The following is a 144,179-nucleotide window of genomic DNA, read 5'->3' as shown; positions in this document are numbered from 1 at the left end:
TTCATAAATTCCCCTACTCATCCCCCCCCCCTTCCTCTCCCACCCACCCACCTTTACAGGCCACCCCCCCTTACTACTAGAGCTCCCCAGCGCCGACTCTTCCCCCCTCTCCCCCATACGCTCACACACGAGTGGAAAAGAGTCCAGAGAATGAAGGGAGTGTGGGGGGGGGTCAAATGGCAGAATGGAGAGTGTAGAGAATGTGGTGTTGTAGGGAGAGAGAGTAGGGAGGGGGTGTGGGGAGAGAGGGGGGAGATGGTGCAGTGGGGAGAAGATGGTGGTGGAGGTGGTGGGATGGTGTGAGGAGAGAATGGTGGGAGAGGAGGGTGAGGAGGGAGATGGTGCAGTGGGAGGAGATGGTGGTGGAGAGGGGAGATGGTGGAGGGAGAAGGTGGAGGAGATGGGAGATGGTGGTGTGGTGGGGATGTGTGTTGGAGACAAGACCAGTGTTGGGGAGGAGAGGGTGATAGGGTGGGGGTGTACTGGTAAGTGGGTTGAGAAAACTTGTGGGTGAGGATGGGGATGAAGGGTTGATGTGGGTGGGTGAGTGTTGGGTGAGGATGGGGGTAGAATAATGGGCGTGGGCGTGAGTGTAGCGAGAGTTGGGTGATTGAGGGAGGAGATATATTCAACAAGGATGGCCAAGATACAATATATTCATCTCACTGTTCAACTCAAGGCTGGGGAAGTAGAGTGACCGTCACCTGGCCCTGGGGAGTGTGGGGAGGATGGGTGGTGGTGGGGAGGAGGTGATGGGAGGATGGTGGTGGAAGGAAGGGTGGTGGTGGGGAGGAAGGTGGTGGTGGGGAGGATGGGTGGTGGTGGGGAGAAGGTGGTGGTGGGAGGATGGGTGGGTGGTGGTGGAGCGGAAGGGTGGTGGTGGGGAGGAAGGGTGGTGGTGGGGAGGATGGGCGAGTTGGGGAGGATGGGTGATGGGGAGGATGGGTGGGGAGGAGGATGGGTGATGGGACCTTTAACAACAAGGTCACCCAAATACCCCTGTGTCCTAGTTATTCATCCAATAAACGTGCTATTGAAAACCGTTTGCCGGCATCTTCTGAGCTGCGTGTGTGCTCAAAACTCACGCAAGAAATCCGTAAAAAAAAAAAGAACTTGGACTCCGGCTGCCATTGGTAGAGACACTCAAAGATTGATTAAGTGGTATTACTGACTCATTCCTTAAGAATGTCCAATATTAACTGCGTCGTCGTCAGGTAATAGCAATAATATTTCTGGACACTACTTAACCCATACACACAGCAGGTATAAACAGCACGCATGTATACAACAATTTGGCAAGTTCCCCAGACACAGCACACCAAGTGAGGACATCCTTTAGACACGCAGTAAGTGGGTATATCCCCTAGATACAACAAGTGGATGCATACATACCAGAAACAAAGCGCGAAAAACATCACTTGGTAAGATCTCCCAGACACAGCAACAACAACACACACCTCACCGTGTAGTAAGAACTCACCAAGATATTCCCCCACTCACCCACCCACTCCCCAGCAAGCAGACAGGGGGTAACCATACTACGGTACCTCCTTCTAAACTTCTTCAATTTCCCATCTATTAACTTCCCTTCCTCCCTCTTCTAATTTGCTTTCTCTATATAAAAAAATCCATCCCTAGCCCATGACGAGGTGTTACCAGTCAGACCTTCCCTCTTCCTCCCTTCCTTCACCCCCCCTCTCCTTTTTTGGCCCTCCTTCTCTCCTTTCCCTCACCCCCTCCTTCTACCCCCTCCCTCCCTACGCACACACAAGGCTCTGGGTGAACGAACTCCTAAACACGGCATCAATTTCTAAACTTTACTGCGGGCGGACGTAGAGATTTTTCCTATAGTCTTCAAGTAGCGTTTTCCTATAATTCTGAAGGACCTCATCTCCATAATCTGAATCGGCACAACTTCTCCGTCGGGGCTCCATCTTTCCAGGCTATTGCTTTTGGTTTTGTTTTTACGCCATAGTAGAAAGGAACTTTATGCGTTATGTCATTGTGGGAGGGAACTTATGCGTTAAAAATGCCATTGTGGGAGGGAACTTATGCGTTAAAAATGGGAGGGAACTTATGCGTTAAAAATGCCATTGTGGGAGGGAACTTATGCGTTAAAAATGCCATTGTGGGAGGGAACTTATGCGTTAAAAATGCCATTGTGGGAGGGAACTTATGCGTTAAAAATGCCATTGTGGGAGGGAACTTATGCGTTAAAAATGCCATTGTGGGAGGGAACTTATGCGTTAAAAATGCCATTGTGGGAGGGAATTTTATGTACATACAGTACACGCCATGGTAGGAGTGAGCTTTATAGGCCAACATAAAAGAGAACATTATACTCCAACGTGGGAGAGTTTTTATAAGCTAGTATGCCACAGTGGGTGGGGGAGGGGGGGGCGTTTATAGGGCACCATGGGAGGTAACTTTTATATGTTCCATCGTTGGGCGAGAGGAAGGTGGAGGGATCCCCCGGGGGAATTTATACGCACATACGCCACCGTTAAAAGCGTAACTTTAGGAATCTTTACCAACTTCGGCTATCCCACTCCCAGCACCTACGAGACTATGATGATATCCTGTAGTTGTTTTTTGGTTATCTTGACCCGACACTTCCCAACAGCTAGGCCGTATGTTATATTGCTCCTACGTTATCAATTTTCTACGCTATAATATTATATCCTGTTATTTCGCTATCAATAACTATTATGTTAATGTGTTATCTATCTCTCGAGGCTATTTCATATCCTAAATCCTAATTCTACGTTATCTATTACGTTATCACATTTATACGACATCCGTTACTGTACATGGCTTCTGTGTTATCCTGAGTCTACGTTAGTATTTACTGTATGTTATCCTGGAGTCTACAGTAAGAAAAGGCATTAATGCAATAAGCAACATTACTGACCAAACACACAAACTGATGCATTCTGGGTAAAAAAGACTGACAGGATACCAACACTTTTTTTTTACTTTTTATTTACTCAAACTTGATGAATAAACTTTACTTAAGCTTATCCCAGCCACATCTCAGCTAACAAACTTTTTTCTTCAGCCAGAATTATATACATTATACTACAGCTAAGTATACTTTACCTTAAGCCAGTGTTATACGATAATACTCCCCACTAGTCTACTTTTAACCCATCTTGAGATTATATGTATAATATCTGCATTAATTTACCCAAGGTTATACACAATATCTTTAGTCTAATCTTTTAATTTAATCAAGGTGATAAACACATATTTTCGCTAATCTAATTTTAATTTAACCAAGGATACGCCAGGTTTATTACGCACTGTATCATGCTCCCATATCTCGCAAACAAGACTGTGCAAGGTCATACGCTTTCTACGCCCTTATCATCACTCAACAAACTCCATGAATTATCAGTCGTTGTTGTTTACTATATGTCCTTCACGCCTCAAGGCTGGCTATATATTTATAATCCCCTGTATCATTGGTGACCGTAAAGTGATTTCTGAGACTGAGTAATGTTGACATATTATTGTAGTAATAGTAATTTTTGATCCCATGGCCGCATGTCACCGTAACTTAGCTCTGGGTGCGGCAAACAGTAGGAACGAGAACGACAAGATAAGGGCATACGGGGAGAGAATTCAGAACGTTGATCAAGGCAGCTTCACTCCTCTAGTGTTCACAACCTCGGGTGGGATGGGACCAAGTGCAAGATGTTTCTACGCCAGACTCGCGGAGGTGATCTCCAAACAGAAGCAGCAGCCCAGAAGCTACGTTACAGCCTGGATGAGATGTTGACTGTCTTTCTCTCTCCTTCGGTCGGCTTTGCTTTGCCTCAGGGGAACGAGAGCTTCTGCCCCAAAGCCGACAACAGCTGCAGATATTGACTATGAGGCTACAGTCACTGAATGTCGCATAGACCTGCGGCTCAACTAATTCAACACAGCTAGGATAGCTACTTATGTATTAGGATATTTAATATTAAGGTAATAAAATGGTGGTGAAGGTGTGGCTATTGGGGAAGGCTGGAGGCCGTGTTCAAAAAAAAAAGTAGTAGTAGTATCATTTGTGCATTTGTGCATCAAATTACCGTCCCATTAGTCTCACGTCAATCATAGGCAAGTTGCTAGAGTCAATTATTGCTACAAAAATCAGAAGCCACCTTGAAACATTCAACTTAATACATTCTTCTCAGCACGGGTTCACCCAGGGACGTTCTTGTCTCACAAATTTGCTTAGCTTTTTCTCAGAAGTATATGAAGCGGTAGATAATGATAAGTCATATGATATAATTTATTTAGATTTCAGTAAAGCATTCGATAGAGTCCTCATGAGAGATTGATAAGGAAGGTAGAAGCACATGGAATAGGTGGATCAGTATTAAAATGGATTAGGTCATGGTTAACTGGTAGGAAACAAAGAGTCAGCATAAATGGATTAAAGTCAGACTGGGGTGCGGTCAAAAGCGGAGTTCCCCAGGGATCTGTATTAGGCCCTCTGCTGTTTGTTATATTCATTAATGATCTTGATTTAGGCATAACTAGTAGGATTAGTAAATTTGCAGATGATACCAAAATGGGGAGAGTGATAAATTCAGACAGTGACTTTGAACACCTTCAAAGAGATCTAGATACCTTACATGAGTGGTCAGTAGACTGGCAAATGAATTTTAATACTGATAAATGCAAGGTACTACAGATAGGGAAGACGAATACAAACGTTAAGTATAAACTAGGTAACACGGAAATAGAAAAACTCAGTTTGTGAAAAGATCTAGGTGTATTTGTTAGCAACGACTTGAAACCTAGAAAACAATGTATTAGCGTTCGCAACAAGGCAAACAGGATTCTTGGGTTCATATCTAGGTCTGTGAGTAACAGAACTGCTGACGTTATCTTGAAACTTTACCTAGCATTAGTGAGGCCACACATGGATTATGCGGTTCAGTTCTGGTGTCCTTATTATAGAATGGACATAGATTCTTTGGAGAGAGTACAAAGAAGAATGACAAAAATGATCCATAATATTAGAAACCTTCCATATGAAGAAAGACTGAAAAGCTTAGGCTTACATTCATTAGAGAGGCGTAGAGTTAGGGAGATATGATAGAGGTGTACAAGTGGGTAAGGGATTAACAAGGGTAAAATGGAAGATGTTCTGAAGCTCAGTAATAACGAAATAACTAGAACAAATGGCTTTAAATTAGATAAATTCCGATTCAGAAAGGATATAGGCAAGCACTGGTTTGGTAATAGAGTTGTGGATATGTGGAATAGGCTACCGAGTGCTATAGTAGGATCGGGGACGCTAGGGAGCTTCAAGACGAAGTTGGATAGGCACATGGAAGTGCTGGGATGGGTGTGAAAGGGATCTGCCCTGTATGGGCCAGTCGGCCTCCTGCAGTATCCCACTTTCTTATGTTCTTATGTTCTATTTATTTTATTTAGGTATTTTATTTTATTTTATTTTTTGGGGGAGAGGTTTTTGTCTGGGGTTAGGGGAATGAAAAGAGACTATAGGGGATAATCTGTACCTATTTTAATTTTTTCGAAATTTTCAGACTTGGTGTTGTAGTTACATAGTAATCCACCAAGCCAACAGAGGATGAAAATAAACAAAGAGATACGAGGGAGAGATGAAAACACAAGACGACGGAAAATGTAAAATGGAATATGAATGAACATGGAGATAACGAGATAACAAGAGGAGAGAGATAGAGAAGGTGGGGGGAGGAGAGCAGGAGCCTCCCTCGAGAGAGAAGTGTGTGTGTGTGTGTGTGTGTGGGGAAGCTTAAGGCATCACATGATACACTCTGGTAATTAGGGTGAACGTCAGTGTACACCACGCGCCAACACCCTAACTCATCTCGTAAACTGAGGGCAGCTGAGGGACGATGAGACTCGCTGAGGGGAGGAGAGGCCCACTGAGAGGAGATGTGTCCAATGAGGGGAGAGGTAAGGACCACTGAGGAGAGCTGAGGCCCAATGAGGAGAGAGGCAGGTCCAATGAAGGCTGAAGGAAGGCGAAGGCAAATGAGAAGTGAGGGGAGGTGAAGGGAGGAGAAGATGAGAGGGGGATGAATACACAGAGGGGAGGTGAGAGCCAGCCACTAAGAAGGCATTACGGTGGTTGGTCTTCAGTTATAAATCTATCCATAACTACATTAATTAAGTCGTCACCTTGATAGAAACTACTACAATTGTATACGTAAATCTCAAGTTAGGTTAGGTTAGATTAAGTTAGGTTAGGTTAGGTTAGGTTAGGTGAGAGGGACGAGATTATCTGCGTCTCTCTCTCTCTGATTTTTCTATAACGACCCGAAATGACCATGAGGTATGAAGTCGACTATACAAGACTACCACTCACTATAGGGACCACACCATCACCACCAATCACTAAACCACCCCACCACCCAACCACCACCACCACCACAAACCACACACCACCACCCCACTAAGGACCACACATCACCACCACCACTATAGGGACCACTACACCACCACCACCACAAACCCACCACACCACCACCACCACAAACCAGGACCACTACACCACCACCACTCACTATAGGGACCACACCATCACCACCACCACTCACTATAGGACCACTACACCACCACCACTATAGGGACCACTACACCACCACCACTCACTATAGGGACCACACCATCACCACCACCACTCGCTATAGGGACCACTACACCACCATTACTCACAAGGAAGGAGCAGTATTAGGGAGGAAAATTCGTGAGGAATTGTGAAAGGAGTCGATACGTCGCGCCTCACGCCCAGGATGGGACAGTAACGTGACGGAGATATGGAGATAGACAGAAGCTCTGACAGGGACGGCAACCAGAAAAACTGATAAGAAAAGAGAATGATGACAGGAGGCGATGATGGCGACACACGGAAAGATAATAATGACAGGAAGTGTGAAGGCAGAATTACTGATAAACATGGAATCACAATAAGAGGGATAAGGAACGGGATATACACAGGAAGAGGAAATAGACGCAAAGCAAAACTGAAGATAAATTCATATACATAAGAGGATATGATCATTAAACACACTAACTGGAATCTTAATCGAGACAGAGGGTAAGTGAACGAGGCTCCATAATACTTGATAAGGCTCAGGGAGGTGACCAACACATATAACAAACGATTAAACATGATATACAAATATTTTTTTAACAATACCCCCTCCCCAGGCAGGTAGAAACAAAAATGCAACAATTTCGTAAGGGTTCCGCACGTCACGGAATAATATAAACAAAGTAGTCGAAGAGGTGCTCCAAAAACCTTAATGGCCTACGTAGTTTTGATTGGTTCAATATTTTACCTGCCAATGTGTAGTTTGGTCGACTGGAGTCAATAATAATGCTCCCCCAAAAAAAAATAACATTCACAGGAAGACTTTCAACCAATTACAACAAAGAGACAGAAGCTGAGGTAAAGAGTAAACCAATACTCTCTTGTAGTAACACAAACGTATATAACATGCCAATAACCACAGGGAGAAGTTGCAACACAGGAAGACATTTAAACTCAGGTGACACCGGCTATGTTGCACACAGAGACACGTTATATATATATATATATAATACACACTCCCTAAAACACGCTCATGACACAAGGTCGTGCTTCATAAACATGTACGTACACACACACACACACACGGACAACATACACAAGCTGAGGGCGCAGGCATTGACAGACTGGAGGTCGACCTTGAACTTTATACAGAGCACACACCACCAGCCCTCCCTTCTTTATTCTTCAGTCTCCCCCTCCTCCTCCCTTCTTCCTTGTCACGTTTTCCTCTGTTTCTCTCTTTTCTCCCCCCTTTCCTCCTCTTCCGTTATCCCATCCTGACCATAATTCCCATTTTCCACCGTTTAATCCATTACTGTCTGTTTCTCTTCTCTTCCCGTTCGTTGTCTTCCCTTCCTCACTTTGTTCCAATTCCATCACATCCTTCGTCCTCCTCAGTTCACTCTCTTTCCTCTCTCTCTCTCTCTCTTCTCCACCGTTTCTCTTCCTCCCTCTCTCCTTCCCTCCTTCACTGTATATTTTATGAGCGTGGTGTCATGTCGCCTGTCATTATATTTAGATATTTATAACAGTGATTGATCAGTCATCACCGTGGCACAAAACTAGCACGGTAATAGAAGGCTGTAATAGTATCCACATAGTTACCAATGACACTTGCATAGTTACATAGCTGTCATAACCAGTTGCATAGACGACACAGCGGTTGCATAGCTGACACTGTGGGTGCATGGCTGTCATAGTAATTGTACTGTTGTCACGCCAGTTGCATAGTTCGCATGGTAGGTGAAAAGCTGCCATACTGGTCAGTTCTGGGTAGTTTGATAGGTCTCATAGTAATCGTGGTAGTTAAGCTCTTCTCTTGGTGACAACACACATAGTTGTCATGGTAGTTCATTGTTGTCATGGTAGTTCTTTGGTGTTGTCATGGGAGCTCCAGTAACAGCACCATAACAACGGAAGGAAGAGCTCCAGTAACAGCACCATAACAACGGAAGGAAGAGCTCCAGTAACAGCACCATAACAACGGAAGGAAGAGCTCCAGTAACAGCACCATAACAACGGAAGGAAGGGACCAGTAACAGCACCATAACAACGGAAGGAAGGCAGTAACAGCACCATAACAACGGAAGGAAGAGCTCAGTAACAGTACCATAACAACGGAGGGAGGCGCCAGTAACAACACCATAACAAAGGAAGGAAGAGCTCCAGTAACAGCACCATAACAACGGAAGGAAGGCTCAATAACAGCACCATAACAACGGAAGGAAGAGCTCAGTAACAGCACCATAACAACGGAAGGAAGGCTCCAGTAACAGCACCATAACAACGGAAGGAAGGGCCCAGTAACAGCACCATAACAGCGGAAGGAAAGCGCCAGTAACAACACCATAACAACGGAAGGAAAGAGCTCCAGTAACAGCACCATAACAACGGAAGGCTCCAGTAACAGCACCATAACAACGGAAGGAAGAGCTCCAGTAACAGCACCATAACAACGGAGGGAAGAGCTCAGTAACAGCACCATAACAACGGAAGGAAGGCTCCAGTAACAGCACCATAACAACGGAAGGAAGAGCGCCAGTAACAGCACCATAACAACGGAAGGAAGAGCTCAGTAACAGCACCATAACAACGGAAGGAAGAGCTCCAGTAACAGCACCATAACAACGGAAGGAAGAGCGCCAGTACAGTACCATAACAACGGAGGAGGCGCCAGTAACAGCACCATAACAACGGAAGGAAGAGCTCCAGTAACAGCACCATAACAACGGAGGGGAGAGCGCCAGTATAACACCATAAACAGGGACCAACACACACTCCTGCAGACTCACAACACCCACAAAAGGTTCAATAAACTTCAATAACAGCTCCAGTAAGTCGTCAAGAACAGCGTTAATAACATTAATCATATCATTAATATCTCAAAAAATAACATAATTACTTCAAATAATAACACCAATACCTCTTACAACATCACTACCTCCAATAATAGCAACACATAAACAGTATCAACAGCTCCCCTACAAAGCCTCAACACCTACAAAGGACGTCAACAACAGCGCTCCTTAAATATAACCACAACACAACAGTCGGAAAAGAACCAACAGTATTCTGGTGAGCAACAAGAGAGGCGGTGGTGGTGGCGGCTGTTGTGGAGGTCAGGCTGGTCCTCCTCCCCACCTTCTCTCCAAACTGAACTAATAGGTACCATTGGGGACCACCAGACGGGGTCATATTAGGACCCCTCCACAATCCAGACAAGACTAGACCAGACAGGCCGTGTGTGTGTGTGTGTATGTATGTGACCTTGTTCCATTATGGTCTTCACCCACATTGAGCTACTCTTGTGATCTGGTTCTTAGAGTTCTGAGATCCGGTTCTTCAATGGTGGGGTTCAAGGTTCACTTCCTCTAGGGTTTGAACCTTCACAAGTCTGAGTTGGTTCATACATTTGACTTGCTGATAAAATACAAAGGTGTTTTATGTATAATATACAAAATAGCGATAATTTATACAGTTTATACATCTTAATATAAATTATATATCGCATTATTATTTGAACTAACTTTAATTAATTTATATATACTTTAATTATGGTACAACAATAAACGACATCTTAATTGGAACACAGCAAACAGTGTCTAATCTAATAGCAACTTATTTTCCTTTACCTATAGGAAACAAGTCAGTTAGGTTTTAAAGTTTAATCGGAATAGTATCCCTATAACAAGTGATTGATCTAAAGCTGTAGATGGCGGTGTTGTTACGAGTAAGAGTGGTAGACAGGAAGAGACGTTGTTCTGGGCGTGGCGTGTAAGTTATATAACTAACCAAACTCTCTCTCTCTCTCTCTCTCTCTCTCTCTCTCTCTCTCCAAGCAGCGGAGACGGAATTAGCAACCTAGACACGGCCGACTAAGGTCATTACGTGATGCTTCGTACCTTGACCGTCAACTAGTCACAGATGTAGGTCACGGCAGCCACCACGACCAGTGTCCACAGTTCATTAACCAGGTAAGAAAGGGTGAGGAAGGAAGGAAGGAAGGAAGGAAGGAAGGAAGGAAGGAAGGAAGGAAGGAAGAGGAAGGAAGGAAGGAAGGAAGGAAGGAAGGAAGGAAGGAAGGAAGGAAGAGGAGGAGGGAGGGAGGGAGGGGGAGGGAGGGAGAGGAGAGAGAGAGAGAGAGAGAGAGAGAGAGAGAGAGAGAGAGAGAGAGAGAGAGAGAGAGAGAGAAGAGAGAGGAAACTGGGATGATAAGAGAAACGGAAGAAATGGATAAGACCAAGTAGAAAGATAGTAAAAAATAAAGACTAAAACAAGGTAGAGATAGAGAGGGACAGGAAGTCGGAAGACAAAGATAATAATAAGAAAAAAATATTAAAAAGAGGAAGAGGAAGATGACGTCAGTAGCGTGGATACACCATACGATTAGGGCAGAGGAGCCCTTGAGGGGGGAGAGGAGAGGTGAATGAGATGAGGGAGAGGGAATAATGAAAAGGAGGAGAGGGTTCACAATTAAAGCTTAAAAGAGTATTAACGGAGACGAGATGAGAGAGGGAAGGGATAAAAATGGTGGAGGAAAGGAGAGATGATAGAGGAGGAGGAGGCCCAGCGCGGGATTATGAGAGTAAACAACGAACAGCCATGAGAATGACGTCAAAGCGCCAGCTGGTGAGACATGGTCTGACCTGTTGGTGACACAATGTTTGTAAACAAAAGCTCCAATCATGAGTGAGGAACGGTATCAGCTGATAACGCCGCCGGGTAAAAGAGTGGAGACAAGGTGTGAGAAAGAGAGGGAGGAAGAGATGGAGAGGGAGGGAGGAGAGGGAGAGGGAGGGAGGGAGGAAGGAGGAGAGAGGAGGGAGGAGAATGAATAAGTAGGTTAGTGGGTCAGTGTACAAGTAGACAGGGGGTGGATAGGTTATTAGATTGGGGTCTCGATGCATAGGAAGCAGACTGGTAATAGGGGTTATATAGTAGATAGGTTGATTGATGATGTGGTAGGTAGAATGATTGAATAGTGTGATGGTACGGTGGAAGATTGATGATAGAGGTGTGGAAGGTGTGGGTGGGTGGGTGATGGACGTTAATAGGTAAGGGGAGGGAGATTTAGAGATGGGGAAAGTGAATCACCATTACCGAGGTAGATGGAGAAGAAGCCGGTGAGGGCGGAGGTTACGAGTTTAGACAACCCTAGAGAGAGAAGGATGGAAGGAGATAAACTGTTAAACGGAGGGAATAAGAGGGATGGTGATGATCGGTGAGGAGAGAAAAGTAAAGGGAAATGGAGATAGGTTCGAAGGGTTGGATAGTTAACAGGGAAAGCGAAAAGAGGGAAGGGAATGGGTGAGGAGGGAAGGAAAGGAGGAAAGAGGAGGAAAGTAGGGAGGACGGAGGTAAGGATGAGGGGGAGGAAGATGAAAGTAAGGTAAGGTAGGAAGGGAAGAAGGAACTAAAGGGAAAGAGGGAAGGAAAAGACAGAGTGTAGGGTGAGAAGTGTAAGATGGAAAAGAAGAGGGAGAAGTGAAGAGGAGGAGGAGGAGAGAAGAAGAAGGGAAAGGGAGGGACACACCTGGGCGTGGTCACCTGGTCAGCTGTTCCCTCACACCTCAAGGAAGGCGGGTAATATTTCACGATGCCACGACCCGCCACGACGATTTTCTTGGAAACGTTTAATATTTCACACACACACACACACACACACACACACACACACACACACACACACACACACCACACACTCCACACACACACACACACACACACACACACTCACTCACTCACTCACACACACACACACACACTCATTCCACACACACACACACACACACACACACACGCTAAGGTAACAGAAGATATTACTTAACCTATTATAAGTGCCAATTAGTACCGCTCCTTTGTGTGTCATTGGTCATCTGGACTCCAGGAGGAGTGTCCTAGTGACAGGGAGGACAGTGTCCAAGTGACTCAGGAGATCAGTGACTCAGGAGGACAGTGTCTAGTGACTCAGGGAGGACAGTGTCTAGTGACTCAGGAGGACAGTGTCTAGTGACTCAGGGAGGACAGTGTCTAGTGACTCAGGGGACAGTGTCTAGTGACTCAGGGGAGGACAGTGTCTAGTGACTCAGGGAGGACAGTGTCTAGTGACTCAGGGAGGACAGTGTCTAGTGACTCAGGGAGGACAGTGTCTAGTGACTCAGGGAGGACAGTGTCTAGTGACTCAGGAGGACAGTGTCTAGTGACTCAGGGAGGACAGTGTCTAAGTGACTAGGGAGGACTGTGTCTAGTGACTCAGGGGACAGTGTCTAGTGACTCCAGGGAGGACAGTGTCCAGTGACTCAGGGAGGACAGTGTCTAGTGACTCAGGGAGGACAGTGTCTAGTGACTCAGGGAGGACAGTGTCTAGTGACTCAGGGAGGACAGTGTCTAGTGACTCAGGGAGGACAGTGTCTAGTGACTCAGGGAGGACAGTGTCTAGTGACTCAGGGAGGACAGTGTCTAGTGACTCAGGGAGGACAGTGTCTAGTGACTCAGAGAGGACAGTGTCTAGTGACTCAGGGAGACTCACGCCCCAGCACCACCACAACATGTCGTCTAAATTGTAATAAGTCATTCTAAGTCAAACTAACCCGAGCTAGATGTTAGGCCAAGTTATTTAAGTGGTACAAAGTTGTGGAGGAGGACGTAAAATGGCAGTAAATGGTAGTAGGTGGTGAAAAACTTTGGTGGTGAGTTGTGGTAAGTGGTGGTGAGTTGTGGTAAGTGGTGGTGAGTTGTGATAGGGGTTGGTATTAGGTGATGCAGCGGTGTGATGGTAGGTGATAGGTGTGAAAATATGGTAGGCAGTGGTGTTACGTGGTTGGAAAGTTGTGGTAGATCATAAGTTGTGGTACAGATGGTGGCAGGTCGTGGTCCAGTATAAGAGTTTGGTATGATACAAGTAACTAGGTCGTGGCAGGTCGTGGCAGGTCGATACTCGTGCGTGAGGTGAATGGAGGTCAAGGCCAGAACCGCCACCACCCAGCTTGTGCAACTCTCCACCACCCCTCTCCCCTCCCACTCCTCTCTCCCCTCTTCCGCTGCTTACATTTGTTGCTTCTCCCCTCCCCCACCCTCTCTCTCTCTGTCTTTGTCTCTCTCTTTCTACCCTACTCTCTCTTTAACTTGTCTCTTCAACCAAACCAACTAAATATTTGATAGTCATTTAGCTCTTTATCTCTCTCTCTCTCTCTCTTCTCTTTCCCTTTTCTCTCTCTTACACTTCCCCTTCCATCTGTCTGTCACACATAGTCTCATGTCCCTCCTCCCACCCTCGAGTAAGCATTCTCTCTCTCTGTCTCCTTGTTACCCACCCTGCTCTTCACTGCCCAAACCCCTCTCTTCGTAAACACAGTTCTCCGACCATCGATCTCTCTGCCTCTCTTTCATCCATTACTCCTCCTTCCCACTTGTTTACTACTGTTGGTGCTTCTCTCTCTTTCTCTCATATGACTTATCTCACTTTCTCTCTTCTTATCTTGATATTGATATATGTCTCTCTGTCTCTCTCTCTCTCTTTCTGTCTCTCCTTACCTGGCGTTCCTCTGCATTGTCTCTTATCTTTGTATCTCTTACTTGATCTCTTCACTCATCCCCAAACTGAAGGTCTCTCTCTGTCTCTCTTTGTCCCCTCTTTCTTGTGACGTTCCTCTCTCACTTCTCTCTTCGTCCCATCTTCTCACTCCTCTCCCCCACCCACCTTCTTTCCAACAAAACCTTTGCATGTTCTATGAATTACATTCCCTCCTTTCTTTATATTTCTACATTCTTTATCTTTCCTTCATTTCTTTCTCCTTCTTTCAATACTATTTTTCTCCCTTTCTTCCGTCTTCCATCCTTATATTACATGCCTTTCTTCCATTCCTTCCATCCTTCCTTCTTTCAACCCTGTTTCGCAAGCCTCCTCCCCCCCCCACACAGTAATTACAAAGAGATGTAGAACAACAGAAGGGAAAGAGGGAGGAGAGAGAAAGACAGAGGATGGAAGGAAGGGAGGGAGGGAGAGAGGGAGGTGGGGGGAAGGCAACAGGAAAGGAACTTCATCAATGAAAAATACGCACAATAGGGTGGCAATGGGGAAGCGTATGGCGTCAGGCGAGTCATTATGGCGTCAGGTGAGTTAAGAATTTGGGTCAGGTGAGTCACTAAATAGTCAGGAGCGTCAGGTGAGTCAAGAATGGGGTCAGGTGGGTCAATGTGGCATCAGGTGAGTTAATAATGGGGTCAGGTGAGTCATTTGGGCGTCAGGTAAGTCAATATAGCATCAGGTGAGTCAATTTATAGAATCAGGTGAGTCAATGAGTTGTCAGTGAGTCAAGAATGGGGTCAAGGTAAAGGCCATGTAAGAGAGACCAAAATAATCTCACTCGCCCCAGTGCTGCTCAGACTCCCCCAGCCCCTCCCCCTGTCCCTCCCTCCCTCCCTCCCGCCTTTGTTATGCTGGTCTCTTTATCTCTGCAGTTTCTCTCCTATCTAGATACATCTGTTTTTCTATCGATCGATCTCTCCATTTGTCAATTCACCTATCGATCTATCTATCTCTTTAAGTCTATCGACGTAAGGTATCAGTCTGTTTCTATCTATCTATCTACTTATCAATCACTCGGGCTATATTTATAGCTCTCACTCTCTTCCTCTGCGCATGGGTTCTCCCATCCTTTCCTCCCGAAACCTGCCCTTCATTCAGTCCCTCCCTCCCTGACTCCCTTTCATTCAGGCCCAACCTCCCTCCCTGACTCTCACCTTCATTCAGTCTCTCCCTCCCTCCCTGTCCCTCACCTTCATTCAGTCCCTCCTTGACCCTCACCTTCATTCAGTCCCTCCTTGACCCTCACCTTCATTCAGTCCCTCCTTGACCCTCACCTTCATTCAGTCCCCCTCCTGTCCCCTTCATTCAGTCCCTCCTCCCTGGCTCATTGGGCTTCGATTCCTCTCCTGGCTCCCTTCATTCAGTCCCTCCCTCCCTGACTCCCCTTCATTCAGTCCCTCCCTCCCTGACTCACCTTCATTCAGTCCCTCCCTCCCTGACTCACCTTCATTCAGTCCCTCCCTCCCTGACTCCCCTTCATTCAGTCCCTCCCTCCTTGACCCTCACCTTCATTCAGTCCCTCCGGCTCAAGCAATAAGTCAGGGAGACCTTGACACTGGACCACGGCGTACACCATTACAGCACGCATTAAACGCCCTGTCTCTTTAGCTGCCACACTCACCTGTTTCTCCTAAACTATCTATTATATCTTATACTTCAACTCGGTATAACTTATAGGGAACTTGAACGATAACTTATTCCTAAACTTAGTATAATTTACCCGAACTTGGGCGATAACTAACACCTCAACTTAGTACCTAAACTTGGCATAATTGGATATATCAACTACCTAAACTCGGTAACACATACAGTAGGTATTAAAACAATATTATAATCTTCTACCTAAACCGCGCATCTTGCTGGTAACTTAACGAACATAAACCATGGATTAACCTAAACCCCAAGAGTCCTGATAAGTTAGGACCACGACTTAAGCCACACTTGTTTTGTTGAGTTAGGACCACGACTTAAACCACACTTGTTTTGTTGAGTTAGGACCACGACTTAAACCACACTTGTTTTGTTGAGTTAGGACCACGACTTAAACCACACTTGTTTTGTTGAGTTAGGACCACGACTTAGACCACACTTGTTTTGTTGAGTTAGGACCACGACTTAAACCACACTTGTTTTGTTGAGTTAGGACCACGACTTAGACCACACTTGTTTTGTTGAGTTAGGACCACGACTTAAACCACACTTGTTTTGTTGAGTTAGGACCACGACTTAGACCACACTTGTTTTGTTAAGTTAGGACCACGACTTAGACCACACTTGTTTTGTTGAGTTAGGACCACGACTTAAACCACTCTAGTTTTGATAAGTTAGGACCACGACCTCTAGTAGGCCTCATGTAATTCGTATTAATTTCTGGCCAGGTGTAGACGACAGGATAAGTCTCCAAGCTGTCCATTACCATCCCCCAACACCGGAATAACTTAATTACCGTAAAGTCTAAACCTAATTACCGACTAAGTCACTTACACCCACCAGTCCCCTCATTTTCACTAATGTCTTAATGTACTTCCATAATTACTTCAATGCCAAAAAATGGGTAATAATCACAATTTATATATATTTGTGTGTGTGTGTGTGTGTAAAACCATTAATATATAATAATAATTATTATTATTATCACTTTCCTTCCAGAATACAGCGGATATTTTTTTTAACAATTCCTTTCAATACGTACGACCGCACGCCATCCATTCATTTCTGGGTAAATCACCTTGAAACATATTTTGTGTCTGTGTGTGTGTGTGTGTCTGTGTGTGTGTGTGTGTGTGTCTGTCTGTGTGTGTGTGTCTGTGTGTGTGTGTGTGTGTGTGTGTGTGTGTGTGTGTGTGTGTGTGTGTGTGTGTGTGCTGTGTCTGTGTGTGTGTGTGTGTGTGTGTGTGTGTGTGTGTGTCTGTGTGTGTGTGTGTGTACAGTATGTCATGGTCAACACGCACGTCTTTTCTTCTTTAATTAAGGTTCTTCCACTTTCGTTATCCTGGAGGGTCAACACTTAAAACATAGACCGTAAAGTTATATGAAACACAAAATAATTCCACCCTTGAGTTTCTTCATATATTAATCAACACAGAGGAAATTTACCTAAAGTCTCCCTTGCAACACATCCCACACACTAAGGGAAATATTTTATGACATTTGGCTATTTTTATCACCTAGTCGGGGATCAAAGGTCAAAACATGGCGTAAAATTGGAGGGTTTTCTCCACCTGGTGTATATTTTGGTCACTGTCAACTCAACTCTTCACTGAGATATATTTTGACGGCAACACCCCCCCCCCCACCCCCATTACTAATAGATGTTGTAGGGGTGAAGGTGTTCGGTCATGGAGAAGACATATTGTATAAGCTCGAGTGTCGGTGCTTCAAGAGGACAGATCATCGTTTACAGGAGTTAACACAGCTTATATAATCGGTACAGATATTATAGTCAAATGGTTTAAGTTACCGTAATCAAATGGTGATAATATATTACTCAATGGGCTAATTTAATATATTACTCAATGGGCTAATTACTAATCGTGTTTAGGAAGTTAAAATTACACTCAATCGGTTAATATTTTGCCAATTATACGTCAATGACAGCCCCAAGCCTGAATATAATCTGGGTTTGTTGACACACGGAGACTGTGCACGCGCCGACAACGAGCGGTCTTATGCATGATCGCCCAAGTGTATCAGAAATCACTAAGACAGTCTTGGGTAATCTCTTCGGGTGTTTGTTTGTACTACTGTTCATGGCTGTCGACACAATCTGTCAGCCGAGGAGTAATCCAAATTAATCCTGACAGACGTCGGTATCAAGAAAACCTTTCGATCAGATAACAACTGTCAATATTTACCTTCTCGGCTCTTAATGAAGCACAAATACGCAGGTGGGAGCTTCATCTACTCATGTTTAATCGTGATTTTGTCTCAATAAACCCCACTGACGCCAAAACTAAATAACTAAATCACATACTGTATTAATATGTTAAAATATATACCAACAAAAATAAATACGTTAATCAACATTATTAGTTAATAGTTGTAGATACGTGAAGTTAAAAGCAATAAAAACATTTAGGTGTGCAGTTGAAGGCATTACAAACATTCCGGGTAAGTTAATTTTACCTCAACACCAGAGGGGATATCGAGCGAAGGTAATCTGGGCGATGGACCGCGTGGCTTTGTTGTGTCTGAAATTCTTTCGTGATGGCTCGATGTTTGTGTTAGTTCAGGTGTTAAAAGTGTACACACACACACACAGAGAGAGAGAGAGAGAGAGAGAGAGAGAGAGAGAGAGAGAGAGAGAGAGAGAGAGAGAGAGAGAGAGAGAGAGAGATCTTGATAAAAACATCCTTAGCCTTCACCTACAGTATACACTCCTCTCCACGCGATACCTTCCTAGTTCCGGAACCCCTTTCACGGTAAACCCTCTCTCTTCCCTTCCTGGAAACCTCAATACGGAAATTACTCGGTTCTTGGAGGTCCCCATCATATAAATTATACACCTTTTTAATCTATTCCTTCCCTTTCATACATAATTATATGGTACTCCATAACTCCATTTCAACTTTCCCTTTTCAAAACAGAGATAACGTTTAACTTGTTCCTTTCAGAATACAGGTCCCTTTTAAATGGTTTCTTTCATAACAAATGCCTCTATTAAATTGCCCCTTTCAGATTAGAGATCTATTTTACCACGCCCCTTTCATGATAAACCCTTACTACCTTGCCCCTATGAGAACAGAAGTAATTTTTAAAATGCCCCTTCCAGAAAAAGTGCCCTTTAACATGCCTCGACCAAACTATAGATCTCTTTTAGTTGTTTCCTTTCAAAACAAAGATCTCTTGCCCATTCAAGTTACCAGTCCCCTTTAACTCGTCCCCTTCCAGATAAGAGGCCGCTTTTAACTTGTCTCTTCCATAATAGAACTCTACTTCAACTTGTCCCTTTCAAATCAGAACTTCTCTTTCGAGCTGAGGCACCTCCTTCTGCTTTACCCTTTCCAAACACGTAATCCCTTTCATTTAAGTGATTGAGCTGACCACACGCTTCCTGAATCACTCCTCTCCCAGGCGTGTAAGGTAGTGGTCGAGTACCTTTAAGGGGAGACTCACTCTGTAGTATTCTATCACACGTAAAGGGCGGAGGGCAGGCATCTACACAACCAAGTTTGAAGTTCAGTATAGACAGATCTTTCTAGTGTGTGTGTGTGTGTGTGTGTGTGTGTGTGTGTGTGTGTGTGTGTGTGTGTACCTGTATGAATATGTGAACCAAAACATCAAAAACACACTCACAAGTCTCAAGAGTCGTAAGGAACCTTAATATTTACCAAGGCTCGCATTTCTGTTTACAATGTAGACAACGCCTAGAGGGCCAGCATTCTGTGTAGCACAAGAGAGTAATTATTTCGCAGGTTTTTTGTCACGCGCTTTAAAACTGTATTTCATAATATGAGGCATAAAGCTCGTTTATTATTGTTACAGGTTATCTCCCTCTCTCTCTCTCGTGTTTTATTATGTGTGGTAGATCTAGTTTTAATCCAGGATACTCCCTCTCTTTCTCTTTAATAAATACTACACACACACACACACACACACACACACACAGAGGACAGCTCGCGCCACGTCCCTGTTATCCCTTCATCCCATCTGAGCTAAACACGTTGGCTGCGTGTTGTGGTTGTCTCAGCCCATAATAACCATTGAGCCAATCAGCTGTTTGGCCAGAAGCTGCCCCTAAAACAAGCACCTCCACCTGATCCTCCATTCAAACGGTCGTTATAATGGTAGCTATACTTCACAACTGCCTAATTATACGCGATAGTATATACCATTCCTGTTGGATTTATGAACAAGTGAACTTGATATTAATGCAGAGGAGGTTGTCCCCGCGACACTGTGAGCTTGTTGGTATGCAAGTTGCGGAATGAATTTGCATGACTTCCACGTATACCACCGGTTAAAGTGAGAGCTAACCTGCAACCATACAGCTGGCTGCCGGTTCTGGGAATGGTCGCTGGTAAATGGAGAGCAAACAGGTCCTCTTTACCCACTGTACCACAACAAGCACAAACACAGTTATTTACCAGACTTTTACTATAGTCCTAATGAAAAGACGATCCGCTCCTCGGTACATGAAGGGCATATTACCCAGTCCATTAACACCACTAAAGATTTATCTGAGGTATTCTGCCTTAATACTCATATATCTCAGTAACATCTAAGTTCAGTGTAGTCTGACGATTTTAACCTCGTCCTGAAGTGTGAGTGAAATAATATAAGAAAACTCGTAATAGCACCATTACATGCGATATATTGTATATACTAACTCAAATAATTCATCTTTACGTCAGTCTCTGTGTATATACTGTAGCCGGTATAGTCATAAATGAATAAACACAACTGTACCTGTCCTTCTGTTTCGAAAAAAATAAAATAATTGTACAGTTTTGAACTTGATTTTGACATTTCACTGTAGAGACGCGACACAGCTGAAGCAGGCAGTGATAAGTGATGCAAAGGCAAGTGTTAGATTTGGTGTCAATATTTAGGAAGTGTTATATTAATGAGCACAACAACACTACAGTACACCACCATCACTGTACATAACACCGGCACTGAACCATAATCAACAACATCACTATACACGCCACCATCACTAAACACAGAAATGTCGTGTGTGTGTGTGTGTGTGTGTGTGTGTGTGTGTGTGCATGAAGACGACCACACAGGTGATATGTGCACATGTAGGTACCAGGGGGAAATACATCATGACCTACACTGGGCGCGGCCGGGTTTTCCCCTGACACCATCTCTCCCCCTCAGCCCCCCTCTCTCACTTCTCCCTCCCTGTCCCCCATACCTGCATTTCATCTCTTCAGCGTTGCCTCTCCTTCACCTACATCCCTTCCACCCATCACCCATCTCTCCTCAACACCCCCTTCCCTACACCTTATAATTACAGGCACCACCAACACTCACCCCTCCCCCTCCACTCCACACCACCTTTCCCTAACCCCCTCATCTTCCCCCTCTTCAACACCTTCTTTCATTCCCCTCTTCATCACGTTCTCTTACTACCCCCCACCCCTCTGTATCACCTCCTCCTACCTCTGCATTACCTCCCCTCACCCCCCTCCCCACTGCATCAACTCTTATTCCCCTCCCTTTGCACCCCCTTCACCACTGCATTACCTCCTTGACTTCCTCTCCCTCTGTATCGCCCCCTTCCTCACTCCCTCTGTATCGCCCCCTTCCCTCACTCCCCCTCCCCCCTCTGTTTCACCTTTGCATCCCTTCCTCATGCCTCCACCTCTTCCCCTCATGACTCAAGCTACCAACATACAACACAATGGTTCAGGTTTTGGGATTTCCGTAGGCAGGGAGGCGAGCAAGCACAGCCTAACCCTCCCCTCCCACCAGACACACACCCTCTTATGGTGTTGACGTGTACTCTTATAAAATTCACATAAGCGAATATGTCTGTCTGTCAGTGATGAATGGCGCACTTATAGAGCTGAGGACACAGTTAAACTACATCTCTGGTTCCTATTGACCCAGTGTGACCTTGACCTCTGTCCAATTGCTGTCCAAAGTATCGAATCCCATTTTGTCTCCTGTAAGTGTGCGAACTGAAACCCAATTTAGTCCATTTGTGGTTTTTAGATGCCTTCATAAAACTCATAACACACACACACACACACACACACACACACACACACACACGCACGCACGCACGCACACACACACACACACGCACGCACACACACACACACACACACACACACGCACGCACGCACGCGCCACACACACACACGCACGCACACGCACACACACACACACACACACACACACACACACACACACACACACACACACACACACACACACGCACGCGCACGCACGCACACACACACACACACACACACACACACACACACACACACACACACACACACACACACACACACACACACACACACGGTCATTACCGCGCGCGCCAGTAGCTCCCTGGGAATAAGCTTTTAGTCAAAGTCTTATTATTAGTTCTAGGAGGCGGTAGAGGGGAGGAAGGAGGAGGGAAATAAAGGAGGAAAAAGAGAGAGGCAAGGAGAAGAAGGGAGAGGGGAAAGAGGGGAGAAGGAGAGAGGAGGAAAAGGAGGAGAAGGAGGAGAGGAAGAAAACGAGAAGGGGGAAAAGAGGAAAAAGAGAAGGGGGAAGAATGGAAGGAAAGAGAGGTAGAGGATGTAGAAGACCAGAATAATTAAAGGGAAAGGAAGGAGGAGGAAAATGAAAAATAAAAGACATGAAACGGAGGGAAAGGAGGAATGAAAGGGAGCGGAAAAATATGAAGGAGAGGAGGTGGGAGGGTGACGTCATAGGGCGGGAGAAACGTCAACCAGGAGGAAGGTCAAGGTCACACACACACACACACACACACACACACACACACACACACACACACACACACACACACACACACACGCACACACACACACACACACACACACACACACACACACACACACACACCACTGCCAGTAAAGAAGGCGATACACACCGAGGATAAATATGGAAGAGCAGAAGGAAAGAGAAGTAGGAGGAATAGAAGATGGAAGAAGAGCGTGAGTGAGCAAACGAAGGTGGAATAGAGTGTGGGGGAGAGAGAGGGACAGGAGCAGGAATGAAGGATAACGAGAGGAAGAGGAGGAAGAAGATTAGGGTAGGTGGAAGACGACGTAGAATATGAAGAGAGAAAATGAACGAGACAGAACCCCCTACACCACCAGCCCCCACACTCCCCCCACCAGCTAGTCCCCTAAAGTATTCACCTACACCACCACCCCCTACACCACCACCCCCTACATCACCACCACCACCACTCATTATCTTCTGCATTAAAGTTACACATCCGATGGTAAAAGTTATTGCAGGACTTAAATTATATATTTGTTATGAACGATTTGTCACGCTGAAGTCTGATGCAAAACTTGTATTTATTATTATTATTACATTATTCTTTTAAATATGATTAATCACGATTATTTTTATTGTAATGATAATAAAAAATAATAATTAGTTATTATTGTCATTATAATTTATCATCATCATCCTTCAGTTTTACGATCAAAAACTTTCCACCATTTAAAAACAAGAAGAAAATTCTATAATTCCAAGAATAAATTTCCCAGTTAAACCACACAAAAAAAGAGTTGAGACAAGGACTGATTCGCAAAATTAACTCGCCTAATTGGATGACCTCTGACCTATTTCCACAGCCTGACTCCAGTGTGCTAATGACCGCTCTTGTGGGTTTTTGTCATAAACGACCTCGTTGTGTAAACCACCTGACCCGATCTCAATCCCACTATTTATCCTTGACCTTTAATGATGAGAATTATGATATTTTGTTTATGGTCAATAGCTTCTGAAATTAGGTCAATGAGCTAATTATTTACCTCCACTAGTTATACTAAGAAAGCTAGTTATATACCTCCATTAATTATACAAAGAACCCAATTATATACCTCCATTAATTATACAAAGAACCCAATTATATACCTCCATTAATTATACCAAGAACCCATTAAACACCTCCATTAATTATACCAAGAAGCCAGTTAGTTATACACCTTTAAGAATTACGTCGGGAAGCAATCACGTCTCGCCAAAGTGAATCGAATAACGCCCAGGTGATCGCATTACGCCTTCACTGACGTAATCAAAATTCCATCAGTCAAATTACGTGTATTGCAAGAGCTACGGCCATTACTGAGAATACTTAAGTGATTTTTGTTTTGCAATGTTGCGATGTGTTGCAAAAGAGTGATGTAGATATTATGTATTAAACACGAGCTAATTAAATATTTTTACATTGTAGTTGATGTTGCAAATGTCAATAGAGACATTATACATGGAACACTTGAGCTAGAGATTATTGCAATGTTTACTATATGTTGCAAGGGGTAATAGGAGCATTATGTGGTGATTTCTGCAACGCTGATTATGTCTATCTACATAACTATCTATCTATCTATCTGTTCCTAATATCATGCTGACTTCACCGCCACTGTATACACCAAGAAGAAAAATCCCGTTTATGATAAAAGTATATCGTAGTAGTTTATAAAAAGTTGCAAAACTCACCAAAAAAAACCTGTACACTGGTTATGACACGTGGCGGCATATGCATTTAACATGTTGGTTGCAGAGTAATCCAAACCAACATGTTGCAGAATGATTCAGGTTGTTGAAGAATGAATGGTTTTACCTCACTCACAATATTATTAAAAAATGTTGCGGAATGAGTTTACTACGCCGAAGAATGAGGATGATCTAACCAGCAGTGTTATTCACGAATTTTTGCAAGGGAGCCACTTTGACAAAAAAAACCATTCATTGAGAGAGCAGCATCTACCGCAAATAAGCATAATACATTATTAAGAGACACTGCTTGTTGTAGCCTTTACACACACACACACTACATCCTTGACCACCGAAGGGTCAAGACGTACCTGGCGCTCCTCTAGGAGCAGCCAGGTCAACTGTTAAGTTGGCCCATACCAACCCCCTCCCCTGAACCCTCCTCCCCACCGGAATATCAACAAGTTCTCACCAGAAGTTACAATTTCATTTAGGAAAGGAATGGAACCAGTGTTAAACAGGTGAACAGTGGTGAACAGTGCTTAAGTCAGTGAGAACAACTCAAAAGTAACAGTCGTACCGAAGTTAACCTTCACACAGTGAGGTCCCAGGTACCCAGTGATAACGGCCCGTGAGACCCAACAACCAGCGATGTGTTAATCCATCTACGATAGGAAGGCCTGGGACCACACCTCACTCGTATAACACCATCTGTGAGGGAATTACTACACCACGTCAGGTCCCTCATAACACCATATGTGAGGGAATTACTACACCACGTCGTCCCTCATAACACCATCTGTGAGGGAATTACTACACCACGTCAGGCCCCTCATAACACCATCTGTGAGGGAATTCGTACACCACGTGATGCCCCTCATAACACCATCTGTGATGGAGTTACTACACCACGTGAGGCCCCTCATAACACCATCTGTGAGGGAATTACTACACCACGTTAGGTCCCTCATAACACCATCTGTGAGGGAGTTACTACACTACGTGTCTGCTGTTCAACACCTACATTAATCTGTATGTTCACTGTATGTTCCTTTACCTTTCTCTAATGAAGGCTTTTGTTAAACCACCAATGTATGTAATAAGTCATTTATGTCCAATGTATATTTTCAGCCTTCGGGCTGCAGAACTTTTTCAATAAACCGTGAATTAGTATTATTATTATTATTATTACACACACAGACACACGAATTACCTACACACCCCCACCACCACACTACCAACAGCAATAAAACTACACAAACGCTTGAAATATGTCAATGACAAAATATACTTAAGAACTAAACCAAAAATAGCCCGCCATTACTCTTAACAATAACATATTAATGGCTGGGCAAACAGATATTACAAATATATGTCATTAACCTTAAAAATAACTACAGGAATGTTGTTGTAATTCTCGTCGTCTTTAAGGTGTTTCATATACTGTACATTTAGAGACACTGTACTCAACCACCTTCACTTCCACAATTGTAAATCTAAGTACCAATTCACCACCGGACAGAGTGAAGGTGTCCAGCGTACCAACCAGCGACCCTCGGGACAAGAGACAAGCGCTGTATCCACTTATCTACGGCACACCCATTTCTAAAACAGAGAACTTGCAAGACTTCAGAATATATTACTGTGGTACTCAACTGACCTGTGATAAGATCTAGCAACAATTATTTTAATTTGGAAAAACATTAACACATCACCTCCACTTAATCTATGCCCCCCCTCCCTTCTCCGTTTTCTTCTCTTCCTTCCCCTGCTTCTAAATTCCTTCCTTCTTCCCTCTCTTTCTTTCTTAACCAACGCCTCCCTACCTTTCACTTTCTCTCCCTTCTCTTCCCTTTTTTCTACCTCTCCTTCCCTACTAGTTCCTCCAGTCTGCCTTCCCATCCCCGGCTTCTCCTGGTTCCTCCCTTGGCTCCTCCTTTACCAGCCTCCCTTGGACTCTCCCTTTCCCCCACCTCCCTTGTTGGCCCTCCCCTACTCCACCTCCCTTGTTGGCCCTCCCCTACTCCACCTCCCTTGTTGGCCCTCCCCTACTCCACCTCCTTTGTTGGCCCTCTCTTACTCCACCTCCCTTGTTGGCCCTCTCTTACTCCACCTCCCTTGTTGGCCCTCCCCTACTCCACCTCCCTTGTTGGCCCTCTCTTACTCCACCTCCCTTGTTGGCCCTCCCCTACTCCACCTCCCTTGTTGGCCCTCTCTTACTCCACCTCCCCTCACCCTCTCCTATCAGTGCCAGCATTACTGATAACATTCACTTTACATTATAATCATCGTCCGGATCTCCTGACTACACTCCACCCGGGACGTAATATTGCGTTAGTGTGTTATTGTTGTTGGCTGCCTAGTGATCCCTGTATGTGTGTGTGTGCGTGAAGGGGGGGGGGGTAAATTATAACGAGGTCGTGTGTATATTTAGACACCTCCACCACCCCACCTGTGAATTATTGATTACCCTGGCCACTCAAGGTCACCATGCACCTGTGCTTTGAAGTCTTCATATTGCTTAACCAACTCTTCTTTCGTTATAACCTTATTTATCTCGTTCGTCTCCCCCCTCTTAACAATATCATTGTTTATTATCATTTTCATTAACAGTGGCAGTAATAGAAGTAGTAGTAGCACTATTAATACACAGCAATTATCACAATTGTTAATTTATTAATAGATGATATTATTATTATTATTATTATTAGATCAGTACAATAGTAATTTAATAATAATAATAATAATAATAATATTAATTATAATAATAAAAATAATAAAAATTATAACTATTACATCAATAGCAATATTAATAATTATCACCACCACCATCATCATCATCATTACTACAGGTACAAAACTGACTTTAATGTCAAGCGTCATTCATTTCGAACGTATTATTATAATCATAAATGACTCTCTCTCTCTCTCTCTCTCTCTCTCTCTCTCTCTCTCTCTCTCGACTATAGAGCTAGAAAATGGTTTCAACTGAGTTATAAAATGAATATAATGAGCCGCCATTCTCAATAATTTTTACTTATTATAAGTTGATACATTAAACTACAGTACATATTATGTTTACAAACTCCTGATGCCCTGTGAGCCAAAACAAAAGTAAATGAGCCATAAAAATATTCCCGTTTTATGTTGATTTATGATACTCCCATACCCTGTGAGCTATAATAAAAATGTCAGAGGGGCTATTAAATAAGAAGTCACGTGAATTAATTACAATGCATTATCTAAAGAGCTCCGACTGCCTAATGAGCTATAAACCTGGGGCAGGCAGATGTGCTATAAATATAGGAGTCTTTTTGCCACCAATATTAAAAAACTAATGATCAGTTTGTGAGTTCAGGGTAATCACATTTTTGGAAACTTTCAACACAGAGGCTGAAATTACTACTGGCACAGTGACGTTATCCGGTGAGCTAAAACAAAATAATAGTATGAGCTATAAATTAAGTTTGTAAGCCTTCCACTACAATTAATTAATTCAGTCTGATCTGTCATTGGTATAAGTTAATTTGTTAATCCTTCAATAAATTAGTACAGTGTTCCGGCAGGTTAATACATCACACTGCACTTATTGAAAATACTCACATGTCTGGTGAGTTATAAAGAATAGAAGCAGATGAGCTATTAAACGGAGGTAGTGGTCATTACTGCAGGGGGTGAGGGAGGAGAGCCGCTGCGACACCTGGTCATCATAACCAATTACGCGTCGCAAGACACCTGGCTGACCTGTAATTAGTATACAGACCACCTCACACCGACCCCTCGCTGGGCCACACGACCCTCAACACGACCCTTCGCTAGAACACAAGAACCTCACCATGACCCCTTGTTTGGCCACACGACCCTCAACACGACCCCTCGCTAGACCACAAGACCCTCACCACGACCCCTCGCTGGGTCAGACGACCCTCACACATCAGGTGTACGCCTCTGCTTTAACCCCAAGAATCGCAGCTGAATCCCTTATCTGTGCCTTCCTTTAGGGGATCAACACCCTCATCACGTCTCTCCCCGTCTCTAGTGTGATGGTTCAACCCTCCTTATGATCTCCTCCCCCCCCTTCCTTCCTACTCGTTCATTACTTAGCGCCACCTGCTCCCCATTATCGTGTTCTAACGTCTCTTGTACTTCACCCGAGGAACATCTGAACCAATTAGTGTGTTCATTTATCGCGAGACACGAACACCATGGCCTCGACACCCCCCACTCCACCCCTAGACTGTAATTCCACCCCATAATCCTCCCCTCTCACCCTGTGCAAGTGGATTGCATGATATTTAGTCATGTTGATACAAAGTACGTAGAGACGAGCAACATGTGTCAGCTCTCACACACACACAAGCTCCCCCTTTCATACAATCGAGGATAATTAGACACCCATTGATTACAGGGTTAAATACCGTGGCCTCGTTTAAACACAATCATCAGAGACTCCCACACTACAGACCAGGGAGTTTAACACCACATTACACGCTGTATATTACCTCAGTCGTCCAGGAGGTGAAATATATAACCTTGGCTATTACACTCATAACATTTAGCAAGTGACATTTTACAAGGCAGGAAGCATGATCATAACCCAACCTAGGGAGCATACTGAAGGGAGAGGAGGAGGGGAGGGTAAGAGAGAGTTGGATCACCTGGTATGAGGACGAGAGTTGAGCTGACTAATTACAGCCAATCATTGTACAGCATTCCTCAACCTTCACTATTTTGAAACAAGTAACTGTATCTCTAATTGTGTCATTGTTGTTTTACTGCACCTACAGTATATGATTGTTACTAAGTTAATAAACGAAATAACACCAAACTAACTTCAGTAACGACAAATATGATAAGTCTATTAAATGCCCTAAAATGTAAGGTCAAAATCAGTAAAAAAAAATATGTCGCCTGTGACCTTACGTGACCTTAAAAAACACGCTAAAGGTTTGTTTGTGACAGTGCACGGGATAAAGACTTGTGCGAGGTTAACACATGCGTGTGTGTGTGTGTGTGTGTGTGTGTGTAAGGGCAGAAAGTTGCCAAAACATGTGTGTCAAGACCAAGGAGATTGAATTGATGGAGGCGGCATCGATGTGTATACAACAGAGCAGCGTGAAGCCGGGCAGCTCACCCTCCACCATCTTGGTCAAGGCAACACGGCCACAGCTACTCACGAACAAACGGTGGTTACAGATAATTCCGGAGGAGTTACACTATTGTTTTATTTATTATGCTCATTATAGTGAGGTCACCAAAGGAGGTTGAAGTCACTGAGCGAGAGGCGCCGCCATGTTGGTGAAGGCGTCAGTAACTTGAGGCAGCAGATGACGCCTCCATCCATTTTTTTCTTGCCTAAACCCATTATATCCATCCATATCTGAGATCACCCAAGAGTAGAACACCTTGTGAGTTAGAGAACAATTCACAAAAAAAATGTGAAATGAAAATGAAAAGGAAAAAACATAAATTTTCTAGTCTTTTCACGCTATACCGAAGGCCGATCAGATCACATGAAGAATAGGCACCCCACCTTATTCCACATGATGATTACACACCCTAATTCTACCTTCGGGTTTAAGTTAAGTTAGGTTAGGTTAGGTTAGGTTAGGTTAGGTTAGAATAGCATTAGGGCGTCTAATAATCTGTGGGGCTTAATCTTCAAATAATAATAATAACAATTAATAATAACCTGAACAATACACAAAAAATTAACTACAACTGACCCATCTTTTATCCCTATTATGAAGGTCAACAACAAACCAGGTACTAATAATATATCCCCTAATAACATAGATATTTAATAATATACGAACACCACAATAAATATATAACCCAATAAGGTTCCACACATATATATCTCCCTATAGTGGACACATATAGAAATAGATTCTTTTTTTTCCTCAAGTGTTGTGAAAGATTTTGGTGTTTTGTGAGAAATATACTGAGGTGTCCGTGTCGGTTTATTCTGTAGTGTGTCTGTCCTGGTTTATTCTTTAGTGTGTCTGTTGGTTTATTCTGTAGTGTGTCTGTCCTGGTTTATTCTTTAGTATGTCTGTGTCGGTTTATTCTGTAGTGTGTCTGGCCTGGTTTATTCTTTAGTATGTCTGTGTTGGTTTATTCTTTAGTGTGTCTGTGTTGGTTTATTCTTTAGTGTGTCTGTGTTGGTTTATTCTTTAGTGTGTCTGTCCTGGTTTATTCTTCAGTGTGTCTGTTGGTTTATTCTTTAGTGTGTCTGTTGGTTTATTCTTCAGTGTGTCTGGCCTGGTTTATTCTTTAGTATGTCTGTGTTGGTTTATTCTGTAGTGTGTCTGTCCTGGTTTATTCTTTAGTGTGTCTGGCCTGGTTTATTCTTTAGTGTGTCTGTGTTGGTTTATTCTTTAGTGTGTCTGTTGGTTTATTCTTCAGTGTGTCTGTGTTGGTTTATTCTTCAGTGTGTCTGTGTTGGTGTGTTCTCTTTGAGTATTGTCTGTGTTGGTTTAGTGTGTCTGTCCTGTTTATTCTGTGGTATTCTTTAGTGTGTCTGTTTTATTCTTTGTGTGTGTCTGTGTTGGTTTATTCAGTGTGTGTCTGGCCTGGTTTATTCTTGTGTGTCTGTCCTGGTTTATTCTATGTATGTCTGTTGGTTTATTCTCTAGTGTCTGTGTTGGTTTATTCTTCAGTGTGTCTGTGTTGGTTTATTCTTTAGTGTCTGTAGTTGGTGTGTATTCTTTAGTGTGTCTGTTGGTTTATTCTTCAGTGTGTCTGTATTCTTCCAGTGTGTCTGGCCTGGTTTATTCTTAGTGTGTCTGTCTTCAGTGTGTCTGGCTAGTGTGTCTGGCCTGGTTTATTCTTTTTTAGTGTGTCTGTCTGGTTTATTCTGTAGTGTGTCTGTTGGTTTATTCTGTGGTGTGTCAGTGTGTCTGTCTGTTCTGGTGGTTTATTCTTCAGTGTGTCTCTGGTTTATTCTTCAGTGTGTCTGGCCTGGTTTATTTTTAGTGTGTCTGCTTAGTGTCTGGCTGGGTTTATTCTTTAGTGTGTCTGTGTTGGTTTATTCTTCAGTGTGTCTGTGTTGGTTTATTCTTTAGTGTGTCTGTGTTGGTTTATTCTTTAGTGTGTCTGTGTTGGTTTATTCTTTAGTGTGTCTATGTTGGTTTATTCTCATTCTTAAGTGTGTGTGTGTATTTAATAGTCCCTAATTTATTCCATTATTATAGAGTATATTTTAATTTATTCTGTGCGTCTCCCTAAAAAAATTCCCAAATCCCCTAAATGTTCTAATTCCCTGAGTAAACGTAACTTAAAATACCTTAAAATTATAACTAAGAAACGTCCATATCTTTTTAGGTTTTTACTCACCTAAACCAACGGATCACCTGATGATTAGATGCTAGATTATTTCAGCTGATGGCTAACACCCTAACGCTAACCTAACCTGACTAATCTAACCTAAACTAACCCAAATTAATCTAACCTAAACTAACCCAAACTAATCTAACGTAAACTAACCCAAACTAATCTAACCTTACCTAACCTAACCCTCCTTAACCTTACATAATCCAACCTAACCTAGTCCAAACTAATATAACCTTACCTAACCTAACCTTACATAATCTAACCTTCCCTAACCTTACTTAATTTAACCTGCCTCACCTTGACACACATACAGGTAAAGTATGCGTAGCAAGTCAGTATATCACACACACACACACACACACGCACACGCACACGCACACACACACACACACACACACATTCGGTCTCAATCCTTGACTTAAATAGTCCAGGAAGGTTTTACTGCTATGTTCAGCTAATGGTGACTGACATGGTAGGTGGTGGTGGTGGTAAAGGTGTGGTGATAGTGAGTGTTTGGTGATGGTGAGGTTAGTTGTTGGTGAGGGAGTGAAGATGGTGAGAGTGAAGGAGTGAGGATGGAGAGGGGAGGGCAGTGAGAATGATGATGGTGGTGAGTGAGAAAAGCAACAGTGAAGACGATAGTATGAGTGAGTGAGGAGGATGGTAATGATGTGTCCTGACAGTTGGGAGGAGGACTGTCAAGGGGTGACCTATATCTAACTGCGACCTTGAATACCATGTGTCACCCTGATGTGATTGATTCAGGTGGGAGGTGGGTGGATCAGTGAATTGTGGGCACAGGTGGGTGGATCAGTGAATTGTGGGCACAGGTGGGTGGATCGATGAATTGTGGGCACAGGTGGGTGGATCAGTGAATTGTGGGCACAGGTGGGTGGATCAGTGAATTGTGGGCACAGGTGGGTGGATCAGTGAATTGTGGGCACAGGTGGGTGGATCAGTGAATTGTGGGGTACAGGTGGGTGGATCAGTGAATTGTGGGCACAGGTGGGTGACTAAAGAATTGTGGGCACAGGTGGGTGGAATTTGATGAATTGGGGCACAGGTGGGTGGATCAGTACCAGGGGTACAGATGGTGGGATCAGTGAATTGTGGCACAGGTGGGTGGATCAGTGGAATTGTGGGTACAGGTGGGTGGATCAGTGAATTCAGGGGCACAGGTGGGTGGATCAGTGAACAGTGGGCATGTGGGTGGATCAGTGAATTGTGGGCACAGGTGGTGATCAGTGCAATCTGTGGGGCACAGGTGGGTGGATCAGTGAATTGTGGGCACAGGTGGGTGGATCAGCGGGAATTCAGGGGCACAGGTGGGTGGATCAGTGAATTGTAGGCACAGGTGGGTGGATCAGTGAATTGGGGCATGGTGGTGGTGGATCAGTGAATTGTGGGCACAGGTGGGTGGATCAGTGAATTGTGGGCACAGGTGGATCAGTGAATTGGGGTACAGGTGGGTGGACTGATGAATTGTAGGGGTACAGGTGGGTGATCAGTGAATTCGGGGTACAGGTGGTGGATCAGTGACCAGTACAGGTGGGTGGATCAGTGAATTGTGGGCACAGGTGGGTGGATTGGATGAATTGGTGGGCACAGGTGGGTGGATCAGTGAATTGTGGGCACAGGTGGGTGGATCAGTGAATTGTGGGCACAGGTGGGTGGATCGATGAATTGTGGGCACAGGTGGGTGGATCAGTGAATTGTGGGCACAGGTGGGTGGATCAGTGAATTGTGGGCACAGGTGGGTGGATCGATGAATTGTGGGCACAGGTGGGTGGATCAGTGAATTGTGGGCACAGGTGGGTGGATCGATGAATTGTGGGCACAGGTGGGAGTGAAAAGGTTCTAGAAGTGTGGAAGGGTGGGTGGGAAGGGTGATGGTGTGTGGATTGGTGGAAAGGTTCTGAGTGTGTGGCTAGGAAAATAGGCCATAGCAACCTACACCACTAACCTAACACCATCACCACACACTACACCTACCACTATCCCACCACAACCACCACCATCATCACTACTACCAACACCATCACTACACCTTCCCAAAGCCACTACTACCACCACCACTACCCCTGGCTGCCCGCTAGTGATCAATTATATAGTAGGACTGAACAAATGGTGCTATTGATGACCACTGACCTAGTTCCCCTATCGTATAATATTTGCAACACCCACCTCTCTCCTGCAGCCCATAACACAAGATACCTTTTACATCAGTCGGGTGTTCAGCCGGCCAGCGTGAGTCCTCGTTTCATCTCTACTATACTTTGTAATACGGAATTATTTTCAGCCGCTTCATACTGGGAGTTCCTCAGGTGTGTGTGTGAGAGAGAGAGAGAGAGAGAGAGAGAGAGAGAGAGAGAGAGAGAGAGAGAGATAAATATTGCAATCTCTCACGTACGTTCCCTTGCCCTCCCCCCTCCCCCTCGCCCCTTTTATATCTCCCCAGTCTCCCCAGAGACAATACGGAAAGCAATGAGTGTTTGTATCTCCCTTCTCCCGCATCTGTCTCTTGTCTGTCTGCTTCCATCTCTTCTGAATCGGCTAGACGGTGAGCGAATGTATTGTACATTACTTTAAATCTACCCGTCCCCTCTTGTTTGTCTGTCTGTCTAGGTACGTTCACCCGTCCCCACTCTCTCTCTCTCTCCCCAACGACAACAGTGAGAGCTATCTCGGGTTTGAACTTGGCCTAGAAAACCGGTTAGGGCCGCAGGGGGAGAGGGAGGAGGGGAGAGAAACCTGTTACACGACTCAAGTTCTGGCGGATCACAGAACACTGGGCGGCCTGGTGACAGGTGGCTCTGAGGCGCTGTTGGGCTAAATGTTCTGTGATTGTTGCTCTGCTAAATTATCACCAGAGTTTATTGAGTCGTGGTACATCCGACAACAAGAGTGGTAACCGTCGCGCAGCTGGCAGTCGAGGGCAGTAACCTTGGCCCCCATCAGTGGCCATGGCCGGCGATGACGTCACCACTCTACATACCGGGCACAGCCACCTCACACTGTTTTGACTCCGCTAATCCTTGCGTCATCTCTTTCAATACAACAATTTACGATCCCCGGGCCCGAGATCTCCTACCACCCATCGCGCCCCTTACGCCCAAAGTTTACGATACTCGTACGCCCGCCCGCGCCGTAGTAACCTTGGCCGCCTTTGGAGTTGGAAATGGCGGGCTCGCGTGGTGTGCCAGACTGTATCGATCTAGGAGCAGAGTGCTGCGAGGCCCTTGATCTTGAACACTGTTTTAGCCGTGGCCTCAGAGGACCCCATTACCTGAACCACGTGACCCTGCCTGGGTGTGGAGGCCCGGCCAACCACGGCGTGTTCACCATCCTCGCTACTCTACTGTACATCCCGGGAGCAGCACCTACTCCCCGCTACCACACCTTACCTCACACACACACACACATTCAGTCATACTCTGTAACATACCAATTGCACTACCGGTAACACATCTCCATATTACTTACACGTTGATATAACTCATCTTGTAATCACTTCACTCAACAACTGATAAACGATAACCTTACTAACACACAAATGAAAGGATATTTTCTGCTTAATGAAACAGTTTGAAATATCCACATCTGGTCTTGACGCACTCCGTAAATGAGTGACGTGAGGACGCATGAATATTCCTAGCGCTTAATTTACCAAAACATCGAAATATGCAAAATCAGAAACCAATTATTTACAAGTTGGCGCCAAAACTTGATGTGAGTTGAATGTGGCGCGCGGACCAGCAGCACGCCAAACATTCCCAGTATCCACCCACAATATTCCCGCTATACATTACATTACTGGCGTTATTATAACATCAGAGGCTTTTACCGTAAATGGCGCCGCTGTACAATAAAATGATAATGTTAATTTTTTTCCCGTAAATCTCATATAAACGATTTAGTCCACAAGCCGGAGGTGGTACAGTAGTGTAATGATATAACAATTCTTTACCTGCAGTCCCTCCCCCTCCCCTCACTACCATACACTCCCTGCCTCACCTCCCCTCACTACCATACACTCCCTGCCTCACCTCCCCTCACTACAATACACATCCCTCCCTCCCCCTCCCCTCACTACCATACACTCCCTCCCTCCCTCCCTTCACTACAATACACCTCCCTCCCCCCCTCATTAAACACACCCTTCACTACCATACATCCTCCTCCCCTCCCACTACCATACCTCCCTCCTCACCTCCCTCACTACAATACACATCCCTCCTCCACCTCCCTCACTACCATACACCCCTGCCTCACCTCCCCTCACTACAATACATCCCTCCCTCCCCCCTCCCTCACAACACACACTCCCTCCCCTCACCTCCCTCACTACAATACACATCCCTCCTCACCCCTCACCTCCCCTCACTACAATACACATCCTCCCTCCCTCCCTCACTACCACACTCCCTCCCTCACCTCCCTTCACTACAATACACATCCCTCCCTCCCCCTCATTAACATACACCCTTCACTACCATCCCTCCTCACTACCATACACATCCCTCCCTCCCTTCACTACCATACACCCTCCCTCCCTTCACTACCACCTCCCTCCTCACTACAATACACATCCCTCCCCTCCCTCACTCCCTCACTACCATACACTCCCTCCCTCACTACCTACACCTCCTCACTACCATACACTCCCTCCCCTCACTACCATACACTCCTCCTCACTACCATACACCCACCTACCCCCCTCACTACCATACACCTCTCCCCTCACTACCATACACCTCCCCTACCATCCCTCCCCCCACGTACACTCCCTCCCCACTACAATACACATCCCTCCTCCCCTCCCCTCACTACCATACACTCACCTCCCCTCACTACAATACACATCCCTCCCTCACCTCCCCTCACTACACATCCCTCCCTCCCTCACACCCCCCTACACACCATACCTCCCTCCTCCCTCCCTCTCACTCCTCCTCACATACATCCCCTCCCTCATTGCCTACCCCCCTCACCCCTCCCAAATGTTACCATATTCCCCCACTACCATACACTCCTCCCCCTCCCCTCACTACACCTCTCTCTCCTCCCTCACTACCATACACTCCCTCCCTCCCCTCACTATCATACCTCCCTCCCCTCCCCTCCTCACTACCATACACTCCCTCCCCTCACTACCATACACTCCTCCCTCACTACCATACACTCCCTCCCCTCACTACAATACACTCCCTCCCTCACCACCATACACACCTTCCCTCCCCTCACTACCATACACTCCCCCCCACCTCCTCTCCCCTCCCTTCCACCGCTCACTATACAAAACGCGCGGGTAATAAATATTATTAGAGATACAGTAATCAACCAATACAGCGTAGAAGTGAAGTACACTCTTTACACTTATTACTTCCGGTGTTAATTCCAGCTTGTCTACCTTCATGTTACTAGTTGTACCTACCTCAATTATCACTATTATTAACATTATTATTATTATTATTATTATTATTAGTAGTAGTAGTAGTAGTAGTAGTAGTAGTAGTAGTAACTTACCAAATTACTATATTTATCAATAACTAGACTTAAAAAAAATAATAGTAATAAATAAAATAAACAAATTGAGATAAACATGATGACATTTTAATATAAATTTACTTATACTGTGTAACTTGTAATCCAGATGACAATGTTATAAACTAATTCTTTGAAATAAATGTGCAATAATTTTCAGGCGCTAGGGCTCCCGTCTCTCACCTTGCCTCAGTCATGTTAATATTATTATTGTTTATTTTGCATCTGTTTTTCATTATTATTATTAACCATTCTTCCCGCTCACCAGTCTTCCTACGTCCAAACATCACCTTCCATGTACATATCCCTCCCTTCCCTCCATCACCCCATTCCACAACCTTCTTTCCTCCTTCCTACCTTCCCTCCTTAGCTTACCTTACCTGTTCCACCGTATTGTTGGTAGCCTTGAGCTGGCCCAGGGCGTGGCACTACCATCACCTCCTCCTGTGTGCAGGCAGGGACCTCTGTACTGTTGGGAGGGTGGGGGCATCTCTGTACTGTTGGGAGGGTGGGGTGAGGGTGGGGGCATCTCTGTACTGTTGGGAGGGTGGGGTGAGGGTGGGGGCATCTCTGTACTGTTGGGGGGTGGGGGTGGGGGATCTTCGGTCTGCTGGCATGGAGTACCTTTGGACTGTTGGTAGGGAGCACCTTTGGACTGTTGGTAGGGAGTACCTTTGGACTGTTGGTACGGAGTACCTTTGGACTGTTGGTAGGGAACCTTGGACTGTTGGTGGGGAGTAACTTTGGACTGTTGGTAGGGAGCACCTTTGGACTGTTGGTAGGGAACCTTGGACTGTTGGTGGGGAGTAACCTGTTGGTGGGTACCTTTTGACTGAACTTGACTGGGTAGGGGTAAATTTTGCTTTGGTTGTAGACTGTTGGTAGGAGTACCTGACTGTTGGTAGGAACCTTGAGTTGGTGGGGAGTAACTTTAGACTGTTGGTAGGGAGTACCTTGACTGTTGGTAGGAACCTTTGACTGTTGGTGGAGAACTTGTGTTGGTAGGAGCACCTTGACCTTGTTGGTGGAGGGAGTTGAAACTTTTCTGTTGGTAGGGCACCTTGAGCACCTTTGAGCTGGGTGAGGAGCTAGGACTGTTGGTAGAACCTTGGACTGTTGGTGGGGAATACCTTTGGACTGTTGCTAGCTAGCTTGAACCTTTGGACTGTTGGTAGGAGCACCTTGACTGTTGGTAGAACCTTGACTGTTGAATACCTTTGACTGTTGCTAGGGGAGTAACTTTGGACTGTTGGTAGGAGCACGTTTGGACTGTTGATAAAGAGAACGTTGGACTGTTGATAGAAGTACCTTTGGACTGTTGATAGAGAGTACCTTTGGGCTGTTGTACCTTTGGACTGTTGGTGGGGAGCACTGAACTGTTGGTAGGAGCACCTTGGACTGTTGGTAGGGAATACCTTTGGACTGTTGCTAGGAGTAACTTTTGGGTACTTGGACTGTTGGTAGAGGGAGTACATTTGGACTGTTAGCAAGGAGCACGTTTGGACTGTTGATAAAGAGAACGTTGGACTGTTGATAGGAAGTACCTTGACTGTTGATAGAGAGTACTTTTGGCTGTTGTACCTTGGACTGTTGGTGGGAGTACCTGGACTGTTGGTAGGGAGCATTTGGGCTGTTGGTAGGAGCACCTTTGGACTGTCGGTAAAGCACCTTTTGACTGTTGGTAGGGAGTACCTTTGGACTGTTGGTAGGGATCACTTTGGACTGTTGGTAGGGAGTACCTTTGGACTGTTGGTAGGGAGCACCTTTGGACTGCTGGTAGGGAGCACCTTTGGACTGTCGGTAAAGAGTACCTTTGGACCTTTGGTATGGAGTACATTTGGACTGCTGGTAGAGAGTACCTTTGGGCTGTTGGTAGAGAGTACGTTTGGACTGTTGCCAGGGAGTACCTTTGGACTGTTGGTAGAGAGTACATTTGGACTGTTGGTATGTGAGTACATTTGGACTGTTGGCAAGGAATACCTTTGGACTGTTGGTGGGAAGCACGTTTGGACTATTGGTAGGGATTACATTTGGACTGTTGGTAGGTGAGTACATTTGGACTGTTGCCAGGGAGTACCTTTGAATGTTGGTAGCGAGTACCTTTGGACTGTTGGTAGAGAGTACATTTGGGCTGTTGGTATGGAGTACCTTTGGACTGTTGGTAGGGAGTACCTTTGGAATTTTGGTGGGGAGTACATTTGGACTGTTGGCACCTTTGGACTGTAGGTAGAGAGTACCTTTGGGCTGTTGGCAGGGGGTAATGAGAGTACTAGCAGCGGGGGGGTAGGGATTACTAGCAGCGGGGGTGAGGGGAGTACTAGAAGTAGGGGGATTACTAGCAGCCGGGAGTGAGGGGATTACTAGCAGCCGGGGGTGAGTGGAGTACTAGCAGCGGCGGTGAGGGTAGTACTAGATGTAGGGAGAGGGATTACTAGCAGCCGGGGATGAGGGTAGTACTAGAAGTAGGGGTGGAGTGAAAGGAGTACTATCACCGAGTTAGTGGAGGGATGAACTAGACAGGGGTGTAGAGGAGCTGGGGTTTGTACTAGAGACAAGTGTACAGAGATGCGTAGAGGGGGGTGAAGATGCACCAGAGGCAGGCGTAGCACTACAGGCAGGTGTAATAACAGGGTGTAGAGGGGGCACTCACCTAAGTCGGGGATGGAGCTTGAGACGTCGTCCGTGTCTTCCTTTTTGCGCTCCTTCTTGCCAGAGGCACGTGGTCGACCGGTAGAGGAGGAAGACGTGGTGGAGGACGATGGTGACGAAGGCGTGGGAGGCGGACACTCAGACACTCTCACTTGGTCTTGGCGAGCTTGATCAGGGGGGCGTGTCTGGTCAAGTCGTACTGGGTCGTGGGGACGACGCACGTCCCGGTACCTGGCACCATGAGGGGTACGGATGATCTCCCTGGGCACATCCAATGGTCTAGCGAAGCCTCCCGAGGGTCGCCTAGCCCGGGGGTCATAGCAATGGGAGTCGGGGGGCGGCATGCTCGTCTCCACACATCGGATCACACCTGGCCCCCCTCCGTCTGCCTCGCCGTCGCGGTATTCAACGTCGACCTCCCTTTTGACAGAAATCTGAGGCTTAACATCGGCCTCGCTGGCGGCATCCTGACGCCAAGCGGCAGGTCTGGCAAACTCGCAAGAGGAAACTTCCTCAAACACAGGCTTGGTCTCCTTGCGAGTGATAGTCTCCTCTGAATGTTGGGTGGGCTCCATATATTGAGTAGCCTCCACGTACTGAGTGGCTTGCACGTGGTAGGTGGAGGTGGAAGAGGAGGATGAGGAGGAAGTGGATGAATAAGTTTGGTACTCGTGAGTTGTGTACTCCTGGCGTGAGTACTCTTGCGGGGGATACATAGTGTCGTCGGCGCCGGTAACTGAAGAGGATACGAGGGGCTCACACAACGCTTTGTCGGTCATTCTTCTCATGCTCGCCCGGCTCACTAGGCATCAACACCTCAGCACGGAACACCTGTCCTCTCTCACCTAAGTACACAAACTACCAATGTCACTCGTGGCTCACGAGCCTTCTCAAAACACTCAGTACCTCCACACACTATAACTACTCTTTTAAATTACATCCACGAACTTATTCTATTTCTCTATCTTCTTATTACAGAGGAATTGAACCTTTGATTATGAAACCACAGAATCAAAGTACACAAAGATACGCCGTCTCTGAATGTTGGTGTAGACAAGCAACGTCTGTGGGAAGGCAAAGTTGCACTTCCAGTCCCTCATCAACAGCGCAACCTTCACTGTTAACAAGGTCAGGTTTGTAGGACTGGTCCTGTACCTCCGGGTCGAGTTCACGGGATATGACCTTGAACCTCTAGTGGTGATCCTTAACACTGACTTGTTGTATGTACTTGAGAGTTAATGGATATAAACACACACCTGTCACGCACCTTGTCACTCACACAACACCAAGTTCAGAGTAGATTTTTTTTGTGGTAAACACTATGCGAGGACACGACCTGTGAAGGCAGAGTGCGACACACAATGCACTGAATGGCACACTTGACAGGTAAGTGGAGTATGACACACTGGTTGTGGTGGTCTGGGTGGGTGGATGTTTGTGTGGGCACCGGGCACTGTGGCACGGTCGGGTCTGCACCTCAACAAAGACTGGCGTAGCAATGGCAACAGCCCAGCAGCTGCAGGTGACGGTGCCGCCTGAGGTAGTAGGATACCCGATACACCGCCAAGGTCCTGAGATCCTTCACGCCCACGGTGTCACGCTCCGTGGGGGCTGAGGATGTGACTAGGTCGGGGGAGGTCACTAAAATCCTGAGGATGGTGTCCTACAGGAGGCCAACAGTATGGATGTGTGGGTGGCGAGGTGTGACGGCGGGGCGGCGTGAACGAGGGGCGGTGCCAGGCTGGGCGGCGTAAGTGTCAGTGAGCGGCAGCGGAGGAGGCAGTGAGCGGTGTCTCGCCTCCAGCAGCGCGGGTAAGAATGCGTCCACACGTGCGTCGTAGTGGTGGCCGCGTGTGCCGCCCGTGTGCATGTCAGCAGTGGTGCGCCGGCGTCACCGTCTAGCCCGCCACTCGTGTGAACCGTGTGTGTGCGTGTGTGTGCGTGTACGCCTCGAGATGTGTGCGTGTTATGGCGGTGTGTCTACACAGGCGGAGTTCGGTCAGCAACCCACGTGCAGCCAGCCGTCTTCCTCCTCCCACAACACCTGAAACAGTATGTATATTTCACTGTTTTACATGAATCAAAACTGGTTTTATTCATAGTTGTGAGTTCATACAAACATCACTTTAACATATTGTAACACTGAAGTTACATAAATGCTAACTGCAGACATTCGACAACCACGCGCGAAATCCTAATCTGCTCTCTGATTGGCTACTGGCGTCCCCTACGGAGACTGACTCAGCCAATCAGCGAAAGCGCTTGGATCAATATACGGACCCACGAAGGCAAAGGCAAAACTCGTGAACTCGCTCCTGTATCAACATTTATATAAAATCCAAGTGAAGTAATATATGAGAAGGTTACACAAGAGGAGTTGCCAGAGGACGACCACTGGCGTGTGTATCTCTTGACACAGCAATGATAAGATAACACAGATATGGTTCAAGGGCGTCACTTTGAAATTCTATGTATATCCTGACCTTGACAACAATATGTTTCTATGTTTAAACTGGCAGGAGCACTTTCCTTCATCTGATATTTGACTCCTTTTACTGTGGAAATAATTAGGCTTCCTACTTTGAAAACAAAAGAAGCTCGTTTTTGTCCTTGAAGCTAAAATATAAGTTATCTTCTAGTTTTACACACGCACGTAGTCGGGATTTGTTTGTATACATTAATGCGCGCGCACAGTGTTTACAAGTTCACCATCCCGACTCCCCACTGATCACATTGTAGATATGTGCTCTCTTAACACTCTCTCTCTTTCTCTCTCTCCGTAAAGCATTGTCCCTATTTGATCATGAGTTACACACACGACACAGCAGCACAACCTTACTCATTACTTTCTTGCTGATGGTGATGAACAGCCAGCATATACTGTACAGTAAGTGATACCTGTTTCCAATGTAATAATAACTTAAATTCTTACCATTTGTTCAAACATCAATATGTTACTGTATAAAATTTGCCTCCTGTATAAATAAATGTTTCTGCTTGCATGAAACACATTTAGGACTTCGTTTTCATTCCCTTACATCTAATGTTAAGAGAACTAACACCAGCTGTGGAACTCCCTACCTGGGAGTGTTTTTCCTGTCATTACCTCCAGCAGTTCAGTCTTCCCACTTCAAATATCTTCAGTTTTTGGCATGGAGACGCCTCGGTCAATAGGTATAACAACAACACTTGTTTGATCTCTCCATACGCTTTATAATTTGTTTGGGAAAAAACTTCCACTCTCCTACACACTCTCCTGGCACTGATGTGATCATGACTGGCACTGATGTGATCATGGCTGGCACTGATGTGATCATGACTGGCACTGATGTGATCATGGCTGGCATTGATGTGATCATGGCTGGCATTGATGTGATCATGGCTGGCACTGATGTGATCGTGACTGGCACTGATGTGATCATGGATGGCACTGATGTGATCATGGCTGGCATTGATGTGATCATGGCTGGCACTGATGTGATCATGACTGGCACTGATGTGATCATGGATGGCACTGATGTGATCATGGCTGGCATTGATGTGATCATGGATGGCATTGATGTGATCATGGCTGGCACTGATGTGATCATGACTGGCACTGATGTGATCATGGATGGCACTGATGTGATCATGGCTGGCATTGATGTGATCATGGATGGCATTGATGTGATCATGGCTGGCACTGATGTGATCGTGACTGGCACTGATGTGATCATGGATGGCTCTGATATGATCACGTCTGGCTCTGATGACACAGTGATCATGTTTAGAACTGAAGTGACTGGGAATTTAGTGCTATTGAGTTTATGGCTGACACTGACGTGATCATATGTGACATTAATCTACGTAATGCCTGGCCCGCATGTGAGACACAGACCAAGTCATGCTTGTTTGGCTATAGTGGTAACGTTTTCTGTGTGTGTGTGGCTTAAGATGTAGAACCAGCTAATATTTAGGAATTAAGATAATAAAACCACCTGACGTGCACGGATTAAGATAATACAACCACTTGACGTGCACGGATTAAGATAATACAACCACCTGACGTGCACGGATTAAGATAATACAACCACTTGACGTGCACGAATTAAGATAATACAACCACTTGACGTGCACGGATTAAGATAATACAACCACTTGACGTGCACGAATTAAGATAATACAACCACTTGACGTGCACGGATTAAGATAACACAACCACTTGACGTGCACGGATTAAGATAATACAACCACTTGACGTGCACGAATTAAGATAATACAACCACTTGACGTGCACGGATTAAGATAATACAACCACTTGACGTGCACGGATTAAGATAATATACAACCACATTAAGATAATACAACCACTTGACGCACGGATAATACAACCACTTGACGTGCACGGATTAAGATAATACAACCACTGACGTGCACGGATTAAGATAATACAACCACTGACGTGCACGGATTAAGATAATACAACCACTTGACGTGCACGGATTAAGATAATACAACCACTTGACGTGCACGGATTAAGATAATACAACCACCTGACGTGCACGGATTAAGATAATACAACCACCTGACGTGCACGGATTAAGATAATACAACCACTTGACTGACGTGCACGGATTAAGATAATACAACCACTTGACGTGCACGAATTAAGATAATACAACCACTTGACGTGCACGGATTAAGATAATACAACCACCTGATGTGCACGGATTAAGATAATACAACCACCTGACGTGCACGGATTAAGATAATACAACCACCTGACGTGCACGGATTAAGATAATACAACCACCTGATGTGCACGGATTAAGATAATACAACCACTTGACGTGCACGGATTAAGATAATACAACCACCTGACGTGCACGGATTAAGATAATACAACCACTTGACGTGCACGAATTAAGATAATACAACCACTTGACGTGCACGGATTAAGATAATACAACCACCTGATGCACGGATTAAGATAATACAACCACCTGACGTGCACGGATTAAGATAATACAACCACTTGACGCACGGATTAAGATAATACAACCACTTGACGTGCACGGATTAAGATAATACAACCACTTGACTGATAATACAACCACTTGACGTGCACGGATTAAGATAATACAACCACCTGACGTGCACGGATTAAGATAATACAACCACTTGACGTGCACGGATTAAGATAATACAACCACTTGACGTGCACGGATTAAGATAATACAACCACTTGACGTGCACGGATTAAGATAATACAACCACTGACGTGCACGGATTAAGATAATACAACCACCTGACGTGCACGGATTAAGATAATACAACCACCTGACGTGCACGGATTAAGATAATACAACCACTTGACGTGCACGGATTAAGATAATACAACCACTTGACGTGCACGGATTAAGATAATACAACCACTTGACGTGCACGGATTAAGATAATACAACCACTTGATGTGCACGGATTAAGATAATACAACCACTTGACGTGCACGGATTAAGATAATACAACCACTTGACGTGCACGGATTAAGATAATACAACCACTTGACGTGCACGGATTAAGATAATACAACCACTTGACGTGCACGGATTAAGATAATACAACCACCTGACGTGTGACCTCAATAAAGAGAACCAGCTGACGTGTAACCTCAATAAAGAGAACCAGCTGACGTATAACCTCAATAAAGAGAACCGGTTGACGTGTAGAAGCTTCCAACGACGCTCTCAACCGATCACACATCACTACACCTCTCATTAACCCACAATGTCACATTATTTCACATTATTTGCTCTTGCCATGCTAAAAAATATATATTGTCTCGTTACCACAAAACTTTTTATTTATTTATTTATATATATATATATTTTTTTTTTCACTTCCTGAAGTGGAAAATTAGCATATGCTTTATTCTATCTATATGAACGTTTCTTGATACTAAGAAACCAGAATTCACTTTACATGAAATAAAAAGTTGAAATTTACCTGGAATAAGATAAATGCTCTCGTTATAATTCAGTTTACAGCGCCCTCACAGCTGTATAACTGGATATAATGGAATTTGCCCATGTACCAGTGTTTGTATTGCCTTAGTTATGTATCTTAAAGGGAGTAAGGCTTATAAAATCGACACCCAGTTGAGGGGTTGTAAGTGCGCGATATATGAATGAGAAAATAACAAATATTTTACCATTTGAGTCCTGTTCTAATGAGAATTTCATAGAATGGTGATGGTTTGTATGATTTTGGGTAACCCCCCCCCCCCCCAAAAAAAAAGAAAAAATACATAAATAAATAAATAAATAAACAAAATAAAACATCCTCAAAAATGTGTTATGGGTGGCAGCGATGCACTACCGGGGGGAGCATAAAAGAGCCATTGGTTTTCATGGCAACACCAGAATATATTAGGTAGTGCTGGCCTGGGAGGAGCAGCCCATGGATACTCCGTCAATTTGCTTATATAATTTACCAACATAAAAGACGCCTGTGTCGAGTTAAGTTAATAATATCTTATATCTTGTTTATTAATAAGAGATGCAGCCTGGAGCGAAATTAACACACACACACACACACACATAGTAAACACACACACACACACAGTAAACACCGATTTAAAATGGCAGATATTAAGGATACATTCTTAACCGGGAACAACTTTAGACAATATTAAGACAAGAAACTTTCCCCAATAAAAGGTGAGTATTGTAGAGGCAGACAAATGGAACCCGACACTGAGGGACTCTGGGTAAAATAACCTCCTTTAAACATCCACATTCTCCTGGGTCTTTGATAACGTGTCGCCTCGATGAACAGAGTTAACAACGGCACTCATCTGATCTTCCCCTGTGGTTTATATCAAATATTTTAGCGCCAAATCCGAAAGTTAACACATCACCTCGAGTTACCTGGTCAAGTTCATACTTTAACTTTAACTTTCCTTGGGGCTATTTATCATCAATTATCAAGGAAGAAAAGTGATCATCAGATAATAAGATAAAGTTCCGCCCACTACTCTGTTGAGATATCACTTCCTCCCTTACCACGTCTACTTACTCTTATGTTCTTATCTATAGACAAATTGTGTTGCTGAGATCATGGCGTGTGTTGTCTGAGTACCGTCTGCTGGTGATGGAATGAAGCAAGTATATCTGAATGAAATCATCGAAATCATCAAGTACTAAAACATGTTGCGGTAAATGAGCTGTGCACTGTGCAGTACATAGAGTCTTTCATGTATTAGACCGCAAGTTCCTCAATAAACACGTTCATGTGAGTGGTGTGTATTAAACTGCGGAGACTGAGGTACCCTTCCATGGTGTGTGTGTGTGTACACTTCTGGATCCAACTCCTAAACCTGCCAGCGGGAAGGCCCGACTTGGCTCAATCAGGTTCAACACAGGATCAGAGTAACGTGCAATAAAAAACGCGTTTCAAAGCTCGGGATTCAATCCACGGACAGATAAACCTTATGTCTGATCTGTCTGGGACTGACTCCGCCTGTCTAGCACAGATCTGGTAATGTCTGAAACTAAGATACAATCGTGGGTGGTCATGAAGGGTCTGGGGAAAAAGGCAAACTTGAGATAACTAAGTTTGGTGGGAGTTAGAGGACACACTCCAGCCCTCATCTGACCGCTGACGCCTGGAAACCCACAATAGGGGCGGCGCGCGCTCCCAGGGTCACGATCCTCCAAGATTCCTAAGATATACTGGATACGTATTCCGCTCTTCACTTCACTACGATGAATTAATAATTTTTTTCACTAACTTCAGTTTATAAAAAAAAATAGAATAAAAGACGTTACACATAACGATATAAATAATAAATATTACAATAGAAAGTAAATTATATAAAAACATTAACTTAACCTGACTCAAGACTAACCTCTTTCAATGAACATTATTATAGTAATTATTCTTATTCATTCCCAATTAATCTAAAAAACAAACCCTAACCTAGTCTACAGAAACATATCGAAACTAACCTAACCAACAAACTATCACACATACGCAGTGAATGGTTGCAATATAATACATTATGCCGTATGGACTGTTGCAATACCATACACATGCCTACTGTGCTGCTTCAATATTATACACACATCGCGTGTACTGTTGTACACAGGCCGAATGAACCATTAAATTATGACACACACACACGCACCAGGTTTGTAAATCAACATACAGTGTCATGAACCTGGATGCAGTACACACAGTCGAATGTTAAATCTAATGCTCGTGAGTGTACAGTAGTAAAAAACTTAAAATCATAGTTATTATCGTGATTCCAAAGGCGGGGTAAGACGCGGAAGTGCATGCTGTTTGTCCCAGAAATATTACAAGTTACACCTGTGTGCTCACCTTGCTGTAATACGCCTCAGATTCTCCAAGGTTTGTGTCCCCCCCCCAGCACAGGAGATGGCTACACTCATCTGGATGGATAGTTGCATGGTTGGTTGGTTGGATGGAAGGCTCACTTAAGCTCTGGCGATAGACGGTTAAGGTAAGTTAGGTTAAGAAAGCGTAAAGTTTGCCTAGGTTATACATCAGGCTGGTTAGGGTGGGGTGATTTAAGTTTAGTTAGGTTACGTTATCTTAGGTTAAATTTAGGGATAAGTTACGTTATCTTAGATCAGCGGAGGTTATTTGTCCAAGGTCTCAGAGCATCATCCAAACTGAATTCGAATCTGTCTGGGTCTTTTAAGATAGAAACATCCTGAGACGAAACGTTGGTTAGTTCTCGGCTAAAACGTTGATGACTCACTGAGGTTCCAGTCCTGATTGTCAAACGTTCTTACGACAAATTTTCCTCGTAACTCAAGCTGAAGCTATAATAGTACACTCATTTTGTTTACCTCAAGTTAAAGCACAAAATTAACACCCACAAATATTATCAAAATTACCTCATTTTACCTTAGATACGTTTACCTAGCACCAGTCAACGAACGAGAATGACGTAGGGAATCATTTGGCGCGCTCATTTTCTCTCTTAATTGGCGACAAGAGAATGCATCTACAGTAGTTAAGATATGTACAGTAGCTAAAACAACTTTTTGGGAGACAATATGAAACCATGGACGATAAATTTTGGTATTTGAGGGGTGTCACTAGCCACACGTGAATTTTGGAGCATATCGACCCCCGCAATACACATTGTCTCATAACATGCGACAAATGAACGCCTCTAGTTAAGGTAGATTTTCGAAGCAATCCATCTGCTCTTTTTGGACCTAATATTTTTGTTTCAGCTCAAGTCAACCAGATGAGGTACAACATTCCAATATCTTTAGTGACGAGGAACAAATATTCATCCTGCGAACGTTAGAGAATGTGGAGCAGCCGAGACCTCGCCATTCTTCTTCCGCTTCTCCCCCATAAGGGTGGCCCTCACTCGGAAAGGTTTTATCAGGCCCCTTCACAGACCCTGGCAACATGTGGAACTGATTGGTGAGGGTGAACGACAGGAGGTGAGGGCTGAGAGAGACGGGAGGAGGTGAAGGTTGATGGGGGGGAGGTGAGGACTGAGAAAGACGGGAGGAGGTGAGAGTTGAGGGAGGGGAGAAAAATTATGTGGGTTGAGATGTTTTTTTTTTAATTAGAGGTAGCGCAAAAGGATTAGAGGCCACAAAGGGTGTGTATAACAGACCCCGGTGGTCATAATATTATGGCATTGAATGTTACAGAGTATTTCAAATATACAGTAATGTTTGTTTAGTTCTGTACATAAAGGTTGACTCACAACTGCGTGAGTATAGCAGTGCGAGACAATATTCCAGGCCATACACTGTTATTCACATCTGCGTGAGAGGTACCGGTATTCAAGTACATTGTGTCTCGATCTATACATGAGAACTGACCTAGCTGCTAAGTGCAAAAGAGAGAATAAAAAAAAAAGGATACAATCTTAATGTCAGGTATCTTGCCATTAATAGATGAAGTGTTGTGCTATTTCACACAGTGTGCTTGGACCTGTCCTTAAAAGGTTCTATCTTTACACATTCAAAGTGTAGTCTTATGTCTGGCCACACACTCTACATATTAGTTCTGTTCACATCTGCTTGAGGAATATACTGCCAGGGGTACTTATATCTTAATCTTAGTCTAGTGGTTACAACATCTTGCAACCTAGTGATCTTGTTACTTGCTCCATATACATGTTTGATGTTTCACTTCATACATCTCATCATGGTAAACAATGGATTGACTAATGCCTGTTTGAACTTGTCTGCTTGCTTCAAATTCATCATCAAGTTCTTTCGTGATTAGGGGTCATAGCTCCAGGTTGAAGAAGCTACATGTCCAGAAAATTGAACGCAAACTTTCTCGGAGTGAGAATTGTGAACTCTTGGAACAACCTGCCAGAGTGTTGTGACGGCACCAAGTGTGAACTGTTTTAAGACAAGACCTGGTCAACACTGGAGCAGGTACAGATACATTTAGGAGCCAGTGCATGCCCAGTACTTGCCAACAGTGCGTAAGAGACGTGACCGACCGCCCAAGCGGCTAACGAGCCGATCAGTGGCGAAGAGGATAAAAGTAAAAGTAAAGTTTTAAGAGATCTTTTGGGTAGATCTAGATTGTATTCAACAGTGCCTTTGTTCGACGAGAGTTTGGCGAGAGCATCAACTCTGCCATATTCTCTGAGGCTTATGCGAGAGGGGGATCCACAACAGTTTGATCTTGACACCCCCGTCAACAAGATACGCATATGTGTGTCTGGCTTCAGAGACGATTATTTGCCCCTTTAGCTCTGTGTGTGTGTGTGTGTGAGAGAGAGAGAGAGAGAGAGAGAGAGAGAGAGAGAGAGAGAGAGAGACTCAGGAACGGAAAAGGGGCAACGTAAGAAAAAAAAACCCTGAGCCAATGGAGTAACACATAAGCCTAACTTAGCTTGACGTGATGCTAACTGATAATACACCTCTTGTTTCTTTGTGTATGAACCTCTGTTCTGCGTGGCAGTGAGAAGTGATACCACCCTCAGTATCAAGACCTGACTGAATTACTCACAATAGGCAAACTGTACTCCAAGCTTTGTCAATAAATTTGTTAAACTAAAACTAAAACTTGTTCAACATGCCCACTTTTATGCTGGTAAAAATACAAAATGTAAGACATATTAGTAAAAAAAATATCATTTTGAACAAACCCCAAAGGAGAGTACAGAAAACGCGTTGACCAAGTGTATCGCCAATACTCATATATTGACGTCATAGACGCCATAGAAAACGTTACTACCGCCATATCCGAGTGCAACAGTGTTGTTTTGAGTGATCGGTGAATAAAGATGGATGCGAATTTAGTAACAAATCAAACGTGGGAGGTACTAAACATGACCTGGTAGCCGGATATTATGACACCCTAATATATGCAGAGTCTAGGAAAATAAACTTATAAGATATTGGGGCATCTGAGCTCCCGCGGTCAGTGCGAAACTCCAAGAAACGAGATGGCCATCGATTTCCTACATTTTTGTTTATTATTTATTGGGCACTCCCCTACATCCTTGTGTAAGGTGAAGCGCAGAAGCGTTTACAGCGCCCGACAGGGAAGCATGCTAAGTTTATGCTTGCCTTATGTCTCATGAGTTAAGGGCGTAGAAGCCTGAGGAGTCAATGGTTTATGTCTAAGCAAGTTATTGGAAGCTCCAACAACTTGTCCCTGAATACGAATTCGCAACTTTCGATTTACAGCAGGTACCTACTTTGCTGCTAGGTGAACAGAGACCAAGGGGACTAGGAAGAGTGTCCAAACAACTTCCGCCGGCCCGGGAATCGAACCCGTGACATCTCGCTTGCTAAGCAAGAGCGGTGAGATAAAACAGTCAGGATAAGTCAGTTCGGAGACTCATTCCCGTGACTCAGTTTCACTTTGTCCACAACTGTACTTGCCATTTCACAAAGGCCGATCAGTGACAAAGAGGATAAAATTAATGTTTAGAACAGTTGAAAACTATTCACAACTTCCCTATTACTAGCAAAGCTCCAGTTTCACCGAGTTATGTTATGTTGTGTTCCCTAGGATGGCCCAGATCATAAAATCACGTGATGTGATATGTCATGTGCAAGGGTTCATGGGGAGAACTTGGCTATCAGGAACTTTTCAGCATGTTTTCTCTCGTCTGACGCAACGGAGAGAGCGTGTCCAACCTTAGCATACTACTTTCACGCTTCCTTTTTATGAAAGTATGTGAGCGGTTAAATATACTACTGTACTTAAAAATATAAAATAAAGATATTTAAGCGTCACTGAAACTGTCAGAGCAGTGGAACATTTGAACTGGGGCAGGCGCGAGCAGGTGGGTCTCTTAACTTAATAGGCGTAGCCTCTTCAGTGCAGTGTGCTGCTGTACTCCCACCTCACTAACTTACAAAACTAATTTACACCACTCTCCTTGTCTGGCCCGCTGTGGCTTCTACTGCTTACTTGTACCCTCGTGCCCCTAGAGACGTGAGGGGCAAAAATACAGTAATTAATGTGTGAATGAGTAAATGGGTCACTCAGTCCGTAGAGGTCATATCCGTGTTAACCCGAACAGATTGACCTCAACAAAACCGGATGAAGGGGTTTGGGATCACAAATTGGGCCACCATGGTAATTTTTAGACAATAAGAGTAATGGGTCATATCTATTTACTGAACATGTCGTGTGTGTGTTATTTGCATGATACTAAACACGAAAATGGAAGCAACAATGCACAAAACCTAACAGGACCTGACCTAGCCAAACTAACCTATTTACCTTACTTCCTAACCGTGCAGCACCCGGCATATTAAGCAGAAAGAACTTACAGTACTTTGATATCTGGTATCAATGAAAACAACTACTGTATCTTGAAGCGGCATTGTGTAAGTTTACGTTGTTTTTTGTTTTTTTGTGGACCTAAGAGTACGATTGATTGTTGCACTGAAACATATATCTCCTTGTCAGTTCTCTGCCGCATTTTGAACACTTGAACGTCCTGCCAACTTGTCCATGTTGACAGATGATCTCTTGAAGACGTTCTTATCCTCCACAAGCACAGGTAACGTGTGATACGATACCGAACACTACGCGATAAGAACGTCTTTGAAAAACTAAGGTTTTTCTCTCCCAGTCCTCCTTGAGGAAGAACAATAAAAAATCGGAAATGTATCAAAACCCACAATATGGGATTCGATTCTAACGTGTTTCTCATCATTTATACATAAAAAGGTTTAAGAACTTATTGCGCCTAAAGATAAAAACAATGGGTGTTTGCAGACAATAAACTCACGAATCTGAATAATGAAGCCTATAAGAAAAAAAAATAATCAAGCCTATGATGGTTAAAAAAAAATTGAAAATTGAAGCCTATGATAGAACACATATGAGAGGCTCCGTCGTCTATTTACTGATGTACAAGCTAAGTGAAACCGGATTCAGAATATATTAGTTTAGGAGTAGACGACAAAAGGCGACGCCACAGCAGAATTTTCGGCGCACTATTTACTGTAAATAATTATTTTTATTTTATTTTTTATGTACAAAGAATGTATTTTTACCCCGCAATTTCCATTCTTCATGTCATGTCGATTGTATTAGTTAGTATCATCAAAAGAACTGTGGAAAATATGAACAAAATCCACAAACTCCTGGTGCTAACCGTCTGCTCCACCATTACCGCATTGAGTCAACCATTCTTATCAGATATACAGTATTCATATTCGTTAATTTTTTATTCTCCGTGAAACCAAACAGAAAGTGATTTTATGCCCTAAATGCCTAAAATATAGCCAGAAAATAATCTTCCGGGACTGCAACTGGACACCTATGTACTGTAAAGCTTACCCTTGACCGGCTGTACTTAATCAAATTTCTAGAATTAGCATAGCCAACTTAATCAAATTCTCAAACTGATAATCACGAACTCAATACAGTACACGATATCTATTACCGTAAACGTTCGACAAAAACCTTAGCTTAACCTGACCTTACCATATTTTCCAAATCAAGACTGGACACTGATGAATATCCAACGAGATGTTATTTCGGAATAGCACACATTCCACACTTGCGACCGGTGATAATACGAAACACTATCATTAATTCTTAACGTTTCGGACGTGCTGAGAATGAATAAAATATGTTACAAGTTTAAGTACATAAATTATAAAGTTCGAACATAATGCCAATTTAAATTCAAAAGATATAAATCCTAAACTGATACAATTCAACAAAATAAAACACTAGTGGTTAATCCACAGAACAACTCATGGCGAGTGTGTAGCTGACGATTTGATTCAATTATATAAGTATTTCTTGCATAAAACTTATTTTAAATCCGATAAATATGTACTAAATGCTAAGATCACATGTCAAAAGTAATTAAACTGCCATGGTGAAATGAAAACTAGATAATACGTAAAAAATCCAATGGTATAAATCCTAGTCCACAATAATTAAAATTAAAAGACAAAAAGGACTTTCCCTTCTTGGGTAGTGAATAACGACAGTACTAAAACTAGAGTACTGTGCAAGTTAAACTACTGTACAGTATTGCAATTACTATATACTATTACAATGATACCAAAAAATGAAAGTCCAAACAAAAACTAAAAAAAAAAATACACAGGTTATACATTAAAACTTTACAGTTGGTTAGCGATTTCATAATTTCAAAGTTTTGACTAAAGCTACGATTCCATATATGCGTTTGCATTAAGCGTTTGAATTAAATTAAAATGCCTTGGACAATGGACACCCGTTTCCATTTGCAGTTGCATATTCTATCTTAGAGGGAACAGGACAAGAAAAATGGCTCCCAGTTCATCGAAGCTACATTTATATGAACAGGATGATTTGCTATTATCCTGGTTTTGTATATGATCATGCGTAATGCAAAGGGAAAACGGTCAAGGAAACATAAGATGGTGGTTGCATAAGTTGCTGCTGAATCGGTCCTAATTTGGAGCCTACAGTACTTTGGTAAAAGAGCTAAGCTGTTGCAGGTGCTCTATCTCTCTGAATAACTGAGATGCCGTAGTGCAGGCACCAGTCTGGTGGCCCTCCTTTGGACATTTTCAGTCAACTGTCAGTCTCTAGAATATCATGGAAACCAGACGTACGAGGGGCTGGCCGTCTAGATATCTGAACGACCTTCTTTTAAGACCTAATAATTTAGTTGCTTGATTCACCTTCTTCTCACAATGGCCCGAGAACTTCAATTCATTGTCAGTATACACAGCCAGGTCCTTTTCAAATCGGTCTCTATTAATGTAGTTTCCCAAAGGAAACAAACCATTCCATGGCACTGCACAATGGAAGACGATTAGGTAAAATAAGCCTAAATACAGCTTACATGAACACTCGTAATACCGAGTAGTGAAAATCAGGTTATCCAATAATCCAAAGCGCAAATGTTGACGCAATTTGACTTACATGGGGCTACTTCACTCTAGCGAGCAATATTTCACCCTTTTACTTATACGTTAAACGGTTGGTGTAAGACTAACTTAGTGGTTAACAGCTATTACGTTGTAAACAAAGCAAAATATTATTTTAAAGAGTTTGAAGTCACTGACCAATTCCTCGAAGAACTATGCTGCTACATGTGATATATTATCCAGCCAGTCCACAGTAGTACGCCACTAAATAGGTTTACCATGACGTTACAACAGTTGTCACGACTCGTTGACCGGACAAAACACAACTCAGTCACAGCCGAGCATAAAATTCATGATTAAATTAAACTACGTATATTCTATATACTAATAACTTAAGCTAAGTATTATAGAAACTCGTTATTCATATATCTTTATCGCTGAAATAATTACCGCTTCCCATCTTGACAAAAGAATTAATATTAAAACATTTTTAAGGGAAACAAGAAAGCATGGTTTCCCGTTCCGAACTTCCGTGACCCCAGTCAGTTAAAGGATCCCTGTGGCAGGTTAGGCCTCGCTAGTGTGTTTAGTGAATGTAGAAAGTGTCCAGATTTGTCTGCAACGGAAACATTACGGTAAATTTGCACTTCCACCTCTCACTCTGTTAGAAAGTAAAAAATATAATTTTCTAGTGTATTTGTGTGTGTTTATAACGATTAGGACCTTCATTTCCGTCCGAAATTGACCGGGTTTTTTTATCGATTTTTTTTCGTGGGACGTTTTTCGACAAAAATTAATGGCTAAGCGAATAAAAAATACACCAAAACACTAGAAAAACAAAAACCAAACCTAACCTAACTGACTCACCATATGATGGAATCACCTATTTCTTACCTTATTGGGCTGGTTCTTGTTTGTCGTTGGATTCTGTGGTTTTTACCCAACGCCACACATGTTGTTCCTTGCGATACTTCATTCAGTCTTGCTCTTAAGACACTTTACTGAGGTTGGAAGAACACCATGCGATCGAGAAAATGCTCTAGTTTCTTCGATTTTTCCCCAAAACTCTCAATCAGCTCCATATAATTGAAGTGACACCCATCACAGACTTCCATGATCAGAAATGAAGTTGAATTTCGAAATATGAGACCCAAAATAAAAATAGATTTTGATTGGGCCAAAAATACAGCGAATTGAACCACAAATCATTTTAATTGGTTGCAAAAATAAAACGCTTTTGATTGGTTGCGTGACGTGTACGGGAACACATGCGCGTGATGATTACTCAAGGAGACGCAGTGTGAGAGGTGAGGTAAGTGATAATGAGGGATTGTTTTTTTTTTTTTACGGGAATTAGCCCAACCGGGCACAGGTCAAACGACCTGTTAGATAATAGAGAAAATTTTGGATATGCTATCTCCGTTATTATACATTTGCGACGGTAATGTAATAGATGAAAATGATCTTAAAATTAGACGTTTTATTAGAATATGATAATAGATTAGTGGTAGGAATGTGGAATGTTTAAACGCAAAAATACCAACATTACCGGTATTTGTTGGTTTGGTGATGACGTTCGTGTTTTTTTTTAATGAAAAATTTTTGGGGTGTGTATTTTGGTTTGTTTCCGAAAAATTTTACGTTACTGAGAAACGGTAAAATCGTCATTTCCTTGAAAACCACTAATTTCCCAAGGAAATGAAGCGTCAGTAATCTCAATCTTGCCAGAAACTAACCATGGAATTATTATTGTTTGGTCATGTAGCGAATTTTAGGATTTTATATTTTGGAATCAGTAGTTTAGGCAATTCTAAGACTCGTTTCTTCTGTATCATTTCTTTCGCAAATGATTACTTTCCGAGAAAATTGCAATATTTTTTGGAAAACCGTCGTATTTTTTTCTTAAGGCGTTTTTTTGTAGATGCACGGAATAGCTAACATGTTAGCTTTCCCGGACTGTCATTAAAAAAATACGACCGTCACCGTACCCGCATCTTGGGAATAACTATTGTTCAACACAGTACTGTAATTAAACTGGCCTGAAACATACTTAAATTATAGAGTGTAGATTACAGCAATTCCAAAACTTTAAATTCATTTACAGTTTTAGTTACTGTATACAGTAATTGTACTGTACTGTATACAGGTTGATACAGATTTACACTTATTTACTTAATATTCCCAAGTTGTTATTTGGGTATTTCTACTCGACTGTTGGTGCCTATAAAATGTTTTCTTTATTTACCTTTAATTAGTTGAATGGGTTTGGTGTTTCTCATGTTTAAATTTTGGACTAATTATTGTATATTTTGCAAATTACGATAACTACAGGTGAAGAGGAATAACTTGGGCCGAAGGTGGAGAGCAGGCTAGCACCAGCATGGAACCTATCTCGATCAAGACAGCTATTCACCTCCTCGACAACATCAGCAGACGGTTTAAAGATGCTGAACGCAAACTCAGCCAACAGAGAGGTCAGAACCACTGTAAAATAATGTTTAAAGAGAATGGATGAGGAAGGAGGGAGACAAATTAGTTTTCTGTAAAATAAGAGGTCAAATGGATTGGAATAGGAAAGATGGAAAAACAAGTGAAGGAAAAAAGGTATAAGGGCATGCTTTTTGAAATTCAGAATGAAAGGACAAACAACCAAAATAGGTTAAAATGTGTACTAGTGCACTTGGCTGGGCCCCTTCTTCCCTGATGAGACACTACTATGTACAACGTAGGAGTGTCAGTGCCTTGTTAAAGGGAATTTATTTAAAGGCCTTCTTCAGCCCCCCCCCCCCCAAAAAAAAAATCCAATCTTGGTACTGTATTGGTAACTGAATTTCATGTATAAAAATTATGAAATTACCAATTTTCCTAAATTTAATTGAAAAATATAAGCCCCCATAAAACACTAGGTATTTGGTTAAGTAGCCATGGTGTCACCAGAGGAAAAATGACTGCACACCTCAATTAGTAGTTACAATCATTCATGTAATGTACTGTACTGGATTAGAATTTCAAATTTCGTTCGTTAGTTACCGATACATTTACTGGTAAGGTGCTCCTCTACTTAAGAATGTTCAACTTACAAACATTCAGAGATACAAGCATCATCATTGAGGGGGGTGACCTGCTAGAACAGGTGTTTAATGTGGATGAGACTGGATTATTTTGAAGAAAATTCCAGATATAACAAACATTACCTAAGAGAAGAGTGAACCAGGTTTAAAGGCTGTATTAAAGGGTATAGCTGTACTAAATATCCATAATCTTTTACAATATGTTTGGTATCTACAAGAGTAAAGTTGGACTTACAAACAAGCCTCAGGAACGTAACTCGTTCGTAGGTAAAGGAGCACCTGTAATTATAATAGGTAAATATTTACTTTCACACCCATCTCACGTTCGATAAAAAACTTACCATATTTTGATGGTCCAGACAATTCTAAGACACCTTTCTTCTATTACGATATCGTCGCAAATAGGTTTGCAAACAAACTTGATAAACCTTACCTAACTTTCCTAGTTGGGTGCTTCGCCCCCAGAGTAATTTGCGACGATATCGTTATAGAAGAAAAGTGTCTTAGAATTGTCTGGACTATCAAAATATGGTAAGTTTTTTATCAAACGTGAGACGGGTGTAAAAGTAAATAAATACCTTATAATATTGTATTGTACACTTACCCAAATTAAGAATGCCAAATATTGTTAATAAACTATTATTAGTACAGGTAGCTCCATAGTTCAGTTAGTAGAGTATTCACCTCACAAACAAAAGTTGTGGTTTCAAAACTGACCAGAGGGAAGGATTAGGTACCTCCTTGTACACCTACCTTTGTGCACTCAGCAGTAAATGAGTACAGTACACTATTGGGTGCAGTTGCCGATGGTGGAACAAGTCTTTGGCTGATTAGCACCGGTCTATCCATGGTATATCATTACTGTACAGGGAAAAGGCTTGTAGTATGTATAATAAAAGTAACTTAATTCATAATTTTTTCATATACAGTATACATACTGTACTGTACTTCCCAATCAAGGGAAAGCTGTCTTGGCAACTGCCTGCCTGTTTTTTTTTTTTTTTTTTTTTTTTTTGAGGGGGGAATAGCCCACCCGGGCCTAGGTCATTGACCCACATCAGAGCCTAGGGGACGAAAAAATATGAAAAAGAAATTAAAAATAGAAAAGGAAAAGGTTATACGTATTAATCTACACCACAAAGATGCTGGAAAACCAGCTTTTTAAAGTGAGACAGATTGTATGAGTGTGGAAACACAGAAGAAAACAGATCATTCCACAGTTTGGCTGTGTGAGGAAAGAAGGATGTACTATAACGGGTTATTCTGGTGTGACCGACATCCTCAGAGAAATGGTGGGCACCGTGGGTAAGATGTGTTACGAGCCCACGGCCTTGCCGGCAGTACACAAGATGCCAAATCCACTGAACATTGTCTGTTAAAGTAACTGTAAAAGAGAGAGAGTGAAGCAACATTGCGGCGAAGAGAAAGGGAAGAAAGATTGTCAACTAAAGGAGTTAATAAGACGAAATGCCTTTGAATCCACCATATCTAACAGTTGGGCAGAAGAAGAACCACCCCAGATATGAGAGCAGTACTCCAAGTTTGGATGAATGAATCCCTTATATACTTGAAACAACTGCTCAGGAGTGAAGTAGCTACGGCATCTGTACAGGTCATAGGTGCGGTTATTGGTCAGTTATCATTCAGCTTATCATAGGTACATTCCAAAAGTCAACCCCACTTTAATTTTTACTTTATTATTTACAGTTGTTGAGAAAAAAAAAAAACGACCAGTAACTATACTGAAAGAATTTTTCTCCCTTACTGATTACTGTTACAGTACTGTACAGACTGAGTTTTTGAAGACTTTCTCTGCTGATAGCACTCTGGGCAGTGGAAAGGCTAATTAGATGTTTATATCTTAAACAGATACTTGTGCCAAAACGATGATGATGATTTTTTCTCAAAGTTTTTAACCATTTTATGGAAACTACTAACAGTAACATTGAAAAGTAATGGAATTGGCCTTTGAGGAATTTTTTGTAGCTCTTTATTTATATTATATCATTATATATTCTTAATACCTGTTTTATATCAGTACAAGTACAATACTCATAAATTGCACTTTAACATCAGAATACAATATAAATTTATACAGTTTAAGTCTTTATATGATATGATGATGTAAAAACACTTACACCATGCAGCGAGACATACAGTGTTAGCCAGTTTATGGTGTATGTACTGTATTCATAATATTACAGTACAGTACTGTACATTATAGCATTATATACGAGTTTAATTTGCACAAAAAAGTATTAAAAGAAGCCTGTCTCTTCCAGTTAATTGTGCCATCCTTACTTTAGAATTGGCAACACTGCATGATCCTCACATGAGAGAGACATTGGCTGTCTGCCATCAAGCCCAAGATTATGGTACAGAAAAACTCTCAACTTATAATGAAATCCATGCACGTTTTATCCAAGTATCCAAGTCATGTATACCACAGGAAGAACTTCAAAACATACCCCAAGAAACACAGGGGTCTGCACTCCAGGAACCACAATTGTTGATGACCTCCAACTGCCCAGTCAACCAGAATCCCAAGCCCCAAGAGTCACAGGACCCTCAGCCATCTTCTGATCATGACTTGCAGAGAGTTATGGTAGAAATTAAGCAGCAGGATGAGAACATTCCAGATGAACCATCTAAGCTAGTAAACAGTGAAATTGTAGATCCTGCAGACATTGATCCACACAATCACCATTGTAACAATTCAAATAGAGGTAACGTTACTCCAGGCCAGTTACCTCAGGATGAATTTCCAGCTAATTATGCTGTCAATTCTGTGTCATGTTATTTTGATGGACTATCAGAAGAAGGTATCCAGCCACCCAACTCTTCACCTTTAGGAGATTTAAGGGAAGAGGTTTAACTGATGCCTCTTATTCCACTGGACTGCATAAAATGGGTGTAAAAATCACCGTACTTGTTAGCATACCCTTCTTTTTATAATCAAAGCAGACATCTGAAGAAATCAGATATGAAGAATAGGCAGTAAATTTGATTACTTAGTTTATAAGAGTAGAAAAGGTATTGCCTTCATACAATCTTAATGTATAATTTAAGTTCCTTTGTTGTTTTGACAATATGAAGTTTTCATTTTTTCATTGTGAGGGAATTATGACAGGTATAGAAGAATAAAATATCCACCTCAGAATAATCTGTAGTTTGAGCTGAAAATTTCATGGTACCTGTAGCACAAGGTTTTTTTTTTTTTTTTTTAGGTATAGGGCTAAATATATCCACGGGTTCAATGGAGAAAGTTTACCATACACAACACAAAAAATCCATTTTAATTTTTATGTAACCTTCCTTTATTATTTTGCCTTGAAATGTTAAGTACCCAAGGCAGTGCAGTTTTCTCTTAATTTCAGCACCCAATACTAATCTAACTGGATAGCATTACCCCATACTTGAAAAGGGAAATCCTATTTATTAAAAAATTTACAGCCACATTCCTATACTGTAACGAGTTATTAAAAACATTAAACACAAACACACCTAACTTCACTCACTCACAAGTGACTCCATGCAGGCAGTATTATTACAAGGGGTCTATTGGTTATGAATGGGTTCCGTTCCTGAGGAAGTTTTTAAGTCGGATTTGTACGTAAGTTGGAACACATGCTATGTGCATACCGTACTTACAGAACTATGTTTAAAATCCCATTATATCATAGCCTAAGCCCTTATATACATCTAAAATCACTTAATTTGAGAGATAAGAAGAAATAGAATGATAAAATACTGTACATTAAATGAAAGTAAAAAATAAGTCATCAGGTAAATAAAATACTGTAAATTTCAAGTTTAACTCCGTTCATATCAGAAGGCATTCATAAGTCGGGGACCCCCTGTACGTATATGAAAAAAATTATAATCCCTAAATTCCATGGGACTTGATATTTTGCACTAGTAAGTTTATTATACTGACACCAAGAGTTGCTACTTGTGAATTTTTTGAGGGAATCTGTTATTTGCAATTTTATTTGAAAAATTTTGTGACAATCATTCAGGCTTTGTGCTACTGCAATTTTTATTTCCAATAATTTAGGAAAATAATCTCTCTTTTTTTCATATTTTTCTGATTTGTTTAAGCAAGAATTGTTTCACTAGGAAATAAATGTACGTACCCTGGTACATTTTTTTTATCCCATAAGAGATGTGTAGATTCTCATTTTATAATGGAAAGATGTAATCTTGTTGTAAGAACAGTACAGTACAGTATCTGATCTTACACCAATATATCAAGGGTTTGAGTCCTGCTTGGCCCAGACACATGAGAAGGGTGTTATCCAGTGTGGCCTTCCCAAACATCACAGATTTGCAATACTCTGGTTACCTTCTATACTAACACTGGTTAAGTGGTAAAAAAAAAAATTAAAATAAAATAATCACATACCCTTTGACACAAGACTTGATAAATATATTAACAACTTTCCCTGCCACACTGAATGGGGATACAGTATTCTAATACTGTACTTTAATAGTGTTAATAATACTGTAAGTCATTTTCTTTTGTGTTAAAGTAAATTGATTAACTTGATATCTATATTCCATAAAATAGATATTGGCTAAAAATAACTACCTACTGTATTAGACATAAATTATGTTTTGGTGTTCCTTAATATAAAGGCTAAATACTGAACAATAGTATCCCTGTTAGCTGGAATAATTGGTGCAAAACTCTTCCAAAATGAGAGATTTCTGGTTATTGAAACAAATTTCCGGGTACTGTATACTGTACTGGGGAGATTTCCAAGATTATAAACAGTGCATCTTGTATGGACACACACTATCACACATCCCCGGAATATTTTTGGGTGCACGGACAAAGACTGTACCATTATATTTAGGGCGCAGTCACAAATGAAAATTTAGTATTTATGGCTAGCGAAAATCATATACACCTGTAAACCTTTATTCACAGCATCTGTTCTAATTGTGTTCAGAGATAAATTCGGTACAGGTACCATAATGATCTTGAATAAGTTCTCTACAAGATTATTAAAATAAAAGATCCTTAAACAAAATATTTGGACATGATATAATGATGGGGACTCTATTCTTTTATTAAAAAATGTAAGAAATATTTATATTGGAGTCTGTAAAATTAGTTCTAATTAAATTAGAACCCCTTTTTTTTCTTTTACCAAAATAATCCTGACTAGATTATCTAAAAGTTTGTTCAAATGAATATGGTGTATATTAAAAAAAATATCTATATGATACAGACCATCAAATGGATGTATTTTGGAGCAGTCAGAGTGGAGACTGGACTTTTCCACCCTGTACTGGGAAAGTTTATCAAGAGTCTAAACTATGCATCTTGCACAGAAAGACACAGTTGTATTTATTTATGCAAACACTTCTGTACATGTATAATATATTGTAAAAAAATACTGTACAATACTACTGTACTCACCAGCAGATGCTGTTGTCTTGAGATTGTGATGCAGGCTAGCCAAATGGTGATATGATGATACAGGATGGCCTGCCTTTGTCCTGTACCAGGTATTGTACCCACACTGTATACTATACATAGACCTCTACAGTTGGCATACACTGTCCACTCTGCTGAATGTACAGTACTGTATATGTAACTGTAATCACTTTTTATGTCTTAACACTGCTCTAACACTGTATTCTTGGTTGATTGGGTTCTGGTACAGTACAGTAGGCCCTCCAAATTCGCGGGGGTTAGGTTCTCAAAATGACTGCGAATCGCTAAATCCTTGAATAACATTTGCTGATTGGGAGGGGGGGTACATTTTTACTTGTTACAAAGAAATGTATCCTGCATTCCCTTTATGTGTTTGCCCTTAGGACAATTATTTCTTTTACCTGTACAGTTAACCCTCACTTTACGCGGTCCCGCATTCCGCGTTTCCACGTTAACGCGGTGCCTTGCCAGAACCTCACGTGCTCACATTACGCGGTACGTGAACCCCATTACGCGGAGAGTGTCCGGCGCGACGCTATTTTTAGATTCGCCCCACCCGCCACCTGCCCGCCTGCCTGCCTGCCTCTCCCTCCTCCTCCCTCCACTTGGGCAAGCGGCGCGGTAAGGTTGCGCAGTGTGTGTCTTTGTTGCGTTATCACTGACGTCATATGACGTATCAGACCTGTGATTGGCCATGCATCCCTACCCCCCTCTGCTGCTAGCTGTAATTGGCTTAAAGTATTATGACGTGTCCACCCGGGGGAGGGAGGGAGGGAGGAAAGACGACGCTTGACCTAGCCGCGGCAGTTTCATCCCTCAAGGCCACTCCGTGTAAACGCGCATCCATTGTTCCGTAAAATGGCTTCCGCCGGACCACCACCCCCAGAGAGAAACCTTTCCTTACCTGGACCCAGCGGCACTAAACCAAAGAAGACACGACGTTCCTTAAGCTACGAGGTGAAGTATAGCATCATCCAAGAGTTGGAGAAAGGAACAAGGCAGGTTGATTTGGCGCGCCAGCATGGCGTGAACGAATCTACGATCCGGACTATAAAGAAGGATTCAGCCAAGATAAAGGAGCACATGAAGATCACAAAGTCTACAGGTGCTTCTATGATCAAGTATTTTCACAACCAGGTGCTTCTCAAGACAGAAAAATTACTTTTGAGGTACTTGGTGCGTCAGGCGCGACGGAACATGGCGGTCGACACGCGCTCTGTTAAGGACTACGCACGTGAACTGTACATGGCAGTGGCACGAAAGATGGGAACTTCAGAGCCCAAACCCTTTAATGCTTCCTCTGGGTGGTTACAGAGGTTTAAGATCCGGAACAAGATCACCAATATAAACATTGGTGGTGAAGAAGCTAGTGCTGATCGTGCTGCGGCTCGGGAATTTCCTCCGTTTTTACGTGAGATTATGGAGGAAGGACAGTACAGTGACGACCAGGTGTTTAACATGGACGAATCTGGTCTTTTCTGGAAAAAACTACCTTCCAAGTCCTTCGTTGTGAAGAATGCCAGCAGGATTCGGGGCCGGAAAATGCAGAAGGAACGCATCACCGTCCTGTTTACCACCAATGCCTCCGGTACCTGTAAGCTCAAGTTATCGGTGATCCACACAGCCCGCAAGCCGCACGCCTACAAGAGCATGGACATGACCAAGCTAAATGTCCACTGGCTGACAGCACGTAAGGCATGGATGTTCTCTACACTGTCCCTCTCCTGGTTTGATGACTGTTTTGTTCCCGATGTAAAGAAATTCTGTGAGCGACAGAATGTCCCATTTAATATTTTGTTGCTGCTGGACAACGCACCAGGACACTCGCCCCTACTGTTAGATCGTCACCCCAACGTAAAAGTGGTCTTCCTTCCTCCCAACACTACGTCTTTAATCCAGCCCATGGACCAGGAGTTGATTTGCAATGTGAAAGCTGCATTCTCAACAAAAAAATTCCAGCTCCTGAACGACTACACCAACACCAGGGAAGAGTTGCGTAACCTGAGTGACACCACCACCGATAGCAAGAGTGAAGAAGATGAGGATCAACAGTTAGAACAGCAAAAAATACTCTTCAAACAATTCTGGAGAGTATTTAACATCAAGAAAGCTGTGGACTTCTTGGTGGAGTCATGGGATCAGCTGTCTATTGCTACAATTCGTCACGCATGGAGACATGTGTTGCATGGAATACCAGGTGAGAGGAGGAGTCAATCTGTGACTGGTGAGGTTCAGAATGTTGCAGTAGCAGTGGACCTTGCCAGAGAAGCGGCGCAGACTGTTACAGTTCCAGACTTCTCCGAGACCACCAACGACGACATCCTGGATGTGATCAGAGATCCTGAAGTGACTGCCGACGAGATGTTGGAAGAAGAACACGTCAGTGAAGAGGAGGAAGAAGGTGCGTCAGTCTCCGAAGAACACAATTTAAGTCATAGTGATATTAAGGGTGCCATGGAGTGTGCAGAGAAGATGAAGTCCTTCCTTTCCCGCGACAATGACGATGACCGCTATGAAGTCTTCCATACCCGGCTGGTGCAGGCTATGGAGCCGTACATCAAGGTGTATCACGACAACATCAACGCCAGCCGTCAGCAAAGCATAACAGATTTCTTCGCCCGCAACCCACCACAGCCAGCCCAAGCCAGTGATAGTGACAGTGAAGGTGACTTTGAGGGATTTGTCAGGGAAGCCCTGACAACTGTAAGTGACAGTGATGGTGATTCACCTAGTAATGGTGATTCACCTGAGGGCCAGTAATCTGCCCTCTGCCTCGGAACCAGCCTCCATCCCCGTATGCCGACCCATCTCTTCTACTACCGTAAGTGTTACACCTAATTTTTAGTTTTCTAACCTTACCTTTATTTTTCCTATGTTAACCTTTATCTTTCCTAACCTAACCTCTTCTATATTACTTGTTTTTTCATACCATCATAAAGTTAAGATAAAATTTTTACTACAACATAGTTGTGTGTCGTCAAAAAGTGGAGTTTGGGGATCGGCCCGGACTCCATTTCAATTAATCCCATATGTTATGTTATTCACTTTACGCGTTCTTCACTTTCCGCGGTACCCTCCGGGTTACATTAACCGCGTAAAGTGAGGGTTAACTGTATTGTATATAATTATGTGTGTATGTTTGTAGACACACACACACACACACACAAAACACATTGGAAAATACTTTCACAAATACTGTAATCGGAAAAAAAATTAATAAAAATGCGAGTCTAGCCTCAAGTCCGTGCTTTATTAATAAAGCACAGACTTGAGGGTAGACTCACATTTTTTATAAATTTGTTTCTGATTATTTGTGAGAGAATTTTCCCATTATTATCTATATGCATGTGTTTTGTGTGAGTGGGTCGACACACACACACATATATATACAATACAGGTAAAGGAAATTACTGTCTCTAAAATAAATGGCTCCCTGTTCCGGCCGTGAAAATGACGGCAACTTTAAAACTATCTGCAGACATTCTTGGGTACATCCAGGGTGTTATCCGCGAATAACAGAGAACTGCAAAAAAAAAAAAAAACGGAAATTTGGGGGCCCCCTATATGTACTGCACAATGCAAATTGTACACAAAAACAGCAGCAAACAAGGGAAGAACCTTGTACAATGGCAGCAGAATATGAACTTAAGTGCACAAGTCTACAGCCTAAGTTAGCCAAGCAGCTCGCCCACCTATGTGCCCAGAACATGTGGAAGCGTTGGAGCATGAAGCAGTATCTCAGAAAAAAATTTCCCATGCCCAGAACAGAGATTTTTTCTCGGGAGTTTTCCAGAAAATGTGCAGGATTTCATCCTCAGAAAAGCTTTCCCATGCCCGGAATGGAGAGACTTTTCCTGGATGGTTCAAAATTAATTCTGGCAATTGGAGAGTTCCTGGGACTGGAGATTCTGGCTAATTGAGAGATTGCTGTACTTGCAAGTGCAGTAAATAGCATTTTGGAAGTATGCATTTGAGAAAAATTTGTCTGTTAATTTCATTATATTTGTATAAGCTACAGATTCTTTTGAGTTGTGTGAAATTTACTACTGTACTATAGTACTAAACATCCTTTAACCTTAGAAGCTTTAGTTGCTTAACAGCAGGACACATCCATAGAGCCAACAGTTATGCTTCAAGAAGCCTGATCCTGGGTCTGAGGTTTAAGCCATGAGTTTAACTCTTTGAAAATTTTATTGGATTTCAAACCACTCCAGCAAAATTAGTTCATCTTCCTGGGTCTAGTTGGAAGACAAGAATATATGTTTGTGAAAAACTTTTACTGTATTGTTGTATAACACTGTTCAGTGTTTGCTATCCAATTTATCTAGACATGAGGAAGTGAGTAATCAGTGTGATACCTCCAGAATACTGAATTATATAAAAACTCATGAGAATTGGAAACCAGGTTCCCCATCTTTCAAATCATCTAATTAATGGAAACTGCATCGTTATCTGAAACTTCTGTCCAAACCAGGAAAGTTCATTTTTGGAGACTTCTACAAAATCCTTTACAAAAAGGTGCAATTAACCTCCATCAGTAAAGAAAGCTTAAACCCAGGTCTTTAGTGGGAGGAATAGGTTAGTTGTCATGAGTTTGGGACTTTTTGGCTATTAGAAATTTTAGGCTGCAAGACATTTAAACCGAAAGCAAATTAGGCCACAGGAGTTGTTAGGCCGAAAGATAGGTATAAGAGTATAAAACAATACCGGTATTTATTGTCTTCCATAAACAAATTAGATATAAATTAAAAGAAATAAATGCATTTACCATATCCAGAAAATAATTAAACAATTTATTAAAATCAATTATTGGTCTAGTTATTCAGGTTATTCTATATGGTGAATTAAAAAACAAAAATTATATACCATATCCACAAAAGAATAACATGCACTTTATTAAAATCAATTATACTGTACATGTTATTCCAAACATGGTGCTGTGAGGTGGCTACACACAGACAGGACCATGAATGTCTTTATTTCTTTATTAATATATTGATCCCATAAATTGAACAGGCAACCTTGTATGTTCTTGAAATGTTTTTTTTAGGTAGTCAACAGCATAAACTTATTCACTAATTGGACTTGCAGGGGGTACCAGTGAGGCTTGTGTGTGTAGTAAAGTACCGTAATTCTATAAGTTTGTAATTCTTCTATGCCATTCCTGTACGTCATTATTCGTACAAATACTTAGTTAACTGCACTCCATGTGTTTGGCCCCCACAGAATGCAATTGATCCATGTGGTCCTAATATAAGACCAACCAAGGGTTAGTCTTGGCTGTCTCAGGTGGCCAAGGGGTTAAGTCTTCAAACAAATCATTTTCAAATCCTAAGTTCAGCTCGGGTTCCATTTCTACAATTTACCTTACCTTATTTAGCTAATGGCCACCCACTACTTTAGAAGTGACCATGCCGAGGAAAGGCCAGTGGCCTGTGTAGGATCCATCCATTGTTCTTGATAATTTGGTCAAGGTTTAATTTGAAGTCCAGTACAGTACTGTTCTTGATTCCACAGCTTGGGCTGGTAGACTGTTCCATAGGTCTACCACCGTGTGAAAAAAAATTCTTTATATTCGTTCTGCATAACTTGGCGAGCTTGTAGTTATGTCCTTTCGTGTTGGTGGTGCTTGACATCACAAAAAAATGTTCCAGGTTCATGTTTTCCATCCCTTTCAGGATTTTGATTGTTTCAATGAAATCTGCTCTATTATGCCTTGTCTGAAAGGTTTTTACTCCTAAGGCCCTCGGTCTGCTTGGATAAGCAAGATGACATAGTTCCGGAATCATCTTAGTAGCTGTGTTGCACAGTTCAAGCATTAGAGTACATGCAAGGGTTAAATAAATTACAGTACTGTACTTGAACAATTCCCTAGCATGGTATATAGAGTTGTCCATGAGGGGTTTTTCACCATAGGGGATAATTGAAAGTTTTTAGGTCTATCTGCATTCTATGTAACTAACTTATGATTATACAGTATCTCCTGTAAACTGACTTATACACCAATGTAAGTAAAAACTGTCTTACAATTATTTACTAATCAATGGTCGACATCTGCAGCACAGTATCAGTTTTGCAACTCAGTCACCATTAACAATGTCCAAGTATTTTTGCCTGGTAAAACCTGTGTTTATGAAGTTGCCATCTGTCACACTGGAATGCCTGCTGTTTACTTTTTATTTCTTTAGCATACACAACACATGTGACTCTTGGAGGCATCTTGATAATATGATAGCAAGTAACCTGTGGTGTACTTAATGCTATAACAACAACTGACATAGAGTGTGGTTGGTCGGTTATGAGTGTAACCCTTACACCACCAATGTTTTGTTTTCATGTTTTGAATGTCAGTGAGAAGGGAACTACCCGGTAGTCATTTAAGCTGTATGGCCATCAGACCAAACACACACACACAGCTCATCAAGCCCACATGAGGCACATACAGCAGGTAGACCTTGTTTAAGTCTGCAACAGTTCGTGGAAACATGTTCAAACTTTGGCCAATAAAAACATCTTCGCATGGGTACATACGGCCTAATCTTTAGTCAATACAGAGCTGCCATGAGGTTCTCAGGAAGAGTTAATCTATTGAATGTGAAGATCAGAGAGGGTGTAGGTATTAAAATTCCATTGACCTTTTTCTTGATTCTCTCTACCTTTATTACTGCTTGATTTGCTAACGCCAGCTGGAGGGTTTCTTCTGAGTACTGTATCAAAGTAGCTGAGTACAAAACACCACACCTTGGTTCTGGTTCATTTTGCTGTGTGGGGAGCAAGATACTATAGCTCCAACAATACATACAAGAGTCATAAGTTTATTACTCATCTCTGACAATGACACCTCTGTCAAAAGGCTTCTATCTGCTTGGGGCACAACTTTTGGTGCAGATCCACATACAGTAAAGCCTCAAATAACGAAGGTAATGTGTCCTCCAATATTGCAGTGTAAGGCGAATAATCGTATCGTGAATCATTAATTACCATTAAAATAAGGGAAATAATTATGAGATGCATTCCAAAGTCTGATATTTTCATATCTTTTGTGTGGCTTTGTACCAATAAAATTAATGAAAAATGCAAACTATATTCTTTAAATAATGTTTATGAATGCACCTTATACAATACTATAAATCAATAATAATACTGTAATATGGTCCCACAAGAGGAGATGGAATGCCATTGTAGTTGTCAGTGTTTACACCCATGTCAGTTATCCATCTAAAACTGAAGAAAATAAGACCCTGGTTGTTGATGTAGTAAAATTATTGTAAAAAAAAAATTTATGTTTTAATTAATGTTATTTAATGTGCAGCAGAAGTAACAACTGATGGTAAAGAAAAAACGTGAGAGACTGACGAGACGAGATGGCATTGTTTTCGTTAGTGCTTAAACCCATGATGATGGTTCTCCATATGAAACTGAAGAAAATAAGACCCTGGTTGTAGCTGAGTAAATTAATGAAAAAAAATGAATATGTATGTTTTAAGTAATGTTATTTAATGTTAATAAATGGAAAAACAGAAGTAGCTAACCACTAATGGTAAAGAAAAAAAAACGAGATGGATTGCTCAACACTAATTACTGTTCATATATGTTTTAAATACTACTTATGAATGTAAAACATAAATTCTACTCACCAATTGTGGTAAAGTCGTAAACATAAGGGCAGCCAATGAATGTTGTTGTGCGAGTTTTTACTCAGATGACAAAATTCTTCAGGTTCAACTCTGGCTGAAGCTGTAGCTTTCCATAAGATGTCATAGCTGTTGCTTAAACTGTTACTGAACCTGTAGTTGTTGCTGAAGCTCCTGCTGATGTTGAATTTGATGGTGTAGCTGAACCTGAAGTTGGTGGTTTAGGCCTTCGAATAATAAAGCTGTTGAAAGAACCTTGCACAGCTGCTTTCTTTTTTCATTATACATCTTTATGTAGAGGTCATATGCATTTTTCATGTGTTAATTTTATTGCTTCGTTCTGTTAATGGATCCACGTCAGAAAATATGTTCATTGCTTGCTCCATATAATATCCACGCACCTCTCACCTTTTTCATCGTTTTAACATCTAGTTTCTCGGCTAAGCTTATACACTTTCTTTTACCCTTTGAACCAGCACTACCATCACTTGTTCTCTTGCTCATGTTGAATAGGGATGCAAAAAATGCAGTAAGAAACCTGAGAAAGTTTTTCTCCTTTTCCCGTTCAGATGCATGAAAACAAAGGCCAACCAAGCTGCGACTGTTTATACTAGTGATGCTGGCGTCACCATTCACAAGCCCGGTAGCCTCAATGCACAAGGCTTATTTTTTTTATAATACATATTGGGATTTAGTTATTATTTATATGAAAATGTATTATTATTTTATTTATTCTATTTTTTTCGTAAATACGAAGAAAATAATGGAGTAAATCGAATTGGGTCCTAAATTAACCAGGGTCTTAAATATGAATCGTCGTTAGTAGAACCATCGTTATCAGAGGCTTTCCTGTAGTTGTACAATGTCTCAGTCATCTGAAAAATATTTTGATCTTTAAGATTAATCTTACTTATTATAAGACTTAAATATTTATCATACCAGTCGGGTTCAAAGACACCAGGTAAGGTCTCTCTCATGACAGCAGTCTGCCGAGAAGGATGTCCCCCATGCTGACAAGAATGTCAGCCACTGCTGAGCACAAAAGGCTCCAGAGTGGCCACTAAAGGAGGCGTTCCAAGAGATTGGTCCACTGATAAGCCAGGGTCGTTAGGGTTGGAAATTTGTGGGATTGGATGCAATAAAATTTTTTAATAGGCTTTCACCTCCCTACTCCATCCACCCATCAAGAGGAGGCCACACAACAGCCCCAGGGGTAGTGGTGAGGTATACACAGGCTACCACTAAATCTGATAACACCCGTGGGACCAAGTGTGGTGCCTGCTTGACCTTAGCCAAATGACTGTCCCAGAGGCCAACCATACTGACCAGCCAATTGACTTGATTGGGCCACATGTCAAGCCTCCCATATAACCAGAATAAGACACCAAAAAGGTGTGTAGAATCGTTCAACCGTCATGATTCCCGTCTCCCAGGTCGCCAAGTATGGCAAGCACGTGGGAGAGCTACTCTCCAGCCCTGGCAGACTGAGCCAAAGATGTGCCACTAGCCAGCTCTCAAGGCTAGCAGCTCAAGAGAACCATTTAGTCTCATCCCTCCCTTATGACCCTTCCAATATGGGAAGCCTTTTCCTCCTTGAGGAGGAATGGGGGACAAGCCCCACCACCACTACACAGATGTTCCCACTTGGGGGGAGAAACTGAGGGACCTGGGTTTTCAACCCATGGACATACTGTAAGCTGGAAGTCCATGATTCACCCAAGCCAGGCAATAGGATTTAAAATATTCCCATACACTAAACTTCTACTGGAATCATATACAGTATAACAATGCAATTGCAAACAAGAATACAATTTCAAATAAAATTACCAACTGAACAAAAACTATAAAAATGTCACATAACACTGGTCTATCAAAATGTGATGAGAGGATCACTCTAAATTGAAGTGATGATCCATTATACTGTACTTACCTATCATCCAAATAAGTACTGATGACATCCTGATAATATATTGTCTTAACTTTGACAAGAAATAGATAGTGACAAACCTTCACTCACCCACAACAAAGCATGACAACTAGATTTAAGGAAGAAAAAAGTTCCAGTTTAAAAACTGAAGACGTAAACAATGTCTTCACCTTTTTCTACAACATATTTTCTCAGCAAAAAATCCAAATAGTAAAATTTTGACCAATATCATTTATTGGTCCTTGAAGACTACATTTTTATTGTGATATAATTTCCATATGGCATTAATATGTCTTATAAATAATATTTGATGGTAGGCAAACAATGAGTAAAATATGAATGAACAAATACAATTGGTTTCCTCATTTTATCAAATAAAAATTGGCCAAAAGGTAGTTGATATTTCTTAAGACACCATTACACTAACATTAGGGAAAGAAAAGAAAATTGCATATACGTACAGTGCAACCTCGAAAAAAATTTTTTTATGGGCCCATGAAGTATTCGAATTTTAGATGTATGGAAGCGCCAGAGCAAATTATTTTATCAAAACATGCTACAAAAATTATTTACATATCTAAAAACTGTCAATAAGCAATAGGTATAATAAATTAAAAGTATTATGTATTTATATTCAACAACATTTAATCTAATATATTTAGAACATTATAGCTACAGTGGTCTCCATGTAATCCTACCAGTCTCCAAATACTGTACTGTACAACACTCTGTCTCCATCCACCTTCACTGTACTGGATACAATGCTTAACCTAGCATGTCTTGGAACCCAGATGCACTTGTTGTGCTCAGCATTATGATCGCATTTGAAAGCTTGAATTATTATGGCGATATTTTCAAATTTGAAACCTAAAATTTTGGCACTTATTTTTAATCAGATGCTATTCAAATTTTAGATGTATCTGAATTTTTTAGGTTTCACTGTACACTGTTGATATCCTCATATCTCTGATAACAATCCGAGTCCAACTCCTGCATGATGGTACAATATTAACTTCCTAAAAGCATCAATGACGTTTTTATGTCATACATAAAGATAAATCACTTTAAATTGGCATACAAAAAAAAAATTAATAAAAAAAATAAAGGTACACTTGCCAGCCACACTTATGGCATTGCCATAAATAATCCATATATGCCAAAATAGTGTGTACAGTATCATGATTTCATGCCTTTATTTATGTATGATAATACTGTATAAGCTTTCACAGCATACCATGGCAGTATAACGTTAATAACTTTACTAAAATAAAATGAAGATAAACTCCATAATCTTAACTCCTTTGTATGGGGCCCTCTAATGAGCCGAATAAAATCATCTGGCATTAGTCAAAGAAAATATTGAAAGTGGATGGGAGGCAGAATCAGCAGGGATTTACAACCACCACTGCAAGATAACAGCACTTATCTGGTAACAAAGGCAGTTCCACAATTGGAGGAGGGTAGAGCAACTGGGCGAGACCTTCAAACTGTTTCTTAAACACCATTGGGAGAACTCGGTTATTGCAGCTAACTGCATGTTGCTGTATCGGGTTTTATCCTGGTATTACAGTGAAAAATTTAGTGCAAGTAATTCAGCCAAAAGCTTGTAATACACCATAGTGAATTAATCAAGAATCAGTCTAAAATATTGAGATATGATCCAAAAAATGAAAAGATTGCAACCTCTAATACAAATCATCATGACACACACATATGTGCTTAAAGCAGCTCACAGAGACCACTGATCTAATCCCCCCCCCCAACTCAATAAAAGGAATTACATCTCAATAGTCAGGAAATTCACAGTGACTTGTGGAAAGCATAAATAAATTCTCAAAGCGCCAGTGAGAGGTAATACAGAACTGGATAAAATGATGATGTACGGTATGTCCCAAAGCTTTTCCACTCCTTTTCAATGAGAAAGAACTCAGTGGAAAGAAAATGCACTGTACTTTAACTATGGATCCCCATCAGAATGCAAACACTAGAACTTTAACCTAACTTAACAAAGTCACTTATCTATCTAAACACTTGCTTTGGCTATCACTGGTCTTCATCCCAGAAAATATCAAGAGAAATTTACCATATGATTTTTCAGACAGCTCTTCACTTCTACGATATATACGGCAATATTCCCAATCTTCTATATAAAAAAAAATTTTCTTTTTAGATAGTGTTTCAAGGGACTAATAATGAATACTTAACACGGACAAATGCAATTAAAAATGTCAAGTACTGTACACAACAAAACCATACATATGATAATGAAACTATATCCCCTTTGTCAGTGCTTTATGTACAGGTTTTCACAATTCTTTACAGGAAAGATTTGTGGCATCATACATGATGTATAAATAAACTTTTAATTTAATAATTGAAACATGTTATTTATTCTCAAAACCTTATTATGCACCACAATGCGTCAACTGCGTATCTTCTTCAAAAGAAAATTTCATCCACTTCTGCACTTAAATTCATGATTACAAATCCTTTCATTTTTTTTTCTTGTTCGAGTCTAATTTCTAAGGATTCACAGTCTACACCGCAGGAGCACAATCAGTGAGGATTTGTCATTTTTAAGGATTACCTTCCCTATTAGGCATTCACTACAAGTGCTCTGTGTAACTTTCACATATTTCTGGACATGTCACACCATGAGTTTCTTAGTAAACAGCTATGATTTGACTTAAAATACACAAAATTAATAATACAATTAACTTAAACACTGACAGCAACAACTATTTACTCCTTCATACAGATGATTCAAGATTTAATAAAAAAAAAATTCTTACCCCTATTCATTCATAACACAATCCACAGATAACTGCGATTTTCTTACAGAAATAAAATCACGAGGGAAAAAGTTAATTGGACACAAGAAAAATCTATTCCACTGAAGGGAATAATTATTTTCCTCATGAGGTCACCATAGATATCTTTTCCTATTCTTATATAAGCTACAGTTTCATAGTTTTTCATAAAAAGGATTTGTACAATAAAATATCTGCAGCATTTAGTTCATCCTACCATACTGTATGTGTTCACTAAGGACACCATTTTACTGTAATTCCATATTTCCAGTTATAGAATTCATTATGGAATAAAGCTACAACTGAAGAAAAAAAATAAAAATAAAAGGGCAATACTGCCTCACTAAAACTTCTTGAATAGTTGTACATGTATGCATCAGAAGGTAACCCTTGGTATGGAAGTCCTTGGGTATGCATCATTCAGTGGCAGAGAATTATTTGTACTTTTGTTGTAGGAAGTCTACTTACGACGGTGGAGGTGGGGGCGGTGCTGATAGAAGGGCTCCCAGATCTACACCACCAGGTCCCCTGGGTCCAGGACCTCCAGGACCCCCAGGGCCTCCTGGGCCTCCAGGACCTCCAGGAGGAGGTGGCGGTGGTGGGCCAACTGGCTGTGGTGGGCCATTCCAGCCCCAACCTGGGGGTGGTCCAACGGGCCGTGGTGGTGGTACTGGTCCAGGAGGGGGACATCCCATTCCTGGAGGTCCATGATGAGGACCTGGAGGAGGTCCTTGCCAATGGTTCATTTGTGGAGGGGGACCATGTGGTGGACCTCCATGAGGCCCTCCATGAGGACCACCATGTGGTCCACCATGAGGGCCACCATGGGGACCTCCGTGTGGACCATTTGGTGGACCGCCATGGGGACCACCATGATTGCTAGGACCTTGAGGACCTTGAGGACCCTGAGGACCACCAGGTGGGCCTGGTGGGGCTTGAGCCATCCAACTTGGTTGTTGCTGTTGCTGTTGTTGTCCATTCTGTGTTGTGGGTGGTGGGGGAGGTGGTGGTGCCTGCAGTAAATTTGGGGGAGGTACTCCTTGGAAACTGTTTGGACCTTGCTGCTGTTGTGATTGTTGTTGTTGTTGTTGCTGCTGCTGCCAAGGCATTCCTGGTGGTGGTTGATTCAGGTTAGGAGGACCATTGCTGTTACCTAACAAAGGGCGTGGACCTCCTTGTCCTCCCATCTGATTGGAATTCCAAGAATTTTGCTGGTTCATCCCTCCTTGGTTCTGGTTATTGCTGTTGAACTGATTATTCACCGAGGTTTGAGGTTCAGAGCGAGGTGGAGGGCCCATTAGAGGACGTGGAGCCCCCTGTGGGCGGTCAAAGAGACTCCTGTTGGTCGCTGGAGGTGTTGGTCGATTACTATTGCGATCATTATTTTGAGGAGGAGGAGGGCCTTCACCTAACTCTGCCATCAGAGACATATACTCCTCATCAATCTTTTGCCGATCAACAGAGGCAGGAGCACCAGGTCCACGACGCTGTCGACAATCTTTAGCAATGTGACCCGTGCCACCACAACTTGTGCAAACAACATTGTTAGTGACATTAGGTTTGTCGGGGCACTGAAAAATAAAATATATTATTTAGACTACTTCAACTCCAAACAGAAAGCATGAAAAACAATTAATTCTTACTTTTCAGTTATATACTTTTAATATATGCAGACCTCTTACAACACTCTAGATGCATTCCTAGAACGTGCTAAAAATAACAGCTCCAAAATAGGTCAGTATAACATGGTTCCAACATATATACATTTGCAAAAGCACTATTTCTTACCTATGAGTGATGCATTGGGGCTTCATTGGGTATTGATAACACTGTCCTACACATAATAAATGCAAGAAACCATTTCACAAGAAAAAATAAATTGAGATGATAATGGACATAAAAAATTATACGAACTAAATATTCACCAGTGCATTTGATCAGTGCTTATGGAAGATTGGCCAAACCCAAGCTATAACCAACATCAACCTGACACTCGCCCACCTTCAAATGTCTTATGGCCTACAGTTTTACATCCACATACTGTACATACTTTTCCTTGAATACTTGCCCAAATTACAGTACCTTCACTATCACTTTCAAGCGTTTATCCAGATATTACGGTTAAAAAATGAGCTCAAAGGAAACTAAGCACAATGGTAGAGTAAACATACATCTGCAAGAATTGTTTAAAACTGGCAGAGGTGAGTGCTAACCTGCTGAGTGGTAATCAGCATGTGCAAACTTCTGCATTATTTTATAGACTTTATCTTCTAATTCATAATAAAAATTTACCAAAGCAGTAAATATCGTAATGAACAAACATTCTAAATAGCGACGAATGTACAGCTGCTCCTTGACTTACGACGAGGTTAGGGACCCAAATCCAGGTCTTAAGTCGAAAATGCTTAAATAATACATAGAAAATCTAAAATGGGTGTCTCTTTTTCTTCTCAGCACCACAAAACTCTCACTTTTAAGCTTGCCAGCCATTTTAAAGTGAAGTACAAATGAAAATTTTGTCAGTACACAGCGCAATCTCTAATGTTGGGACTCGAAAATATGTAATTTGACAAAGTTTTGGTACGAATGAGGCGGTCGTATGTCCGGGTGGACATAAGTCGAGTAGGTCCTAAGTCGAGGAGTAGCTGTACTAAGAAACAAATTCTTTACAATGCGGATGCAAATTTGGTATAATGCGATTGAGTAATCATAACTACAGTATGTCATGTACGTAGGAATAAGCGGTTGTGCAGCTGCTTTGGTATAGCATCACACAAAGCAGGATGTTGGTGGATGTTTTAAATGTTGTCCATGGCGGCAATTTAGTAATGAAAAATATGTTTGGTAGTGAATGAAAATGATTTTGTATTAACCCTGAATAAACTTAGTTGACGTGTGTGATCATAAAGGGTGAACAGAGGAGGGCAGCGATAATTTCACTGCCCCGTAGGAATGAATTGATTTAGTGTAAACAATTTTACCTTCACTTCAGTTATACTGTATATAGGTAAGCTTAGGCCAACTGCTGTTTTCCCTGGGAAAAAAAAGTTTTATTGTACAGTAGACTAAAAAATTGGCATTGAAACACTCACTTTAGTAATGAATCTTCAAGATCTGGTATTGACAAGAAATACAGACTTGGCAACCCCACTCGCCTTAGTATTTGTTCAGCCTGCATCCCCATCACACGTGTTACAGGAATACCTTGCTATTGGGCAACCCCACTTAGCCGCAATTGATATTTTAACACCCCTATTCCATATTTGCAAATAATAAATTATGATACCCGACCGTAAAATTTAAAACTGGGCGGGCTAGCCAGAGCTCTCATATTAAAAAAAAAAAAAAAAAAATTTCCGCACATACGAACTTGCGTGATTTTGAAACTAGTGAAGTTCAATGGGATGGAGAATGCACAAGAAAATTCAAACTCAGAAGAGGCTCACCCCACGCTTGTACCTGTAAACTGTGGCATGAAAATATACACCAGGTGTTCTAGAATTCATTATATGACAAATATCTTTTTTCCCACAAGTCAGTTGTGGTGCATTTATGGTAGGGGCTGCAAGTGCCTGTGATTATTTTTGTCAGATGCAGGTGAACTGAGGCATGAAAAACACCAATAGAAATTAAAAAATATTTAAAAATAATAAGCAACCTTAACCCTTAAGCCCCGGGTTAGGGTGCTGCTGGCAGTATCCCCGACGCGGGGATAAATCAAGAAAAAATTTAACTTTTTCCAAAAATAATTAAAAAAAATTTTAAATAAATAAATAAATAAAAAAAAATTGGCAGGAATAGGTGGACGTTCTGGAACATCACCCGGGGTGAGCTGGGTGGACGTTCTGGAACATCACCCGGGGCGCGCTGGTCGGATGTTCTGGAACGTCACCCAGGGCCTAAGGGTTAATGATGGCTAACTATATGTATGAGATAAGATCAGCTGCTTCAACAAAAATCTTAATTTTATTTGAAATGTAAAATATACATCTTCTTAGGACTCAGGGTGTGTAGTAAGACTCTTGAATCTCCTTTGCAGAAAGTGAAAATCATTTGAAAATGTTTTACTTCGTTACGAAATTTAATTTGAAATTGAAAAAAATATACATGAGGCAAAATTCTTCCCAATTTATTGATGAGCAAATAACTGTACAGTAGTTCCAAAACTTCTACATGCAGGGCCCACTTCTGAAATTACCACGAACCCTGTCTATGGCCCTCACCCAAGGCTAAATATACAGTATTGGTCAGTATTACCAACTCTGCAACCTTTCATATCACAGGAATTGGCTTCTCTTCAAAGCATGAAGGGAACAACTACTGATTAGAATGTATTTGAAGAATTAGACAAGGTACTACACAAGTTCGACCTTGATTACAAGAAACTGGTTAGCATTACAATTAATGGAGCTCCGGCGATGGCTGGGTTAATAAACGACCTGGTCGGTTTAGTTAAGGGTAAAATGGAATCTCGGACAGAATATTGATTCATCTTCACTAATTGTATGTCATTGTATCATACATCAAGAAACTTTGTATGCAAAAACACTGAAATTTTAGTTTGTGACGAGTGTCCTTGTAAAAACAATCAAATTTATCAAGTCAAAACCTTTTAATCACCGCCAGTTTCAACAGTTGTTGAAAGACATTGAAGCAGTTTGGCGACGTGAAATACTTTTGTGAGGTTCGGTGGCTAAATAGAGCAGGAATGCTGGAAAGAGCTTATGATCTTGTGGGAGAAATTATTTTGTTTTTAGATATGAAGGATGAGTGTCCCAGAACTGACTGACAAGGAATGGATCTGTGATCTAGCATTTCTGGTGGACATTAATCAACACTGAACAGTTTGAATGTTAAACTCCATGGAAAAGATAAACTTATAAGTGACCTTTTCTCGTTAATCAAAGGATTTCAGACAGAATTACGTCTCTGGGAGTTGCAAATCAGAATGCATAATACAGCAAATTTCCCAACTCTTAGCAAGTATGAAATTAAGGAGACGAGCAGTTTTCAAAGTACTGTATGCCAATAAGTTGACAACCTTGCAGGATGAGTTCTTACACAGATTTCAGGATATCAGATGCCATGCACTAACAATAGAATTATTTTCTGCACCTTTCACTGTGGATGTAGAAACTGTTCCAGAGATGTATCAGATGGAAGTGATTGACCTCCAATGCAAAATTGAACTAAAGAAGAAATATGATGAAATTACCACTCCACATGAATTTTATAAGAAATATTTACCCAGTGCAGATTAGCCACATCTTTCTGCTCACAAGCAAAAAAATGTCAGTGTTTGGAAGTACATACACCAATTCCCCATTAACATCGTTTCAGTCAACGGCATTTTGTTATAACGTCGTTGAAAAAAGGAAGAACATATGTATGAAAATGATAAACGTATGACAATTTTTAAAAATTCGGTATGAAGGCGCTCAGTGCCTGATTGTGATAACAGCTGGCTGTGTAAGCGGCCAGTGTAGGCACCATATTTGTTTGTTATTGTTTGGTGGTTGGTTGATGCTCTTCCAACATTCACTCAAAATCAAATTATAAATTTATTTGAGCCCTAGAACAATGAGTGCTAAACGTGCATTATGCACCACCACTGGTTGTGGTCACAGAAAGAGGAGGAAAAGTGTTACATTAGAAGTTAAATTAGATGTGGTAAAGAGATTTGAAGAAGGATAGTCAGCTGTGGGCATAGCAAGAGTTGTCGGTTTGCAGCCTACAACTGAAGGTAAGAAATATTTGTGGAAATGCAGAAAATATCAAATCATGTGCTAAAAGTGTACTCCATTATCTGCTACAAAGTTAACTTGTAACAGAAGTGGCATTATGGAAAATGTGGAAAGAATGCTAAACATGTAGATTGTGGATCAACATCATCAAAACTTTCCAAGTTCATTGCTCTCCATACAAGCAAAAGCTCTTAAGTTTATTTAAAACTTTAAAACAAGGTGATAATGATGAAAGTGAAACATTTGTGGCAAGTTGTGAGAAAATTTTGACCAGAAATATACCCAAGGAACATAAACCCTATTTATATCATTGTGTCTATGGTAAAATTGCTTTCACTTAACATCATTTCACTTAAAATCGTGGTTTTCAGGAACCTAACAAGGACGTTAATGGGGGAATTGGTGTACTCATGTGAATTTTTTTTTTAATGATTATAACTAAGGGACAAATTAAGGTCCTCTATTACTGATGTGCACCCAGTAAAAACCCTTCATGTTCCTACGCCATCCATCCAGCCAGACATTGCAGACTTAGTGCAGCAAGTACGTCACCCATTCCATTAACAACTCATTTCACAGGCAACAAACATAGTACGTAAGCATTTTTTCTTTTAGGCTTTAAATTTATCATTAATTTTGAATTTTAAGAGCAATATAATGAGTGTATAGCTCTTCAAGCATTAGTTGGTTTTATTGTAGGACTCTGCAAAAAGTTTGCATGCCCCTGTAATCTACGGTATACATGACTAAGTTTGAATTTCTGCTTGCTTCTGATATAGTATAACAAAATATGTAACTTAATATTCCAGTTTTTCAGTGCATTTAAATAAAAATAGCTAAAGCCAAATTAGCCAAGCTAGTAGCTGAGCTTTGAAATTTATATAAATCCAAAGATATAAGCAGTTTTAAGTTTTTAACACCATGTTTATAGAACCTAGAAACAAGACATAGCCTAAACACAGATAGCAGTAACCTTCCTACTAACCTACATAAGGATGCATTGTATCAAGTCTGAAAAAAAATGCACAAAAATTTTCAAATCTTATTCCATTTTAGCAAATTACTGGAAGTATTTGAACTAAAAAAGCTTATAATAAAAATTTCCATTTTAGCAAATTATTGAAGAATGCAATGTAGTAGACTCCCAGTATTTGAAGTAGAAAAGCTTATAATAAAATACACAGGTATATTTTCTAAGACCTTTCAACACAAAAGCTTAGATTGGAATTAAATGTTTCAAACAAACAATTCCAACAACTTGAGTTACATACTATAATTGTATTCAGTAATCAAAGTTGAAAATTATCAAATTGTAGTTTAAAAACATAAATGTTTCAGTGTCAGCATTAAGATGACTTCTATGTATTTTAGAAGTTTTATCACCTTCAGTTCAATACAGTACAGGGTATCCTTGCATCAAGGTATGTTACCCGTATTGGATTGTTGTCATCAAAACATCTATGAAATCTGTTCTCTATTGATGTCTTGATGGCAGAGAGAGTACTGCCTAACCCAGAAAACTGAGCATCTGCTGATCCTTTAGTTATGAACATTTGATGAAACTTTATTTGAGAGATTATCTCTGAAACAGTGCATAATCTTTCATTCAGCCAAATAGTGGTCTGGTGGAAAATTTTCAATAGAGTAGATAGCTTCCCAATCAGGTTCCATTTATTTGCATCAAACACAGGGAGGATGGGGGCATCAAGGCAGTAGTTTGCAATGACAGTTTTTTTTTGTTCAAATATGCGGTTCAAACATGAAACACAGGGTGTTCCAAAAAGTGGGGACATCTTGCATTAATATTGTACATTCAACAAAGATAGAATGCATTTAATGGTTAAGATCTGCCGTATGTGTAATAATGGAAATGGATAGCTTTGGCTGCCAGAGACGAAAATTCAAGAAATAAAATTATGAAAGTATCGGCAGTATCTACTGATACAGAAACAGTATTCCAACAAAAGGCTGATACCGATACATCAGTACTACTACTAACTGTAATATCATCTCCAGACAAAATTTAAGAAGGAAAATCTCACCTGCCATGATTTGTGAGCATTAGATCCACAATTGGAGCATCTTGGTCCATCATTTTCACGTAAGGTACCATTAAGAAGTGCGAGTTCTCTTAACTGCATCCTTCTCAAATCATTTTGGCCTTCTGGCACCTCAACACCTTGTCGAATAATTTCCTTAATCTGTGGATATTTTTTTATTAATAAACATTATAATGTACTTGTAAATGTATTTTTCCAAAACTTATGTAAAACATGATTACTCCAAACCATTAAAGAAAGCTTACATCCCTAAGTAAAATATTGCCTCAATTTGTGCTTCCGTTAATTTTGCCCTGCAAACTACTGATTTCATAAATTCTCAGCAATATGTACAGTTGTGGAAATGTGTTCCTACACCCCCTGTAGTAACCTATGTCTACAAACAGCCAACCTATATGACTTGTAGCAAACCCACCAACCACATCCATTGTGACACGACCAATACCCACTTATTCCTAAATGGTGATAATACTACTGCGGCGTTGCTGTTTGGTATCACGGGTTACCACGGGGTGTTGAAACACATTTCCGTAACTGTACCATAACATTCTGAAGATTAATTTATCTTTTACAGATTAAAAAATAACTGTTGTCTTGTTCATATCCACTTTATCATAAAATTCACCGTCAACAGCCTTCTTAATGTTTCAGAGATACATGCAAAATGAATCATAAAACTCACCCTATCAACAGCCTTCTTGACACTCTCTGGATTGCTGGCAGTAACATATGCATGCAGAGGCTCATCTTCTCCAGGCATGGGTCCACCATCCTTACGTCCAACCTACCACCCATACTCAACATTTAATTAAAATTCTTGAATGCATTTGTAGAATATTTTACAAAAGTAGCAAATGTTGTGATAATATAAGAGAAACACAAACATTTCAACAGAAGCAAACATAATAAAACAAATGTAATAAATAAAAAAAAATTATAAAAGAATGTGTTACTGCCACAGTAAGATAAACTAGAAGAGAGAAGAGAGGGATAGCCACAGTAAAATAAACTAGACAAGAGAGAAAGAGGGTGAGAGGAGAGACAGTGTTGACAAACTTTGCTCAGGTGTTTAAATGGGCGCATCGGCCACACTGGTAGCAGCTGTGACTGGACACTCTATCGTCTTCTACTGTAGAGACAACAGCTACCAGGAGGATATTATATTTCTTCTCGTTGGTCAAACCCTAGACCTCTAAGAACTCAAAATAACTTTAATAAGTGTATTTATGTACTGTATATTGATCGCACTATTCAAACTGTGTCCTGATACACCAGCATTTGTTATATGTGAATTGTTCTTTAACAGGTCTTGATCGAATTATACTCATCGCGTCAACGACAAGGGTCTTATTATCCAGCACAAACCAATAACACTCCTATGAGCGTTAACAAAAGGATAAATCATGATAGGAAGTTGTAGTGAGCTGTTATAACAGGGTTTCCCAACATCATTCATAAACCAGTTTGAAGGTTGTGTGTTTGTGCCACCCTCCTCTGACTGTGGAATGGCTTTGCTACCCAGTAAATGCTGCCATCTCGTGGTGGTGAGCATAAACCCATGCTGACTCTGCCTCCCACCCATGCACTGGGGAATTCCAATTGTTTTCTTGTTTTTGTTTTTAATAATTTAGCAAAGTTACTGTCATTATATTTTCAGGAAATATACACATTGTTTTTTGACATCTCCGAAGACTGATTATGACAATGGCGTCAGGTGTGGCTGGTGAGCATTCTTTCAACTCGGTTCTTTATGTGTCAATTTGAAGTTATTCATCAAGATGAATGATATAAAAGAATTACTGATGCCTGAGGTAAGTTGATACCATTCTGTAAGTGTCAAGCTTGGATTATGATTAGACACAAGGACAAGTGATTCTTTTTCTTAAGAACTAGTTTTGCTTCTGATGGTAGTCTAATATAAAACTATAAATTAAGAAAGATGAAAAACACGGATGTGTATACAGTGGTCCCTCAGTTAAACTCAATTCGTTCCAGAGGGTCGTTCGTTAACCAAACATTTCGTTAACCGAATCCATTGTTTCAATGGGATATTGGTTCCAACTCACCGAAAATTACATACACAGTAAAAAACAAAATGCAGTAAAGTACACTTACTTTGAGGTATGTATGTAGAAGGCTCCTGGTTGATGATGCTGATGTGAATTTGAAGTGGGAGGTGGAGGAGGAGAAGGGAGAAAAGAAGGTAGTGGGGGTGGAGGAGAAGCATTTTACTGCTTCTTGGAAGGTGAGTCACCTTCCATAATGTCAGGAACCTCTGGACTGACAGATTCTCCAGCAGGAAAATCCTCTCTCCTTTTTGAAGAGGAAACCTGAGGGGTAGCATCTTTCTCCCGCTGCCTTTTAGAGAAGAAACTGTAAATTTTTGGTTGCGGGGCATTTCTCTTCCTGATCATTAACTGATTTTTGAAGGAGACCACTTTGTCCTCAACATTACACAAAATAGGTTCTGTTGTTTCCACATCAGGGTGCCTTGAAGCCAGTTTCCTGAACATCTCCCAGTAGTGAACAACATCTTTTAAATCGGAAGAAGACATATGGTCATCACTTTCCCTTTCCTCCTCACCACTGTCAGTTTCTAACATCTCATCCAGTTGCTTCAAGTCTTCAGGAGTAAGTTCCTCCTCATGAGACATCACAAGCTCTTCCACATCATCCTCCTCCACTTCGAGTCCCATTGATTGACCAATGGACACAATCTCCTTGTCCAACTCTGTTTCTTCCTCACTCTGGTAGATTTATCTCTCACTTTCACTTCTTTAAATTTGTCTTTCTGTGCAAGAATTGTCGACACAGTTGATGCCGACATGCCATATTCTTTACTAAGCACATTTGTTCTAATGTCTTCTTCATGTTTCTTAATGATTTCCTGTTTCACTTGAATTGAAATCGCCTTTCTAGATTTCTTTGGACCCATGCTGGATTCAATACAGTAATTTCACCACTAAAATTTTTAAGTTCACTAGCTGTAATTAAAGAGTATTTTATTTAAATCAACACTGCACTGCGCTATATATTATCAATATGTTAAATAAATTTCAGAATGACCAATAATTGTACAGTAAAAACGTAAAAATACTGTGTTCAAGAGAGCCACAAGCAAGATGTTTCCTCCATTGAAGAGAGACTTAAACAGACGCCTTGGTAGGTGAGTGAAGTGGCTGATGGGCGTACCAAAAACTAGTTCCCTGTACTGCAATTACGTTAAATAAGTGTTAAAACGACTAATAATTTTAATATAAAACTTGGAAAAATGTCGAAGAGCACAACCTTCTTGATATTTACTCCAATGGAAACGAATGTAAACCTAGAACCGATTACTGTATTGGCGAACTAACCTACCAGCCGATGAACAAGCCAAAACATGTGGACATGTTTCCATATGAATTTCGTTAATCAAATTTTTGTTCGTTAACCGAATTGAAGATTCTTATGGAAAGTAATTCGTTAACCGAAATTTCGTTAACCGAGGACCACTGTATGTGTGGAGTAGGTGGGCAACAACTGTGTGGCTGCGCTCTCTCCCAATGTGACGTCATGGCATACACACAGCGCAGAAGGGCAGCCAAACCTGTGTCTCACCTGGTTGACTGCTTGGTTGAAGTAGGTCACGTCGCCCAGAGGATGGTTTGAGTGTGGAAGGAGCCATTTTTCGTACATAAAATATGAGCTATTGTATTTTAATGTTTACCATAGCAATAAATATGGTAGCTCATCCCCATTGTGCACTGTATTCAAACTTACATTACTAACTGACTTTGAAGGATTTTTTATTTTTATAATTTCATTTTGGTGCCAATTAGTTGATTCTACCATATTCCCGAATACCGAAACACTGTGTGTGTGCGTAAAATTCTCTACTAACCTTGCCTTCCTTAACAGATCCTTTGCCCCGAATTATTATCTTTGCACCTGTGTCCTTCTCCATTGCCTTGAGTGTGTTTCCACGTGGACCAATAAGAAGGCCAACAAAGTTGATATCTGGATGTTCTTCTTGTGGGATCATCACTTTGTCTGAAACCTTCACTACTGGAGGTCTGAAAAACAACACAATTAACAGAAGAGTTCTGCTATCACAGAGAATTAACTGATGCTGTAACTCATCCAAAATATTATCAATTTAATAATTGGGCTTTAATTCTTGCAGCTGAAAGGATTTAAGGTCAGCAAAACTAGTATTAAAACAATTTGTGTTCCCATAACGTGAGAAGAAACAATTCAAAACCTTAAGTTTCAGCAGCTATAGAAGCCTCAGTTAATATTCTAATACACAAAGCAAAAGACCATCAGACTTATTGAGAATTAATCTATGGTAAACAGTACTCACTGATAACCTACTTCAAGGTTAACAGTACTCACTTGTAGTCAGCGGGTGGCTTATAATCAGCATTGATACTCATCATTCTTGTTATGCAATTGTGACGGTCATCTTCCAGCTTTTTGCGGGTGCGGTACTCTCTCGTGTTCAGCCGCTTACCCTCATTATTATAAATTGGCTCAGGTGACGGTGACCTGCAAGAGATTTTAACTCTAATCACCCACAACAGGGAAACCTTTCTTTTTTTATAAAAGTATTTGAGTATTTCAGAATCTACATATATATATATATATATATATATATATATATATATATATATATATATATATATATATATATATATATATATATATATATATATATATATATATATATATATATATATATATATATATATACGTATATCGTATTGTCAAAGCATTATTAAGCACTGATAATCTTTATTTAGAATGTCTTAAGCTTTATTTCTGTGCTGTGGAAGGTCCCATGAAATCATATAGGGGATTCTCATTCAAATCAACATTTTTTCTTTCTAATATTATGTGGACGAAACTTTTGCATTATTAATTAGCACAAGTATAATTTAAAACAGAAAATGTCATTAAATATACAGTAGTCGGAAATCTTTTATAACACACTCAGAAGCTTACAGTATTAATAACCTCAATGACTTCTGCTTAATCTGGCCCATGCTTTTATTATTAAAGTGTTCACTAATCTTAAACCCTTAATCCATAATCAACTCACTCTCCACTGTTAAAGAATATTGTACAATTTCTTGATGTTTTAAAGTGTGTGTGTGTGTGTGTGTGTGTGTGTGTGTTTTTTTATGGCGAAAGTACAAATTTTCATTGTAGAACGCTGCTTTCGTATACCTCAGAGAAGATTTCAAAATCTGAATCTTACAAGAGTTAATGGCTACAACATAATTGTCTTGTAACAACAAAAACTTTAATTTCTAAAACTGGTACATTAATAGTTGTTCAATAACAAAAAGGGCCAAATTAAGTGTTCAAAGAGATAAGAAGACTGTAGTGGACTTCCAAGAGCAACATAGCCAGAAGTCGAGTGTACAACCTTCATCTGGTACAGCTGTTAAGTTTTTTTTATAAACCTCAGCTTTATCACCTTCTATCTACAATTCATGTTAAACTCATACAGATTATAATAAAAATGGAGGTAAGAAGTCTTATCAAATATTTAATATTTGACATTAAACTGAAACAAAAATTATGAAAAGTTACAGAGAATCCACTAATCAATTACATGAAACCACCATTGTAAGCCTTCCTACTTTTAAAAAGAATACTATATATATAACTCACTTATAGCAATACATGGAATTATTGTATCCAAATAAATTCTATAAATATTGAGAATGATACTAAGTTAAAACAAGCAATCATTCCAGAATAAATCAACTTTAGTGAAGAAAATAAAAAAATAATGCAGTTGGTAAGAGCATCCTTAAGAAAGGCAGCAAAGTGACTGGCAATTATCTTGTAATATGACTGAAGCATCATGACTGCATTGCTTCCTGAATCTGTCCAACTTGTAGGAGGCTAGTATGGGGTCCACCATGGACCACCAGCCTAGCTAGTTTATTAACTTTACAGGTTACAAACAAAATTCCAGTTTAAAGGACAGCCCATCTTCTACATGCCCACCTCTCAAAGCTTGGCTGCATTATTATTTTCTGCAGAGAAAAGTAATGCCCTCCTGTAAATAATTAGTATTTGATGACTATAATCAAATTAAATATACATCAAATTTTATGAGTACCACCCTTCAACTCATACTGAGAGCAATCCAAGGCTGGTAAGCATCTAGAAGCCAGGTCAACACTGTGGGTGACTACACAGGTCGAGGGATGTAATGTGTAATGTGATCCCTGGGTCTAAGACTAGGGGATAGATGGACGTTGCAACAATTTATATTACACCAATGACTCAATACTTCTTATTAAGATGCACTACAAAACATGAAACAGTTATGTCATTAAAACAGCTATCAATACCCCAATAGAAATTTAATAATTAAAAATCATTAGGGCCTGGTAGGAAACACTTATGAAACGGTGTGTTTTATCAAACAAGACTTTAGTCATATGACAAAACAAAATTTATGGATATCCTAAATACTGTACAATCCAGCCTGTGAACAGCATGAATTGTGAACAATACCTTCAAGTCTTATGTAAAAACAGAAATGAGAGAAAGAAAAAGAAGAAGAGATGCATTCAGGATGCCAGTATTGCCTTCTTAAGAATATTTTATTATTTAGAGAAAAAAATATATCTTTTCCTTTTGTTCAATAATCCTCACCCTCATCTTCATGCCTCTGCTCTCACAATGACAATGTATAGAGAAATGTGTACAGCAAACAAATGACATATGATACACAGTTGACTTATTTTCCAAGTGTCTGCTTTGAAGACTATAAATCTTATTTCTTATTAACTGAGGAATGTGACTTTCAACCCTACAATACAGATCCATAAACTGAGATGACTCCTGATAGTTGGCTGCCTTACACACCACAATGGGCATTGACATTATAAAGGAACATAAAAAAAAAAAATCCATATTCCAAAGGTCTGTCACCAAATAACAAGTACAGTATATATCCATTCATCTTCCATTTCAATATCTCTCAAGATTTAAAATTTTTAAAAGTACAAAATCCCACGTTCAAATCTCCTTGCCAGTAAAACATTAGTAAGGTAAAACCTTTGTAAGTTATCAAAATGACAAGGTACTCTTCACAAGGTTAGCAAAGTGTTTAATCCTAAATAAAAAACCCTTTACAACACCAAGCTACCCATCTTTAAGAACTACATGTACTAGAAGCTTCATAATACTGTACAGCCATAAGGTGTCCATCCGAATTTCTATTTACATGACACATTCAAGAGAGGAACAGCCAATAATCTACTGTGAATGATACTTTAGAAATATGACTTTCCAAGAAACAAATAAACCCTTTATATACACTACAAAGGAACTCTTACATCTTTTACAATGCTCATTATGCATCGACAGCCCAACAGGTAACCACTTTTAACATTTATCTTGCAACCCTTAAAGAAATTCCACTATCCAGAAAATGGAGATAATCTTCACTGATGTAAGACCTTAGTTACTCTGTTACATATCAACTTATTATAATTCAAACTTTATAATATACAAAGAGAGTTCAAGAGATTCCAGCACACTTCAAAATTGCAAGCTAAGCCATATACTAAAGTCCTGAAGAAAAAGTGTCAAATCATACTGTACTATATTGTTGATTTTTTTCAACAAAATTTGACACTGATAAACAAGAGCTCAAAATATTGTCAAATCTCAAAACAAAAATTAAAGTGCCAATGGTTAACCATGTTTCAATCAACTACATTTAAATATTTATAAATGGAGTTTTACTATACCTCAGCCATTTAATGGATATGAGTACAGTACTTATTCTTTTATTTACATTCTTTAACCCTTTACACCACATGATTAAATCATCATCAATGAAACAGCCCCAACCAAACTGGGTATAAGCAAAGAAACAGGCACATTATCAGTCATCCATACTGATTCTAGCCACAACAAAATAAGTACAGTATTGTACAGTACTGTAATGTACATAAAATGGATAGGTTGTCTCATCTACAGGCCAAATCTCAATGAAATTCATTCCTTCATGCATGTGAAGAGTGATTCACAATAAATGAATGCCTCAGTGCCAGCTTGAGTGACCAACACCCCCCACACATCTGGCGAGGTCACAGGTCGGGGACCTGCCATATGTTTTATCATCTAGGGCCGAGATGATGGCGCCATCATCTCCTCGCTTAGTAAACAACAACACTTTCTCATTACTGTACCTTTATCACCCTCCCATAATTGCAATAACACTGAGCGAAGGCGGCAATAACACTCACTCGGGGAATAAAATGGATAGTACAGTAGGCCCCACCAAGCTTATATCTGATCAGATCATCTCCTCAAGTCAACATAGTGAGGAATTTCCAAAAATAATATATAAAATAATGACATTAAATTGAGAAGCTTAAGCTTCCTCATATAGTTTTAAAGATGGGACACAACATGATTCAAATTTTAAGTGGACAGCAAACTACCCATCTTTAACTGGATGGAAATTAACTGTATTTCCATGTAATAATACACAAGTTGTAGACCTTAAAATAGTTATATTTTCTAATAACTAGAAAAACAGACAACTCGGTTTAAAAGAGGTGAAGGCACAGCTGCTTGAAAATGAGAGGGCTGAATCTTGTTCCAATTTTTAAGAACACCTATTGATGAATTAGGGAGACCTATGGGCATCACATATACAGTACAGTATAATGCTTCAAATATGACAGTGGCTTGTGTACAGTTGAGTTCCTGTGTATGTAATTATGTTGACAATAAAAAGTCAAATAAATCATGCTAGTATTCAAATTAGACTGACAGGTGTTAGAAATCACAACAGAAGCAAATGAAATTTGAATTTTAAGGTATAAACAGAGTGAGTGTGTGAGTATGTGTGTCCTTGACCTTTCCTGTTGCTTTCTACACTTGTCTCCCACCATCCTATTACTTCAATCCTTTTCTCTGAGATCTATATCCCTTTATTCAACCACCGCAAAACTGGGAGAGTAATAAAGATAACACAGGTTGAACCTCTCTAATTCTGTACCCTGTGGTCCAGCATGATTTCTGATCAGTAGTCTTGGCATTAGTTTGTGATATTGCTTGACGAGCACTTCTACAAAGTTTATTTACATTTACTAGTCTGTACTCTCCGTATTCTGTGCTTTTATTTAGGTTGAAATTAACCATTAATATGGCTTCACAGAAACCAGCAATTGGTGAAGTGATGGTAATGCTACATAAGTCACACTGAGCTTACGTAAAGTACATTCACTTATATTTCCTTCAGGCAAAGGTGCAAGTGCACACACACACAATAATATACAGTACTGTATAATGGTTGCCCCTTGTGTAACGAGGATGACCAGCCCTAGGGCCACCTAGCTGTGAATTTGTTTAAGGTGTAGAAGCTGTCGCCAACACAACAACCACACCCTAAGTTAACGAGATGCACGACCCAGTGTCAAGGAATAGTTCGAGAAGACCAGACAACTCGCCAACTGCACTGACTAACCATTACCCCGGAACACAATCCACAAATTGATCAACATCCAGGTCCCCAATTACTGCTGGGTAGACAGAGGCAAATGGCGTAAAGAAACTTGCCCATAGTTTCATCCTGCCCGGGTCTGCTCGCTTGCGAGGGGAGCATGCTGACCTTTACACCACAGGTTGCCACACACATACATACATACATCCTGGTTGTCTTCTCCCAACAACATCAGCTAGAGAGGGTACAGAAAAGGGCCTGCAGAATCATGTTCGGCGTAGAATACTCCGGCTACACCAACGCTCTCTCCACCCTGGAAATGCCATCCCTCAGTGACCTCCACCACCAAGCACTGGAAAGGTTTGGCAGCCAATTAATGCACCACCCTCGTCATCGCCACCTCCTGCCACAGGCAGCCCCCGCCCACCTCGCGCAGTCCACCACTACAACAAAATTCAGCCCATAAGAGCCCGCACCGATAGATATAAGAATAGCACCATCCCGTCTATTGTTAAAATAATAAACAACTCCTGATTTATATACTGTACAGCCCTGTAAATATATTCAATGCATTTTATATCATTATGTCTAAATCAAATGTAAGTCTGTATATTTTCAGCCACCGGCTGCAACTCTATTAATAAACCGTTTATTATTATTATCATACATACATACATACATACATATACACACACACACACACACCCCCCCTCCATATACGAAAGTTCAAGATACAAAATTCACTTTTATGAATTTCCTAAACCGACACAACTATTTCAAGTTACGAAAGCTTCCCCATTTTATACAGATTTGGGTCTGGGAAAAAATGCAAATTTCGCACCCCAAGAGTCATCTTGGGGAGAGATGTGTAGACATATTCTTACTCACTGATAATATCCCTGCCAGCCTCCCACATCTCCCACAAGCCCATGTCCTTTCACCCACCATTTGTTGTGTGTGTGAAGTGATCTCTCTTTATTCATGTGTATTTGTGCCATCCTTTTGTTATGGCATCCAAGCATTCTGCTGAATCTTCGGCTACCTGTACTACACCGAAGAAACCACAAAGGGTTGTAACACTTGAGAATGCTAGACAGCTAGCTCACTCCCTTGTGGTGGTGAGCCATGACTGCCCTCCCGTAAGGCAATTTACCAAATTCAAACAGTACAGTATCTCTGTTAACCGGAATCCCTCTTAACCTGAACTCTCCGATAGCCGGAATTGAAATTTTCTCTGAAAATCCTTCACAAAGTAAGAATTTTCCGGAAAATTCCAGCTTTGGTAATGTTTTTCCAAGGGGCACATTTTCTGGAAAATTTGAGAAAATTTTCCCAGTATGACACCTGGAAAATACCAGGGATGGGGAAGTTTTCTCCGGGTTTGAGAGATGAAAATCGGGCGCATTTTCTGGAAATTACCCAAAAAAATACCATTACCCGGAAAATTACAGAATATTCCGGGGATGAGGGATATTTTTACGGGTTCGTGAGATAATGTAATGGGCAATTTCTGGAACTTCCGAGAACGTTTTTCCGGTACCCAGAAAATTCCAGGGATGAGCGATTTTTTTCCAGCTTTGAGAGTTGTCTCATTACCCGGAAATCTCTAATTCCCAGAAGTGCTCTGCACCAATTGTTCCAGCTAACGGGGATATCACTGTATTCTTATCATATATGCCTATTCCAGATCCCTAAATGATATATATAAAATCTTTCCAGTCCCTAGAAAGTTCCCACCACACACACATTATCCATACCTCCCCTTTCTTCCCTGGACCCATATCACTTTCCCCCTTATACACATACGGTACAGTACTGTACTGATTTTGCAACAATTCTCTAAATACTTCTGGTATAATTAACAGATTTTACCACTCACTTCTCATGGTGTAATTGACAGACTTATTCTTCTACGCTTTTTTTCAACTGTTCGCTGTGTTAAGCATTACCTAAACACTATCATCAATTCTGTTAATTTCCACCTTCCATTCTTAACATTTCCACACTGAATCTATCCACTCCAGCACCTCACCATTCATATGCTTCCTAACAGGAGATGCATTAACATGCATGAGTATTATCCCTTACACCCCATCAATGTGAACTAAGTACACAAAGAAACCATAAAGAAAAATAAAGATTAAAACAGTTACTTCTCCCACAACATTAATTACAGTTCTGTACTACTGTACAGTATTTCCATACACCTCAAATAAATATAAATTATAATCAATTAAGGAATATTTAAGAATGACTTTATTATAAAAAGTGAATTATATACTATTATTATTTTCCCATCATGATTAATGTTTTATGGCCACTAATCCATTTATATACATACAGTACTTTGGGTACCAATGGACTTCATCCCTGAATTATTTATTTTTAGAAAACTTGAGAAAATTTTTCAGTGTTCTATAGCTCTTTGAAAAATTCAAGAATTTTCCCCCTCAAAGACAGAAGTTATTAAAGTCTCACGCCGTATTATTAAACAACATCTTCCCTTAAAGAGGGTCGTCGTGTTTCAACCTGAGTTTTAAACTCAATGAGTCCTGAGGGACACCGCAGTACAGTACTTAATGGGGTGGTGTGGCGGTAAAATTAACTAATTCCAATATTATAAATTAATTTTATTGGAATTAGTTAATCTTACCACCACACCACCCCGTTAACTACTGTACTGCGGTGTCCCTCAGGACTCACTTAGTTTAAAACTCTTGAAACACGACAATCCTCTTCAAGGGAAGATGTTGTTTAATAATACGGGCGTAACAATCCCTCCAAGAGTATACTTTAGGTAAAAATTAACTTAATTCCAAAAAATTTCAGAAAAATTAAACCATCAGCTTCTCAGCTATGGCTCTTCATGACCACTTTACTACAAAAACTTGTGTTGAAGTTTTGAATAAAGAGTTCACATTACTGTTGAATATTGATGGTATCCTGCAATTACCAAATGCTTTACAACACCAAAAATGGATATACAGTACATTTAATTGTGGTTAATAAAGCTAGTTTGTAGATCTTGGTGTTTAGAAAACTAATTGAAGGTCTGAGTGGGTACAAGCTATATATGCAATAGAGGATGAACACGGAAAAATAACTCGCTACATATTTTGCCCAATGCAGTGGAGGGGAATGCAGTTACATGCAATTAAAAGGTAGTGAAGTGTTAGAAAAATAATAGCAAATTAAGGTATTCAATTTGCTTTTGATTCCAGTCATACTGCACCATAGCAAGAAAGGGTTTACAAAGGGGAAATTATACATGTATAAACATTACAGTATACTGTATACAGGAACACCAAGGTTGATTAGGGACCAAAGAACCAGTTCGTAAGATGGTTGTTCAGAACCTAAAAGCTAATTCCACTTAGGAACAATGTAATTACAGAGGGTTCAGTTCTGAGCTGCCTCACAAACGCCCAATTTTACTAAGATATACTGTAAAGACTAACTTAAATACGTTAAAATAATATTTTAAATTTCCTCTCTAAATACAGTACTCACCAAGTGCTGTAATTACAATTCTTTACTCATATAAGCTAATCAACTTGAAGCAAAGAGTTGAAAAATTAACAGGTTGAATGAAGGCGTGAAAGGCCAGGTCAGCTGCCACAAGTATGCAGTTACGAACATCACAAATGCAAAACAATCTTTGATACTAAGCACTTTAGGTTTTCATTTTGCACTCCGTACATCACTTTTGCATTTGCTTTGATACATTTTAAGAGCAGTACACCTGGTTAGAATCGAATGCTTTTCAAGAGACAAAAGTGCTATCGTCAGCATATGCACAGAGGTGATACCAGCTGTTGCCCAGATAACAAACGCCACCAAGTTGTCTTTGTTGAATGTCTACCCAAGCTGGGTTAGCTTTCCACGGACTTTACCACCATGTATAGATAACGAGTCTACGAGTGCACTAACCCAGTTGGCTAATCAATCAATGACAAAGCATGACTAGCCCCACTACATGAATGATAATGCAAACTTGTTCACCAATAATTTTGCTCATTTAAGTGAATACAAGTTCATAAATTTATTTTCATACCCAAAAACATTAAACTTGTTAAGCTACATTATCGTTTACATGGACTTTATTGTATGTATCCTGTATTTATCCTCCATACATAAAAGCCTCTATCAGCAATGATGCAGAATGGCTTAGCAGGTGCTAAACTCCTAAATCTTAACTTGCACCCCTGAGACATGGTGCAAGTCCAGTAAAGGGTTCTTCCAAATTTGGCAAGCACACCCTAAAGTGGACTCATTTGTTGCTGAGTGCACAGGTACTGGTGTACCCCGAAAGCTAACACTTTACCAAATGAGCTATAGGGCCACAGAAATGGCAGTTAAGAAAGAAGAGAATATATTGTGGAAAAGAGAGGGAGTAAAGGGAAGAAGGAGAAATATATTGGACAACTTCTCAATTAAGTAGATGAGACTGGTAAATCTATTATACCTAGGACCTGATGGATTGGATAGCATCAAAATTAGACAAGACAAAAATGATAAGTGAGAAAGGTGAGGCTGGTGCATGGTCAAGAATGGTATGGCACCAAGAATAGATATAATCATCACTGAAATGTTAAGGATGGGAGATGGTTAAATTGAATAAGAGGTAGACTGAATAACAGAACACAAAAAAGTACATCTAATGGCATGTCAAGTTTCTCTGTATAAAGAGAAAGGTTAAGATAAAAAGCAAAAATTAAAGAATATAAATCCGAGCATATGAAAAAGTCCAGCGAGTGTTAAATTGCCATGATTGCTCAATATAAAACTGGATGGGGAAGTAAGAGATGGTGTGAGCAAGAGTAAGGGAGGGGGTTGCATATTTTGTAAATACTGTACAGTAATGACATGCTTTGAAAATGGGAGGCGAGTCAGTTGCTATTTGCAAACAACACTGCTCTAGTGAGCGACTTGAGACAAATTTATAACTGTTAAGAGTTATAGTGAATGCAAAATAAAAGTGTTAAATATAAATGGAGAAGGAAGAATGGGGCACTTAGGACAGTAATGTTGTAATTGAAAGAATTATATGGAGTATATAAGAATTAAGGAGATGTGGACAAGAAAGAAGTGATGAGAAAAGAGAAGATCAAGGTTAGCAAAGGTAGACAAATAAGACAGAGGAATGCACTAGAAAAGTGAGGGATGGTGATCCTTGATGCAGCAGTGTATGTAACGGAGCAGAGAACTTGGCATTAAGCAATTTGGGGACAAGACTGAGCTGCTGATGGATTGTGGAAAGTGACAGGGTTAAACTAATTACAGTATTATTATTATTTGTGGCCTTAGTGAGGAAGGGAAGTACCATAGCAAAACACATCTATTACAGCAGTAAGATTCAATGATGTCAACAAATGAAGGGAGCAAGTGAGCTATCTTTAAATTAAAAAATAAAAATTTGGTGGTTTATGTTATTTGTAAACCACAATGAACAATGAATACTCTTAATTTTGATGTTTATAAAGTAATTCCAGTCGCACCTGATTAAAATATGAAGCCATCAAATACATTTATTTTTGTCTATTATAAGAACATAATGGCTACGAATGTGTAGAATTGTGCCTCATATACAAAGGAAGATATAAACTGCATATAATATTAGTCATAATTTACCTAATGTTATAGGCTAATATCTGTGTTAGTGAGGAGGGTCAGCTATCTCTTAAAATTACTGTTTTAGACATAAAATAAATTCAGTTATCTAGATTCACCCCATTTCTTGGAGTACAGTAGAGTATAATCATGTGATGTCAAATGATATCACTACAAAATCAGGAGCAACAATATGACATGAGATAAATATATGGGCAGAAATTTTAAAAAACAAAGGTGTAAGACTGAATTTAAGGAATATAAATATCAAGTATAAATTTCAATATTCATAATCTTTCAAATATAAATATGATGCTTTTATTTTTGACTCTGTGCCAGAACAGTGAAGTAAATATATAGTTACTGCACAATCTAAGATAAAATTTAATACGACAGCATCCAAGGCAGGCTGAAGCAATAGTTTCTCTGAATATCATCAGCTGGTCATGAAAAGTGTGGTCATGGTTAATGAGCTGACTATGCTCACATCTAAAAGACAAAATATGCAATCTGTAAATAATTACATAACCTCCTGTAAGGAACTATTCACAGAGCTTCAAGCAATAATGTGTTAAGTTGTTAGGAACAATTCAGTAGCTTGAAACCAGACGGACAATAAATAACACATCTTGTACAGTAGACAATAGATTTTAGTCTGTTTGTAGTATATGAAATAATCATGCCATTTTTGGTAAACAAATTTCTTCAGGAATACTGAAACACTACATGATAAACTTCCTTATGATTACCGTAAATAAAAGTGATTCAAGACATTTTTTAAATCCCATAATCATGGCACTACTGACACTGCTTTACAAATTTAAATAATTATGAAAATTATATCTTGTATATAATAGCCTTACTTAGGAAAACTCAGGTACCCCCATATGTATACAAAGGTCTTGTCTTCCATAATTCTGAATTAACTTAAGATCACATCCACACAAGATCTAGCTGAGCAAAGTTTCATTCCTCCATTTCAAAGCCACTGACACATTTCACCTTGATATATACACAATGTACTGAATATACAGTGTGTATTTCCCGTGTGATTTTATCAAGATTTATCTTATCCACGTTTTCATTGTGGATCTACATGAAATATATATATACCTGTATATATATATATAATTAAAATTTCTGCTTTATATACTGGTACATAGCTGGTGAACATTTGGACCTTCCAATCTTCTGCGTTTTAACAAAATCATGGTATCCCCCCATAATTTTTTTACCTTGTCAAGCACATGAAATAATTATAATTGAGTCTAAATACCATACCCAAATACTCTGATAAAGTGCGCATGAGAACTTGGAAGGACAAATATGATGATAGTTATTACAGTATAGGTGCTCCTCTACTTACGAACAATCCTGAGGCTTGTTTGTAAGTCCAACTTTACTCTTGTAGATACCAAACATATTGTAAAAAATGAAAAGATTATGGATATTTAGTACAGCTATACCCTTTAATACAGCCTTTAAGCCTGGGTCACTCTTCTCTTAGGTAATGTTTGTTATATCTGGAATTTTCTTCAAAATAATCCAGTCTCATCCACATTAAACACCTGTTCTGGCAGGTAACCCCCTCAGTGATGATGTTTGTATCTCTGAACGTTTGTAAATTGAACGTTCTTAAGTAGAGGAGCACCTGTATAAGGGAAAAGAAAATAATGAATGAGATTTACGAATATCTGCCCCATATAAATGAAAGGCAATGTGGCAGCAGAGTACTGAAAATGTATTAATAAATCACAGATTGCCACCTATTATCAACATACCTGATGATGAGTACTTATGTAGAATTCATTGTTCTAAAAAATGCTTATAACAGACTTAATAAGAAAGAGAGGTTATAGAATGGATGAGTGTTTGTGTAGAGTAAAAGTAACAAAATGTACTAGTCATCTCAAAAGCACACAGCGTAGGTAAGAGGAATAACAGTGGTTTCAGCGATTGGTTGAGGATAAAACTAAAGATAAAAATGGATTACCAGGATTTTCATTTAGAACTGGCCACTAGCCAAAGTAACCAATTCTCCTGGTTTCTGAGCCTGTTCATTTTGTTCCTGGAACAAAACCTTCATTTCAACAAAATTGGATAAATTTGAACTTTTTTAATCTCTATACACTTGTGCTAATTACCCAAAATCACTGTAATTTGTCCCATTTCTCTAATAATTTATAGAAGGGAAGACAAAGTCCCCTTGATACCCTGCCTCTTCAAATCCTCTGTGGGCTTTCAACTTAACAGTTAGCGAAAATCATGGGTTACAATGCCCCCATTACTACCATTTTTAAATATAACTGGTAGTGACACATCATGTGTAACACTAATAGCATAACATATGCAAGTTAGGGATGCTACAATAGGGGTATAAATAGGTGACAATTGTAAACACACTAATTGAGTGTACAGGTATCCCCCGATTTACAATCTCCCTATCTATGATACTCCACTTTAACGATGGTGATGCAGAGACCACCCCCCTATTTACGATATAAATAAGCCGCATGAACGATGGCCATCACCTGGCCATTGTGGAATATGGAACTCATCTCTCGGTGCACTTGTCAGCTGCGGTTACCAGCACACCGTCATACAGCCACCCACTGTACTACAGTACCAAGCTTTGTTCCATGGTGCTCGCACATGGCGGCAATCGTGTAGTTCAGTGATTACTATGTATTGGTCAATATCAATGTTGTTACTTATCATCATTTTTTAAAAACTTCATAATGAGAGGACATCACTAACATTCACATTGTACTGTACTCTGCTTTGGTGACTGTGAAGTGATTCTTGCTATGGTTTTTGTGACTGGAAAGTGCATTGCCTCTGTTGTTATGAACATGATGTGAGCAGTGTTAGCCACAATAACGTTATCATTTGCTCTCTTTTTTTGTGACTGTGAAGTGAGCATTGTAACTTTAAAAATGTCTGGGAAGGCCAAAGCACCCAGGAAAACCAGCATGAGACTCCCCAGAGGCTGTTTAGGAGTCAGAGTGACATCTCCACTCCACCTTCATGAGGCCCATTAGCCTTGAAAAGCATATGTAATGACGACCAGGCTTGTTCTTAATGATGTGGTAAGTGTTGCTTAATTATGTTGTAGGTATAGTAACCCCATGTTATAATGATCCCGATTTACGATATTTCTACCTGCGATGGGTTTTCCAGGAATCTAACCCCATTGTAAATAGGGGGATACCTGTATAATGAGGCAAGGTGGTAGTACAGAAAATGAACCTTAAATAAGCAATAAAGTCAAAAGACATTAACTATAAAACCTGTATGAGATGAATTAACACTTCTAAAAAGTTATAAGTACTAGGAATTTATGAATACTGTACTGTAATAAAGGAAAAAGTTGAGCCATCCGATATAAAGCAATATGTCAATTTAGCAAATCACACCATAATATGCTATTAAAATTTGGGTTTGTAACATTAGAACTGCTGGCAGAATAAACAAAGCAAAGAGGGATATTCTAGGACCCTCAACAATTAAGAAAGTGAAAATTTGTAGAATGAAGAACACTGAAGGATACAATACTATGTACAGTGGGGTATGCTATAACGAACGGATCCTACTACGAATATTCCTATAACGAACGGTTTTACCTATAAAATTGAGAATGCTATAACGAACGAAACTCCTACAACGAACATTATTTAAAAATAATTTTTTTTTTTTTTACTAATTTATTGTTTTTTATTACAAGTATAAATGATATTCTTTATTTCAGGGGGTTTAGATGCACATTTATGCACTTTTTTACAATTTTTACTATTTTATATTATATTTTTCAGTGTTAAGTGGTTGTATTTGGGGGCCTGGAACGGATTAATCCTATAACGAACGAATGCTATAACGAACAAGGTTCTAGAACCAATTAGATTCGTTATAGCATACCCCACTGTACTGTATCAGTGCTTGATAAATTATGGATTTCTCACATGGTACGGATTTCTGGATACAACACACAAAAGAATATACCGTAGATTCCACCCAATCCATGGAGCTATATTACTTTTAGAGTAGACACTTCAGGTTGTAAATATCATGAACAGTAAATTAATTGTGCCTATTGGTGGAAATGGGGTTATATTCTGGGTTAATAATATCGTACCTCAACATCCATTTAACCCTTAGGCCCCGGGTGACATTCCAGAATGTCCAACTAGCGCGCCCCTGGTGATGTTCCAAAACGGCCGCCTATTCCCGCCAATTTATTTATTTTTTTATTATTTTTTGGGGGAAAAGTTGATTTTTTCTCAAATTTATCCCAGCGTGGGGGGGGGGGGTTACTGCCAGCAGTCCCTTAACCCATGGCTTAAGAGTTAAACACCCCAATATAATAATTTCTTTTTTATACAAAGTACTGTAGTCCTACTATTGGGGGCCATTTGAGAAGTCTTAATCTTGGTGTCACATCATTTATCTTTGGTCTCAAAACTCAATATTCAGTAAAATTGGGTCTAATAAGACCCCAGTGCAAGAGAAATGATGTCCGAGCCCTCATCTTAATATGCCATCGAGTTTGGAAACCACTATGCCTTGGGATTCATTTTCCATTTCCATGAAAAGTGGATCTTATTTGAAAATGGGGTCTATTGGGCCCCATGTCACAATGGGACCTAAACTCAAAAGCATATTTATCATGGGCAACAAATTTGCAAGAAGACTTTGAGCATTCACATATTAGGTGGAATTTACTGTTCTTTTTTTTAATCCAGACACTAGGAAGGTTTTACTGTACTGTACTTCCCAGAGTTGAAATTCTCACAAAGGGAAACTTTATGATAAAGAGGAAGAAAAGAATGAGGCAATGTGTAAGAAGAAAATCACAGCTAACTGATCTACATATACAGAGTTAACAGTAAATTGAGGTCTACATGAGCTACCTTGTTGTAGTACAACAGAGAGAAGACATATGGGATACTCAAAAAAATTACCGACAACCTGATATGATCCACATGCAATGCTCTGGTTTAAGAGGTCATCATCATAAAACTCCCAAAATTAAGACAATTAAATTTTGCATCATTCTGCACAGCAGTGACACTTAAAATTCAAATACAGGCAGTCCCCGACTTACAACGGGGCTAGGGACCCAAATCCAGGTCGTAAGTCGAATTGGTCCTAAGTCGAAAATGCAAAAATAATACATAGAAAGTCTAAAATGGGTGTCTGTTTTTCTTCTCAGCACCACAAAATTCTCACTTTTAAGCTTGCCAACCATTTTAAAGGGAATTACAAACAACAATTTTGTCAGTACACAGCGCAATCGCTAACGTTGAGACTCGAAAATACGTAATTTGGAAAAATTTTGGTATGACTGCGGCGGTCGTATGTCCGGGTGGTCGTAAGTCGAGTAGGTCGTTAAGTTGAGGAGTACCTGTATCTGAATAACAATTCATTATCATCCCAATGTTAGTAATTTTTTTAATAATTAATATATTTTGCAAATAATTTTAAAAGCAAATATAAATACGATAAAAACAATTAAACATAAGTACTGTACAGTACTCTTAAACCTCAATATTTTTTCATCTGCTGTAAGGAATTTAACAATTAATGTTCCTAGAGATCCTCTCTTCCATGTGACTTGACTAATTATCTAGACTATCCTGTTTAATTCAAACGAGTTCAATGTTATTTGAAAAATAACATACATGCACTCATTCATAGAATCCAACCCACTTAAAACATAACGCTCAGGATGATCTTATAAACAAACCACATAATCACGCTGGAGCAGGAGGAAAATTAAATTAATGTTTAAGGAGCATTTATAACTGCTCGATATCAAGCCTGATAAAATAAAAGGCAATCGCCTCAGAAATACGAAAGCCAGGCCTCCACAATTTGTTCAAAATTCTTTTACCCATTTGCTGCAATAATTCTTGAGAAAACCTATTCCTAAACCTGCAAATTTAATGATTTAATAAATAAAACCATTTAACTTTCATTCATTTCAAATACAATCTTAAATTACCCATGATAGCTAATTTTATCCATGATGTGTGAGTTACAATAAGTGTAGGAAGTTAATAATCATCTACTTCTATAAATTATTATCTTATTGTTAGGTAAACTTCTGATGGGATGCAGGAATACCCATTAATGCAACATCAGCGTAGAAAGAATTTTTGTTACACCTTTCTGAAAATTTGGTGTATGTACAGGGAGATTTTTTATCTTTTAAAACACATATTTTCTTGAAATTTGCAATTCCTTCTTATTCTAATTAAATACACTATTATCCCATGTGAATAACTCACAAAAGGTGTGTTCTGTATTTTAAAAAACAATATATTAACGTCATAGCCAGTACTGTACAACATGACCCTACTCCCCTATCTTTAGTGTAGAAATTGATACACTGCAAACCATCAACAATAGATAAAACAAATATTAAAAATATACTGTATATACAGTGTGTGTGTGTGTATGTATGTATGTATGTATGTATGTATGTATGTATGTATGTATATATATATATATATATATATATATATATATATATATATATATATATATATATATATATATATATATATATATATATATATATATATATATATATTTGAATAGGGTCTGCTGCCATTACAGCTTCACACTATAGAAAGAAGGCTCTGTATAAGGTCTTCTGTGCGTGTCCTGAAGGTGGTTGTCATGATCTATGAGGATGTGCTGCTTCTTCCTAATCTTAACATGCATGAAATTAGCAGGGATAAAAAGTACAATGAATAAGAATAAACAATTACTCCGTGTCACACAAAATGACATGCTGTGCAAGATCAGATCATTACTGAGAACTAGTAGAAGAATATAATGTGTAATTGTAAAATAATGTTTACATATATGCTGTATAAGGATTTCTAGAAAGCAATGCTCACACACGGTTATTGACAAGCATTCTTATAATAATTTTTCCACAACTTTCACTAACCTTTACAAACCCCCCAAAGTATATATACTGTACAGTAAACTCTGAAACTACGCGGGTTTAAACAATGCGGCCCTTGCCCCTCCGTGGATTGCACTACGGATTGCATGGGGGGCAAGGGAGGTTGTGTACGTGCATCTGAAAACTTTCATTACTGGCCATGAGGGGTCTACGGTGACACAGGAGAGTTCCACTGCATCTTAAAGACACAGAATACACACCCATGCTCTTTATATTTCATATTTTATAGTTTCATATTATATTTTCTTTATTTCTAAGTCACATTAAAGTATTGAAATGATTTTCCCACAACATTTATAGTTTCATTATATGTAACAACGGCAACATGGATTACCATTTGCATAATTTTTTTTATGGTTTCATTATTTTTTCCTAAATATTCTCTGCTGAAATCAACTTGACAATCAGTGTTAAAGAGGATTAAGTAAACTTACAGCAGAGGTGGCTTTGTGTGGTGCACATTGAAAACTGAAATAGGCCATTGACAAAGTGCTCACTGCTTCCACACTTACGATCACTTCCCAAAAAGAATACACACCCATGCCCTCCATAATTCTTATATTATAAAAGTTGTGAATAAAATCATTACAATACTCTAATGTGACTTAAAAATAAATTAAATATAATATAAAACAAGAAAACGAAGAGCATGGGTGTATATGTACGAGAAGTAAACGTGTATCTATGAAGGCGGTTCTAGCCAAGGCCTTAGCTATAAATTACGTGGCCAACTCGCCAGCCCAGCCGCCTCGTACATGTACATTGTTATTTGTAATGAAACTATAAGTTGTGAAAAAATCATTACAAAACTCTAATGTGGCTCAGAAATATGGAAAATATAACAAAACTATAAAATAAGTAAAATAAAGAGCATATGTGGTAAGTAAATGTGTTGTGGAGTGAATTTTTCTTAGTTTTTGGCAATTTTGGCTTATGCACGTTCCCGTAGGTGAACATTGCGGTTTTGGGTCTTCACAGGGTTTTCATTAACCTAACCCCTGTGTCATTTAAGGGTTTACTACATATGTACTGTATATATACAGGAAGACCTCGTTATACGGATCCCCTTTATACGGAATTTCACACTTACGTTATATGACCAAATTCTGCAGTTATGGATTATAGGGGGGAAAGGGCAGCTATATAAAATGCCCCACAAGAAAAAAATTGGGGGTGGGGTGCTTCCAAACTTCATTCAAATCAAACTCCATAAAATATAAACAAAGAAGCACCCTAAGTCAAAAGTCAAAATTACCATCAGTACCACCACTACTAATATCATCACTCTGTATTTCATCTGCCCGTGGGTTTGCTTACTAGAATGAAAGTTCAGTGGACCATACCTATCATGTCCGAAGCCCTTATTATTATTTGTATGGTAGACTTCGGAGAGTAAATGTGAAAATATGTTCCCGCTTCTGAGGTCTAGGACGTGAGCAGAGTTACTATCATTCTAATATCCTAATTTTATTAACTGGAACATGGAGGCATTAGAAAGGGTTGTTGACTTTCCACATACATTAATATGTTATCAAGCCACTATGAAAGCTTTTCATATTCAGATATACCCTGTATAAAAACAAATCTTGTGTGTGCGTGGCAGCAATGGTATGCATTCTGATTATGGTAATACAGTATACACTGTTGCTCTAATGTAATTTACTGGTATTCAAATATCATAGCAAGTTATGAATAACACTCTTGAGTCAATATAGACAACATATTAGTAACATATTACTTTTTTTGTCATACAATTTTGTACTGTATTGCAAATTGCAACTCCACTCTGGTTCAGGGGAGCAAATCCACAAGTCAGTCAGTCCACAGCTCATGCCAGTCGACACGTGGGGGAGATGGGATGCACATTGCTCCCAGCATTTTATAACCATTACAATGCTGTACAACTAGTTATGCAGTTTATTGCCTCCCTTACTATATGATTTATAAAAATATATTAAAATATTGTGTTCGATTTACGAGTGCTTAAAAAGGCAAAAAATTATTTACTGTATTATGGGGTTTTGCGTCAGAAATATTTTCCAAGGGAATAACTCTCCCATTATATAATGGGATTCAATAGGAATACAGGGTCTGTTATACAGAAATTCAGTTCAAGGTAAACTTTTTAGAAATGTAACCCCTCTGTAAATTGAGGTCTTCCTGTACTCTAGATACTCGTACTGTATAGTACAGCTGCTCCTCGACTTACGACGGGGTTAGAGACCCAAATCCAGGTCGTAAGTCGAAAATGCTTAAATAATACATAGAAAATCTAAAATGGGTGTCTCTTTTTCTTCTCAGCACCACAAAACTCTCACTTTTAAGCTTGCCAGCCATTTTAAATGAATTACAAACGAAAATTTTATCAGTACACAGCACAATCACTAACGTTGGGACTTGAAAATAGTAATTTGAATTTTTTTTGGTAAGACTGAGGCGGTCGTATGTCTGGGAGGTCGTAGGTCGAGTATGTCGTAAATCAAGGAGTAGCTGTATACTGCACATATGCCACAAAAATTAGTACGTAATCTTATTTCCCCAAAAATATCATAATTCTTTTCTTAAAGTTTGTGGTTTTCCATTCTTTCAAACCTTCCCTTCAAGTTTTCTTCCCATGTGCCTGTTAATCATTCAGCAGAGCCTTTTGTTAAATGGCCATTTAAAGGAGACAGAGAACACTGCTTAACATATGCTTCACAAATGCAACTCTCCATTCAGACATCTATTCTACTGCCAAAAATCATGCGGGACATCAACATTTCTGACAACCCATCTGAAGACTGGGACAAAGAAAACTTCCTCCAGATGCTAATAATATTATTAAGATGTAAATCTTTTAGTCTCAATTTTATGAAGACTTATGTGCAAACTAACTTCTCTTTTCTTTCTTCACTTCTGTGCTATTTGACTCCCCCAAAAGGACTTAAATGAAAATAGTAAATGATCTTCTCAACAATGTTAAATTTCAGTGCTTAAAGATTTCAGCCATCTTGTTAAGGAGAAAGACTTATGACAACAATTCCAGTACCGACTATTTCTGGAATACTGTAATCCTTAGCAGTCTCAAGCACTCACGCACCACAGATCTCCACATCCACAATGGAAAGTAGTGTGTGTGTGTGTGTGTGTGTGTGTGTGTGTGTGTGAGGAGGGGTGGAGACAGCAATCCATAAAACCTCCCCCTCCCATGTCAAGTTCAGATAAAATGCCTTTTGATCATTAATTCAATACTTTTTAATGTCTCTATTTTCTAATATTTTATAACTAACAATTTAATCATACTGCTTAAATATCCAAGTATAGAGCTACCATGCATAAATTATACTATGTATAAACATTTCTTGAAATGAAAAGCAGTACTGTACTCAGTGACACATCATGCTGATACTATTTCTTCATTTAAAAATTTAGATTTGCATGTAATAATAAAGACTGCTCTAAAGGTACACAAGATGCACACCCAAGACCACAATTCTATGTGTTTTCCTCAATCTTCAGCAAACTGTAATAGTGTACATGCATACTCGCATATTTCAATAGCACAATTTCTGGAGCCTTTGCCTGAACTAAGCAAGAGAACATTTTCCCTACAACTGCAGGTTAATCCAGTACAATGATCCTGTGCAGCTAAATTTGAAAACATGATGCATAATCCACCTTCCTAACAGTCAAGCTGAAGAAAAGGTCATCAAATGCATACATCCATTAAGCAGTATATGTACAATCTGATTTTGTGTTGGAAATAAAGTGAAATATTAAGATCATCAATAACACTTCAACAGGTACTATTTTCATACAAAAGTTCCTCCCTGTATCACAAAAATAATAAAAAATAAATAAACCTGTCTAATAACTAGTCACTGCTTGTATAATTAATTATCAAGCCATATCATTAAAGTAACCACCGTGCAATTAAATATTTTTCTGTAATAAAATTTGTGGCAGTCAGAGGCAGCCTTAGGAATCTTAACCAAGGGAATTTTCAATAATTCACTCAGCAAAACCCATCCCTCCTTAACCAGCAGATTGTATCTGAAGATGTAAGAACTTTTAAACAGCCAGCAAAATAGTGAAAAGCAATAGACTCCAATGATCACCTATGTCTAAACACACATTATGTACAGAACAAATTGCGAATCAAATACTGTAACTGCAAAGATTGGCATTAAAACTTTGAAACAACAGTTCAGTATGTGGGGAAAAAAGGGGGGGGGGGGCAAGTCTACTCGCTTAATAAGAGTAAGTTTTATATATACAGTATATACACTGTATATAGTGTATATAGTACAGTATACAGTAGTATATGAAAAGCTAACACAAAGTCAAAAGAGGAACACATGTATAAGCATAATACCAGGGTAATAACAATGAACGACTAAGTGAATACCAGAGAAATATGAGTTACCTATCAAAACAAGTAATAGAAAAGTAGAGAGAGAAAAAGGTGCGCTCTTAAATTTAAGGAAGCGTTATTACAGTACTTGTTATTCAAGACGGTGTAATTTCAAAGTCAATAATGAGCGTGTTCCACCTGAAAACACAATCAGCAATGGTCACGCAGTGTATGATGGGAGAAAGTCTAAATTAAATCAAAAGTTGAACAAAAAATTATAGCTAAACTCAGTGGTAAAAATATAAAGCATAAGTGAAATGGGAAATAGGATGGAGCATAAGCATAAAAAGATAGAGGATGGTGGGGGGTGGGAGTGGAGGAAAATGGGTAATAAAATTAGACCATATAGAGTATTTAGGGTTAATCGTTATCCATTTTCCTAATGCACCAACCCTCTGATGGGCAACGTGAAGCCGGTGAATGCTGACAAACCTCTATATAAAATGGTAAAACCTGAAGGGAAGAGGCAGTTACAAAACCCCAGTCCAAAGTGCAGAGTTAACCTGAAGGGGAGATACAATTATGGACACTTCGTACAATTGTGCATCGAGATTGAATCCTGGCGATACATCCGACCTAAAAGGTAATTGATTACAGCACTAGCAGGAGGCCCAGATTTATCTCTATCACGACTGACCGGATATTTAAAACATATATCCCAAGGTCTTCAGGGGAAAATGTCATAAGAGAATTTCTCATTAGCTTTCCTGGATTAGGTAGAGAGAGTGCATTAATGTTAAAACAATTAATAATTTCATAAAGCCTGCATCAATAGTAAGACTAAGTCATATTAATTATATCAGAGCCTGCATCAATGGTAAGACCAAGTAATCAATTAAATGTTCAGGTGTTCTGATAAGACCTGTTCAGAAGGGGGTCAACATCCAGAAATTGGGGTTAGTGTCCAGGCAGTTTTGCAGGTCGGACATCTGCAATAAATGTTGTGTAACTAAGGAGCACATAAGGGTGAGCATTAACAGTGATTACGAAGAGAGCAAAGAGACAGATGTTAAGCAACACCACATTATATCAATAACCATTGAAGCATAGCATTGGCTGCCACCTCCTACAATTTATAATATAAGATCAACCATCTACTTCAATGTAAAAATACTGAACCAATATCAATACAAGTTGCAAGAACTCTGGCAAAAAAATTAAATAAGTCCAACATAGCAGGCAAGATACTTCTTGAGCTCTGCCAGAATCTTGTAAAACACGCTAAGGTTTGTGCGAATTAAGTGATAAAAATTGCAATCATAGTCCGCTCTGTGATGGATGGAAGCATGATGGTTAAACCGAAAAGGATCAAAATAAGGTCAACTATTTAAAACTTTTAACAGTAAATAAAACATACTGTACATAAAAAGTGTACTGTGGTGCTCTCATGACCAACGGAGCTTCTAGACATCAAGCAAGTTATTTACATGCTGATATTCAAGAGACTGAAGGCTTAATGGGGACAGTGCACATAGTATCCACTCTAACATAACTATACGTGAGGAGTCGATATACAGTATCTTTAATTTTCTCCAAAAATTCTACATGAAATAATTAAGCCAGTTACCACAGTACGACAACAGAGTTTTTACAAGTTGTCCACCGCATTTTTAATACAAACTCATTATAATAAGGCAACCTAGCCTCGAACTTAGTTCATGCTACTGGAGAATATGGATGTCACGTACCTGAACAATGTCTCCTACCACGACTGAGGCCCAAAGCTCGACCCTATTATCCCCGGAAACCCTACTAGAGAGTCATCTACGAGCACATTATCATGCTGCCTTGGAGCAGGCAACACACTATTGACACGTGAGAGAGACAGAGAGAGAGAGGGGAGAGAGACCTGAAGGATACTTTTAGTTTGGTACTGTGAATAAAACCTGGTGTCGCCCGGCCTGGCCCAGGCCCAGTGGTGCGGGCAGGGGATGAGCCGGGGACAGGGTGTCACGAGCCAGCTGGATGGCTCTGAGTCACCTGGACGGGAGTAACTGGGTGAAGGAGTGCCAACCTGTCTTCAGGATTAGGTGAGATGCCCAGATCGTTGGAGCGAAGTCGTCGACTTAATTCTTCAATCTGCAGCTGCACTGTAATAGAGCGGGTTAGCGGGCAAAAATGCCCAAAATTCAATCAATATAGTGTACTTTAATTAACATAATTAAAGAGGATTTGCACTGTTAAAACTTTCCTCCAAAAGTATGAGTAGCAATTCAACTGACAGTGCCACCCATCGATGTCATTCATAAGTGATAAACTATCATTTCAACTAGATTATTTCATTAATTAGCTGTCTCGTTGCTTCTACCTATATTTATAAAAAAAATTTCTTTAATCTTGAATTAACCTGGAAATGGATGAAAAGGTGATATTTGAGGGAGAAGACTATTAATTAGTTAACTGTCATGCTGTAAACAAATTTTAATTATAACAAAAATAATAATAAATAACACTTACCCAACAACAAATAAAAGTAGTTATTATATAAGGAACTAATTCAAATTCTCTCACAACTTGCCCACACACATTCTCCCTGGCAGGTCCCACAGATTTCATTAAACACACACACAAAACTCTTACTGAGGAAAAAAAATAGTATAAAAAAAAGGAAAACTCAGAATATCTAGCACATCAGAATAATGGAGAAATTCATATTTTCACCTCTACAGTAACAGCACCAAAGATAGAGGATTTTCTCTATGAAGTATTCCTCTTCTTGCACATAACATCTGGAGATCCAAACATTTGGCCAGATGTTCTCAACAATTTCCATCGGCCTTCCTGTGGGGAAGTCGAATAAGTTGCTCTTGAAGCTAATAGCAGTTCCATCAGTTTTCAGTAACTGCTATGCTTGATGACGTCCTTGGATCATCAACACAATCTGAAAACTTGCTTAACTTTCCAGCAAGAGAATACATAATGCAACTTACACAAGTAAGCTTCCTCCTGATCTTTTGACATGTTACTGGGAAGTACCGTCGGCATACCCGGAATGAAGGTCTTGTCCTTCTCATCGCCCTGCCATCTTGATTTTCTACGTCTCTTTCTTTCTTCCTGTTCTGCTGGAAATTTAAATGCTTTTTCAATTTAAGTTCATAAATTCATTAACAATCAAGGTGCAGAAAATTAATACAAAAGTACATTACCATCTACAGAAGTTAAATACTCAAGAGTAAATAGGATACACTAAATTTAGAAACATCAACAGTATTTTTTTAAACCCAAATTCCTTAGAACTAAGCAGTGTTTAAATTAAAGTTATTTTAGATTATCAAACCACTCAAGAGATCAGTTCCTAACATGGGCAGTTTTGTGTTCACTTTTATTCTATAATTCCCCTTTCTTATCCTGATTTCTCTTTTCCTCTTTAACTTTTATTCTGATTCTTTCTTTTGGAGAGAGAGAGAGAGAGAGAGAGAGAGAGAGAGAGAGAGAGAGAGAGAGAAAGAGAGAGAGAGATATTAGTCAGGTGTCGTTCTTCAGTAAAGAGTCAGTTCAGGTATTACAGAGGAGAGTCAGAGGGAGGGGCAGGGGGATGTGAAGGGTAGGGGCCCAGCCTCATGTCATGACCTGACAAAATAAAGCTAGGATTCCATTCACGCATTAGCAGTTGTGTTAGCGACAAAAATAGATCACATTGAAATGTACACACACGGTTGTTTCCATTGGCACGGTTGCGTTAAGAGTTATGCATTTGCAGTACAGTACATGCCAATTGTAAACACAAATGCCCGATTGGAATCCTAGCTTAATACAGTGAAACACAAGAAGTTGAACAGTCCAAATCTAACTGGTACGCTCTGGATACAAGTTGTGTTTACAGTTCATAAAAAGAAGTTGCTTTTAAGTACATGTACTGTCAAATTTATTTGATAGCAGTGTGTGAAAATTTTGTGAAGGGAGATGGCATCATCCAATTTTAAGAAGCAAAAGTATGAGGATGAAAACAGAAATTTTAAGCCACGGGGGGAAGATGATTTTGTGTTTACCGTTAATGGAGGTAAACCTTTGTGCCTTATCTGCAATGTGTCACTCACTCACTACAAAGCCAGTAACTTAAAAGGGCACCACGAAACAAATCACCAAACCTTTTTGTGTGATTATCCACCAAAATCAGAATTACAGAAAAATAAGCTTTGTAAAAAATATACTGTAGTGGTATTTTATTAAAATATCTCTAATTGTATTGGTTTGCTTGTTTTTTTTTCTATTATATTTTCCTCCAAGTTTTGACCAAATGTTTACAAAGACAAATAAATATCTGGCTGAGTGCAAAAAGGACCAATGTCAAAAAAAGCCAATTTAGACTTTGGCTCACGAAACCTGGGTAACATGGGCCAGTCTGAATTGGCCCTTTTTGCAATCAGCCAGAGAAATATAATTAAAAATATTTCATAGTTATTTTCACCTTTTTCCTTCAACAATCCCATTTTATGTTACTGAAATGCAGAACTGCATATTTTTCTGATATGTGCCCGTAGTTCATTATTAAACATGCTCAACACCCTTAAAACAAACATCACTCAAGATTTGGATAACATTTGATATATAATTGTGCTCCTGATTATTGAAACATATAAAATTTAACAATTTAAAAACTACATATTGTACATTAGTAAATACAGAATTACTGTGTACAGTACATGTATTTCTTAGTAATATTTTCATAAATTTTTTTTTAATAAAATGTGTACTATACTGTATAATAATAAATGTGTGTATATTTTCTTCAAGTCTTGTGGCTCTTGAACATCTGAAGATTATCGTCTGAGGCTCTTAGGTTAAACAAGACTGGCCACCCCTGCTCTAGACAGTACTTTTATTGATATCAGAAAGTCATGAAACAAATTTTCTTCTATAGATACTATCTTACTGTGGCTAGTAATAATTCACACTTTTATAAACTACGTAGTAGATACAGATAAGGTAACCATACGACAATATCATACTGGATATAGGTACGGCAATCATATTGATGGACTGTGTTGTTAATAGTTACTGTAGGTAGAGTTAGTCAGAAATAAGTCAATCTTAGTAGGCAGTATCTGGCTGAATAACCACTGGTTACTTGATCGAGTTCTAAAATAAAACTAAGTACAGTACTTACTGTACTAACCTAACGTAACTCAGCTAGATATAACACAGAACATTCACAGACGGTCACAAGAACAATGCAGTATATTTTTACGAAACAAATTTTAGATCAAGTAACAATGACTCCAAGAAATATAAATAATAGTGTAATGTCCACAACCATCCTGAACAGATTTCCATCAAAATTCCTGCGGGTCCTGGTCAAATAGCTTATGGTTATTCGGTCAAAAATCCTGATTAAATAACCACTTAGTAACTATCTTAGTAACTATCAGTGTATAGCATGCCAATCACGCATGCGCATTAGACTGTCGTACTAATAGTCATCGATGATTCACATATGATAGCAGTACCTACATCATATACCTTTTAACAAATATCGATTGTTTTCTTCCTACATCAGATTTGCATTCTAAGCATTAAGCAAACCTCTCGGTGAAAATCTCCAAGGACATAATTTGTCCTTCCATACAGGTATGGCAGACGTAAACAAAACCTACCTACTGTAGAGTAAATTACCATATTTGACGGCATATAAGACGCACCCCCCCCCCCCCATTTCAACAGGAAGTACTGTACTTAGGAAAAAAATTGTGTGTGTATTTTCCTCCTGTAACCATAGTTTTCGTAATATAATATATACAGTACCAATAAATGTGAGGAATAAATAAAAATTATAACAATAAATAAGGTACAACAAAAAATTCTGCATGCCAAACAAGCAAATAAAAGCCAAATGAGTGTGTAACAGTTGCCATTTTTATATAATCCCTGGCTCACCACAGCAATGCAGATACCTCTGCTGATTCCCAAGCAACGCTCACCTCCATGTCCCGCCTCCACCCGCTCCCCCACTGAATTAACCAGCTAACTTGTGTGTAAAGAAATGTTTACTATTCCATTTACAAGTTTCCCCTTAGGACAATAATTTTTTTTTACCCTTTCACAATACGCTTGGATGTAGGAAGGTGTGCATGTAACTGAGTAAAAATAAATGAAGAAAGTTACATATATCTCCCTGAAAATACATAATGAAAAACAACCACAACACCAGTAGCCTTGTGGTTATAGTGACGAGTCTAACCTGGCTACAATGTTGCCAGCAATGTTAACAGATGCAAATGTAAAAAGAAAGTTACAGTATTGCATATGTAAATCTTCATTTGTATCAGGTATTTGTAGATTTAAAAATAAATGTTGCAGTTATGGCATTAATAGATTGTAATGCTTGTAAGAGTTCAGAAATGGTTACAGTGACGAAATGGGCACACCCCAGTTAGGTTAGGTTTTTTATATATTTTTACATTGTTTGACCTATCACTTTTTTTTTCAAATATCTTCACTTGGGGTATGCCCAGTTCATCACCAACCCGTTTCGTCACCGCATTCATTCTCATCAATATATGCACGAAAACAACTGTTGCTTGGGATAGTAAATAATAAAAACATGGACACTTTATTAAAGACGAAATTATAAAATAAAAATATTGTTAAAATGCTTGCGTGTAAAATAATAACTGGCAATTTGTCACTAATACCAGCAACTGTTAGTGGTGACGAAACGGATTTGATTTTGGTGAAGAAATGGGGTTTCGGTGATGAACCGGATTGGTGACGAAATGGGGTGTATCCCTTCACTATGCCTCATTCCCGATTGCAATGAATGTTATATTTGTATTAAACACAATGAATTACACTAGAAAACCCCATTTTTAATACTCAGGTCCCTTGTGACACTTTCTGAATATTGACCAAAAAATATCCACTACGTTTGTATTAAGCCTGCAATAATTGTTCACATTTACCAGTCTATTGTTCTGGTTATCGAATTTTACGTCAATGGTTAAACTCCGACCTAAAGTACTTCTTATTCGCAATGGCTCAGAATCATAAAACATTAAACCTATCTAAGAAAAAAACATGGAACACAACTTAAAATAGACTCGGGGTATCTTATCACTGCACACCCCCCACCACCTACTACATCTTTCTTACCATCATAACTAGCTTCACTTTCCCTCTTTCCGGGATTTTGACTGTGGTTGATTTGTGCAGAGACAGCAGCAGCAGCAGCAACAGCAGCAGCAGTTGCAGAAGCTGTACTTGAGGGTCCACCAGAACTCATGTAGCTTGGCTTGAGGAGTGACGAGCCAATAGGGGCAACCTTTTTCCCTGCACCAATGGCTGGATTCATCCTTCCTAGAGGCGTACTGTTGGCTCCACTCATCCTCGGTGGCTAAAGTTTTTAATAAGCTGTTTCAAACACACTCTAATTTTGTATCGAGGATCAAATAACTGGATAAGATAGGTATGCTTGGGACCTTCTATCCATATCGACCGTCTATACAAAATGGCCGCCCTGCCAGCGTTTCTCCCTAAGATTTCACTAATTTCCCTAAAAACATTTGGTAAAATACCCCACCAGACAAGGTCACAAATAGTACCATTAAATGGCAAAATATATATGAATAGACAATCTTTTTTAATACCACTCTTCTGTAATGAGAGATTATATATTCGAACTGCTTTAAGATGAGTTTATTTACAAGTTAAACTTAGCGAACTCGTACTAGGAGCATGTGGTACATGTTAACTGTTGATGGTTAATATACAGTTCACCTTTTCACATATCCGTTGAGACATTGTTACATAACTATTTGACAAATTTCATAACCGAATGATAGAACACATATCGAATGACAATCTGAAATAACTGTTCGTTCATGCTAACCGAAATGATTGACATAAGTTATGAAGGTGACAGACGTGAACAAATAAACCGACAGTCTACATATAGTTTGAGAATGTAACAATTGGAGAAGGTCATACCACCAAAAGTTATTTTAGATTGTCATTCGATATGTGTTCTGTCATTCGGTTATGGAATTTGTCAAATAGTTATGTAACAATGTCTCAACGGATATGTGAAAAGGTGTATTTCTTTTATCCTCTTCACCACTGATCGGCTCGTTAGCCGCTTGGGCGATCGGTCACGTCTGATTACTTTTCCTTTTCTTTTATCCTCTTCAACAAATTATCGGCTCGTTAACAGCTTGGGCGATCAGTCACAACTCTGTTACACACTGTTGGCAAGTACTGAGCAATCAACGGCTCCTGGATGTACCTGAACCTGCTCCAGTGACGGCCAAGTCTTGTCCTGAAAGAGCTCACACTCAGTGCAGTCACAACACTTTCTGGTAGAATTTTCCAAGAGTTCACAACTCTCATTCCGAAAAAGTTTGCCCTCACAGTTTTCTGGACTTGAAGCTTCTTCAATCTTGAGCTGAGACCCCTTGTGGGGCGAGCGTCCGCCAGCTCCAAGTAAGGACACTCGACAGAGTAGTGCCTCTTTCGTGTTAAGAACGTTGAAACACCTATTTCCATACTATTAGGACGAACGGTACATCGTCTTTCATGTCGCAACGTAAGATTGTCAGTCTTTATAGACCCGTAAACCTGACCAGCATAGTGTGCAAAATACTTGAGAGCATTAAAGAGATGCCATGATGGAACAACTACTACGAAACAACCTTGTATGGGATTGCCAACACGGTCTAGAACAGAGTGCTAATATCAACAGTATATACCGAGATTTTGCCAAGGCTTTCGACAGCGTACCCCATGAAAGGCTGAGAATTAAATTGGAAGGGTACGGGATTCAGGGAGGTAACCTAGCGTGGATCGGAGACTTTCTGTGTGATCGCAAGCAGTGTGTGGTGATTAAAGGTAAGGAGTCGTCATGGGTACCCGTGACAAGCGGGGTACCACTAGGCAGTGTATTTGGCCAGGTTTTGTTTGTTTGTTTCATAAATGACGTGCCAGAAGCTGCACACTCCATACAAATGTTTGTGGACGATGCCAAGTTATTCAGGGGAATTAAGAATCAATTAGACTGCGTAGAGCTGCAGAAAGATCTGTGAGCTTCTAATGGTCGAAGAAATGACTGCTAAGATTCAATGTCACGAAGTGTAAGAGGATACACCTGGGTCGTACCAACGGTAAGGAGGCGTATCATAATTATATCCTAACGGAACGAAGAAATTGCATTAATGGACACCGAATGCGAAAAGAACCTGGGTGTGTATGTTGACAATGAACTAAAGTTCTCGGGCCATTGTGAGAAGGTGAATCAAGCAACTAAACTATTAGGTTGTTTTGATATCTATGCAGCCAGTCCCTCGTAACGATCTTCAAGAGTGAGGTGCTTCCCCATCTGGAGTACTGGCATCCTGTCTGGTCCGGTGGTCCCTATATATGCTAAGGACTGTCACTCGATTGAAAATGTTCAAAAGAGGCCACCAGACTTGTGCCTGCACTTCAGAACCTCAGCTATCCAGAAAGATTAGAGCGCCTGCATCTGCCTAGCTTATACTACAAACGGGCAAGGGGTGAACCTAATTGGGGTGTATAAACGTCTCAAGGGCATTACTCAGTCAAGTGTCCATACCTGGAGCTGGCGGAGGCCCGCCCAAGAGGTTACAGCTCCAAAAACTTTAAAGGCAAAATTTTTCGGAGTGAGAATTGTGAACTCTTGGAACAACCTGTCAGAGAGTGTTGTGACGACACCGAGTGGGAGCTGTTTCAAGACCAGACTTGACCAACACTGGAGCAGATTCAGATACATTCAGGAGCCAGTGCATTCGGGGAAATGTCCTAGCGTGGATAGAAGACTTTCTGCATGACCGCAAGCAGTGTGTGGTGATTAATGGCACGAAATCATCATCCGTACCTGTCACAAGCGGGGTACCACAGGGCAGTGTATTGGACCCGCTGTTGTTTGTTTGTTTCATAAATGACATTCCTGACGTTGTACACTTCTCCATACAAATGTTTGCCGATGACGCCAAGTTATTTCGGGAAATCAAGAACCAAGCGGACTGTGAGGAGCTGCAGAAGGACCTCTGTGGGCTCCAAGAATGATCGAAGAAATGACTGCTGAGATTCAATGTCACGAAGTGTAAGAGGATGCACCTAGGGCGTACCAACGGTAAGGAGGCGTATCATATCTCCCAACGGGATGAAGAAACTGCACTATTTTGAGACAATGTGAGAAGGACCTAGGCGTGTATGTTGACAATGAGATGAAGTTCTCGGGCCATTGCGAGAAGAAGGTAAATTTGGCAAATAAATTATTGGGTCTTATAAGAAGGTAGTTCAAATATCTAGACGGTCCATCCCTCGTAACGAGCTTCAAGAGTGAAGTGCTTCCCCATCTGGAGTACTGTCACCCCGTCTGGTCCCCGAGATATGCTAGGGACTGTCAGTTGGTTGAAAATGTTCAAAGGAGGGCCACCAGACTGGTGCCTGCCCTTCGGCACCTCAGCTACCCTGAGAGATTGGAGAGCCTGAACTTGCCTAGCTTATACTATAGACGGGCAAGGGATGACCTAATTGAGGTGTATAAGCATCTCAAGGGGCACTACTCAGTCGAGTGTCCCTACTTGGAGCTGGCGGACGCTCGCCCCACAAGGGGTCACAGCTCAAGATTGAAGAAGCCGCAAGTTCAGAAAACTGTGAGGGCAAACTTTTTCGGAGTGTGAGTTGTGAACTCTTGGACAGCACCGAGTGTGAGCTCTTTCAAGACAAGACTTGACCAACACTGGAGCGGGTTCAGGCACATTCAGGAGCCGGTGCATGCCCGTACTTGCCAACAGTGCGTAACAGAGACGTGACCGATCGCCCAAGCGCCTAACGAGCCGATCTTTTGGTGAAGAGGAAAAGAAAAGGAAAAGTAATCAGACGTGACCGATCAGTAATTCGTTATCTTCCTTCGTCTTTTCCTTTTATTCTGAACCAACACCAAAATCAATATACACATTCACACATTCTCCCTTAGCATAATTGTTTTTATCTGTTTTTTTAATAAAAAATTTGATCAATAATAAGCTACTGTAATGAATGCCACGAATACACAAGTCTCATTTTCCCCTAGATTTTCCCTGCCATAAGCTTTCCCCACCCTTCCTGATTTTATTTGCATTTTTGCTTATGCAGTCTAGTAAGTAACACTATTATTTACGAATGTTCGATCATACCTGTAAGGCGAGGTCGACATCTTTTAAATACATTTGAATTAAAAAAAAGTATATATATATATATATATATATATATATATATATATATATATATATGAGTTAATGGATAACTGGCACATGTACGTACACACATAGTTATTTTGTTTTTGTTTTACAAATCTACTACACAGAAACAGTTCCTTTCTTAGGCGAAGATGTTTTACCTAAGAAAATATTTAAACTCAAATTTTGTCGAATGGTTGAAGATGGAGTAAAATACAGAATTAAATAAACATATTTGAAGGGGATCCAACAATGGTTTTACTTTATAATTTTGCTCACACGGTAAATTCATAATATTATATAAATGTAATGACTGATTATCGATAATGTGGTTATGCTTTAAAAAAATTATTACATAATAATTACACAGGGATATTGGTCACGTGATTAGTGTGTCTATAAAGAAAAAAATCCAATTCAAAATAGTGATATTTTTTTCTCAAATCAAATTAATTTAAAAAATAAATATTCTAGGTAAAAGTGTTAAGTATCAAACTTGATAAAATAATATTCTTTATTTTCTAATAGTTGATCATTTAGCAGCTGGTTGAAACGTTTTCCAAAATATCAAAATTCCGGGTTACAAATAATATAGAGTAATTATATATTTTAGTCTTAAATGTACAAAATTTATTTTTATTTGTTAAAATTTAGCGAATATATTTTATATTATTAATTATCTTTGATATATCAACGAAATTAAAGTAGTAGATATGTATGCATTTAAGTTTTCAGGGGATACACATTTGTTGGAGGCGTATTTAGTAACGTTTGGCCAGTTGTAGCTCCTGACCACAATGTTACTGAGTATAAAGTTTAAATTATGTGCCAGTACATATTAAGTCAAATAATTCATTGACTATAGGTAAGGCCTATGTAATGTCTGATACTCTATGAAAGTAATATAATTGTATACCCTGATTTTTGTCTCGCTAAACCTGCAAAAGGTCTTCTGTCTGGTAGTCAATTATTTTGGGTGAATGTGATCCATATTTTAGATATTATTTTATGGTTCTATTGGTTAAAAATAAGGTCAATATCCGTCCATTGGCTGTGCTCAGGCTTTAGTACGAGAATAGGTTTTTTTTTTACGTGTCTGTTTTACTCAAATCTGACCTCCATTTCATCTGCAAAATAGCGGTTTTTGCAAAAAAATAAATACAAATTTCATTTTTAACAGAAACAGGTAATTTGCACAAAAATGGAGGTCAAATTTTAGTTTAGCACACCAAAACACACATAAAGGAAACCTATTCAACCAACCTACTTAATCTAACCTTGCAAGATCAGTAAGTGTTCACAATTATTATGCAAGACCAGTAAAATTACCGTTTCGGTAATCCACCTATATTTGGAAGTTGAAATAAACAATTGGAAACAAAAATTTCAACCTTACCTAACTCACAGATGACGTTCTGGAAAGAGGCTGTTATGCCAAAACAACGGTCCGACTAATTACCCAAATGTAGCCAAATGTAGCCAAATGTAGCCGCAATGAAGTCAAATGATGGTCGTACAAGCGTAATTCGGGCTGTGAATTACTTCTAGATTATTATTTGGTGTCATAAAGTAAAAAAAAATTGGTAAACTTAATTTAATCTGAGTTGTGTTGTGTTAGGTTAGGTTAGGTTAGATTAGATTAGATTAGGTACATGCACTTGATCTATTAACTCAGATTAAATTAAGTTTACCAATTTTTTGTGACTGTGACACCAAATACTAGTCGAGAAGTGATTGGCAGTCTGATTTATTCATCTAGGACCATTATTTGACTTCATTGCGACTACATTTGGGTACATTTGGGTAATTCCTCGCTCCGTCGGTACATGCACGCGATCTATTAACTCAGATTAAAGTAAGTTTTCCATTTTTTTGTGACTTTCTGACACCAAATACTAGTCAAGAAGTGATTGGCAGTCCGATTTATTCATCTAGGACCATTATTTGACTTCATTCCGGCTATATTTGGCTACATTTGGGTAATTAGTCGGACCCCCAAAACCATAATAATACTTAAAGACCATTATTAGTTTTGGCAATTTTGTCTTTGTAGTGGATATTTTGTTGTGACTGGCTAAGTTCCAACTAATGCTATTTTACCGCGAGCGTGTGCTGATTCGCTAAATACTTTGTTTAATATGATGGGGGGGGGGGGAGATGCGTTCGTGCCTCTCAGCTAGGAAGTAGGTAAGGTTAGGTAGGTTTCTTTGGTTGGTTTGGTCAGGTTCTATTATATTCTAGTAAATGTCGCCTCTTTTATAATAAGTCTCCATGCACAACAGAAATATGGTTAGGCATGTTTACAGCTGCACAATGATCGACATAGCGAAATAAATGTCAAATGCCATCAGAGTCACGGTCAAATGTAATTATTGTGTTATTCGCCGGTAATGGACGCTTAGCCAATCAGAGCGCACTCGCGGTAAAATAGCATTAGTAGGAACTTACCAGTCATGGCAAAATATCCACTGCCTTTTTTTCTTAAATAACTATATATTTCTTTGATACAAATAGTACACAGAGTAAGTGTAAAGGTTGGGGAAAATTAAGTTTATAGTTTACAACATTATCCTGTTAGAAGGAACCATGGCTAATAAACGGTTGGTTTCCGTCAGCAGTTCGGTCGCTATATTTTGGCAAAATTATCGTTTCATTCATTCCTATGTTTTTCCTACGGCATTTGATGTTTTGATTGATTTTGATTTTACCTGCCTGAACCAACCTAACCGAGCCACGGAACCCAGGAACTATAACCTAACCTAAATTCCAAAGTTTCCCAAGCTGACCAAAATGATGATATCACCCATTTTTCTTGGGCAAATGCTTAGTTACGCGATATAGGTGAGTTAAGATACCATCTTACAGTCACTTCTTCAGCTGTGATGCACCAGATGTAAACAATCTACCATGGTCGTCAGCAGTTCAGGTTCAGTAATTATGAACGTCTTTTTAGAAACCATTTTGTATGTTGATTACTTTCAGTCCTATTTATTTTCATGTGTAAATGCTTAGTTTTCTAGATATAGGTGAGTTAAGATTTAGGTTAGGTGTAATTATTGCAGTTTCACTCTCAATTGGATAAGAGCAATTTTGGGCACACCAGAAGTTATATCTCGTCAAAAAAAAAAAAGGATCACCTGAAGATTCATCGCCCCAGCTTATTTCACCTGAAGATTAACTACCTTAATGCTAACTTAACCTAGCCTTAGCCTATTCTATCCTAACCTAAATCTAACCTAACATATCCTAACCTAACCTCATCCTCCCAAAATAGTTTTAGGGTAGTTTAATCTTTACGTGAAATAAGCTGGGGCTATTATTCTTCAGGTGATCCAAAAGAACTTCCTATCCTGTGCATTGTCATTTTAATTATTGGTAAAGGTGGGAGAGACTGCTAGCAACAGAATTAACCTATGGAATTGAACCGAAGTTTCTGGAAATACTATTTGCATGATGCTGAACATGAAAATGGAGGCGAGAATTCACAGAACCTATTAAAATCTGACCTAACCTGCCTAACCTACTAACCTGTGCATTGTCATTTCAGTTTACATACTATCATCCAAACAACATCTCGAGAAAAAAATGAAAGAATTCAATCCAATATAAATCGTAATAAACACCCCCGATGAGATTGTAGTTCATTTTTTGACATGTAAACAAAGACCGCAGATGCTCCTGCATAGCAGATGTGAACCAAAATTTGGTTGCCACTGGAGATCCAGCAGCACCATAATTACATTAAATATACAGGAGGTCCCTGACTTATTAACGCCCGCCGAAACAAACGGTGTTAAACCTTAAGTTTACAGTATTTTATTTACCTGATGATTTATTTTTTTATTTATTTCCTGTGTTTCTTCATTCTATTTCTTCTTTTCTCTTAAATTAAGTGATTTTAGAAGTAGAAGGACTTAGGCTTTGATATAGTGGGATTTTAAACATTGTTCTGTATGTACGGTATTTACATAGCATGTGTTCCAACTTACATACATTTCTGACTGAAGAACGTCCTCTGGAATGGAACCCGTTCGTAACCCGGGGTTCCCATGTATTGGTAATTTATTTGGATCTTGACTTGCTAGTTTGGCAAACAATTTTTGATGCCTAATGCAATGAAGATAGCCTGTTTTGTGGAAACATTAAAAAAAAGTGTTTTTTCAACTTGCAAGTTGAGAACTGCTCTGTTATTTCAGATACATTCCAAATTCATTTTGAAGAAAACACGAATTAAGCTGAAATCCAAATTAAATTGATCCTAATTAACGTGGGTAGTGTATACATAATTCCAGAATATAAACTAACCTAGACTATAATTCAGAATAATGTAACATATGAAATTATCCAATTAACTTCATTTCACTCAAAAAATACTAATACAGTGCCAACTTTTCATTATACAGTATACAGTATATATACTGTATATTAATCAGTGTATTCTTTTATGATGAAATCCTGTTCATGTATTCCATTCTACTTTACAGATTCCAGTTTTGTTAATTAAAACAAGCAAGATGTCGCTATCAAAACGGGAATATGAGGACTACAAGGCAGCCGTGGATAAGATGGTGTATAAATATGTGGCACGTGATAGGTCAAGCGTTGTGTCTGCCATCACACATGCAGTTGATTCGGGATGTGACAAGAGAAAAGTTGAAGACAAGCTGATGGGATATGTTGATAAAAGCATGGCATATAAATTGGCTGAAAAGGTAGGACTAGAGAACATTATGTAATTCAGTTTACTAATTGTTTAAATTAGCCCCTACCATTGATGTCTGATCTCCAGATCCAATACAGGTAAACTTCTATTGATGTCCCAATCTACAATAATTTGCATTAATGGTGATGATATCTTAACACTCTTTGGATTTTCATATGCAAGTTTGTGTATGAAGTCAGAAATTCAAATAAAATAATTTTATGTTAAGGTATGAACACTAGATATGCAAGACGTACGTTTGGTAATGTCAGTGCGATCTGGTAACTATGTTGGCTGCACTCCAAGGTTATCACACCAGTCTCCCTTTTGTGTTTAAAGGCCCCAGGATATAATGTTGACCCACATTTCTCATGCATCACAGTGATTTCATTTATTCATAACAGTGTTATGGGAGTTTTGAACCTTGACTTGTGTTGCTGGTATGAATTGAGGAGTGGGAAAACCTAAAAAGTACAAGGAGATTGCACCACGTGGTGATAGTGTGGCTTCTCCTCATGCTTCTCCCAGTGTCTCTGGCCCTTCAACAATCAGTCCTAGTGTTGTGACTCAATTTGTATGGTACAATTATCTTTTACGCCCGCCAGGAAAAAATTAATTATCTGTACTTGGCCTGGGCATGGTCATCAGAACACAAAATTTACACTATTACCTAGCGACATTAATTTTTTTTACAATTTTCATCTATAAATATTTTGTCCTAAATATGCATGTTTCTTGCACTTATGTATAGAAATAATTATTTTATTGTGACTACTTAAATAAAACTGTTTATAGATAATTTATTTAAAATTCTAATGCAACAAATACCACCTTTTTATCTCAAATAGCAAGTTTTCTATGACTCGCTACGTACAATTATCTCGTGTGGTGCAGTCAAGTGTGGTGATGTGAATAACAGGTCAAACCTCGAGCTTTTAACGGAAGAGCGCTTAGCCAAACCCGAGTGTTAAGACCACTCCCCAATTTGCGGTGTAAATAATGTACTCTGTTTTAGTGATTGTGAAGTACTTTTGTTCTGACTGTGAATTGCTTTCCCTGTTTTAGTCTTTTTTTGTATTTTCGTATTTTGTGGGTTTGGGGTAATACATCATGAATATGTGTGTGAAAAATTTATAACATTCCATAATATGTCTAATTGCTAATGGTAAAAACTACTTGTATAGTAGTACTGTAATACAAAATAATAAAATATTTATGAGATGGATTTACAATTTGTTGAACTTTAATCAAGTTAACATCAAAAACACATTCGAATAGGTAATAATGAAAACAAACTCACTCACCATAACCAGTCATGACCTTCTGCTTGCCTGAAGAGTGGGTGGGGGGGAGGGATTAATAATCAAGCACGTTGTCTTCCGGTGAAGCCTCATTGTCGACGCCTGCCGCAGCATCCTGTGCCTCCTGTTCAGTCACCAGGTCCATATAGAACTGCTTGTATTCGGTTGGTATGTACAGTAGGGGTCAGAAGTCTTGAACACTTAGCAATATCTGGCAACTACTTCTGAGTTATACATATTTGATTGGGATATAAGTACTAATAACACTACTTGTCATCACATATTATGCTTGAACCACAAAATGGGATAAAACTCTCCTTAACACCTAAGATCTTCGGGTACTTACATGCCAAATAGTACAGTCTCTCCTTGACCTATGATGGGGTTCCGTCCCGACGACCAGGTCGTAAGTCGAAAAGGTGAAAATAATACATAGAAATTCTAAAATGGGTCTCTTTTTCTTCTCAGCACCACGAGAACTCTCACTTTTACGCTTGCCAGCCATTTTAAAGGGAATTACAAACAAAAATTTTGTCAGTACACAGTGCGAACACTAACGCCGGGACTCGAAAATACATAATGTGAAAAATATTTTATACGACCATGGCCGTCATATGTCTGGGTTGTCGTAACTCGAGGAGAGACTGTACTGTCAAGTGTTCAGGACTTTTTACCCCGACTGTATGTCATCAGATCCTTAATGTCTTTCAACTTAATTTGACTGGGGAAAAGAGTAAGGAACCTGTGTTCCTGGGTTGCACATGAAAGAGCATGGTGTGAGCTACCAAGAACCATGGAAAATAGATTTTCCCACATTTGGTCAGCTCGCCCTTGCTACTCATATGCTGTACATTTATCTCGAGGAATTATTATTTAACATTTAGTATCATCTAGAAGAGAAGTGACCCTGGGGGAGAAACTGACTGCAAGGACCCCCCCTCACCCCATACCACCCAGAGTGTATCACTGACTCCTGCATCTTTCACTCATTCTACTAAAACTTATTCATGATACACATTGCTTGTTATTCATTAATTAGTGAGGATACATTACTGTAATAATTGTTGCTTACTAATACCTGTATCATTCATATGGGTGTCCGACTGGCCAGGAACCTATCCTATTGAACCCCATGTTATAATGAACCCAATTTATGATATTTTGACCTGCGAGGAGGCTTTCAGGAACCTAACCCCTTTGAAAATAGAGGTTTACCTGTAGTTTAATAAGCACACTATAGGTACATTGTAGGTACAGGAACAGAAAGTATTAATACAATTGCCTCAGAATTCCCACCTTTCGAAAGATAAACACCGCTTCATCCTTCTATCCCCGTAATCATGTTCTCATTTACTCCCTGTATTTTATCTTACTTTAAGTAAAATTTTAGGAACTAAATTATTATCAACCTTTTCAGGCCTTTTTACTGTTGGAAGACATAGGAACAAAAGTTAAAAGCACATCATCTAGAAAACGCACACATAAAGAAGACAATGATCGTGAAAAGGATAGTAAGAGGGCAAGGGTTAAAGATGAAAAGGAACCAGTACCAAATATTAAAGCGTCTCAGCCACCATCATCAGGGCCAAACAACACTGTTAGCCCTGGACAAATTCAGGCTCAACAAGTAAGTAGTGTGTGGAGTACTGGAGTGTACAGTACAGTATTATGTTTTATCACCATGATCTATGTGAATGATTGAAGAGTAAAGTGGCAATTTATTTATTTGAGATGGAGACACTGCTGATGAATGATGGTAGGTTGTGCCAAGTATAATCCAGATAGAATAGTCTGTTTCACAAGTCACTGGACATTTCTTATTGGCAATGAAATGGGAAAATCAATTACAGCCTTTCTCTTTTTATTTTTTTGTGCAACCAAGTGGAATTGGCTTCCATTATGTGTTAGCTTTATCAGATACAAAAGGTTCTTGTGAGATGAAGAGTTTATTAGAAGAATTTATCACTTAACCTTTCACTTTGAATAACTCTGACATATGTTTGCAGATTAAGGATATTATGGCCAAAGCCCAGGCTGTAATAGAAGAAAGAAAAAAGGCTATGGCCAACCTTCAAACTACGGAGTCAAAGCCAACCACTAATGGTGCAGGTAGGTTTCAGGTGTGTCTTTTATAAATAATCATACATCATTGGTAAAAATATTGTATGCTGAAGGGCATGAAACTGTTTCTTGGATGTTTTTACAGTATTCTAATACAGTAAGAACCTACTGAATGAGTACCCAATGAAAGATAATTCAGTTTAACAAGAATAGTGGTTATCATCATCATTATCAATGTTTTATGACCATATTCCACTCTTGCAGGTGTTAGCCATGATTATATGATGACAGCTTACTCGAAGCTGTGCAGTTTCTTGCAGCCTCTCATTTTAGGTGTGAAAATTCAGTGAACAAGCTTGTACAGGATTCAGTTTAACTATCAAAATTCCGAGTGATCCAGTTCACATAATCTTTCATGGATTCAGGCTAGTTATGTTTTGTCATTGGTTGAGCCACCAGTCAGGTGAATGCACTCACCAACTCAATTTCTATACCCAACTTGATTAGCCAATGAACCTAGACAACTTGGCAGTCTTTGTTTATCATCTTCTTTTCTGCCTCATGGAACATATGTCGTCTTTGTTCACAGAGGATGAAGAGCAAATCTATCACCCTGAATACAAAATTGGATGCCTGTCTCCTCAACCCACTAAACATGTACACATTCCTCCAACAATGCTCGGCATTCATCTTCAGTTCTGAAATAGTACAGTGTACTAAAACACTGTTCAGTATTGTAAGGTTAGGTTTTAAGATAAAACAGATTTGGGCTGGAGTGCATTTCAACTTTTAACCTGGGAGTTTATGGGAAAATGGGTCCCATTGAATGAGACTTCACCTAATGAGCACTTTTTCACGAAGGTAGGTTACTCATTTGCTAGAAAATAAATCTAATTGTACGACAAAAATCTTTATTGTTTCAAACTTACAATCCAATGCCATGTTTATTGGACAAATCTTTTAACACCTATTCCACTTCATATAAATGATGTGGTTTAGAGTTAAATGGTTTAGTGAACACAAGGTGAGCAATTTGAAAAAAATTCAAATTGTAAATGATGCTATTTGTGCCAAAAGACTGCAAGGGGTTGACGTTTCTGACCATGGCCAGGAGTACCAGAGGGTTAATAGTATTAAATTATGTTCGGCTGCATTCAGACTAATGAAAATATTTTCAATAGCAGCTGACACAAAATAATGAAATGTTTACTTCTTTGCAGCTGTGCCTTTAATATCCCAACCTTCACCAGTTGTAATAGCATCAGCTGGATCAGGTGGTGGTGATGTGACCTCACGTATTGCTGAGCTTCAGGCCCGCATTCAGGCTCAACTAGGAAATGCCACTGCCTTAGGAATATCTAGCTTGCAGATGGGGGCAGCACTGGGCACAACTGTTGCATCAACAGCTAAACCTCTAGGAGAACAGAGCAAACCAACTCCACTCATTTTGGATGCTGAGGGACGAACTGTTGACCAAAGTGGAAAAGAAGTGCACTTAACTCAACGGATTCCTACATTGAAGGTGGGAAGAAGAATTTTGTTTATTCAAGTTTTGCTGACCATTTAGATATTAAGTTCAGTTTTTGAAGTATAGTAATAGAAAAATTGAGTACTTTTCATGATTCTACATAAATTTTGTGAGTAACAAGTAATAGATCCCTGATGAAGCTTGAAATATCATTATTGCTTCAGGTTGTGTCATATTTTGAAGCTTGCTTGTGTTTAGAAAAATAGAGTAGACTTCTATTTGCTTGTACTATATTTCTGATCTGATCATTTACCTCGTGATGTAATACTGTAGTTAGCTGTTGGCCTTTGTTGGATTAAATTATACCTATACAGTGTATAAATTTATGGGTAATGGGTTTCCAATCCATTTAGTTAATCAGGATTCAAATCCTCTTTAAAGAGGCATTGTGAGTGATATTCAGTTGGGTCATAAAAGCCCAACTAGGTCACAAATCCAGACCATAGGGTGAATTTACTTATCCTATCTCAACCTGTCTGTGGTGTGTGACCATGACCCATGTGACAGATGCCTATGTTTATTCAGGTACAGGTATATGAATTCCTTGCTTAAATATAAGTCGCATTGTCATGCTGGTCTTTTATGTTCCGTCGTCATTTTCTTTACCTTTCCTCCAGTGTCTCTACTCCCATGTATTTGCAATTGATGCTCATGTATTCCTCATCTACTTAATTAGCAACACTAGCCTCTCATCTTGCAATTCTTTCTTGTTTATTCTTCCTAATTTCACACTGCAGCTGCATTTTTAGGACAGCAATATTAAATTTTCCCCATTCCTCTTCAATGCCCTTTTCTTCTTTCTCATAATACTGTACATCAGTTCACTTTATCTCAATACATTTCTGTATATACAGTAGATGTATATTTGTCACATTTCTCCTTTGCCCAGGATTTTTTCATTCATTATTGTTTAAATTATCCTTTTCTGTCATTACAACTATGCATATTAAAATATGCAAGTCAAAGTTACTGTTTTTTTTTCTTTTTGATAAAAAAGTGTTGAGGATACCAATATATATTGTTCAGGAGTACATAAAACTATTATATTTGTAATACACTTACAGCACTTATAAATTTGATCCCTCTTTTCACTTCATGGAAATTTTTTCTTCCATCAGGCCAACATTCGAGCCAAAAAACGGGAAGAATTTAAACAGCAATTGCAAGAAAAACCCATCGAGGACACTGCTGAGAGTAACTTCTTTGATGCACGAGTCAGTATTCGTCCATCTCTGAGAGTCAAGAGGCCTTTTAAGTTCCATGACCAGGGCAAGTTTATTCAACTTGCTCAGAGAGAAAGAGCAAAGGTATGAAATATTCTTTATAAGTTTAAGTTATCTAATTTACGGAAGGAAGTTGTTGTCTTCTTTTCTGTCTTTGGAAATGGTAGTTGATGCTTTACTGTGACTTTGTCACCAACCTGCAGAAATTTTAAATCCGATGTTTTAAATGTCAGGTGATCTTGTGATACAGTCAAACTTCCCAAATCCGAATTGCTTGTGACCAAACTCTGTTTGAATTCTGGAAAAATTTGAACTATGGATACCTAAACATCATGGTCTTTTTATACACAATTTAAGTGAAATAATTAAACTGTACACAAGTTGCCCCAAATCCTATAATTTTCTTAATTCCTTAAATACTGTGGGAAGTAGAAGTCACTGTTTACCTTCAAACCTCATTACCCCTGTATATTTAATATTTACAAAAGCAGCAGTACCATACAGTACTGTACATTAAAAAGAAATTATACTCTCTCACTACCAGGCCAAGTGGGGGGGATTTCCCAGCATTCCCCCATCCAATAAGCTGGATGATATGTTTACTTTTCAACTTGTAATTTTGGGTAAATGCAGTACAGTAAATCCTTGCTATTCATGAGGGTTAGGTTCCAATGAATGGCATAAATTGTTAAAACCGTGAATAGCAACTTGTAGTACCTTAGTGCACGACTGTATACCTATACAGTGTATAAGAAACTTAGGTAACCATTACTGTTCTTCATATGTGGAAGTTTGGCGCTTGATGAAGTGTACTGTATAGTAGAATGAAATTTGGTTACTAAAGCATGAGGATCACTGTTGGAAGAGGGTGATGTAGTGGTAGTTGGTGGAGAGGCAGGCAGGCGGGTGATGGGGAGGTGGATGGTGGGGTGGTGTGTAGCAGGGAGATGGGTGGTGGAACGGCGGCAGCAGTTGACCGAGTAGGTGAGGGAGACGAATCAACTGGGTGAGTGGCTGGTTTTTTCTTGAAAAACACTATGATTGGTGTTGTTTCCTCTTGGCTTTGGGGTCTCTAAACATTTCACTCCACTAGCACTGACACTAGGCAGACTTTTAGGGGCCATTTCACACAGAAACACTAAAGTTTTCAGTATAAAAGTGATGCTGTGTCGCAGGCAATGATTGAGCGCAAACAACTTGAGAGGAATTGGGTTTAATTTTTAAAAGTCTGCTTGGGATCCTATCCTGTGTCTGCCTTAGGATGGTCTCATGGGCTAGATGAATGCTCAATTAAGTCCATGTTATGGAACAAAACCTGATCATATTCTCCATTGTGGCTCAATTCCAAACTTCAATAAGTTTGGCTTATGTTGTAGATATCATGCAAAATGTTCAAACATCTTTATACCAATCAGTCATTAGTCACAGCAGAGTCTTGTGTACACAAAATATGGCAGCTCTTCTGATGTAATGCTGTTTCACAAAAAAAAAAACTTTCTATGCTCTTCATATCAAGTACAACCCAGTAACTGAGGTGTGAGAAAATTGATGCTGTATATCTTTAAAAGGATTTTGTGACTTTATCCATGAAATATTAAATACGTAGAGCCCAATTTTTTTTTTTGCACACAGTTGATGGGTCACTGATATCCTGGAGACTGGGAAGATCTGCTAACTAGGAAAATAAATTTTGATGAATTACAACAGTAAAACAAGACAAACCTTACTGAACCTAGCTTAAGCTAACCTTGTTTAGGTTAGATTATTCTTGTTAGGTTAGGTAGGATTAGTTTAGTTTTGTTGCCTTGATTAAAGTACTCATTTTAAATAACAACTGTGATCACTCTTTGTACCTGTATAAGTTGGGTCTTGGCTGACATTTTTATAAACTTCTACATATTTTAACACTATAAGCCATTTATACATGAAGCTCAGTGTTTAATCTATCATGAGAAGTGGTAAATGTTTCTGTAATATGAAAGCAGTTAGAGAAAAATTAATTTGTAGAATTGGTGTGTATCTTAGGATATTACCTAAGAAATACTGCAGTGGGGTAGGTTTAGCAGAGATAATGCTCCACTTTTATTTTCTTGAACACTGGTTTACTGATTCACTACAGGTTTAAACATACTTTTCCTCTAGGATTGGGGATAAATTCATTGATTAGGCTACATTACTTCTGGTTTGCTGGGTCAGGGTGATGACAGTTGTAGAAATGGTTTTTACTTTTTTCATCATCTTATTGATTTTCACCAGAAACAAATATACTTTTCACACAAAGATTTGTTGCTGAGATAGGGCCTGGGTAATTTTAGGTTAGGTAAGCTTCACTTAGTTTATTTAATTGCTATTCTGAGATGCTTTCCTCTCGAACCAAACACAGCCACCACTAGAAGCCATGCCTAGAGCATGAAATTGTAAAAACTACAAATTAAAAAGAGTGAACAGTCCACTGTGGCTGAGCAGAAACAGCACAACTTCATGGACAGCCAGCATGGATCAAATACACACAAAGAAGGGACCTCGTGAGTGGTAAGGGAGCCTATATTACACACTGCTCTTGTGAGAGGTTACCATGTGAGTCACCAAATTTTCATCCCATGCATTTGAAGTTTAAGAGTTTTTGGAAATAAAAAATACATTACAGTATTTGTTTAATAGCCCCAAAGGCTCTGACAGAAGCAAAGTTTAAGCGGTTTTGAAGTCCAAAATTGCAAGTGTTCGCTGTGAGAAGTGATACTACCCTCAGTGTCAAGACCTGACTGAATTACTCAGAATAGGCAAACTGTACTCCAAGCTTTGTCAATAAATTTGTTAAACTAAAAATAGAAACTAAGGTATTTTTAATTTTATAAAATTTGCATTGTAATGTAACCTAGACCATTTAAAAAATAAAGAGCTTGAATGACCATTAAGTGATTTTTTTTATTTTGTACAGGCTCGGTTAGAGAAACTGCAAAATGAGATTTCACAAGTTGCAAAGAAAACTGGCATTTCTTCAGCAGCCAAACTGGCACAACTAGAACAGAGAGAAATGAAGAGTGTTTGTGATGACTCCCCTGATATTGAGTGGTGGGATGCCATTATCCTTCAAGGAAATAGGTTCGTATTTATTTTGCATACCAAGATAGTGATTGTTTTGAAAATATTATATATAATTAGGATGTTTAAAAGGCTGCTACTTGTATGCTATAAAGACCTATGTTTTCAGTAGTTCTGTGAAGAAACTTTTCACCCTTTTCCATTTTTTAAGTAGGCGGTGAAAATTTTTTCATTTACTGTAGAGAACAGTATTTAGAAAAACTAAATATTAAAGTTTAATGTGTTTGTGTCTGTCATTTGTAAGTATACATAATTTCTATCATTAAAATGACAGTAATTTGTCATTCTTATAATACTGTGCTTTATTCATTAAATTTGTGGCCTCGGAACTCTTGCTGGGGAAAGTGTTTTGTTTTCAGATTAAAACATATATGGCCTCCATGCCAGTTTGAACTGTCTGCCTTTGGCCATATGTACTGTATTGGCTTTCAAATGTGCCTCTGCCTTTGTACAAAAAATATCTATTATCTTATTGAGAGATTTCTAGGGTATTTTTATTTTTGTAGGCAATTATTGGTTATCTTTTAAAGATCAATACTTTTATCACTTTGCTGAGTATTATATAACACCCCCTCTAGGCAAAGATTGGCTCGACCATATAGTTGAGCTGGAAACATATTATCCAACCCTCTTACAGTCAAGGCGGAGTTAATAGCATTACAAATATTTAAATTAGAGAATTATCATTCTATCTTTAGAGTTTTCTGAACAGTATAGATCTATTGATTGACAGTTAAACAAGCCAGTTATGATATCAGTTGCTCCCTTTTTCATTTTTTAAATTAAATATTGCAGTTAATGTTTGCCATTTTATTTACTCACAGATATCCAGAAGAGGGGGAACCAGTTAAGGTGAAAGATGACTGTATAACAAGACTAATTGAACATCCTCTAGAAATGAGATGCCCATCAGATCCCTTGAAACCAGTGACTCTTGAAGTCCTTCTTACTAAGCAGGAGCGTAAAAAGCTGCGTCGCATGAATAGACGAGAAACTTGGAAAGAAAAACAGGAAAAGATTCGTTTAGGATTGGAACCTCCCCCAGAACCTAAGGTATGGTGATTTTATTTCAGCCATGTTAATCTCATTCAAAATACAGTAAGGAAGTTTATGTACAGTATACAGTCCTGATACAGTATAGTGGTCACAGTAGTACCATTGATGGTTATTATAATTAAGGAAAGCTCCTAGGGTATATAGATGATATAGGGGATTAGGGGTAAAGATATTAAAAATTTTTAGAAGGAAATTTTTTTCGTATCTTATCAAGTTTTGTATTACATATTATTTAATTTATTATTTATCACCCGAAGATGTGGCCAAAATATAAAGTTGACACTCTGGGGCTTAAATAGTATTCCAGAGCTTCTCAATCTTTTTGTTAGTGTATTAGTATGTGTACAGTACAGAAAGCCCTTGCTTGACGTCGGTTACGTTCTTGAAAAAAACAACATTAACGGAATCAATTTTCCCCATAAGAAATAGATAAAATACGCTAGTTACGTTCCCCAGTCTCCCTTTGCCCCATAAAATACATTACATATAGTACATAAATTCAATGGAATTTTTATAGGAAATATATATTTTACATCCAAAAAGATAAATAAACTAAATAATTTTGTATTGTACTGACTGATGGGCGGAGGTGGAGCGAGTGTGTGGTGGGTAGTGGAGAGGAGGAGGGTGGTGAGTCACTGAGACCCGGAGGGGGGCTCCTCCTCCCGCTCTGACTGGGGTTCCCCCTCCATTTTCGTAGCAAGGCTAATGGTCTTGCGTTGTTTCTTCACAACACTAGCATCACTAACACTTGATGGGCGCTTGGAAGCCATTTCGAATGGTTACAGTACAGTATTTAACTATTTATAGCAAAAACACTTTAAGCATGCATGTACGCTGTGGAAGCCTAACAAAGACTGGGGACGCTGTGACTCTCTGTGAGAGAGTGTAGCACGCCAAGATGAGAGAGAGTGATGTGCCTTACAAAATAATCCCTGTTGGATGACAATGTTATAACGAATCGGTCGGGATGTTGTAGGAATCATGGGTATCTAAAGAGTAGTGACGTTATAACGAAACAACGTTTTCTGGGACATTGTTAAACGAGAACTTACTGCACAGTACTCATATTTGTAATTGTCGCCACACTTCTGGTGACAATTTCAATGACAAAAATTGATCCATTGTGTTTAAGAGTGGGGATTGTTTGTCTTTTACTTGTTATCATACATATGCCAACTGTGTCTGGGAGCAAGGAGGCAGGGAGAGATGGGAAAATGGCAGTTAGTAGCCTGTGTGGCTTCCTAGAGAGAGGATCCCTGTTACTGAGCTCCCCGCCTGTGACCAGGACTTTTTTTATTTTATTTGTACAAGTGTTGTGCTACTTAGCCGTACAATGAATACTTTATAACATGTTGTCAAAGGATGAGCTAATTGCATTTGCATCCCTACATAAGGCAGAGCATCCAACAAAATACATTAGTGGCCAGACGGGTGTCAGTGCCCTCCAAATACAATGTTACATCAAGTGGATGAGGGACAATGGTGGGGATGAGATTCCCAACAAGAAAGTACATCCTGGGAAGGCCTGCAAGACTTCTCCCAGGATTCTGAAGGTTGTGCAGTGTCGACTATAGACTAATCTACGTTTGTCTGCACTACAAATTAAGGAACAGAATCCAAGGCTGCTTGGTGATGTGTCAGTGAAGACAGTCTTTTGCCGTATTCATGACGACTTGCACTACCACAGCTTTGCTGTTACCGATTCATTTGAGAAGTGTCAGGCCACATTTTTTATGCAGGTCGGTGCACATTACCACACTGCTAAACCAGTGGAGGAGTGGCTTAAGGACTGTTGTGTGCCCTTTGATGACTGGCCTGGAAATTCCCCTGACCTGAACCCTATTGAGAACCTGTGATTCCCTATTCTCCATCTTTGCCAGAGAGTGAATTGTATGTCATTATTCTTTATTTCAAACTTTTTTCCACTCCTCTTGAAAGTTAATGATTTTAAACAGTTATATCTTTTCATACATTAAATTCAGCTTTAAAGTGAGCCAGAATTAGGTATCCTTCATATATTAATTGAATATTAATGAGCCACAATAGTGGTTTGATAAGAAGAAATTCTTTGTATGATCATTTACATATTGCCACAGAAAGAAATTTCACTTGTCACTGAAGCCAACTTTTCCACCTTCAAATGCAAATTATGATATTTTTCTTTTCATCTTCATTTCGGTTTGTTTCTTCCAGGTACGAATGGCTAATTTAATGAGGGTTTTAGGAACTGAAGCTGTCTTAGATCCAACTAAGATGGAGAAGCACGTGCGTGAACAGATGGCTAAAAGACTTAAAGCCCACCAGGATGCTAATGCTGCCCGAAAACTCACACCTGAACAACTAAGAGACAAAAAAGTTCGTAAAGTCAAGGAGGACACATCAACAGGGGTTCATGTCACAGTGTATAAGTGAGTTTTTGGTATTACTGTTTTAAAAATGTATTATTTTTGGCTTGTTAGGAATGTATGTCCACCCACTGTAAGAGTTATCCTTAATTGTGATTTTTTTCTCCCACAGAGTTACAGATTTCTCCAATGGTTCACACAAGTTCAAGGTTGAAACAAATGCAAAGCAACTCTTCCTGACTGGCACTGTAGTACTGTTCAAGGATATTAATGTTGTGGTAGTTGAGGGAGGCCCAAAACAGCAGAAGAAATATAAACGGTAAGTAAATATGAAAGTTGAAATGCATGGAATGATATTACGGGAAAAATAAGATGCTATGGAAATTCATGTCGGTAAAGAATGAAAAGATATCCTTACCTGTATCATGTGCAGTATAAAATTTTCCAGATTAATGATGGAACGTATCAAATGGGCAGAAGAATCACGGTCCAAAGATGCAGATATAGAATCAAAATGTCAGCTAGTTTGGGAAGGAACTACATCAGAAAGAAGCTTTGGTGAGGTGAGTAATAATGTACTGTACTGTACTACAGGTGCACCACCGATTTTCTGGGAACTGATGGTCCGGAACCTTCTCTAGTCCGGACAAAATTACGAGAGGGCAACTCCCTCCCTCTCAGCCAGGTGGAAGGTAGTTTTAGGCTTAAAGTTTTTATCTTATAAAATGTCACAGACTAAGCTTAGCAGAATATAACTTGCATTGCAGGAATCCTTGTAAGATTGTGATTAATTTGAGTATAAACACCACATAGTTTGCACAAGAGATAAAAACTTCAGTCCTTTAGTGTACAGTAGTCCTGTACATTTGAGTATATGTTTTTCAACTCGTATTTTTGGGTAGATATACGTAACCGGATAAGTCTGTATAATTAATCCCAGTGGTCAAGATATTATGGCATTGAATATTAGAGTATTTCAAATAAATTCTTCGTTTAGTTCTGTAAATACGTACCTGTACAGTGGTCCCTCGGTTAACGAGCGCCTCGGTTAACGAGATTTCGGTTAACGAGTTACCTTCCATAAGATTCTTAACTTCGGTTAACGAGCAATCCCTCGATTAACGAGTTTCTTATGAGCAGACCTCCACATGTTTTAGCTTGCATTTGGCGGTCCACCAGCTGTAGTATTAGTCCGCCAATACAGTAATTGGTTCTAGGGCTTAAATTCCTTACCCTTTTAGTAAATATCAAGAAGTTTATACTATTCAATAATTTTAAAAGTTTAGTATTAAATTTTTTAGTCATTTTAACAATTATTGAACATAATTGAAGGTAGGGTCACTAGTTTGTGGCACGCCATCCAGCCTGCCAACACAGCATACTGGCGTCAGTCTTTGTGTCTTTTCAGTGGAGGTAACATCTTGCTTGAGACTCTCTTCAACTAAACTCTTTCTTTCTGTGTTTACAAGCAAATTATTGGTCATTTGAAATTTATTTTACACATTGGCAATATATAATGCAGTGCAGTGTTGATTTAAAGAAAATAATCTTGAATTACACCAAGAGAACTAAAACTTTATGGGGGAAATGGCGCCATGGGGTGACTTCTCTTCCACCCCAATGCCTTCTCTTCTCCCTTCTCCTCCACCCCCATTCTAATTCCCATCATCATCTTCATCATCTAGGAGCCTTCTACATACACACCTCAAAGTAAGTGTACTTTTTTACCTTTTTTGTTGAATTTAGGCAATTTTCGGTGAGCTGGAACCAATTACCCAAAACCCATTGAAACAATGGTTTCGGTTAACGAGTTTTTCAGTTAACGAGCAACCTTCTAGAACGGATTGTGCTCGTTAACCGAGGGACCACTGTATATGCGAATTGCCATATAGCACTAGCACTTTGTCATAAAGAGTTCCAGTAAGCCTGGGCTAGATTTATGCTGATATAAGCTGCATTGGTACTAGTAATAGTACATTTTATGTATTATTTTGCCTTTTTTTAACCTCGGCTTCGATGGTTCGGAATTTTTTGCAAATCCGGAACTGGTCTGGTCCCATGTTTCCCGGATTAGCGAGGTCTAACCTGTATTCTTATCTAATATGACAGCCCAAGCTATTCTGAAGCCAAATGTATGAAATTGATGCAAAAATAACTATGCTTCTCTGCATAAAGAGCACAACACAGTGGGAATGAAAACTAAGATTTCCCTAAAGAGGGTAAAGTCATCATTAACTTTATTATTTTTATTTTATTATTATGACAGTATTTGAGATACAGTATTTGAAGAGTGGTTCAGTAGAAGGTTTGGTACATGGCAGTTCTGTATACTAGAGTGAATTTTGGTATACTGTACTGTTTAATATTAAAGTATAAAAAATATATATACAGTATATGTAGTTAGAAATATCTATACAGCTGTTCCTTGACTTACAACAGGGTTAGGGACCCAAATCCAGGTCGTAAGTCGAAAATGCTTAAATAATACATAGAAAATCTAAAATGGGTATCTCTTTTTCTTCTCAGCACCAAAAAACTCTCACTTTTAAGCTTTCCAGCCATTTTAAAGTGAATTACAAACGAAAATTTTGTCAGTACACAGCGCAATCACTAACGTTGGGACTCGAAAATACGTAATTTTACAAAATTTTGGTACGACCGATGCGGTCGTGTGTCCAGGTGGTCGTAGGTCGAGTATGTCGTAAGTCGAGGAGTAGTTGTACTGTATTGCATACCAAATACATAATTACAAAAAAGTACTTGCTAGAAATGAAAGAGAGAAAGAGACACAATAGTATTCACTCAACCAGAACTGAAACACAACTGTCGCACAACAAAACAAACGCTCGTCTGAAATCCTACATTGCCACATTAAGAATTCTAAAACTCCAGGCATATTTTTATACATTGTATTTCGAAGTACAAGCGTCAATGACGCTTTTGTTTCACATACAGTAGGGTCGGGATATATCATGAGATAGGGTCCAACGATGTTTGCTATAAACTAAATCGCGATATATAATTACATGTAATCAATGGGGAAAATAGGGTTAGGTTCTGGAGGCCAATAAAAGTTTATTTTCTTATTAACTAAAGGACCAATGAACACTAGACTCGGGAACAACAGGCTGTTTCATTATCAAGGAACACCAGACTCGGCAGCTGACGCACCATCCCAGGAACACCAGACTCAGCAGCAGATGCCACACTGTCACCCTCACTTGACAATCCCTCACCTACATAAATGAACAAACCAAATATATTAGTCACAGTATTAAATCTTTTCCATTAAGCTTTCCATTCCCTTCACCTCACTTTTCACTTCACTAGCAACCCATTTACACTCACCTTAGAAATCATAATATGCAGCAGAATCGGCTGCTTTCTCATCATTCACTCAGAAAGACTGAGCGGGCAAGCGTGAATGCATGGGTGAGCAGCCACGGTGACGCCTCTGGTGAGCAAATAATGCATTTGTTTGCCACGGCAGTACATTTTAAATATTTCCTGCCTGATTTCCCTCACGAAATAAATAAATTTATTGCTATATATTGGAAAATGTTGATAATTTTGGGAGTCGCGATATAAAAAAAATCATTATAAAAAGTAGTGATATATCCCGACCCTACTGTACTACAATGTGAAAGGTTCCATTAGTTTCTAAGTCGCGCATAAAAAATAAAAATGTTCATGTGAAAGAATCCTTGTTTGGCAGTTTTTTCTCCTGTTTCTTTCTTTCCCAACTTAAGACAATTGTTTTAAGATCTAGTCACAGTCTTATATTAAAAAAAGTCTTTGCACAAGACTAAGAATGATTTGACAGGATTCTTCATGACCCATTATGCTTCAAAACAAAACAAGGGGATATTTTGTCCATTACATGTAGTAATTGTTAAATAGGTATTTTCTTTTATATATCTGAACAAGACTTCCTATTCCAGTAATTTATTTTATTCTCATAAATTTTCTTCCTCAGATGCTGTTTAAGGCATGTCCCACAGAATCCTTTGCAAGAGATCATTTTAAAAAGCATGGTGTAGAACAATACTGGGATTTAGCATATGGAAAGAAAATTCTTGAAGAAGCTGATAGTGGTAATTGAAATTGTGATAAATGGAAGAGCATAAGCAAGTGAACTAAGAAAAAAAAGAAGCTAATATGGTTATTGCCAAAACAGCAGCAAATTTTAACATTGAAATTGAGGTCTGCACAAATTGTTTTGGCTTAATTTTCAACATTACATAATGTTAGCAATACATTTTTCTACAGACATTCATATCTTCCCTATAGAGTACTGTAGTTACAATTAAAATACCAAAAATGTCATGACGACAATAAAAGTTAACATATGCAAAAAATTATCAGGTTATAGGTATTGCAAAATTAAGTTCTGTACTGTACTTCCAAGGTGATGACACTTATGATATGTATTGATAAAAGCATGGTGACAGTGTACATTCTTAGTGATTGTGGTGCGTGTCATAACAACATCTAAAGTTATTCACGGGCAGTGTGTGTGAGAGAACATTACTAAGAATGACTTTTCATCAATTATATTCATTGTTATCTGGTACACAAGACAAAGATATTGAATTTGAATAGTTTGTATTAAAATAATTTAACATCTTTTAATCAATTTTAGTTTCATTACCAATTCTGTAATATAGATTAGAATTATTTAGTTTTGGAAAACATGATCCAAGTCAACAACTTTTAGGTTGATTTGTGTTACCACAAATATGTGTGACACTGTAATGTATGGAAGTTGGTGTCATTTATAAAAAGGATGTTTGAAATAATTACAAACTACTGTATGAAATGTATTTGGTATTTTTATAATTGTGTACTTTAGTAAGCACAATGAGCATTTTGATAAAACTTATAGTTTTGCTACTACTATGAACACCAGATCATTTCTTCTTCCCCAAAAATTGTGAATTGGTATAAAATAAGGCTTTTTATTTTATGTAAGAGTTTTATACTGACTTGAGTGACTGAATATGTACATTATTTTGTTTTGTCATCAATAAGATTAAATTTAAATTGGTTCTGAATATTTTTGCTTTCACTGGAATATTGTAATTAACAGGTAAGTTTGCATTAGACATAACAGTGTTAAACTTAAGGATAATTAAATAAACTAGATGTCTCATTATGTCTCCCTAGGCCTATATTTACAAAGTTTATCATTATTTCTGGGCATCTAGTCAACAATATTTTTTTCAAGCATTGCTATGACATTAGGATTCATAAGTGTGAAGATACATTTTGGTTACAATAGAAAACTGATGATATCTGCAAGTTCTTAGCAATTATCCTCAATCATTGTTAGTGCAAGACGCTAGATGTGACCCAAGAGATATACAG

The 144,179-nt window shown here is 39.7% G+C and overlaps 4 protein-coding genes across 6 annotated transcripts; 2 read left to right on the top strand and 2 right to left on the bottom strand.

Moving 5' to 3' along the window:
• Window positions 1-29,578: 29,578 nt before the first annotated feature.
• Window positions 29,579-40,624, bottom strand: LOC121859170 (mucin-5AC-like). Its single transcript, XM_042355920.1, has 6 exons — window positions 39,838-40,624; window positions 38,769-39,424; window positions 38,403-38,641; window positions 38,141-38,281; window positions 37,812-37,998; window positions 29,579-29,713 (listed from the first exon to the last, which is right to left on the bottom strand). Exons 1-6 carry the CDS (start codon window positions 40,622-40,624, stop codon window positions 29,579-29,581), a joined length of 2,145 nt encoding a protein of 714 aa, XP_042211854.1.
• A 1,132-nt stretch (window positions 40,625-41,756) lies between these two features.
• LOC121859103 lies at window positions 41,757-61,899 on the top strand. Its single transcript, XM_042355790.1, has 3 exons — window positions 41,757-41,888; window positions 57,512-57,654; window positions 60,534-61,899. The coding sequence occupies exons 2-3, from the start codon at window positions 57,561-57,563 to the stop codon at window positions 61,124-61,126; spliced, it is 687 nt and encodes a 228-aa protein (XP_042211724.1). The 5' UTR covers window positions 41,757-41,888; window positions 57,512-57,560; the 3' UTR covers window positions 61,127-61,899.
• A 13,636-nt stretch (window positions 61,900-75,535) lies between these two features.
• LOC121859102 (splicing factor 1-like) lies at window positions 75,536-117,776 on the bottom strand. Of its 2 annotated transcripts, none has more exons than XM_042355788.1 (8): window positions 117,410-117,776; window positions 113,251-113,382; window positions 112,335-112,410; window positions 88,250-88,402; window positions 87,756-87,927; window positions 84,555-84,656; window positions 83,855-84,013; window positions 75,536-77,639 (listed from the first exon to the last, which is right to left on the bottom strand). In XM_042355788.1, exons 1-8 carry the CDS (start codon window positions 117,639-117,641, stop codon window positions 76,533-76,535), a joined length of 2,133 nt encoding a protein of 710 aa, XP_042211722.1. In that variant the 5' UTR covers window positions 117,642-117,776; the 3' UTR covers window positions 75,536-76,532. The 2 variants fall into 2 exon arrangements, with proteins under 2 accessions (XP_042211722.1, XP_042211723.1); XM_042355789.1 differs by having other exon boundaries at window positions 113,251-113,379.
• Window positions 117,777-122,232: 4,456 nt separating this feature from the next.
• LOC121859101 (U4/U6 small nuclear ribonucleoprotein Prp3-like) lies at window positions 122,233-143,964 on the top strand. Of its 2 annotated transcripts, none has more exons than XM_042355786.1 (12): window positions 122,233-122,356; window positions 125,976-126,203; window positions 128,912-129,121; window positions 129,501-129,603; window positions 130,806-131,077; window positions 132,202-132,390; window positions 135,245-135,408; window positions 136,233-136,461; window positions 138,661-138,875; window positions 138,985-139,131; window positions 139,261-139,375; window positions 142,789-143,964. In XM_042355786.1, exons 2-12 carry the CDS (start codon window positions 126,006-126,008, stop codon window positions 142,912-142,914), a joined length of 1,968 nt encoding a protein of 655 aa, XP_042211720.1. In that variant the 5' UTR covers window positions 122,233-122,356; window positions 125,976-126,005; the 3' UTR covers window positions 142,915-143,964. The 2 variants fall into 2 exon arrangements, with proteins under 2 accessions (XP_042211720.1, XP_042211719.1); XM_042355785.1 differs by having other exon boundaries at window positions 130,776-131,077.
• The last annotated feature ends 215 nt before the right edge of the window (window positions 143,965-144,179 follow it).

The sequence above is a fragment of the Homarus americanus genome, unplaced genomic scaffold (assembly GCF_018991925.1).
Source record: "Homarus americanus isolate GMGI-L3 unplaced genomic scaffold, GMGI_Hamer_2.0 scaffold50924, whole genome shotgun sequence".
Lineage (NCBI taxonomy): Eukaryota > Metazoa > Arthropoda > Malacostraca > Decapoda > Nephropidae > Homarus > Homarus americanus.
The sequence above is the reverse complement of the archived record's forward strand: the minus strand, read 5'-3'. Positions and strand labels throughout refer to the sequence as shown.

Bases quoted from the DNA above. Each gene is read 5' to 3' on its own strand.
- LOC121859102 (XM_042355788.1), bottom strand. From the start codon at position 117,641: ATGAGTGGAGCCAACAGTACGCCTCTAGGAAGGATGAATCCAGCCATT. The intron at 113,383-117,409 runs GTAAGAAAGATG...TTAAATTTCCAG, and splicing joins AAGTGAAGCTAGTTATGATG to CAGAACAGGAAGAAAGAAAG. The intron at 77,640-83,854 runs GTGAGATTTTCC...TTTATTTTTCAG, and splicing joins ATGCTCACAAATCATGGCAG to TGCCCCGACAAACCTAATGT.
- LOC121859101 (XM_042355785.1), top strand. From the start codon at position 126,006: ATGTCGCTATCAAAACGGGAATATGAGGACTACAAGGCAGCCGTGGAT. The intron at 138,876-138,984 runs GTGAGTTTTTGG...TTTCTCCCACAG, and splicing joins GTTCATGTCACAGTGTATAA to AGTTACAGATTTCTCCAATG. The intron at 139,376-142,788 runs GTGAGTAATAAT...TTTCTTCCTCAG, and splicing joins CAGAAAGAAGCTTTGGTGAG to ATGCTGTTTAAGGCATGTCC.
- LOC121859170 (XM_042355920.1), bottom strand. From the start codon at position 40,624: ATGAGAAGAATGACCGACAAAGCGTTGTGTGAGCCCCTCGTATCCTCT. The intron at 38,642-38,768 runs GTACAACAGCCA...CTCTACCAACAG, and splicing joins ACTCCCACCAACAGTCCAAG to TCCAAGTACCCAAAAGTTAC. The intron at 38,282-38,402 runs GTATTCAACAGT...TTCTACCAACAG, and splicing joins TCCCCTAGCAACAGTCAAAG to TCCTAGCTCCTCACCCAGCT.
- LOC121859103 (XM_042355790.1), top strand. From the start codon at position 57,561: ATGGAACCTATCTCGATCAAGACAGCTATTCACCTCCTCGACAACATC. The intron at 57,655-60,533 runs GTCAGAACCACT...TGTCTCTTCCAG, and splicing joins CAAACTCAGCCAACAGAGAG to TTAATTGTGCCATCCTTACT.